The sequence below is a fragment of the Babylonia areolata genome, chromosome 1 (genome assembly GCF_041734735.1).
Source record: "Babylonia areolata isolate BAREFJ2019XMU chromosome 1, ASM4173473v1, whole genome shotgun sequence".
Taxonomy (NCBI): domain Eukaryota; kingdom Metazoa; phylum Mollusca; class Gastropoda; order Neogastropoda; family Buccinidae; genus Babylonia; species Babylonia areolata.
Window position 1 is genome coordinate 47,323,315 of NC_134876.1, and position 122,500 is coordinate 47,445,814.

At 40.8% G+C, this 122,500-nt stretch overlaps 3 protein-coding genes across 4 annotated transcripts; 1 reads left to right on the forward strand and 2 right to left on the reverse strand.

The window, feature by feature from the left end:
* Nucleotides 1-9,348: 9,348 nt before the first annotated feature.
* Nucleotides 9,349-40,577, reverse strand: LOC143283508 (histone acetyltransferase KAT2A-like). 2 transcript variants are annotated; one of them, XM_076589753.1, is made up of 17 exons: nt 40,383-40,577; nt 38,018-38,141; nt 33,828-33,973; nt 32,501-32,590; nt 31,177-31,358; nt 25,991-26,182; nt 25,349-25,458; nt 24,140-24,289; nt 19,987-20,144; nt 19,401-19,609; nt 17,686-17,812; nt 17,104-17,214; nt 16,127-16,270; nt 14,603-14,745; nt 14,007-14,073; nt 13,178-13,262; nt 9,349-11,731 (listed from the first exon to the last, which is right to left on the reverse strand). In XM_076589753.1, the coding sequence occupies exons 1-17, from the start codon at nt 40,575-40,577 to the stop codon at nt 11,538-11,540; spliced, it is 2,427 nt and encodes an 808-aa protein (XP_076445868.1). In that variant the 3' UTR covers nt 9,349-11,537. The 2 variants fall into 2 exon arrangements, with proteins under 2 accessions (XP_076445868.1, XP_076445875.1); XM_076589760.1 differs by having other exon boundaries at nt 19,987-20,141; nt 40,383-40,576.
* Nucleotides 40,578-54,448: 13,871 nt separating this feature from the next.
* On the forward strand, nt 54,449-80,136 carry LOC143283523 (uncharacterized). Its single transcript, XM_076589771.1, has 13 exons — nt 54,449-54,984; nt 57,033-57,069; nt 58,775-58,933; nt 60,118-60,230; nt 61,402-61,546; nt 63,505-63,707; nt 64,559-64,624; nt 66,248-66,365; nt 67,430-67,753; nt 69,166-69,273; nt 71,436-71,668; nt 72,437-72,724; nt 74,538-80,136. Exons 1-13 carry the CDS (start codon nt 54,886-54,888, stop codon nt 75,285-75,287), a joined length of 2,643 nt encoding a protein of 880 aa, XP_076445886.1. The 5' UTR covers nt 54,449-54,885; the 3' UTR covers nt 75,288-80,136.
* Nucleotides 80,137-88,704: 8,568 nt separating this feature from the next.
* LOC143283534 (uncharacterized) lies at nt 88,705-116,710 on the reverse strand. The gene is made up of 13 exons (XM_076589781.1): nt 116,471-116,710; nt 114,864-114,900; nt 114,220-114,378; nt 113,435-113,547; nt 112,268-112,418; nt 110,479-110,681; nt 109,191-109,256; nt 108,037-108,154; nt 104,394-104,717; nt 103,228-103,344; nt 100,441-100,673; nt 99,586-99,873; nt 88,705-99,313 (listed from the first exon to the last, which is right to left on the reverse strand). Exons 1-13 carry the CDS (start codon nt 116,567-116,569, stop codon nt 98,630-98,632), a joined length of 2,592 nt encoding a protein of 863 aa, XP_076445896.1. The 5' UTR covers nt 116,570-116,710; the 3' UTR covers nt 88,705-98,629.
* Nucleotides 116,711-122,500: the final 5,790 nt, after the last annotated feature.

A 122,500-nucleotide genomic window follows, 5' to 3' on the forward strand; every position in this document is an offset into this window, starting at 1 on the left:
TTCACTTGTACAAGCGAAAGGGGAACCGGCAAGCCTGTGATAACCATCGGGGCATTTCCCTGCTCTCCATCACAGGCAAGATACTTGCCAGGATCCTACTAAACCGCCTCACAGCACACCTTGACCAAGGTCATTTGCCTGAGAGCCAATGTGGATTCCGGAAAGAGCGCGGAACCACCGACATGGTGTTTGCTGCAAGGCAGCTGCAAGAGAAATGTCAGGAGCAAAATGCTGATCTGTTCTCCACCTATGTCGACCTCACTAAGGCCTTTGACACCGTGAGTAGAGAGGGACTGTGGAAGATCATGGCCAAGTACGGATGCCCTCGGAAATTTATTTCCTTGGTCAGCCAATTCCATGAAGGCATGCAGGCTCGAGTCCAGGACAATGGTGAAACATCTGCTCCTTTTCCTGTCACAAATGGTGTCAAGCAAGGCTGCGTCCTGGCTCCAACGCTGTTCAGCCTCATGTTCTCTGCAATGCTTACTGATGCCTTCAGAGATGGCGATGTTGGAATTGGCCTAAAGTACCGAACAGATGGCAAGCTGTTTAACCTCAGAAGGCTTCAAGCAAAAACGAAGGTCATGACAGACATCATCAGAGACTTTTTGTTTGCTGATGACTGTGCCCTCAACGCTGGATCTGAAGCTGACATGCAACTCAGCGTCAACAAGTTTGCCACTGCCAGCAGGAACTTCGGCCTTACCATCAGCACGAGGAAAACTGAAGTTCTCCATCAGCCAGCCCCAGGGAAACCCTACGTTGAGCCCAACATCACAGTCAACGGTCAGAGACTCAGTGCGGTGGAGCGGTTCACATACCTTGGCAGCACACTGTCACGAAATGCGACCATCGACGATGAAGTGAATGTCAGGATTGCAAGAGCAAGTGCAACTTTTGGTAGACTCAATGCAAATGTCTGGAACAGAAGAGGCATTAGTCTTGAGACCAAGCTAAAGGTCTACAGAGCAGTAGTTCTCCCCACACTACTGTACGGCTGCGAAACTTGGACAGTGTACCAACGACATGCCAAGAAGCTGAACCACTTCCACACAACATGCCTCAGGAAGCTACTGAACATCAAGTGGCAAGACAGACCCCAGACACAGAGGTGCTCGCAAAAGCCACCCTTCCCAGCATCTTCACCATCCTGATGCAGTCCCAGCTTCGCTGGGCTGGACACGTGGCGCGCATGCCAGACCATCGGCTGCCCAAAAGGCTCTTCTATGGCGAGCTGCAACAAGGGAAGAGATCACACGGAGGTCAGAAGAAGCGCTTCAGAGATACTCTGAAGGTCTCTCTGAAAGCGTTTGATATCAACCCTGACTCCTGGGAGGAAATCTGCGTGGACCGTAACAAATGGCGCGCTGCTGTGCACAAAGGCGCCAAGTTGTGCGAGGCCAGCAGGACTGCTGCAGCTGTTCAGAAGAGGCAGGCCAGAAGTCACGGGCAAACAAGCTCCCTGACAATGATATGCCTGTCTTTGTCTGCCCCAACTGTCAGCGAACATTTCGTGCGCAGATTGGACTATACAGCCATCTGCGCACTCACAGATAGACTCATGGCATCCTTCCCCCCACCCCACCACCACCCTCCCCCCATCCCCCATCTGGATGACAACGATGGTCATCATCGATCTCGATGGACACAGTCTGTATCTCTCAGTGCCGGTCTATCAGATGCCTGTCTGTCGCTTGCTCTGTCTGTATGTCAGAGTCTGTTTCTGCCCGTTTTCCTATCTTGTTTCTTGCTTTGATTATGTCTGTCTGTTTCTCCTTGTTTTGTCCATCTCTGTTTTGTGGAATACGAATGTCCCGGTCTGTCTCCGGATTTCATTCTCTGTGTCTCTCTCTCTTGTGTGTGTGTGTGTGTGTGTGTGTGTTATTTTTACAACGCTTATGCCTTTATGTAGTATAGTATTCGCACTGTATGACTTTTAAGTAGCATTGTGTAGTGCATGCAATGACATATTATATAATGTAGTATTGTGTAGTGTAGAGCCTGTTTCAGGGCGGGGACTGGATGAAAAAAAGCGCGCCAGGGCTTATGTATTATCCTCGGTAATTAAGAATTTGTCTTGTCTTGTCTTGTCTTGTAAATAATTATAGAGGCATTTCTTTATGTGATGTAAGTAGCAAATTATACAGTGCCATTATTAATAACAGGTTGCAAGAATGGATAACTCAGAATGATATAATTGGAGACTATCAAGCAGGATTTAAAAAAGGCTATTCAACAATTGACCATATATTTACTTTCATGGCAGCAGTACAGAAACAATTTGCAAATAACAGAAAATTATATGTTGCTTTTGTGGATTTTGAAAAAGCTTTTGATTCTGTCTCTAGAAAACTTTTATGGCCTGTTTTGTTGAAAAATGGTATTAGTGGAAAGTTGTGTCGTTGTGTGAAAAGTATGTATGAAGAAGTGAAAGCAAGAGTGAGATCAGGGGCAAAACTATCGGAGTGTGTGAACTGTATTCGTGGGGTTAAACAAGGGGATGTTTGTAGCCCTGTTTTGTTTTCACTTTTTATCAATGAACTTGCTTTAGAAATTATGCAGAATGGTCAGCACGGCGTTACTTTTGATTTGATTGAATTGTTTGTTTTACTGTTTGCTGACGATATGATTTTGTTATCTATAACAACAGTTGGTTTGCAGCGACAATTGAACAATTTATATACTGCTGCCAGTAATTTGCACTTAAAAGTAAACATCGACAAAACTACTATTGTTGTTTTTCGCAAGGGAGGGTATTTGGCAAGAAATGAAAAATGGTCGTATGGTAATGAATATAAGTATCTTGGAATTTATTTTTCAACTAGATTCAGTTTCAATTTGCATGTCAGGATATAGCTAACAAAGCAAAGAAAGCAGTTATTGTAATACTTCATATTTTGTATAAAATAGATTGTAGCTCATTTAGTGTATTTGGTAGGTTGTTTGATTCTCAAGTTCAGCCAATATTGCAGTATGGAGCAGAAATTTGGGGACTGGAAAATAATGTAGCAACAGAAAAAACGCATTTATTTGCAATGAAACGGTTTCTCAATGTAGACAGTCGAACTCCAAATGATCTTATTTATGGTGAGCTGGGGAGATATCCGATTTATTTGAATTCATATATTAAATGATCAAATATTGGCTGAAATTGACTAGAATGGATGAAAACAGATTTCCATTTAAAGCTTATAATATGTTATATTCTTTAGATAATAATGGCAAAAAGACGTGGGCAACGAGTGTTAGACAGTGTTTGAATTCTTATGGTTTTGCATTTGTGTGGGACAATCAGGGGGTTGAAGATATTGCCGGTTTTTTTTAAGTGCTTTAGGCAACGAATTATTGATTGCAGGTGGCAAGACTGGCATGATCATATACAAAACAGTGATAGATTTGCTCAGTTTAAACTTTTCAAGACATCGCATGGCATAGAACCATACATTGAGTTGGTATTGAACAGATTTATAAAATGTGCATTGACAAAATTTAGATTTGGTGTTTCTGATATTGCTACTCATTGTTTTAGATACGGAAATTTAAGGGAATCGGTGTTTACTTGTCGTTTATGCAATCTGGGTAAAGAAGACGAGCTACATTTTGTGTTATGTTGCCCTGCCTCGAGTGACCTCAGACAAAAACTAATCCAACGAAAATATTATAAAGATCCATCTAACTTTAGATTTAATTTGCTCATGTCGTCAAGACATGAGTCTACTCTGTGTAACTTGGCCATTTATATATATGAGGCATTGAAGAGATTGAGAATAGTTACCACGTGAATGTTGTTGAACATCTGTGTTAGATATTTTTTGGTTGGTTTGTGTTTAAGATGCATAGTGTGTCATGTATAATCTTATTTATCTTTCTTTAATGTTACCCCCTTCAGTAAGGGGCTTTGGCCTTTATCTGAATAAAAAATCGTTATCGTTATCGTTATCGTTATCTTGTCTTGTCTTGTGCATGCACGTACGACCGCACATCTGTCTCAGTGCGTCAGTGCCGTTGCCTGTCCATCTGTCTGTCCGGTCGCCCGCCACTCTCTTTCTGTCTATATGTATGACTGTATATAATTTATATATATATATATATATGTGTGTGTGTGTGTGTGTGTGTGTGTCTGTCTGTCTGTCTGCTTGCCGCTGCATTTCTGTCTCCTGCTCTCTTTCTCTCGGCCGGGTCTGTCTCCTATTCTACCTCTGTCTGTCTGTCTGTCTGTATATGTGTCTGTCTGCCAGCCTGTCTGTCTGTCTCTTTCTCTCCGTAATGTGTAATGTAAATCGTTCATTCTATTGATACTGTTTGTCAAATGTGTATGGTTGACAGAACCTTCCTCACCCTCTATCCCCAATTCTGCTGTGTAATGCGGTGTGTGTTGTGTGTGTTTGTTTCTTTGATTTTGTTCTTTTTTTTCTTTCTTTTTTTCTTTTTTTCTTTTTTACCTATGCATTTTACTAACACCATACTAGTGCCTGTATGTCATGTGTGTGTGTGTGTGTGTGTGTGTGTGTGTGTGTGTGCTCGTGTGTGCGTGCGCGCGCGCGCGCGCGCGTGTGTGTGTGTGTGTGTGGTTGTTTTGTTCAAGTTTGATTTATGCATATTTTTTTCCTCTGTTGTTTATCTCTACTAACACCATGCTTTTATTTTATTAAATATTGTGTAGTGTAGACCTTATTCAGGGTGGGGACTGGATGTAAAAAAGCACACCAGTGCTTATCTATTATCCTCGAAATAAAGAACTTGTCTTGTCTTGTCTTGTCTTGTCTTGTTTTGTCTTGTCTTGTCTTTTCTCCGTCCGCCTCTTGATTTGCCTCAGTCTGCTTGTATAGCGAGTGTATGTATCTGTATCTGTATTCCTGTCTGTCTCAGTGTTTCAGTGTTATCTCAGGTTGCCGCTCTCGATCTCTATCATGGCTCTCGTTCTATCTCTCTCTATTGTCAGTCTGTCTGTCCCTCTCTTTCACACACACACACACACACACACACACACACACACACACACACACACACAAACTCTTTTGTCTGTCTGTCTGTCTGTCTGTCTGTCTCTCTCTCTCTCTCTCTCTCACTCACTCTCTCTCTCTCACTCTTTCTTTTTCTCTCTTTCCATCTACCCCCCGCCTCTCTCTCTCTCTCTCTCTCTCTCTCTCTCTCTCCCTCTCAGTCTATTTCCAGATTTCGCCATCATTTGGGAAAATCAAGGGGTGGACTTTTTACTGAGGGAATTAGAGATTAAATAAAAATAAAATAAATTATGAAGAGATTATTTTCTCTCTCTCTCTCTCTCTCTCTCTCTCTCTCTCTCTCTCTCTCTCTCTCTTTCTATTGTCAATCAGTCAGTCTCTCTCTATATATATGTATATCCGCTCTCTCTCCCTAACTCCACCTCCTCTCTCTTTCTCTCTTAAACACATGCACACACTCTCTCCCTGTTTACGTCTCTCTCTGACCCTCTGTGTGTGTGTTTGTGTGTGTGTGTGTGTGTGTGTGTGTGTGTGTGTGTGTGTGTGTGTGTGTGTGTGTGTGTGTGTGTGTGTGTCACTCTCTCTTTCTCTCTTCCAATCATGCACACACTCTCCCTGCGGTTTCTGTCTCTCTCTGACCCTCTGTCTGTCTGTCTGTCTGTCTGTCTCTCTCTCTCTCTCTCTCTCTCTCTCTCTATATATATATATATATATATATATATATATATATAGATATATAGATATATAGATATATAGATAGATAGATATGTCAATAATCATACCAGATGATCGACCGACACAGTAGCCAAACACACTGGCGTCGGCGTACAGTTCAAAAGCCGGGTAGAGAAATATGTCATAAGCTGCTGACAAGTCGGCTGCTTGATTGAGAAGTGAAGCCGGCAGGGTTATGTGTGGGTGGCTTTTCTCTTCGCTTCATCTTTCTGGACTGAGTCATTGCCAAAGCCATCAAGCGTAAGGGTCTGTTAAGATAACAGTTGTGCTTTTCTTGAATATGTAACGTGTTTGTATGCATTATCGTTTATGCTCTTGTCTCTCTGTCTCTGTCTCTGTCTGTGTCTGTGTCTCTCTCCGTTTTTCTTTCTGACTGTCTCTTTCACCCATGCACGCTTTACCTCTCTATGAGTCTCTTTTCTTTTCTTTAATATGCAGCATGCTCATATGCATAATAGTGGACTCTCTCTCTCTCTCTCTCTCTCTCTCTCTCTCTCTCTCTCTCTCTCTCTCTCTCAGAGTATATCTTTCCGTCTTTCTGTCACTGATGTCTCTGTCTCACTTTCACGCACACACACACACACACACACTCTCTCTCTCTGAGTCTCTCAGGCTTTTCCTTTCTTTAACATGTAAAACTATCATTTGCATAGTATGCCCCCCACCCCCCCCTCTCTCTCTCTCTCTCTCTCTCTCTCTCTCTCAATGGGACAGAGAGATGGACTGAAGAAAAGAGAAAGAAAGAAAGAAAGTCGACTGAAAGGAAAGATATCGAGTAAAACAGCAAGCTAGAAAAAAAGGAAGAAAAGAGATGGTACTGAGGATGTGCACAAATTCACAAGAAATTGGGTGTTGTAGGGGACGGTGGTTATAACCAAGTGGGTGGCTGCAGTTTAGTTCCAGACCGTATGAATCATGGCACTGCCTCACGAGGGCGGCATATCTATCTCTGTCGGTTGCTGAATTTTTAGTGATTCTGTCCCCTCCCTGTGTTAGGTTTTCTTATCCACTTCGCTCACTTCTTGTCTACACCACTGATAATCATGGTTCTGGACTGAGTTGGATTGACTAAATCTGGAACGTTTTCCAGCATTGGTGAGGGAAGGAATCTCTATCTCTCTAACACAACTGGCTGTGTATGTCTGTCTGTCTCTGTCTTACACTATAGCTTTTCATCTCCTGGACTGTGCAACTCTCCTTCACACACACACACACTCGCTCGCTCTCTCTGGGGGGCTATGGCCGATATGGATAAACTTTCTCAATCTCGGTCTCGGTCTCGCTCTCTGTGAAGGACAGTATATCACTGTAGATAGCTAGAATATCACCATACGTGCCTTCTACAACTGTACAAGCCATGGTTTTCTACACACACACACACACACACACACACACATGCCACTGGCGTTGCCCATTATTTCAGTGACGATCTCTCCACCAGTTCAGTTGCGGAAAAAGTGAACCCGGGAACGATTACTCCCTTTCGCTCTCTTTACCTGTGACCTTGGGGCATGCAGTGGCCAGCCAGTGCTCAGTGAAAGTAGGTCACTCCGGAGTGACTGCACGTGAAGCGCGTGTAGACGCACAGGCACGCGATTTTGTGCATTGAACTACAAGTTTTATTGTGTGTTTTTTGTTTCGTTTTTGTTTTTTGTAGAGGAAACAATTTTAAGATCTTTTCGGTCCTTGGTTTAATATTCACAAGTTAGTGACGTCTCGACTGTTATTTCTGGAACCCACTCATGCGATTCTGAGTTCTGTTGTTATAAGGAGTGTTTGTCAGTCGGTATCATTCCCTACCTTGTGTTGGTACGTGTGTGTGTGTGTGCGCGCGCGCCCGCGCGCGTTTCTCTGTGAGTGCATTTGTATTTTGTATTTGTATTCCTTTTTATCACAACAGATTTCTCTGTGTGAAATTCGGGTTGCCCTCCCCAGGGAGAGCGCGTCGCTATACTACAGCGCCACCCATTTTTTTGTATTTTTTCCTGCGTGCAGTTTTTGTTTTTCCTGTCGAAGTGGATTTTTCTACAGAATTTTGCCAGGAACAACCCTTTTGTTGCCGTGGGTTCTTTTACGTGCGCTAAATGCATGCTGCACACGGGACCTCGGTTTATCGTCTCATCCGAATGACTAGCGTCCAGACCACAACTCAAGGTCTAGTGGAGGGGGAGAAAATATCGGCGGCTGAGCCGTGATTCGAACCAGCGCCCTCAGATTCTCTCGCTTCCTAGGCGGACGCGTTACCTCTAGGCCATCACTCCACGTGTGTGTTTTGTGTATACATGTGTGTGGGTGTGTGCGTGTGTGTGTGACAGTGACAGAGAAAGCAGGCGCAGTGTCACATCAGTTCTGAGCATTAAATTATTCAATGCTTGTTCAGTGCTTCATGTTTTGAGCTATATCTTGTAAGCAAAATTGTTAAATTTCCACTGGCTTCCTATCACTCTGACAACTGATAACAAAATTCATGCATGTGTTTCTGTGCTGGTACGTTCTTTCTGGCACTGGCACATCCGTCCAGTATATGTCTGATCTTGTTCAGCTTTATGTTCCGTCCTCTTCATTGTGATCATCTGATGACTCATGATGCAGGTGGAACACAGCAGAATGGTTCAGACGCTCATCAGCCAATACAGTATCTATGAGGTTTCTGTGTTCCATTCCCACTATTGCCCTTTCTCCCCAAGTTGGAGTGGAAAAATAAACTGAGGATTAAGTCATTCAGATGAGACAATATACTGATGTCCCATTTGCAGAATGCACTTGGCACACACACAACAACAAAAAAAACTACAGCAACATAAGGGTTGTCCTTTGGTAAAATTCTGGAGAAATCCAGTCTGATTCATACACAAATACATATATATATATATATATATATATATATATATATATATATATATGCATGCACCTATCTCTTAACTAAAGGCTTGACATAGTGTGTTGGGTTATGCCACTTGTCAGGCATCTGCCTGGCAAATGTGGTGTAGTGTATTGGGATTTTTCCGTATGCCGTGACGCTTCCTACTAGAGACCGAAACTGAAACCGACTCATGATCTTTGTAATCCCACAGTGTAAAAGAAATCACGAGAGCATGCCATAAATTACATAACTGTCCATTCACCTGTAATAAACTTGGCAAACAAATTCATCACGCTAAAACAAATTTTCAGTTCTAATCTGGACTGAAAACGTCCATATAATACTGCTTCATGGATGTCAAGGTGTTGGCATGTAGAGATGTATGTGTGTGTGTGTATGTGTTTGTGTGTATATGTGTTTGTGTGTGTCTGTGTCTTGTGTCCATCATCGAGTTGATAAAACATATTCCATTTGTCTTGCTGAAAGTCTCTGATTATAGTGCTCTGTTTTTAAATTTTGCAACCTTTATTTTTTGCACTGATTGATAGCTAGTGCTCTGGGCACCTATTAGTGGCCAGTACACCTGAGTGGAGTGCGGAAAATCTGAGTAAAACTGTGCCTTTCCCAAGGACAAAACACACTGCCCTAATGGGGCATCAAACTGATTACTGGTGAACAGATCAGTAGTCTAAATGCCTTATTGATTTTGCCATGGTGCCATAACACTGACCGTCTTATAATCATCTAATAAATAATGAAAAGAAGACAAAACACTTTTTTTTTTCAAACTGTATTTGAACAGGTATCACAAACTACACATACACTGATTCACACTGTGAACCCCAAAAGCCAAACTCTCTTTGCAAAACCCAAAAACAAACACCAGCACATATTCTTTTCAGAATGAATGATAAAACATGCAAGAATGGACAATGGACACAAATGTTTTGATAAGGCTGATAATGAACCAATCTCTCTCACTCTCTCTCTCTCACACACACACACACTCGCACTCACATATCTACCTACTAACCCACACATACGCAAATCCATGAAAAAGTATGAAAGATGAAACATATGAAGTTGATGAAATGCTGCCAAACTAAGCTCTCAACATACATGCACATGGTGCATGTATCAAGATGAATGAAAGCCAATACTTACTGACCATGCTATGGTCTGAACTGACCATTTCTGCTCCACTTTACAATGCCATCCTGTATCGGTGTTTCAGTTGTACAAAGCGTAAGACAAAAACAGCCAACAATCAGTCCTCCACTGCAGACTGAGCGGCTAACCACCCAGAGGATTCCTTCTGTATTATACAGAATGGTACTGTATAATAATTCATACTGTTTGCGTCATTTTGTATGTGTAGTACTGGATCTTGGTGGGTCGATCCCGACGGACGAGCCACAACATTGGATCTTGGTGTACTGTTTTGTTCCTTATCATAGTGTTTGTATTGTATGTGCATTCTCATTTGTATCGTATCATAATGAAATGCACTTAACTTTTCTGGTATTTGGTGCTGTATTTATTAATTATATCTGTACTCAATGGATCCACATCTATTTCTACTATGCGTGTTTGTGTGTGCGTGCTTGCATGTGTTTATGTTTGTGTGTGCTTTATGTCTGATGTGTTATTGTAAAGCACTTTGAGAGGTTTCAAAGCACAGTATATAAGAATTTATGCACTATCATTATTATTATTACTATATATCATATCAAATTATATTGCACGGTTTTACATTCATGTTCTGATGAATATATCTCAGTTTATCAGAAAGCATCAACTCAGTGAATGTCTGAAACACCCTATTGTTCAGTGTACTTTTCTGTTTTTCAAAACACTACTCTTTCATAAATGTTTCAGAACATCTCTTGAAAGGAAGTTCTGAAGGCAAGAATCCAATAGAGTAAACCTGTTGGCCGTTTTCACAGCAAAGCCCAAATGCAAGAATATTCGTAGGTGTTTTCTGTTACCTCCCCAAAACCATCCCTCAGCCTTTCAGAGTGAAAGTGTTTGTTTGGTTCCTCAATATTTAACATGCTGTGAATACCATGCTTAGAAGTCACCATTAACAACTGTTAGTTACTTCAGGGGTTCATTTTTAGAAAACTTACTGTAAAAAATTTCAGAGTGTACTTTTTTGTACAAGAACCTAAGTGGAAAAGAATGCAGTGAAAACTAAGACATGTTGGCATCTGGTAAACCACGACCACCCAATAAATACTCTCAAACAGTTCCATGGCTGGTTAAAATCTGCAGGTTAAAATCACACAGGTAGGCACAGGAACAGACACAAGGAGACCGAAACCCAACAGTCCCTCCTCATGCACAAAGTAGGTCTCCAAGAAGCAGTCAGTCACAAAGAAACGTCACTTTCCACACCACAACTCCATGGGTTTTTTATCACCCTTTGCGTTTCCTCTGAGCACGGCCATCTGTCTCTTTCACATCCTGCTGAACTAAAGCTTTGTTCTATTCCATCTACTTTCACAAGCCACAGGCAGCAAGGATACTACTGATGTGACCAAACCAAATTCCATACTTTTTCCAGACTAGACAGAAAATTTTCCATGCCAAAAACAAAAAATCCACACAAACTGAATCAAAATTTTGTTACACAACTGATGAAAGAAACTGGTAGATGCCCTAGTATCAATGTTCAATTTTCACTACTTTTTGTTTGCACAGATGTTTGTTTTTTTGAATGCATTAACTTAATCAAGCACTTTGTTAAATGACACTGGTCAATGACTTTATTATAACTCCATTATTTTTTCCAGACCCTGAAGCATGAAACCTCTTTTTCCAAGATATATGAAGTCGAGGAAACAGTTCTCTCATTTTTTCCAAGACTTTTCCAGACTTCAACAAGTCTGTACAAACCCTACAAAAGTTCAACAGATCTGATTTCTTCCACCCTAAAGATCCAGGCCAGAACGTCACAACTCTCAGCACGCTTGTTATTTATCCATTAGCCCAGCGTCTCGCATTTTGGTGAGGAAAAAGCGTTCCAGAACATTGGCACATTTGAAGTAGTGTGTGTCTGACTCGTTGTAGGACCGGCAGTTGGTGAAGATGCGGTTCATGTCCGCGATGAAGATGCGCTTGTTGCTGTAGTAGCGGGCTTTCAGTCGCTCCGTCATCGTCTTCAAATCTGTAAACAACAGAATGATTGAAACTGCAATCATTCATTGCAGTTACTTTCCATCGATATTTCTGCACAGACTGAGTGGTATTTTGGATTGGACAGGAATCAAATCAGTAAACAAGAGATGACAGAAACTCTAATTACTGCAGTTGCTTTTGATTTCTCCACTTGGGCGATGTAATATTTTGCACAGGACAGGAATCAAATCATTAAACAACAGATGACAGAAACTGTAATTACTGCAGTTACTTTCAATTCATCTGCTTGGGTGGAGTAGTATTTTGCACAGGACAGGAATCAGACCATTGCTGGAGTCTGCTCCACTGAGGTTATGGAATAGTATGTGTAATATTAAAGTGTAATTATTGTTGGTGTTGCCTTGACAGTTTGAAAATAAATGATCAAGTTCTCTCCCAAGATATGACATATTGTTTCACTGGGTCATGTTTTGATGCACATGTTTGCATTTCGCAAATGCTCTCACACAGATCAAAAACAAATGCTTTCTGATATAGGTTCACACAGATCAAAAACAAATGGTAACTTGACGTGCAACATACCACTATCACCAATAAAAAATATAAATATAATTTTATGTAAATAAAAAACAAAAAACAAAAAAAACAAAGACCAGAAAGTCTATCTTGGAAAAGCCAATAATGAACAACACTATCAAAATGAAACGCTCATTGACAGAAGCAGGTACAGAAATATTCATCCACAAATTTGAGCGTACAAATGCACATATATACACAAAGCAGGGGCACTTTATTATATATATATGTATACTGCTTTGAGTAACAGAACAACCAACAAGCATAATTTTGCTTGCAACACAAACACAAGTGCATGCACACACTGGTAGCTGCTAGTCTTGATCCTGCCAGGCAAGTCAGGTAGCCAAGCAAACCATGTAAAGCAGCTGACAAAAATAACATCTGGTGTTCATCATTTCAAACCTGTGTATCTCAGCAGCCTCTACAGAATGGTACCCATTTCCAGTTTCTTCATCTGCACTCAAGGCATATTATGCACGGTCAACAAAATCACACACACACACATTTGTACATGCACATTCACTCATGCGTGTTCCTTCACAGCCAACTGTGTGCGACACTCAACAGCACAGTCTTCATCTCTTCCTCAATAGAAAAATCAATTAAATTTTTCCCACCCCTTGGCTGTTGAACCTTGTTGAAGTCACATCAGTGTGGCAGGAGTCTGAAAGGCAGTGTCTGTTTTCTTGTGGTTTTATCAATGGCCTAGGTGATTTTTCTGAACAAAAGTTATGCAAATCCACGATGAACAAGTCCAGACAGAGAGTGGTGACTGACATCCTGACCTGTAAGCTTTGTCTTATCTCAGTGAGGTGACAGCCCTTTACTGACTAGCATACTCAACACCAGCAGCAGTCAAGAGGCTAAAACAGATGTAACAAAAAGCAATCATTACCCATGGGATACTTGATGTGGTCGTAATAGTCAGGGGCGTCTGCCTTGTCCACCGGCTTCAAGAACGGCCATCCACTGGCATGGTTCTGCACAATACCATCACACCACACGTAAAAGCAAATATCAAGTGAACAGGAACAACACTTGTGCCATACTGTTCTGTACATGGATTGTACCATCCTGTTGTACTGTACTCAACGGTGCTGCACTGCATTGCATTATACACTGCTTTCATGTCAAACTGAACCAGCTGCTTCACAGGGATTTGGGGCCACTCTATCTACCAGAGAGGGAGAGAATGTAAGCAGGGCAGCACTGCCTGTTTTCAGTGTGACAAAGTGTAAATTTATTTACCTGCTCATTCAAGATTTTTTACAACCACAAACTGCAGACATCATCTTTATTGCCGCTGGTTCTTATAAACATGCTAAGTGAATGCTGCATAAAAAAATGAAGGACCCCCATTAGGACTGAACCAGGTATCTCTGCCATCTCATGCAAGCCTTGTATTGCTTGGCCAATGCTTCATCTACTGTCCCTTTTGATACAGAACAGATAATACTACTAACATTAATACAAATATGCATAATAATAATAATAATAATAATAATAATCAATAATTCTAATACTGCACAAAATCTCACATAATGCAATTCAATGCGCTGCACATGCTCCACCCATATAAATCATGCACTAACAGTGTACACTCGGTAACAGCCATCGCCCCCCCCCCCTCACACACACACACACACACACACACACAGAGCCTGTAACATAGCTAAGGAATTCTTGGCAAAATATACTTAATATGTCTCAGATCGCCTCCCTACCTTGACTTGCTGCAAAACTGTGCGTAGTGATGTGTACAGAACATCTGGATCCATGGGCTCTTCCGTGCTGGAACACAAACCATGAACAGTCATTTTGGGGGCAACCCTCTCAGCTGGTGGAATGAAGACCATTAATAATGTATAACAACAGACAGAAAAATGGACTACACAGCTGAGAGTTGTCCACTTCCACTGAAGGCATTAGCTCCTCTTGTGTCTGGCTGATGCCAAGATATAATTATGAGATTTCAGCTTTGTCAAGTAGTCCCACACCTAAATGGAACCTCCATAGCAGCATCTACATCACCCCCACCCCCACACCCCCCACTTCCCCCCACCCCCAACATCATTCATCATCATCACCCCCATCATTAAAATTTCTTCAAATTCTTCTTTACTCTTAACGTTGTGAAGTCAATGGGGCACCACAGAGATGAACTCTTCACCTGATTTCTCCATGTGTGTCAGTTGTGAGTCAAAGCCTGGGTCTCTGCAGATACTCATCAAAATATAGAAAATGAAAACATCTCAAATTCTGGTGCACAAAAAAAAGTAAAAAAACAACTGTAGGAGTGTGTGCATGTGCAGCAACCTACCTGACTTCCACCTTGTAGCCAGCCTCCGTCACGCCGGGGATGCTCTCTATGGGGATCTGGTTGACGCCGTCCTTGAAGCAGGTCAGCCCAGCGTACACCTTGTCCTCTTTCTCCTGCTTCTTCTCTATCACCCGCTTCACGATCTGCAATGTCAAACCATGCTGAATGTAGCCCCCAGCCATTTCAGGGCTGAATACCCCGCCCACCCGTCACTTCTTCACCAGTCGAAGAGGGCACAAAATCATGTTAACCCCCTCAGCGCCTCTTCCATTACATTTTCGGAGATCTCACAAACTTCTGTGAAGCCTAATTAGATCAGCAAAGGTACGATTTCATACACAGGTTTTTCATGTGTGTATTTCATAAAGAAGTGTTTCATGTGACAATTTTAGAAGGGGGAGAACTACAGCTAAATTAGCTCAGGAAAGGCTCATCAAAGTGATTTGTTTCCCTTTTCCAACTTGCTGAGTCTTGCAATTCTTGCGAAATGTTTTTGTTTCATTTTTAATTTCTTCAAAATGGCATCACCAGTCCACAACAGTCCCAAACTCACAATCCTTTTCAATGATTGTCAGAGCTGGATGTACTTGAGGAAATAATGAACGGTACTGGCAGTGATGAAGAAAACTTGTACAATGATTCAAAAGATGATTCTGATGAAAGGACTGAGGCTCATTGCTTTTTTTGGCTTTTGTTGTTGTTGTTGTTTGTTTCCATGTTAATTGCTATTGAGTTGTTTGCAGAAATATTCATAAAATATTATAAACATATGATATTTCAATATTCTATCACAGCATGTTCTTTTGTAAGTTTTTGTTTTACCGTTTTTTAAATAAAATATTTATCTTTCAAATCATGACCACAAAGATGAGATTCATTATTACTTTCTTCTTCTTCTTTTTTCTTTTTTTTTTAATAGATAATAATAGATTGATTACTCCTACTTGTCAGTTTAAAGGCTGTTCCTGTTACAAGAACTACTTATCAGAGTAACACAGAATCATGCACTGCTGTCTACTTGCTTTGCAAACAGATTACCTCCCTTATAAAGGACAGAGAGAAATTAACACCCTTTGCAGTTGGTTGTTTTTTTTAGGTTTTTGCTTTTCTTTTTTGTTCTCATTCTCTTTTGCTTTGGGTTGCACTTAGAATTTTGGGGGTTTGTTGTTTTTTTTCCTTGTTTTTTTGTTTGTTTTGTTTTGGGGTTTTTTTTTATTTGGGTTGGGTTTAGTTTTGTTTTGTTTTTACCCATTGGAATTGTTACAAGTCTGTCTCATCATCCTTTCTATCAGGCTTCAGTTTCCAGAGATGACTTGCACCCCTACTGATGACAGAAAAAGAAAAGGAAAAAAACAAGAAACAGACAGTAACAGAAAAAAGAAAAATTTCTAACAAAGTTTTTTTTTTCAAACAAAGGGTGGGTGAGAAAAGTAACGCTGTCATCCACGCTTCATTCACACACACAGAGAGAGCCAAAGGCACGCTGGCACACTCTGCTGCAGCGGCTCAGCTCCTCTCCCTCACCTCCTTCTGTTTGCGGATGATGTGGGAGAACTCTGTGTACTTGATGCGGGGGTTCAGCTCACAGCCCATCAGCGTGGCCCCCTCATAGTCCTTGATGTAGCCCAGGTAGGCCGCTTTGGCCAGCTTGATCTCTTTGGAGAACCCCTGGTGAGGCAGGGAAACAGGTTAACACCATAATGATCAAAAAAATAAAGCTCTTCCATTTTCTGTGTGCACTGCGCTGACACAAGTTAATCACTGGGATGATCGAAAATCAACTCTTTCATTATTTATGCACACTCACAAAAACACACATGTAATTATGCAAACATATGTCACACACAACAAACAAAGAAGACAAAAAGATGCAGTGATATCATATTCCCTCTGTCAAGGGCACAGCGTAGGAAGACATGGCACAATCCTCTCTTTCTGATGCTTTTAGCCTTCCTACTGAAGTCAGGTTCCCATTCACACCTGGGTGATGTGAGGAAAATCAGTGTAAAGTGCCTTCCCCAAAGACGCTCCACCATTCCACCTCAGACCCTCATCCCTGGTGAACACTGAAGTCCAACGGCGGATTTGACCACAGCCGCTCTACAGGCAATGATTCATATTATCAGAGGGAAGCCAAAAAGAGGAAATACTCAAAAAGTATCTCAACAGATCGGTTTGTTTTTTTCTTCAATGTAAATTTGCAGGAGCACACACACACGCGCACGATTTCCTGCATAAGGTGAAAGAGGAAGTTCTCCCAAACAATCATTATGAAATCATTACTATGAAAACCTTTTTCAACACAGCGAATGCAGTGTTAGTAAATTTCTTCTGAATTAATTATGGTAAAGCAAGGATTATAAGCAATGCAACCTGTAGCATTATACCACAGCTGAAACTGCTAGGTCCACGGGCAGTAACTCAGCAGATTTGCTTGGTAAGAAATGTGTCAACACAGTCAATGGTAAGGAGAAACAAAGTGGTCGAAAGAGAGCTCTCACCTGTTTCTTGAAATATCCAATGGCAAACTCATCAGCAAAGGTGAGGAAATGGCAGATGTTGTGTTGTATATGGTAGTCTTTGAGGTGGTTCATCATGTGTGTGCCATAGCCCTGCAAAATACAAGAATAGATATGATAAAATAGAATCATCTCAACTCAAGCTCTTGTAAACAAACATGACAAAAAAACAACAACAGAAACAATTCCCAGTAATAATTATATTAGTGCCTTGACCGAGCGCTAAACAAAATAGTGACCAAAGAAATAATAAGAACTAAACAGTTCTATCAATGAATATGAAACCCTCGCATAATATACATACGTAATAAGTCCAACAATAAAAAGAAACACAAAGAGTCCAAACAACAATTATCCTATTAGTACCTTGATTAAGTGCAAAACAAAATATAGAAAAAAAATTGAAGGATTCTACACTTATGAATGAAGAAATAAATTATATAAAAAAGAAAAAGACATTAACAACAACAGTACTACTACTAAGTTAATCAGTGAAAGGAAACACAAACAAGTCTTTTCAGGGTCAAAACACCTGTCAGACAAAACCCAACGCCTCCTACCCACCTTCACTTGCTCATTGGAGGTGACGGCACAGAAGACAATTTCCGTGAAACCCTGGGTGGGAAACATGCGGAAGCAGATTCCACCAATCACCTTGTCCTGCTTCACCAGTGCCAGACACTTGTGCTTCCTGGAGAATTTACAACAAGATTTACAATGTCATTAAAAAAAAAAAAAAAGAAAAAAAAAAGATTGCATGAACAAATCTGCCCACACCTATCTGTGATGCCTTCACCCCAACACCCAATCTCACTCTCTATGATCAACTTCAGATCCACTCTGATTCCCAGATCCTAGCACTCCACAACTGGCAACCACTCTTATCTCTCTGGACCTTGTATTGTGGAATGACCTCCCTCTTGTGCTTCATCAAATCCCTGCACTTGAGTTCTTTCAAGTCTGGCCTTAAAATCTAAACACCTCTTTCCAAAATAGCGCCTTCATTTTTTTTTTCTGTCCATGGTTTCTTTCTAGCTTTCTACATGTATTTATATGTTTGGTCTTTCATCCCATACATGTGAAAATTGGGAGTGAAAACACTTTGATCTGTTTCCTCACAACATTTAGTGCTTGTCATGTGCACAGGGTGCAGGTCCACATTAATGTATATGAGGTCATGACATCTGGACATGAGCTGTTTGGCCAAGGATGGACAGATTTTTTATCTATGGAATGTAGCCACTCTGGTAGTAGTGGTTTAGTGAGAGTGATTTTTTTTTTTTAATCAGTAAGAATCCTGGTGGCCAATGGTGCCTTGTTAGGTGTCACAAACTTGTCTGACAAATAGTTTATTAGTTCTGCTTTTATATCAACACAGAAAGGTGTTTGTATTTTGAGTGTGTGCAAAGATATGTAAAAATGGTTTTAATTTTGTACTTTGTATCTTTTGTTTTCGTTCACTGTGTATGGCGTAGATATGATTATAATGCAATGCAATGACATCATCTAAAAATGGTTTATTACCTGGGATTAGTTGTGATTGTTGATGAAGGGCCAGCAACCTTCTTATGATCCTGTGTGGGGATCATGTTGTTCACTTTACTGTGGAGCTAGTGTTGTGAAAGGATCATGGAGTTCACTGTAATGTTCAACTGGGGTGTGCTGGGATATTTGTTGCTTTTGTGATTGTTGCTAAATGGCCGGCAATTTTCTTATGATCCTGTGAGTGGATCACGTCGTTCACTGAACTGGAATTAGCATTGTGTGTGCGGCTGACGTTGTTCACTGACTGTGAAACCAGTGTTGCGTGAGGGTTTATTAGTTAACTTAGTTTATTACATTTTTTTTGATAATTAAAAGTCCCTGTTAGACAGGAGAAGGGGGGGAGTTAAAATCATGATTTTCTTGCGAATTCTGTCCGCACCGGATTGAAGGAGAGATTATGTGCTTGTCAGGAGTTTGCTGAATGTGTGGGCAAGTTGTGCACATGTGACAGTGCTGTACAAATACATTCATTATTGTTATTACTGTTATTATAATCATTATCAATATCATCATCATCACTGACACAAGCTTTCAGTTGAGCCAACAGCAAGGTGAGAGCTAAGACTCCACATACGCATTATGCACACACATATACATACACACACAGACAACCGAAACATAGGGTTATTACACGGACTCGCGTTGAGTGTAAAAACACACAGGTGAGACAACCACCACCACCAAAAAAACAAAAAACAAAAAAAAATTCTTAAAAACCACAAGCACATACTTACGGGTCAAACACCAGGCGAGAAATATACTCCTTGGGCATGCGGGGCAGTTGATGGGAGAAGACAGTCTGCAGGCCAATCAGCCACATGAACACCTGCCGCTGGGGGCGGTTGCTCAGTGAATTGCTGATGACCACGAACTTGATCTGGCCCTCTTTCTCCTCCACCCGGGCCGCTTCGTCCCTCGCCACATGGGCCGAGAACAGGGATGACTGCAAGCACAGGGAGACACGCAGTGTTTCAGTTTCAATTTTTCAAGAAGACATCACTGCGTTTGGACATCAACCTGTCACTCTGCAATACATAGGTAAACAGTTAACAGAACTTTAAAAAAAATTTTAAAAAGAAAAGAAAAATACCTGAGAAACAGAGCAAGTGGGAGGAGGGAGGAAAGATTCAATGCGCATCTTAATATTAACATCAGACATCCCTGGTAATGAGAAAAGGTAAAAGTACATAACCTGCACATAAAGAAGACTGACAAATAGAGGAACAAAGAGACAACAGCAATAAACTCTAAAGAGAACTAAGGAGACAAAAGGACAAAAAAACAACAACAACAAAGAACCACAAAAAAAAAGATACTCACATCTGGTCCCACCATCTCTTTGGGGTCGGTGATGGTGGCCAGAATGTCGGCAATGACCTCGTTGGGCACGTCCCCTTCCACCTCCAGCCGCTGTATCTTGGCCGTGCTCTCCTCCGCTAACCCCTCCTGGGCCTTGCGCTTTTCCGCCATGGCAGCTGCTGCAACAGGAGAATGGGTCTTTGGTCACCTCCTACGTTCACTCCAATACATGAATGGGTTTTTACATGTATGACCGTTCTTTCCCCTGCCATACAGTCAGTCATACTCTGTTTTCGGGGGAGGTGCATGCCAGATATGTTCTTGTTTCAATAACCCACCGAACGCCTACATGGATTATCAGATCAATAAAGTGCATGTTTTTTCTTGGTCATGCATATACACAAGAAGGGTGTTCAGGCACTGGCAGGTCTGCACATCTGTTGACCTGGGAGATGGGAAAAAATCTCCTCCCCTTTACCCACCAGGTGCAGTGACTAGATTCAAACCCAGGACCCCCGGATATTTTGAATACTCAGCTGTTGCACCCGTCATCTTTGTTCAGCAGGCTTCATCACTAGTATAAGCTACCCTAAAAATCTCACCATCAAGAACAGGTGATGCTGGAAAAGAAAAAAAAAATATCAGAAACAAACTGAAATTTTCAGGACATGTATTCACACAAATGTGATGCTGTGTAGATACATAGCTTCAAAGTCCACATGTTGCTTTTTGTTGCTGGTGTGATCTGTTTTCATATTTAATGTGACAATGACAATCATTATGATCACCATGACTGATGGAGAATTTGCACTTGCAGAGAGTGCACAAATTAGTTTTCCCCTTTTCTGTTCTTTCTGTAAACATGACCACCGTTCATTGCATTCTCAGGTGATTTAAAAAAAAAAAAAAGGTATAAGTATTTTCCATAATTGGTAATGTTGGATCTACAGGGGATGAGTTCAGTGGGCTTCAGGTCACAAACCCTTTACCAACTGACAACTGCATGTATGGGAGTGGGTGCAGAAGGAAGGGGTGAGAGGGACTCACTCAGAAAAAAAGTGGCTGAGAGGAACTCACTTAACTGGTTGAGAGGAAATCACTCAGAAAAAAAGTGGCTGAGGTGAACTCACTCAGAAAAAAGTGGCTGAGAGAAACTCACTCAGAAAAAAGTGGCTGAGAGGAACTCACTCAGAAAAAAGTGGCTGAGGAACTCACTCAGAAAAAAAGCGGCTGAGAGGAAATTACTAAAGTGGCTGAGAGGAACTCACTCAGAAAAAAAGTGGCTGAGAGGAACTCACTCAGAAAAAAAGCGGCTGAGAGGAACTCACTCAGAAAAAAGTGGTTCAGAGGAACTCACTAAAGTGGTTGAGAGGAACTCACTCAGAAAAAAGTGGTTGAGAGGAACTCACTCAGAAAAAAGCGGCTGAGAGGAACTCACTCAGAAAAAAGTGGTTGAGAGGAACTCACTAAAGTGGCTGAGAGGAACTCACTCAGAAAAAAGTGGTTGAGAGGAACTCACTCAGAAAAAAGCGGCTGAGAGGAACTCACTCAGAAAAAAGTGGTTGAGAGGAACTCACTAAAGTGGCCGAGAGGAACTCACTCAGAAAAAAAGCGGCTGAGAGGAACCCACTCAGAAAAAAGTGGTTGAGAGGAACTCACTAAAGTGGTTGAGAGGAACTCACTAAAGTGGCTGAGAGGAACTCACTCAGAAAAAAGTGGTTGAGAGGAACTCACTAAAGTGGCTGAGAGGAACTCACTCAGAAAAAAGTGGTTGAGAGGAACTCACTAAAGTGGTTGAGAGGAACTCACTAAAGTGGCTGAGAGGAACTCACTCAGAAAAAAAGCGGCTGAGAGGAACTCACTCAGAAAAAAGAGGTTGAGAGGAACACACTAAAGTGGTTGAGAGGAACTCCCTAAAGTGGCTGTGGCTGAGAGGAACTCACTAAAGTGGTTGAGAGGAACTCACTAAATTGGCTTAAAGTAGTAGAGAGGAACTCACTAAAGTGGTTGAGAGGAACTCACTAAAGTGGCTGACAGGAACTCACTAAAATGGTTGAGAGGAACTCACTAAAGTGGCTGAGAGGAACTCACTCAGAAAAAAAGCGGCTGAGAGCTCAAGAAAAAAGTGGCTGAGAGGAACTCACTCAGAAAAAAAGTGGTTGAGAGGAACTCACTAAAGTGGCTGAGAGGAACTCACTCAGAAAAAAAGTGGTTGAGAGGAACTCACTAAAGTGGCTGAGAGGAACTCACTCAGAAAAAAAGCGGCTGAGAGGGACTCACTCAGAAAAAAAGTGGCTGAGAGGAACTCACTCAGAAAAAAGTGGTTGAGAGGAACTCACTAAAGTGGCTGAGAGGAACTCAATCAGAAAAAAAAAAAAAAGGCTGAGAGAGACTCACTAAAGTGGCTGAGAGGAACTCAATAAAGTGGCTGAGAGGAACTCACTCAGAAAAAAGTGGCTGAGAGGGACTCACTCAGAAAAAAAGTGGCTGAGAGGGACTCACTAAAGTGGCTGAGAGGAACTCACGAAAGTGGTTGAGAGGAACTCACTCAGAAAAAAGTGGCTGAGAGAAACTCACTCAGAAAAAAAGTGGCTGAGAGGGACTCACTCAGAAAAAAGTGGTTGAGAGGAACTCACTAAAGTGGCTGAGAGGAATTCACTCAGAAAAAAAAAAGTGGCTGAGAGGAACTCACTCAGAAAAAAGTGGCTGAGGGGAACTCACTCAGAAAAAAAGTGGCTGAGGGGAACTCAAAAAAGTGGTTGAGAGGAACTCACTCAGAAAAAAAAGTGGCTGAGAGAAACTCACTCAGAAAAAAAGTGGTTGAGAGGAACTCACTAAAGTGGCTGAGAGGAACTCACTCAGAAAAAAAGTGGTTGAGAGGAACTCACTAAAGTGGCTGAGAGGAACTCACTCAGAAAAAAAGCGGCTGAGAGGGACTCACTCAGAAAAAAAGTGGTTGAGAGGAACTCACTCAGAAAAAAGTGGTTGAGAGGAACTCACTAAAGTGGCTGAGAGGAACTCACTCAGAAAAAAAGCGGCTGAGAGGGACTCACTCCAAAAAAAAAGGCTGAGAGAGACTCACTAAAGTGGCTGAGAGGAACTCAATAAAGTGGCTGTGAGGAACTCACTCAGAAAAAAGTGGCTGAGAGGGACTCACTCAGAAAAAAAGTGGCTGAGAGGGACTCACTAAAGTGGCTGAGAGGAACTCACGAAAGTGGTTGAGAGGAACTCACTCAGAAAAAAAGTGGCTCTGAGAAACTCACTCAGAAAAAAAGTGGCTGAGAGGGACTCACTCAGAAAAAAGTGGTTGAGAGGAACTCACTAAAGTGGCTGAGAGGAATTCACTCAGAAAAAAAAAAGTGGCTGAGAGGAACTCACTCAGAAAAAAGTGGCTGAGGGGAACTCACTCAGAAAAAAAGTGGCTGAGGGGAACTCAAAAAAGTGGTTGAGAGGAACTCACTCAGAAAAAAAGTGGCTGAGAGAAACTCACTCAGAAAAAAAGTGGCTGAGAGGAACTCACTCAGAAAAAAAGTGGCTGAAAGGAACTCACTCAGAAAAAAGTGGTTGAGAGGAACTCACTCAGAAAAAAAAGGAGAAAAAAAAAATTCCCCTGAGACAGGAATAACATGTGAATATATTTTTCAGAGGTAGTGGTAGTTTTCTTCCTCATGCCTGACACTGCAGTTATACACAAATTACAAACATAAAATTTATCTCACTTCTTAAATACAATGAAAAATTGAAAAAATATTTCTAAAAGATTCAGTTTTCAGTTTCACTTTCTCAAGGGGACGTAACTGCATTCAGACAAATCCAAATATGCACTATCTACTAGGCAGATGCCCTAACAGGAGCATGACCCGACGAACTTAATCGGGCCTTGAATGAAATATGTATACCTAACAGATTAGATTTCTTCTACAGAATTCTGGAAGGGTTAGAGCAGGAATCAAACCCAGACCCTCATAGACACTGTACTGGCAGGTAAGTGTCTTAACCTTTCTGCCACATTTCTCAAAACAACACACATTTGTCACAATAGCTATGTGATATTTATCTCATTGCTTATAAACATTAAACTAAAAAATATCAAGCAACATACAGAAGACAGTTGTAATATTTAAACAAGCACCATCATTTCTCACGCAACCACCACAATGCAACAACAAAGCACCTGCTTCTTGTGAGCGAGAGCTGCGCCGCGGGGAGATGATTCCCCCACTGATGTTCACCGCTGTGAAACCTTCCCCGTTGCTGGCGGCGGTGACGGTAGAGGAAGTGAAGCGGTTCAAACCACTGACACCGGCCGCTTGGCCTGGCGTTCCTGCAGCAGGGAGCTTCACTTCAAGTTTCTCAAGAAGACGTCAATGTGTTTGGACAAATCCATACATGCACTATACCTCATCTGCTAGGCAGATGCCTGACCAGCAGCATAACCCAATGTGCTCAGTCAGGCCTGGAGTGTATTCATATATATATATATATATATTTATATATTTATTTATTTATTTATGTACCTATCAGAGTGGATTCTTCTTCAGAATTTTGCAACAAGTACAACACTTATTTTGCCATGGGTTCTTTTTCCTGTAAGCCAAGTGCATGCTGTACATGGGGCCTTGGTTTATTGTCTCATCCAAATGACTGGACGTGAGGTTTGATTTTCCAGTCAAACTCGGAAGAATGGGTGAGACCTGGATTTGAACCCAGATCCTCACAGACACTGTATGGCTGATAAGTCCACATTCCTCCTTTGCAACAGGGAGCAATGGTGAACATTAAAGTCACAACCAAAACTGAGAAATTGAAAGCTTAAGCTTTAGTGCAAACCAATGCCTCACAGAACATTTTACTCAAACTAAGGCTTCAGGTTGAGTGCAAACCAACAGCTCACAAAGTATTTCAAACAAACTGAATGCTTTAGGTAAGTGCAAACAAATACTTCACATTAACAAAGCATTTCATACAAACCAGCAGTTTCTGGAAGTCTGTGACTACTGAGCTGTCAATGGTCAGAGTTCCAGCAAGCCTTGACACTTTTCTTTTTTTTCCTTTTTTTTGTTTGTTTTTCATGTGGAGATGATGAATAAAGTGAAAGGGCTGATGTCCACAGCATGTCATGAATAGTGCTGTTTTGTGGGCTTCTCTTTTATTTTTGTTTTCCAGTTGTTTTTTTGTTACTGTTTTTCTTTCTTTTTTTGGGGGGGAGGGGGGGAAGAGGGATTTTTTTGTTTTGTTTTTTGTTTTGCTTGTTTGTTTTGACAAAGTTGTGTTTAACACGGCTGGAATTCTCATTCAGTATGGCAGTCCTGATATGCAGTCCTATAGTTACGGTCAGCTGGACAATAACAGCAATAAACAACAACATAAAAACGTCCAATACCTATGGTGGGAGACATGGGCACATTGTTGGTGGTGTGGGTCTGGGAGAAATCAGGATCCCAGATGGGGGATGATGTGCTGTACACCTGCTCCTCCAGCATGGCCAGGAACCTGCCAACACACACACGCACAGAGAACGTGACATTGTGGGAAAACATTCATCGCTTACCTTTCTCCTCAAAAGCAATTTCCTTTTGTTTCTATTTTTATCTACAAATACTGAAGGAAGGCAGCTAAAAACAAAGTATACAAAAAGCAGCAAATACATTTCTATGACAAGACAGTTCTGTACAAAAATTGCAATAACACTGCATAACAGTACAGCACACATGTACATAATTATGAGGAGGAAAAAAATCTCTGCCAATTGTGTAGCACACATATGTTAAAAACAAGATAATAAAATATGAAAACCAGCATCTCTCTCAACCTTGGAAAATGGGTCAGCTCCAACGCATTTCTAGGACATAACCGTTCTGTACAAAAAATGTGCAACAACACTGCATAACAGTACAGCACACATGTACATATGATGAAAAAAAATCTTCCAATAGTGTAGCACATATATGTGTACGCAAAATAAATAAATAAAAATTTTTTTTAAAATATATATATATCTACAAGACCAGCATCTCTACCTCACCTAGGGAAATGGGTCAGCACCAGGATCCTCTTGTCAGGCGGCATCCTGTCCTTCTCTGCCTGGAACTTTTCCAGCAGCTGGGTGCGCATGGTCTTGAACACCATCCTCAGCAGGGTGCGTCCAAAAATCAGCGACGTCTCGCTGCGGTCCAGGCTGTCACAGAAGGCCGGAGCATGGCAGAAGCACAACCACCTGCCAGAGAAAATTAAATTTGTATGAAAAACAAAGCCAGCTGAAACAAATGTTTGAATGGTTTCTCTTGAGTGCAGTTCAGTATGCAGAAGCACAACCACCTGCAAGATGAAAGCTGTAAAAATCAATAAATAAATAAATTTTTAAAATGGACAGCTGTAGTGGCCAAATGGTTTAGTGCTCAATTCTTGCACAATTTTCCTGAGTTCAATCTCCATTTTCAACGCAACTGATTAAGGGTGGAGATTTTTCCAACCTCCCAAGTCAATGTATCTGCAGACCTGCTAATGCCTGTACCCCTTTTGTGTGTATAGTGTGTATACATATGCAGAAGGAAAATACACACCTTGAAGACCCTGTGATCCATCTCTGCATTCAGTGGACTATGGAAATGAACATAGTAAGCACACCCCCAAAAAAGGTATATGGCTGCCCACACGGCAGAGTAAAAATGATCATTCACATAAAAGCCCACCTGTTCATACGAGTAAACTTGGGAGTTGTAGCTTACTAATGCAGAGAAGAATAAATTGTTTTACTTTTACATAAGGTGCGTAAAATTTCCACACTGGGGTTGTGTTTACAGAGTCACACACACACACATGTGCACACTGATTAAAAACAAGAAGAAATAATCAGAAGCCTGAACAGCACACACACACACGTGTGTGTGTGGTTCATCCGTCGGGATCGACGAGGACCATCTAGTCATCCTGGGGGTGGGTGGGTTGGGCTCTGTGGGTGCGCAGATGACTGGTCAGGCCAATTCGCGCCCGGAAGGTTCTGACGCAGTGTGGACAAGGGATGGTGGTGGCTGTCGGGGACTTGCTGGCACTGCTTTTCCTGGCCTGTCTGCGTTGCTCTGCTGCAGCAATTCTGTTGGCCTCACAGGATTTGGCGCCTTTGTGGACAGCTGAACGCCACTTTGGTCTGTCCATTGCATTCAGCTCCCATGTGTCGTGGCTGATGTTGAAGGCCTTCAGAGAAGCTTTCAGAGTGTCTTTGAAGCGCTTCTTTTGGCCTCCATGGGAGCGCTTGCCATGTTGGAGTTCGCCATACAGCAGTTTCTTGGGGAGCCGGTGGTCTGGCATGCGAACTACATGGCCTGCCCAGCACAGCTGGGCCTGCATCAAGATGGTGTAGACGCTGGGCATTTTATGCCAAGAAGTTTTCTGAGGCGGGTGGTGTGGAAGTGGTTCAGCTTTTTGGTGTGGCGTTTGTAGACCATCCATGATTCACATCCATAGAGCAGTGTGGTGAGAACTATGGCCTTGTATACTTTGAGCTTCGTCTCCAGGGTGATGCCTCTCCTGTTCCAAACGTTCTTATGGAGTCAGCCGAAGGCAGCGCTGGCTTTGGCGAGTCTGGCATTCACCTCGTCGTCGATGACAACTGTGCGAGAGAGTGTACTGCCCAGGTATGTGAACTTGTCCACCGCGTTCAGTCGTTGCCCATTGATGAAGATGTTTGGTTCAACGTAAGGCTTTCCTGGAGCTGGCTGGTGCATCACCTCAGTCTTCTTTGTGCTGATTGTGAGGCCAAAGTTGTCACAGGCAGCAAAGAACTTGTCAACGCTGTGTTGTATGTGTGGTACCTGATGCCAATGCCTACATCAGCGTCTCTGAAGGCATCTGTCAGCATGGCTGAAAACATGAGACTGAACAGGGTGGGGGCAAGAACACACCCTTGCTTGACTCCGCTGGAGACAGGGAATGGTTCTGAAGTCTCTACGTTGTCTTGGACTCGGGCCAGCATCCCATCATGTACTTGCCATATGATGGTGATGAACTTTTTGGGACATCCGTACTTCGCCATGATTCTCCAAAGGCCATCTCTGCTAACAGTATCGAAGGCCTTGGTCATATCGACATAGGTGGAGTGAAGGTCGGTTCCTGACACTTCTCCTGGAGCTGCCTGGCAGCAAACACCATGTCGACAGTCCCGCGTTCTTTCCGGAAGCCGCACTGGCTCTCTGGTAGCAGACCTTGCTCAAGGTGCGCTATGAGACAGTTGAGTAGCACTCTGGCCAGAGTCTTGCCTGCGACGGACAGCAGGGATATTCCACGATGGTTGTCACAGGCCTGACAATTTCCTTTGCGCTTGTACAGGTGTATGATGGAAGTGTCTTTGAAGTCCTGTGGAACTGCCTCATGCTGCCAGATGAGCTGGAACAGCTGATGAAGCTTCTCAGTCAGCGCCATACCACCTTCTTTGTAGACCTCAGTTGGAATGGAGTCTGAGCCAGGGGCTTTGCCATTGGATAGCAGATGGATAGCTTTCTGGGTCTCCTCCAAAGTTGGAATGGCATCCAACGACTCACTGACTGGCACCTGGGGGAGTCGGTCGATGGCTTCATCATTGATGGTGGAAGGGCGGTTCAGTACGCTGTCAAAGTGTTCAGCCCATCTCTCAAGGATCCCGTCTTTGTCAGTGATTAGGGTAGAACCATCAGCACTGAGGAGTGGAGCAGATCCGGAGGTAGTGGGACCGTAGACTTCTTTCAGGCCGTTATAGAAGTTCTTCATGTCGTTCCTGTCTGCAAAGCCCTGGATCTCATCAGCTTTGTTGCTCAACCAGGAATCCTGCATCTGCCGCAGCTTCAGCTGGATGGTGCTGCGTGCGCTCTTCAGTATGTCTTGCTTTGACTGTGACTTGGGATCTTCAATGTGGGCTCTGTAGGCTTGGCGTCTGTCTTCCAGCAGCTGCTTGATCTCAGTGCAGTTCTCATCAAACCAGTCTTTGTGCTTCCTGGCAGAAGGCCCCAGGCACTCCATGGCAGTGCTGTACACCGTCTCATGCAGTGCGCCCCATGCTGCCTCCACATTCTGGTTGTCCAGCATGATGGACTCAAGGCGTTTCTCCAGGGTGTCAGCAAAGCTCTGCTTATTTTTGCCTAGCTCCAGCTTGTTGACTTTCAGGCGTTTGGGTGCTTTCATGCCCTGAGGCCGTCTCTTGGGCTGGATGCAGAGGTTGAGTTTGGAGACGAAAAGGCGGTGGTCTGTCCAGCACTCGGCGCCGCACATGGCCCTCATGACTCGTACGTCCTGCCTGTCCTGCATCCATGACGTCCTGTTATGGGCAGGGAGGCAGAAGACGGTGTTTGTGATAAGAAGGTTGTGCTCGGCACATGTCTGGAGAAGCAGTTGACCATTGCTGTTACAGTTACCAACCCCATGCTTCCCAATCACGCCTTCCCAGGAGGTGCTGTCACAGCCAACTCTCGCGTTAAAGTCACCAAGAATGATGAGCTTGTCTGCGATGGGAACAGTGGTGATGACAGCGTTCAGGTCCTCGTAGAACTTGTCCTTGATCTCATCCGGGTTGGTCATGGTGGGCGCGTAGGCGCTGACAATGGTGGTAAACTTCTTCCCGTTGCATAAAGGGAGTTTCATCGTCATCAGGCAATCGTTCACTCCTTTCGGGGGGCCAGCCAGCTTGCCAACAAGGGTTGTCTTCACTGCAAAGCCAACTCCAGCCTCGCATCTCTCTTCAGGTCCGCAACCACTCCAAAAGATGTAGCCTGCGCCTCGCTCACAGAGTTCGCCTTCTTCTGCCAGTCTGGTCTCACTGAAGGCAGCGATGTCAATGTTGTACCTGGCTAGTTCACTCGTAATGAGTGCTGTGCGTCTCTGAGGTCTGTTTGAGTCGCCTCTGTCCAGAAGCGTACGCACGTTCCATGTGGCAATGGTCAATGGGGTGCTCCTTGCTTTCTTCTTTCCTCTGTGTGTCGACCGCCTGAGTAGGGTCCCTGTCAGCCGTGGTATGCTGACTAGGGTGGTGTGGAGCAGGCAATGTTTAGGGCACCTTTTCTAGCCCCTTCCTCATGCCATGGAGGTGAGCAGTGCTGTCCTGAACAGGACTGCTCAGTCGCTCAGGGGGCTGCCGATCTCCACCGCTGCTTCAGTCGGTGAAAAACGACCCTATGGCCTGAGCCACCTGTGTGCAGGTCCGCGGCTACGACTGCCAGTGTACCCACGCCTGTCACTTCGTCGCTCGCCTGTCGCCACAGGGCTTGGGGAAAATGATGGTATGGGATGAAGGATGACTGATGACTTGCGCGATGACTTTGTTTATAGTGAGGAGGAGTTGCGCACCGTCAACCTCACTCTCTTGTCCGAGACCATCTGTATCCAGTGGCAAGACGCGGTCAAGACGACTGGAGATAGAAACGGATGCAGTGGATGACCAGGATGTCCTATGTGCCTCATCCTGCCCTCAGCACTCCACAGTGCTCTGCTGCAACCACCTTCCTCTCCGTTGAGTCCGCCGGATCCAGTCTTCACATGCTTGGGTAGACAAGCCCTAACTCACCGAGGGTTTGAGACCTGTCGGCTACCCTCACCTAGTTTAGCCAGCCTGTCAAAGCTGTTGCCCTGTTGCATGCTAGCAGCTTCTAGGACCCATAAGTGAGAGCTGGATGCCGGTGGGGACCAATAGAGGACAAACCACTCCCGGAAGAGCATGACAAACCCCCCCCTCTAGAGGTACTACCCCTCCCGTGCACTCCCTAACCCCCTAACACACACACACACACACAGATTTAGAATGCATGAGGGGGAAATAGTGCATGACCTTGACTAACACAAAAATAAAAAATTAGAAAATCAAATCCAACTGACGCAAATGACTGAATGGTTTCTTTGAAGTTCAGTTCAATTGTTGTTTTTTCTTGATTAAGACTGTTTATTTGGTAAAAGTAGGCACAGCATGACAGAGCAAAAAATGTCTTACATGGCTAATACAAAGTTCCTGTATACATTACAAGTTACAATCACTGGCAGAGTTTAAGCCTTTATAATGTTGTGTACTGAAAACAGCAAAGATAAAATACAAACAGTAAAGAGCAGTAACTCTCTCCATTCACAAGGTACACAACTTGAAGATAAAATATAGCTCCGACCAACTTACTTATCTAAATTTATTTATTTTTTCCTTTGATATGTCTTCCTAAAGTTCATGTCTTTTTTTTTTGTCTTTTTTTTTTAAATATGAACCTTGTGTAGTGGACTTTGTACTCTTTGATGTCCTCGTTCCCATATCGCTTGGCCCTGCTGACAGGCGTTTCCAACTTCCAGTGGTTCAGACAGTGCAGAAACATCTTGGCCAGGTCGTACATGGTCTGCCACTCTGTCGGGTTCAGGTGGCCAAACTTGTACACCACGAAGTTCATCACTCCCTGCCACACAGAAGGGGACCAAACATGTACACACATGTCTACCAACAAGGGAGTTTGGGTCTATTCAGTACCTCCACTGTGTCAATACCGCAAAGATAGGAAATGAGCTATCATCTGCTACTGCTTTCCCACAAATTAATGCCGCCGCATTTGTGCATCTGCCTTTAATTTGGGCAGCGTTCTCATCTCCGAAGTCACTGACATCTTCATTAGTCACAATGGAATTCCATGATGATGATGATGATGTACATGTATGTATGCCTTGTTACAGCAAAGGAACTAAAGCACATCAGTATTTTATTGTAAAAAGTACTCAAGCACTTGGAACAAAAAACAAGCAAAGACATTCCAGGAACCATAGTTTATTAAAAAAAAAATATATATATATAAGCACTGTCAACTTGACTGGGAAGCTATACTGCATCTGTTTAGTTTAATTTTAATGGCAACCTGATTCTGAAACAGCATGCCTGTTTCTGAAACATTTTGTACAGAGCAAGCTTTCCATAACCAATCTGAGAATGTCTAATCAAGCAGTAAGAATGAAATAGTCTTTTGAGACAAGTCCCCGTTTAAAGCCTCTTCTGAACTGTCAAAACAATTAGCCGAAGGGAAAAACCCACAAAATCAGAATGTTTTGAACAAGGAGTACTTGCGAACAAACATAGATTTCATTTTAAATGTTATCATTAGCTTTTAAAAACTCTCCTCTTATTAAGAAAATAATAAAAGTTAGATGAACCTCATGTTTACAACAATTCCTGAGTTACTTACTAAGAATGTGATGTACAGAGATTATGTACTGTGATACTGGCAAAAAGCAACCATCCAAAAAAAAAAACAACAAAAAACCAGCAGTAAGTAACACATGGAGTACAGACTAAACGGATAAATGAAACTCACCTGCGTACTCACTCTTTCTCTCTCTCCCTCCTTCTATCACACATACACACACACACACACATTCTTTTACCCTCAATAAAGATCATTTTGACACACTGCATGATTCAGTTACATGCTTTCTCTTTCAGGCACTCCTCATTTCAAAGTTAAATATCAAGTCAAAAATTTATGAAGTTCCTTAAATTGCTGAAGACATTCAAGTTCTAATACTGAATGAGAACAGAGAAAACATCACTTACCTTAGCAATACTGGGTCTCTCAAAAGGAGGCTTGCCAATATTTCCTTCTACGACAGGCACTGACTGGTTGTGTATACATTTCCTCAACAACTGCACAAGAATACAAAACAAAAACTTTCAAGTTCAATAACATCAAAAATTGAATTTCTATACAAAGCACCATGCAAAATATAAATAACTGACAAAACATGTCCAAAATTGTTCTTAAAAAATCAGAAAATAAAAAATAAACAGCATGACTTGAGATGCTAAAGAGACATCTTCAAAGAACTAGTTAATAATTTTCTCATGTATTCTGTTGATACCTAATGAAATCATGAACTTATAATATCATAATCAATGATAACATCATCATCATTAACACTACATTGACAACAATATTCCCAGAAATCGGTATCTTTCCTGGACCTAAGGGAGGCAACCAAGTCAAACATGAGGACTGATCAATATGAACAGAATAAAAAAAATGACAAAGAATGCACGAACCACTTTGTGTACTTCACTACTTGTTGACAATATGATTATGCACCTTCAGGTCTTGGCAATTAGATATCCCTGACTAATCCATATATACAATTCACATCTGTTTTAAAGAGACTTTGAAAAAGGAAAGGGGGCCAGATACCTGACCTGTATTATGTACTCAGTACATAGACCCAATAAAGCGTGAACCACTTTGTGTACTTCACTAATAATTGACAATATGATAATCAGGCTGTGGCAATTAGATGTCCCCGACTAATCCACAGTATACATCTGTTTTATAAAGATTTTGAAAAAGAAAAGGGACCAGACACCTGACATGTATAATACATATAGACTTAGTACATATATAGACCCAGTCAATGCCACCTCACAGCACGTTACCTTAAAGAGATGGAAGTAGATCTTACATACAGACCCAAATCATCATCTTCTTCTTTGTTTGTAGGCTGCAACTCCCGCATTCACTCATATGTACACTAGTGGGCTTTTACATATATGACCGTTTTTACCCCGTCATGTAGGCAGCCATACTCCATTTTTTTGGGGTGTGCACGCTGAGTATGTTCTTGTTTCCATAACCCATCGAACACTGACATGGATTACAGGATCTTTAACGTGCGTATCTGATCTTCTGCTTGCACATACACACGAAGTGGGTTCAGGCACAAGCAGGTCTGCACATGTGTTGACCTGGGAGATTGGAAAAATCTCCATCCTTTACCCACCAGGCGCCGTTACCAAGATTCAAACCCGGGACCCTCACATTGAAAGTCCAATGCTTTAACCACTCGGCTACTGCGCCTGACACAGACCCGATCACTGCCACCTCACTGTACTTTACCTTGAAGAGGTGGAAGTAGATCTGCTTGGTGTCCACATCCTCCTCACGGTGCACGCACAGAAACAGGTTCTCCACATCCACCACCAGCCTCAGCAACCGGTCCAACTCGTCCATTTCCACGTTCTCTAGGTGAGACACGTGAACGCCTGACCAAACACACAACACACCCAACATTCACTTGTCCAGAAATATCTTTTAAAAAACAATGTTCCATCTAACTTCTAATTCACTGTTTACTGAAAGTGCAACTGTCCTGAACAAAACAACAGAGTAGACCTCTAAATGATAATCCTAACATTTTCTTGTTTGTGCTTCAGAAAGAAAACTCTGTGTATCTTCAAATCTTAAAGGAAATTTTCTATCTAAAATTACATTTAAATAACATACTTACCTGTGACCCAACTAGTGCAGACTCCGGCAGGGGCCTGACATTCCTGTCCTGTGCAAACTACTATCCGCCTATGCGGAGAAAACGAAAGCAACTACAGGCCGATAACCTCACAGAAGTAGGTAACCTCCACTTTGTCCCGCTAGCTAGCACCCTCTTTTGACTGCAATATGCCATCACCAGCGCAGGGAGCAGGGAGAACAGGAAGCGGGGAGGACGGGAGGGTCTTAAATTTGGGTCACGGTAAGTATGTTATTTAGACGTAATTTTAGATAGAAAATTTCCTTTTAATTACACATACTTAACCGTGACCCAACTAGTGCAGAATAACGCGACAAGGTGGAGGGCTCGCCTGTTCTACTGTCTGTCTGCTGCGATGGCCTGTTGTGCAACTACCACAGAAGCGATGCCTCTTGAGCCATCATCCCGCAAGCGTGCGACGTCTCTCAGGTAGAAGTTGATGAAGGTAGCAGGGTGTTTCCAGTATGCAGCATCCATGATGTCTTGCAGCCGTGCTGAGTGCGCTAAGGCAAGAGAAGAGGACCATGGTCTGACTTCATGTGCTCTGGCTGAGGAGGCATCAAGTCTCAATCCTTCTGTTCTATCACCAGTGCGCTGCAATGGCCTGTTGTGTGACCACTGCAGAGGCAACGCCTCTTGAGCCATCATCCCTAAAGCGATAGATGTCCCTAAGTAGAATTCGATGAAGGTAGAGTGTATTGTGTCACCTAAGGGTATGGTGCGGGCAAAGAAGACTGAGGCCCGAAGCTGTTATTGTGGGAGAGGTCTGTGGACCACAGCTGTGCTGATAAATGTAGCGCAAAGAAAATCGGGTCGGTGTGTTGAATCCACACTTTACTGAGAGCCCTTCGAATCAAAGGAAGGGAAGGAAACACATACCCTATAGGGTTGTCTCACTTGAGCGCGGTTGAGCGTCAATGCAAGGAGGTGCACATGTGGTTTGATCTGATGATTCAACATCGGTTGTGGGCTGATAGTGGAAGTGGTATATGTGTTTAGAGGAAACTGTGGCACAAGACAGAGGTAGGCCACCATGTTGGGCTTGCCTTAGGCATGATAGCCAGATCTGTAGAGCTCCTCCATGAAAGCTGACAGGCGATAGGTGCTCCCCCCCCCCACCCCCCACCCACCCCCACCTGTCTGTCGTTGCCAAAAAAGACAGCACTGGCATGTTGCCTATGCATAGAAGGGCAGGCATTTGGCAACAAGAGACTTGAGGTCCCTGGTGTCTCAGGGACAGGGCTGTGTAATTGCCCAGGTAGGTACCATCACGAAGGGGCATGCGGAAGGCTTGGTGTGCTTCTCTACCTGAGAGTGGCATGTTGGAGCAACCTGCAGAAAGTTATCAGCAGTCAATGGCTGGGATGGATCAGGCTGTGGGAGTGCACTTCATGTGCCCGCAGGTCACGGAGTCTCATTCTGTGGTGGAATTCCTAATGGAAGAGGGTTTCCATGGGGAAATTTTTGCTGAGGGTTCTTTAGTGAGAAAGGGGACCGGATTCATGACAGGCCTCTGGCTGTGTGTGGTGCACACTAAGTCTGGGATGGAGGAAAGTGGCTGTAGATGTGTTGTACTGGCCATTTACATCAAATCACTGATCTGACATGCGTTTTCAGTATGGCCAACAGTAAAGTGAGAGCTGTATTATCAGCGGTTTCTGAATTGCAAAGTGAAATCATTAGCAGCTTAGTCTTTCATGAAGGACTATGTCTCTCAGACTAGAAGTCAAAGTGCATTAGCAGCTTAGTCTTTCATGAAGGACTATGTCTCAGACTAGAAGTCAAAGTGCACTGGGACTTAGTGCTGTAGCCTTGAGGGCTAACTAGCCTTTGGGATGCGTCCCAATGGTGAGTCCAAAGGCCCTCTTGATCGAGGGACTGGGGATGCAACTTGGGCAAAACACTCTCTACTATAAATTGTATAATCAGATTCCAGCCCAAATAGTCAGGACAGCAGTTGCCTGCTCTGCTGATCTGATAGTCATTGTCGTACACGACTGATTATCATATACTGGTCCTAGGAGGACACCAGTCAGCATGGATAAATCAGGAAACAGCTGCTGTGTGCTTGAGGGATGAAGGTGTCCACCATGCAGGTTATGTTGAAATGTAAGGAAGCCGGAAGGAGTTGACAGGGTCTTGTGGTGCAACCATGTGTCTGAAAGACATGGTGCTTGCTTCCAAAGTGACAACAAAGTCATCCTCTGACAGGCCCTTGACTGAAGGCTGGGGCTCCATGATGGGATAGCCTGCCTAGGCTAGAAACCCCTGGAAGTGTCTCATTGGAAAGACAGTGCTTGAGAAGGAATGCCCATCTGTAACCACAACAGTGGTTGTGTGTTGAGGCTGAAAGAATCGGGCAGGGAAGACCAAGTGCATAAAGTGCTTTCGAACGTCAATCGTTTGAGACATTGATGCTGGATCTCTGTTCAAGCAAGGTGATGGGGTGAACTAATGTGCTTGAATGCAGCATCTGCCGTGTCAGTAGGAGTGGGCAGAAAGGTACGCCTCTGTGGGTAATGAACGGTTCGTTTTGCTTTGTGAGACGCATCCGTCCTTGTCAATATGCCATTCTCCCGAGTGTAGAGGAAAACAATTATTACCCAGGCCTTCAGCTACTGGTGAGGAGTGGAAGAAATGGACTTAGGGTGATTGTCTCCTGCCCAGTGGGCAGTTTTTGGGCCCGCTAAAACTTGGAAAGAATGAAGGGCATGTGTGTCCGGAGTGGCACCTCTAAGTTGGACTGCCTCATCCCTCCTTGTACCAGGTTAGGGCATCTCTAGCCCTGTGGGTGATTGTTGTAGGCAAATGAGTTGGGTTGCCTTGTGCCTCCATGCACCATGAGAGGGCATCCTTAGCCCTGTGGGTGGGAAGGGAGTGTGTGTGGGTCCCTAAGGACCAACCACTACTGATATGTCAAGAAGTATACATTCAGGTGTGAATGAGGCAGTTTTGTCTGTGAGTGCAGTCGTCCGCCGAAAGCAAGGTATGGATGAATTTATGAAAATGAATACATATAAGTACAATGGGATTATAAACTTCCATCAACTCAAGTGATGGTGTCAGGAATATGCCAATGACATGACAAGAGATCTAGTCACAAGAAATAAGCGGCTGTGTAAACAAATGTGTAGCGTACACAGATATACCAAAGTAAATGGGTAAGTGTGCATAATCCGTAATGGGAAGGAATCTGTGTATGCACCTATATATAAGAGATGTACATACGCATATAAATAAAGTGCCAGTATGTAGACACAGAGAGATCTGGGCATGTGAACAGAATGATGCATTTGCAAGTGTGTCTATATTGCTATGTAGGGAATCTCAATGAATAGATGGCAATGAATAGAGATAGAAATAAAATTGTACATGTTAATATGAAAGTCATATGAACCTATCCCGTAAGCGCACACACGTGTATACCGAGGGATAAGTATTCATCTATAAGTGTAAATATAGAAATGTGTATAAATGTAGCAAGATATGGTGTGTGTGCATATATATATATACACACACACACTTTTTTTCTTTTCTTTTTTTCTTTTTTTTTTTTGATAAGAAATCAAAAACAGAAGGGGAAATATTGTGATTTATTTCCTGTAATTGTGTATAACCAGAAGAGAATGGTAATACTAATAGAGATGGTTGCCTGCAGAGGACTGTGTGCAAGTGTGGGGGGACGAAGAACCCTAAAGTTCAGTGGCCAATAGCCTAAGAAACAGCAAGAAAGGTGCAGTTGTTATGCAAAGTTGTGTAAAGTCCATGAATATATACCAACCCAAACTGTGTCCACAACTCCGGCAGGGATCAGTCAAGTTGGCCAGGGGTTGGGACATATCTGCCCTGGAAGACGTCGGTGGAGGATTTGGATTCTTCCATCCATTACAATTACAGCCTTCAGACTAAAAAACAAAAACAAACAAACAAACAAAAAAACATTAAATAGTTAAATAAGAATAAAAGAATTCTGATTACACATACTGAAAAGAGAAACTATAGAGTAGGAATTACCATTTAAAGGTAGAGTCCTATATTCTGATTACACATACTGAAAAGAGCAACTATAGAGTAGTAATTACCATTTAAAGGTTGAGTCCTATTTTAGCATCCACAATTCAGGAACCTATTTTGCCGGCAGTTATTGTGCATGTATGAAACAATATATAATTGCCATTAGTAGATGTTGTAACCATTTTCAGAGTATTTCGATTCTAATTTGTTATCATCAGTTATCTGTTTATTTATTATCAGTTATTTGGTAATGTCCAACTCTAGTAGCAACCTAAATTTCTGGAGCTATATGCACAGTATATTTTGTAAAAATTGCAATGCAGGCATGATGAAGTACATGTATAACATAACAATAATTTGGCCTTTGTCATCCACTCTGAGTAGGTAAACTGTGGAGAAATTGCCTAAAAAAAAAAAACAGTGTCATAAACCCATACTAACCTGATAACGACATACAAAAACATGCTTTCCTGTACACTGTACAGCCACCAAAACTGCAATTGCAGGAAAGAGTGTGATGTTTTTATAAGGTTAGTATGGGCTTATAACGGTTTTTCTGGCAATTTACACTACAGTTTACCTACTCAGAGTGCATGACAAAGGTCAAATGATTGTTAATTATGTTATACTTCATGCCTACATTCAGTCATTGCAAAAGACATGAATTGTGACAAAATATGCCAGTTCAGTTCAGTTCAATTCTTGGGATATTTATAAGCCTTACGGCTTTTTTTTTTTTTTTTTTTTTTTTGGTCCCAGTCAACAGAAATATTGTTTTGCCAGTACACTTGCTCAGGAGTAATAGTAGAAATTTATTTTATTTTTTTATCATTTGTCATAAATGAATTTCAACATGCTGATGCTATTTACCTGTTCTAGAAGATTTTTAAAAGTGTTAACATTGTTAGCCATCTTAACATGCAGACGTAGTGTAATCCAATAACTTGAATACGGTGCAATTCTGTTACTAAAAGAATATTTTCGAATGTTAGTTCTTGAATACTTAATAGATTGTCAGTGGCATTCCTTGTTATATCTGTGAAAGATTTCTGAAAAAGGTCTCTTTGTCTGATTTATCAATAATAGATCCCATCTTATTCTATGAAATTTCAAAGATGGTAAATTAAGTAATTTCACTCTTCCTTCATATGTTTTATCCTGCAATCCACTAACAAACCTTGTTGCCCTTCTTTGAACTTTTTCAACTTCAACAGATTACTTTTTGTATAGCGGGTACCAAATAACATTTCCGTATTCGAGGTGTGGTCTTGAATAATCAAACAAACGTGTCACTGTCCATATATGAGAAAGTTATTTTAATAATCCCGAGTACTCTGTTTGCCTTTTAATATTACATAATTAATGTGTCTATCAAATTTTAAATTATCATCAAAGATAACTCCCAGTCTTTATCTTCAGAACATTTACTCAAACTCTTCTGTCCATCAGTGTGTCTCATATGTAATCACTCTGAGGGTTGATTTTCCCAACATGTAATACTTTATACTTACCTGCATTAAAATATAGATTCCATGTGTTTGTCCATTCTATTGTATTAGCTTATCTATATCTGTCTATAATGTATATTTATACCGTGCATTTATCTCAAGGAATTTGGGTTGCTGAAGTTGGGACATTACCTGTTATTTTACTCCATTTTGATGTGGATTCAGTCACTAATGTGCCACCAAAGGTGTTCTTTTTTTGTTTTGTTTTGTTTTTGTTTTTGTTTTGTTGTTGTTTTTGTTGTTTTTGTTTTGGGGGGTGGGGGGTGGGGGGGGGGTTGTTTGTCTGGTTGTTTGCTTGGGTGCTTTGTTTTGTTTGTTTTTTTTTTTTTGTTTGTTTGTTTTTTGTTGGTTTTTTGTTTGTTTGTTTGTTTTTAATCCCACAAACCATGAAAGTATACCCAATGTTTGCAGTAATTTAGGGCGCTAAAAGTATACTAGGTCAGGTATTTTATTGCTTGCAAAGTCGGTTTCCACTGTTCAACTTTTCATTGCAATGACAACATTCACTGATAACGTTCAACAGGCTTAAATCAGTGAGAAATACAACTAAAACTCGCGAAAGAAACACGCGTGTAGTGTCCTCACGCTCTTCAAATCAGTTAAACTTGTTCTTTGTCAACAAACCTTGCATGCAGAATATACAGCCAATTTTTCCAACTTTTTGTTTCTCGGAAAACTTTTCACCATCATTTTCTTTTGTGCAATCCTCTGAAAGTTGTTGGGTCGCGCAATTTCAGCTGTGGATCCAGCAGTTGGAGTCGGACGAGCCATATTTTGTCCCTCCTCAGCCCCATTCATCTTGCCTTCCTCGGACGCCATTATCACGCTGTACTGTTGTTTCCTATGTGCACAGCAGCTGCTACTATTCCTTTGTATTATATTCACGACAACAAGGCAGCCATCAATTTCAGTTTTTCAAGGAAGTGTCACTGCGTTCGGACAAAATCCATATATACTGCACCACATCTGCTGGGTAACCTGATCAGCAGCATAACCCAACGTGCTGTGGCAGGCCTTGAGCACCACATGCATATTTATATTTGTGCACCTCAATATCAGAGCCTGGTAGATTTCTTGTTGTCAGTTGCCGTTCAGTGGCTCTTTTTTTACAGTGCGCCGCCAAGTGCGTGCAGCGGCACACGGGACCTCAGTTTATCATCTCATCAGTAGTAGTAGTAGTAGTAGTAGTATAGGGACTGGCAGTCATCTGCCTAGACCTCTCGGTCTTTTTATGTCCCCATCGAATCTCCATCTTCACTTCTTCCATTTTCTTTTATTTATTTATTTTCATCCTTTGTTTGTTGTCGGGCGGTGTACGCAAGTACACTTCTGCAAGAACTTTGTTTTATTCATCATAGTCAAAAAATTATTCTTTTAAGATGGTGTTGTTGTCAAGGAGATTTTTGAACGTGTTAATATTTTGTGCAAGTTTAACTTCGATTGGTAATGCATTCCTTGTTTGTGCAATTCGGTTAGCCAATGAATTTTTTCTAATGTTGGTGTTGCAGTGTTCTAAACATATTTTCTTTACTGAGTTCCTTGTACTGTCATAGTCAGACATTCTAAAGATATGTTTTGCATTTACATCATTTATGTTATTTAATATCTTATAAGTTTCAATCAAATCTCCTCTTACTCTTCTACCTTTCAGTGAATGTAGATTTAAGTATGTAAGTCTTTGTTGGTAACTCATATTCTTGCATTCTTTTAATAGTTTTGTTGCTCTTCTTTGGACCCTTTCTATTGCTATAGATTGTCTCTTAAGGTATGGGTGCCACACAATATTACCATATTCCACATGCGATCTAACTAATGCTTTATATAAATTTAGAAATGTATCTTTGTCTAAGTAATTGAAGGCTCTCTTAATTACACCAATCATTTGGCTTTATTTATAATATTATCAATATGTGTATCAAAGGAAAGTTTATCGTCAAACATTATTCCTAGGTCTTTTTCACTATGGCATTTCTCAATATTCTGCCGTGTCGTGTATTTTCATGTGGTAATTGTTATTTGAATTTTTTTTCCTATTTGCATTACTTTACACTTTGAAACATTAAAATAAAGGTTCCATTTGTCAGACCATTCTTGTATAGTGTATATAAATCAGTTTGTAATGTGTGATTGTTGCGTGCATCACCATAAATTTTAGTGTCATCTGCAAAAATTTTACACATACTTTGTATACAATCAGGAAAGTCGTTTATATATATTGTGAAAAGTACTGGTCCAAGAATACTGCCCTGTGGAATACCACTGATTACGTTTGCACAAGTTGACTTTTCTTCTCCTATCTTAACTAATTATGTTCTACCTGTTAAGAAGTTTCTTGTCCAGTTCAGTAAGTTACCAGTAATAACCATATGAGGCTAATTTTAATAACAGTCTTTCGTGTGGGACAGAATCGAATGCTTTTCTGAAGTCTAAATAAATTATGTCAATAGATTTACCGCTATCTATCATTTTACTCAGATCTTCTATTACTTTCAATAGTTGCGTTATACATGATCTATTCTGTCTAAAGCCATGCTGACATTCTACATAAAAGTTATTTATTTTCATATGCGAAATCATTGCATCTCTAATAAAAGATTCTAAAATCTTACACACTATACATGTCAGGCTCACTAGTCTATAATTACCTGGTTCTTGTTTTGACCCTTTCTTGTAAATAGCTGTTACCTCAGCCATCTTCCAGTCGTTTGGTATGGAAGCACTTTCAAGTGACTTATTATAGATGATGCTCAGTGGAATAGCCAACTCTTTGCTCAACGCTTTTAGGAGCCTTGAAGCTATTTGGTCTGGTCCTTGTGCTTTATATGGGTCTAAAACTTTTAGTTTATTTTCCACTGCCATAGGGGTGACCCTTAGATCACATACATTTATATTTCCCGATCTGGAACTTTCTCCAAGGTTAGGTAAATTCGTAACAGTCTCTTTCGTAAAACACTTGCAAAGAAATTATTTAAAGTTTCTGCTTTTTCCCTATCTGTTTCTGCTAAACCACCATCTTTTTTCAGTACTCCTATTCCCGTTCTTAGCTTAGTTCTTTCCTGTCCATACTTCCAAAATATTCTTGGGCTATATTTGCAGTTTTTTGCTATGTTTCTTTCGTACTCTTTTTTTTAAATAGCTTTTTTAATGAGCTTACAGCTCTTATTCCTTTCTGTTACATAACATAAATATGAGTAACCTGTTTCTGTTCTTAAGAATCCCTTATATAGTTTATATTTCTTTTTGATGCTTCTAATTATTTTTCTGTTCATCTATAAGTGTTTTAATTTCTTTTCTTGTCTACCTGTAATTTTAGATATAAATTTATCCATAGATTTAAGTATTAGTATATTTAAGTCATTCCAGCACTTGTTAACATCTTGTTCCTCCATGTATGTCCAATCCATTTTATTTATTGTTTCTCTTATTTTATTATAATTTCCCGTTTTTAGGTCAAATTTATACTTAATTTCTTCTTTCAACTTCACCATTGAAATATGGAACCGGAAAACCAGAATGTCATGGTCACTCTTTCCAAGAGGATCTAGGTGTTTGATTTCACTTACCAACCTGGTATCGTTCACCATTATTAAATCTACAACTGATGCTAGGTCTTTGACCTATTCTATTTCTTGTTGGTCTTGCCACTTTATGAGTCAGGAAAGCAACTCTCAGACATTCTATAAAATTATTATCGGAAGGGCCTGTCCATGAACCATCCCACTGTGTAGCTGGATAATTAAAATCACCCATAATACAAACTTTGTCAAAATTTGTCAATTCTTTAGATCAGTTTATCAGTTCAAATAACTTTTCAATATTCTGAATGGCTAGACGGTAATTTTTTTCCGTTCAAACTTGGGAGAAAGGGCGTGCCGAGCCGCGGGAGTCAGTCGAAACCCGGCAGCGAAGTCTTCAATGTGAATCACTGACAAAAACAGGTGTGGGTAAGAATGACTTGTATGAACGAGACGAAACGAAGAAAGTATGAACTGACATGCGGATACTTGCAGTCCTTTTTCCGAAACTGCGCAAGCGTGTACAGTGCTCACTTCCGTTTCCGTTTTGAGCAATAACAAAGAAACCGAAAGTGTGCCGTAATTATTTCGTCAATTTGTTATTTTCATGTATTTTGTATATTTTTCAGCAATTCAGTTTAGTTTGTAATGAAAACGACATTCATCAGTAAATATAATCACGTATGCGCACGCGGTGTGTCTGTCTGTCACTGGAACTCACTCTCAGAAACAATTAACACCATTGCCCAACCACCTTCAAAAAACATTGCCTTTCCCACCTTATGCCATAATGTGTAATGTAAATCGTTCATTTTATTGATACTGTTTGTCAAATGTGTATGGTTGACTGAGAACCTTCCTCACCCTCTATCCCCCATTCTGGTGTGTAGTGCGGTGTGTGTTGTGTGTCACGGTGTTTGTTTCTTTCATTTTGTTCATTTTTTTCCCTGTGCATTTTACTAACACCATGCTAGTACCTGTGTGTGTGTGTGTTCGTGTGTGTGTGTGTGTGTGTGTGTGGTTGTTTTGATTTATGTATATTTTTTCCTCTGTTATGTATCTCTACTAACACCATGCTTTCATTTTATTAAATATTGTGAGTGTAGACACTATAAAGGGCGGGGACTGATGTAAAAAAAAAAAAAAAAAAAAGCACACCAGTGCTTATCTATTATCCTCGAAATAAAGAATTTGTCTTGTCTGTCTGTCTCACGGACACTGGTGTCAGTGTGTGTCTCCGCCGGCACCGCAGTACGGCGTGTTCCTTCCGCTCAGAATTCAAGCAAAGACCACATGCTGCGTCCGCCTTGGAAGAGAGAGAATCTGAGTGCACAGGTTCGAATCACAACGACAGTCGCCAGTATTTTCTCCCCCTCCATTAGACCTTGATTGGTGGTCTCAGTGGACGCTATAGTCATTTGGATGAGACGATAAACCGAGGTCCCATGTGCAGCATGCAGTTAGCACACGTAAAAGAACCCACGACAACAAAAGGGTTGTCCTGGCAAAATTCTGTAGAAAAAAATCCACTTCAATAGGAAAACAAATAAAACTGCAGGCAGAAAAAAAAGGTGTCGCTGTCAGCGTAGCGACGTGCTCTTCCTGGGAAGAGCAGCCCGAGTTTCACACAGAGAAATCTGTTTTGACAAAAGAGTGATACATACCGGTGATGCACGTGCGCACCTCTCCTATATCTTTCGACCCTGAAGGGAAACTTTTTTTTTCTTTTTTTTTTTTCCATATGTTTTACTGAGCTTGTGGTGTTATTTATTTGCATGGCATATATTTTGTTTGGAATTTTCTGTCAACACGCATCATCTCACATTTATCTTCACTGAAGTAGGCTACAAATTATGTTGTTGTTTTTTCTGTCCAAGCTTGCAGTTAAAACTGGACTGTTACATGTTGTATTATACATTGTAGTATAATCGTAAAACATGATGATCCCACACAATCTACTGGAAGGTCGTTTATAAAATGTCATAGGAAAAAATAGTATCACTTTTGATCCCAGAATACTTGGGAGATTCCACTGTGACTGCCGAACTGGAACATTGCATCGTGGATCATTTCAAGTAAACTGATTATTTAGTTTCTCTTAGTCGAGTCCCTCCCTTTATATCGTTCAGACCCGGTTGTTGAAAGGGTTCTTTGTAAATTCTCATTTGAGACAGGACCTGGATCGGATTCAACTTGACCAGACAACACCAAGAATTGGAGGTCTGTCTTTACTGATGTTTGAACAGACTCTTTGAGAGGCGAAAAGAAATTACTCAGCTCTTTTTCAAAGCTGGGGAAAGACATGAGCATTCAGAAGAAAGAGATGGAGGACTTGGCACAGGATTTGAACTGAATTGCACTGAAAGAAACGGGTGTGTGATAATAAGTGGAGAACCAGGAACTTGAATGGTTCACTTTAAAACCAGGCGTGTCAGGAAATATGCGTGTGAGTGCCGAGCGCTTTTATTGACTCACTTGTGTAAACAAAGTGAGTCTATGTTTTAACCCGGTGTTCGGTTGTCTCTGTGTGTGAGTGTGTGTGTGTGTGTGTGTGTGTGTGTGTGTGTGTGTGTGTGTGTGTGTGTGTGTGTATGTGTGTGTGTGTCTGTGTGTCTGTGTGTCCGTGGTAAACTTTAACATTGACATTTTCTCTGCAAATACTTTGTCAGTTGACACCAAATTTGGCATAAAAATAGGAAAAATTCAGTTCTTTCCAGTCATCTTGTTTAAAACAATATTGCACCTCTGGGAAGGGCACAAAAAAAAAAAGAAGACTAATTATATGCAAACTGCATTTACTGTTATATTTATATTTTTTTGTATTCTCTAAACTTGGCACTTTGACCTCTTATTCTGACACAACAACAAGAGGAGTCATTATTATCATTTTTTGTTCAAACAGGAACTTTTTGCTAAGCATGGAATTTTTTATTTATTTTGCAAACGTTTTGGTGCAGATAGTAAAAAGGGAAATTACTCTGTAATTAATGCTAGGGGACTTAATTTACTACAAGTGAGTCTTGAAGGCCTTGCCTCTCTTGTTTTATTTATTTTTATCTTTACTTTTCTTTTCTTAAAAAAAAAAAAAAAAACAAGAAAACTTTCAAGGAACTCAGAGAGAGAGAGAGAGAGAGAGAGGGGGGGGGGGGGGGGGGGGGGGGGGGCCGGGACGACCGCGGGAATGTCAAATGATATCAAATGACGAGACACCACGACACAAAGCCGTTTCACATTGAGAGTATGTCAAAGGTTACCGCCCTTTCCGCCTCATTCCCCACCACCATGATTCCCCACCCCTCAACACACACGCACACACACGCTCAGACTTCAAACTCGATGGTATAGTGCGCTTCGGCCATTGGCATATACCCATACCGGAAAAGGGGAATGAGGTAGAAGAAGCACAAACAGACAGAGACACAGACAGATATACACAGGCAGAGACAGACAAAATATTGACACACAGAGAGACTCTCTAGATAGAATATTGAGAACTGAAACCAAAGCACTAAAGAATACAGTACGTGTCACTGAGAACTCTAACCCTTAACAAAGAAACTTCCACACAAAACCAAGGCCACTGAAGCACTGAACAGCATTACATTGAAAGGGCACAAGCCAACCAATATGTCGTTAAACTGAACTCAGCCGCTTCAGTTGGCCACGTATGTACATCGTCAAGAAAAAAAAAACACACAAAAAAATGGTACACAACAACAAAACACACACACACACACACACACACAACACCACACACACACATACACACCACACCACACCACATACACAATGACAAAAATCATATCAGTCCTATTGATTCGGACTCTCTCTCTCTCTCTCTCTCTCTCTCTCTCAAGAAAGGACTTCGCCAGAGTTCCAACGTTCCAACCGAGCCCCACCACACTTCGCATAATTATATACACTGTGTATGCTGGCTGTTTCCTTTGGAGCGGGTCGGTGTTTTGGGGGTGTGGGGGGAGGGGAATTCAAAGAACTTGCGGCAGCATAATGTGCATGCGGGTTTCTTTTTGTTGTTGTCAGTCCTCACGACCGCATGAGGCCATATCAGGGCTGGTGTGTGTGTGTGTGTGTGTGTGTGTGTGTGTGTGTGTGTGTGTGTGTTCAAAACGGTTTTTATAAAAGCCTATTCAGACACACACACACACACACACACACACACACACACTTGCACTGATTGTTCATTAACCCAACAGGACACACACACACACACACACACACACACACACACACATGTGACTAGACAGAGAGACAGGAAGAGACAGAAACAGGGACAGCCACATTGAGAGAGAATGACAGATGTGGCAACGTGCCAACTGTTGCGCAAACACGAACATGTCGGCATTAATTGACATGTAGGCCTATTCAAGCGTATTCTTTGGAGGGGGTGGAGGGGTGGGGGGGGCGGAGGGGGCCGGGGGGGCGGGGGGGGGGGAGGGCAGGAGGAGAGGGAAAGTCGGGTATGTCAAAGCGAACTGTACACCATGCCGGGTACAAATCCCCAGGTACAGAGAAAGCAAAAACCGTATTACTTCACAAAAGCCGCGTGAAGTTACATGTGGGATATAGCGTTTTGAGCGTGCACAGCATGTCAGTAGTGCAGGTTATAGAACCCACATTGGTCAACAAAGGGGTTGTCCGTGGGACTGAAAATCCGCCGTGATGGTAAAACACACACACACGTAATTGCAGACAGAAAAAAATGGAGAAAAATGTGGATGGCGTCGCACTATGGTGGTGCGCTCTCTCCAGTGAGAGCAGCGTGTACAATACAATACAATACAATACAACACAATTTGTAATGTAGCCCGCATTCACGGCTGACTAAAATGTAAACATACGTGGTTATTTATAATGTAATCATACATGTGCAAGGTTATTTATAAACAAACACGGCTATTTATAGTGTGAACATACACGGCAGTTTGTAATGTAAACGGACTGCTCATACTATAAACATACACGACTATTCTTTCATCATCAGAGATGTCTCCTGCTTTTAAGTCTGTAAAATTGACGTCAGAGGCAGAAACAAAACAAAAACAAAATCAAAAAAAAACCTTAGATCGAGTTGCGTGTGAGTAAAACGACCAGTTTTGCTTGCGCCTTTCAGGTCAATCAGTTTAGTGCTTCGGACTTCAAAGGTTTCGTTGGAGGAAGGAAGGGGGGGGGGAGGGAGGGGGGGGGGGGGAGAGTGTAGTCCTGGGTGTCTACTCGTGTGGGACGAGGGTCCACCTGGCGTTCCAAGACCATAATCTAAACATACACGCCCGGCTATCTGTAGTGTAAACATACACGGCTAATTTTATGCAATCATACACGGCTGTTTATAATGTAAATAGACATGACTATTTTTAAGTGAACATCCATGGCCATCTAATCATAGTGAGATGTGTCTCCTGTTCTCAAATGTGTTGACGGGAAAAAGAGAGACAGAGAGAAAGAGAGAGGTCGAGAGGAAGAGAAATATGTCCTCAGTATCCACTCTACGAAGCAAACAATTGAATGACTACTACCATTACCAGTATCACTTGTACAACTGCTATTGTCACCATCATGAGAGAATTGATTAAATTAATGTATTCATGCATGCACACCGATTAGAAGAGAATGAAAGAAATGCAAACAAGCAAACAAAAACAAAATAAAATGTATGTAAAGAAAAAAACAAAAACAAAGAAATAACAAGAACAAGACAACAACGAGGAGAAACAGTAACAATGGATCCCATCGGGTAAGAGAGACATATTTATAAATGCCCTCATTATTACTGCCAACGGTCGTTCCTATAATTATCTGAGAAAGACAGACATACAGAGAGAGAAGGGGTGGGGGGGTGGAGGGGTTGCGGAGGGGGGGGGGGCTAAACGGATACGCGAGAAGCACGAACACGACTGAAGCCAACTGATGTACGCTAACGCAACTGCACGACTTGCTGTTTGACAGCGTTTGTTCACTCCTTGAGTCATGGGAATCTCACTGAGAGTAAAACACACAAGCTTTTTATGTATTGAGTATAATTTCAAAATGTAATGTTTAAGATGAGAAAGATCAGTTTAAAGCAAATTAAGTCCCCTAGCATTAATTACAGATTAATTTCCCTTTTTTACTATCTGCACCAAAACGTTTACAAAGTAAATAAAACTTCCATGCTTAGCAAAAGAAGTTCCTGTTTGAACAAAAAATGATAATGATGACTGCTGTAGCTGTTGGGTCAGAATATCAGATCAAAGTGCCAAGTTTAGAGAATAAAAAGATATAAATATAACAGTAAATGCAGTTTGCATATAATTTGGCTTCTTTTTTTATTTTATTTTTTTTGTGTGTGTGCCCACCCCAGAGGTGCAATGTTGTTTTTAAACAAGATGACTGGAAAGAACTGAATTTTTCCTATTTTTATGCCTAATTTGGTGTCAACTGACAAAGTATTTGCAGAGAAAATGGCAATGTTAAAGTTTACCACAGACACACGGACACACAGACACACACACACACACACACACACACACAGACAACTGAACACCGGGTTAAAACATAGACTCACTTTGTTTACACAAGTGAGTCAAAAATGAACTGAAAGAAAACCAACGAAACATGACACGTGTTCCAAACAACATCACCGTTCTGTACGATTGGTGCAAACCACTGCAAAATCAAAAGGACAGAGTGAAGGCAGAAACAGACAGGCTCAACCTTCATAGCCCCAACTCAGTACCGAGTGCCAGTCAGGGAGGTTCAATATCAGCAACATTCTTCAAATGCCTTTTCTGGCATGTTGGATTGATGCCAAGCCATTCAAACCGAAAATGACAGTTTGAAAGAAAATGTCAGATATCTCCCCCCCCCCCCTCCCCTCCCTTCCCCGTTGTGAATCGTCGTAAAATCAGTACAAACACTTTTAATAATATATAGCTCTGTTCCCTCACATTGTCTTACAGCGCTTCACACTGAATTACATGTATACAACAAGAAAGAAACAACAATAATCAAGTAAATTCAAACAACAATCAATCACTCATGGCGCTCCACAAGTTATTTGTTATAAAAGAGAAGCAACAATTATCAAGGAAAAGAATCAACCACGAAGAAACAATCATAAACAACACACACACACACACACACACACACACACACACACACACACACACACACACACACAAGTGCGCGCGAACAAAACACCGGCACACAATCTCTCACTGATTTTCTTGTTGGGTTTGGTTTAACCCCCCCTCCCCCGACCCCCCCTCCACATGCGGCAGGTATTACTGGGTTACATGGCTACCTGCACCAGAAGAGAACCTCCGACCTAACTCCACTTCTCTTTCTCCTCAGTTCTCTCCTATTGTGAGTATCAAGTTTCAGGAAGTCCCAAAACAGGATTCTCCATGAAATCTGTGTTCGGCTGACGTCTTTTGAAAGCCAGCAGCGACACTGCACACACCGCGAGAGGCTTCATGACTGTAAAGGCGTCAGAGTTTCTTTTTAGACACAGGCGACAACCGGTCTTCACGCTGGTGCATTTCTGAGAAACTGGCTTTGATTGAAACCAAGTGTAGGAACGTGTTGTTCAGAAAACTAAATGTATGGAACGTTTCAGATGTGCTGTCATGAGACATTCAAAATCTGTCCATGGGGGCTTTGTTGTTTCGCTTAATGTCTCATTGGTCGGTTTACATCCACCCCCACCCCTCAACCCCATCACGCCCCCCACCCCCAAAAAGAAAACCCACACACACCCTCCCCAAAAAAGTCTGTGTCTGTGACATTCTTGTAATGTTTATGTTGCTGTGTGATGACGTGGAGACCAACTCTGAGCCAGGTTTCCCACACATACCAGCACATTTAACCCCGCGAGTGGCTCAGATATGTACAAGTAAATCAGCTTGGCGAACAGTCTTACTATCTGGACACACTGAGTCATTCATTAAAAGAAAAAAAAAATCCCAAAACAGGTCATCTCAAGAAGGAGGACTCTCTCTCTCTACAGAATATTCTGTATTGGAGCAGCATCTTGGCTAACTCTGCTAGGGGAAAGAATATATTTGGAAATGGCAGAGCATAATCATACACAAACAAACTCAATTTTCTTTTCTTGCTTTTTTCCCCCCCTTTTTTTCTTTTTCTTTTTTTTCAATGTCCAAGAAGACTCATGCGAATAATTTTTATTCTTAAAGTCGGACAGTTTCTAACTCGATAGCTTCTACCAAGCAAAAACATGGACCTTGGATGATAATGAACACGTCTAATAGCCGAAGCTCGAAGGGTTAAAGCGTTGGACTTTCAATCTGAGGGTCCATGGTTCGAATCTCGGTGGCGCCAGGTGGGTAAAGGGTGGAGATTTTTCCGATCTCCCAGGTCAACATATGTGAAGACCCGCCAGTGCCTGAGCCCCCTTCGTGTGTATACGCACGCAGAAGATCAAATACGCACGTTAAAAATCCTGTAATCAATGTCAGCGTTCGGTGGGTGATGGAAAGAGCATACCCAGCATGCACACCCCCGAAAACGGGGTATGGCTGCCTACATGGCGGGGTAAATAAACAAAACGGTCATACACGTAAAATGTTAAATGTTACATGTTTGTCTGAGTGTGTAGGTGTGCGTGCCTGAAATCTGATTGAATGACACAGGAAACGAATGATGAGCGCCCAATTGCAGCCGTCAGTCGGCTCTACCCAGGTAGGCAGCCTGTTATGCAAATGACTCCGTGTTTGTATAGCGCTCAGAGCTTGTTCTCCGACCGAGGATACTAGGCGCTATATAAGTATCCATATCAATCAATCAATCAATCTTAATTGCATAGACCTCGTGAACCTGAGACAATCAGTCGCAGGCCAGCGTAGCTAGTTCTAACGAATGATCCGTGCTGCAGGAAAATGAATACAGAAGCGGGCTGACACCATGTCCATTTGTGTGGCGATCGACATGATCATCCTTCAGCTAATTCAAGCGAACAACACCGCCAGAGGTACAACTTCAGGAACGGTCGTCTTTGATGCAGGGGGGAAAACATCTCCGTGCAACAAAACACGGAAGCCATGAGTGGAACCACGCTGCGATACGTAGACTAGAAATGAGTGTGTGGAGGAGGGGGGGTAGAGGAGGTGCAGGGTAATATGTGTGTGTGTGTGTGTGTGTGTGTGTGTGTGTGTGTGTGTGTTGGAGCTCATGTTCGTTTATATGTTTTTAACTGTGCTTTCATATCTGTGAAACTGCATGTTTGGTGCATATCTGTTATGCATGTGCGGGTGTATGTGTGAATGTGTGTCTTCATGTTTTACATTTATTTGCTTATTTATCATCATTGTTATCTTATTTATTTATTTATTTATTTATTATTATTATTTTATTATTATTACTACTACTACTTTTTTATATTTATTTATTTATTTTTTTATAATCATTATTTATTTATTTATTTATTTATGTAAGCGTATCTATTATTTCTTTACCTTTTTTTCTTCTCTCAAGGCCTGACTAAGCGCGTTGGGTTACGCTGCTGGTCAGGCATCTGCTTGGCAGATGTGGTGTAGCGTATATGGATTTGTCCGAACGCAGTGACGCCTCCTTGAGCTACTGAAACTGAAACTGAAAACGGAACCACGCACAGACTTACATAAAAGTCCGTGAGACTGACGTCACGGCAAGCACCACTCAGTTAGGCAGAGATGGGGAGCCTCCCACGGACGTATGATAATCGGTTCGTGGGAGCCACCTTGAGGACAGTTCCGTTCAGTTCAGTAGCAAGCACGGTCACTGCGTTGGGACAAATCCATATACACTACGCCACATCTGTGGTCGGAAGCCGAAGCCTGACCAGCAGCGTAACCAGCTCGTTTAGTCATACCTTGAGGAAATTATGAATGATTAAATTAATAAACTGATTTGCAGTCACACAAACATGAAAGTCACAACACCATGAGGACAGTATATATTGTGCATGTTGCCAGCACAACACCCCGCACTGCTTGACATCTCTTGTCCTGACCCACCTAGTTTAGTCAGGCCTCGAACAACTAAGTAAGTAAGTACGTACGTACGTAATTAAAAAAAGATTAAAAACAACAACAACAACAAAACAAAAACAGCAACCAAAACCAGAAATAAAATATGAGTAACTAAAAAAACAAAAAAAACAACAACAACAACATAATAATTTGAATGATAATAACGATGATAAAAATAAATAAGTAAATAGATAAATAAACACACACACACACACACACACACACACACACACACACTGTGACACACACTGTCAACCCTTTCGACCATTCAAGTGCTTAGCAACACGAACACCTGAAACTCCAATTACGGTAGCACAAGTAGCAAAGTCACACATACAACGGAGCCATAAGTTGTCACTTTCACCCTCCCCTACCCTCCCCTGTCTGTCTGTCTGTATGTCTCTGTCTCTCTCTGTCTCTTTCTCCACACACACACACACACACACACACACACACACACACAGGCCTGTCAACCCTTTCGACCATTCAGCTACTTAGCAACGCGAACATCTGAAACTCAACTGTACGTTACAAAAGTAGCAAAGTGACACAAGGCGAAGCCATAAGTTGTCACCTTCCCCCGCACATCCCCCCCCCCCCACCCCTGTCTGTCTGTCTGTCTGTCTGTCTCTCTCTCTCCGAGTCTCTCTCTCTCTCTCTCTCTGTCTCCACACACACACACACACACACACACACACGCGCGCGCGCGCGCGCGCGACACGCGCACGTACATTCCTAGATATCCTCCCCCCAATCCCACCCAGACACTGTGACACTAACACCACTTGATTTGTGTGTGTGTGTTGTTGTTTCATTGTTGTTATTTTTCCGTCCACCACCAAACCTCCCCCGCTCTCCTCACCCCAATCGAACAATCACTCTCAATACCCACCCAATCCCTTTTACATTCTATTCATCGCCAGTTGAGCTGGAGGGCAGGGGGTGACTATAGGGAGGGTGGATGGGGTGGATGTGCAGATCTTCAGGCTTTATTGTTAAACTTTTCAGGGGCTCACTGGGGGGGTACTGTTTGGGGCGTTTCACAGGGTTGATTTCGACCAATCAGAAAAAGCGTTGGGCGGGGCGACGCAAACATTGCGCAAAGAACACGCGCGCGCTTCCTCTGAGTGTGTGTGTGTGTATGTGTGTGTGTGTGTGTTTATAACAAATTGATCAGTTCAGTGGGGCGAGGTATTTCGTGTGCGTGCGTCCAGATAAGTCCTTGATTTAGATACTTTTCGTTGAGTTTAGAAGTATCATACGAAAAGACGAACAGTCTGAAACACACTCCAATGACCTGGCTATCTTCGCGCTGTATCGAAAAGCAGACGACAAAAAAGGACGTCGGGATACGTCACAATATTGCAGACCAATCAGAGAAGTGTTTAAGGTGCTCTCAGTGCAGCATGGAGAAGCCACTGTTCTAAAATTATTTTTAGCTCAGTGGCGTGAGGCAGACGACAAACATGCATGTGTGGGACTAGTTCAGAAATATCGTTGCGTGTTACGACGTTAATGATGACAACACAGCAAAAACGTACTTCTGATTATGATTGGAAATAGGACTTCACTGGACTGTCTTTCACAATGGAAATCTTCTTAGTTATATTGATTGGCTTTCTTACGTTTCCCTTCGCAGCTGGCCAAAATTGTAGTGGTTTCAAGGTGTACAACGAAAATGACGAGGTAAGCTGAGCTGTTCTGTCGATATATCTCATGGATGACTGGATTTCCATCGGTTAACAGACTTGATCACAGATTTTATTTGGCTTGAATTATCTTTAGTGTGGCAGTGATCATCGCCATATTATGTATTATGTCCTTGTGCTGAAGGCCAGTGTCAGTGTGCGTGTACGTCTGTGTGACCAAATAAGTCATAGCCTAGGTATCCTTCATCAGTCACGGATCGATGTTTATCCGCCCCCACTCTCTCTCTCTCACACACACTCTCTCTCTCACACACACTCTCTCTCTGTCTTTGTCTCTCTCTGTGTCTCTCTCTGTCTCTCTGTCTCTCTCTCTGTCTCTGTCTCTCTCTCTCTCTCTCTCTCTCTCTCTCTCTCTCTCTGTGCATGTGTGTGTGTGTGTGTGTGAGCAGGCGTGTGTGTATCAGTGCCGGAGTGCATGCGCAGAAGTGCGCACATGTGTGTGTGTGTGTGTGTGTGTGTAAGAGAGAGAGAGAGAGAGAGAGAGATTTCTTATCAATTTGAATGTAAGTTTTATTATTATTATTATTACTGGTAATATAAAGTCATTAAATTTCTAGAATATTTAATCCATCAGCCCTTATATAGATAAGAAATATTGAAAACAAAAAGAAAACAGTAATAACCAAAATATAGGTGTTTAAAAAAAAGTTACAATATGTACAGTGGTTGCAAACTGAACAAATAACAAAAGATTGAGAAGGAAAGAAAAAATGATTTTAATTGGCTTTTTAATTATTATTTTGATTTGATTATTATATATATTGTTGTTTGTTACTATGTTGTAATCAGTTTATGATTTATGCTCATGCAAATACTTAATTGTTATGAGTATGCTTTGTTGGATTTGTTCTTCACACGTGAGGAAGTTAATGAACAAAAGACTTTTTTGTAGTCATAATTAAGAGGCATGGGATTATGACATCAGCCCTCAAAGAAATCGGAATGACTGGTGCACAATGTTTTTGTTACTTTGTTGTAATGTTAGTGAGAGCTCATTTAGGCTGAAAAGCATGGAATCTTCGTTTACGAGTAAGAAAGACTGGTTTTACATTTTTCACCTCTATCAGTAAAGTTGTGTGCTGTGAAACAGAATTGTATTTTTTTCCCATGTGATATACTTGCTCACAACTACTCAAGTAAAACAAATTGCCATGTCTGGCAGTTGATATATATTTGAAAACAATATAATTCTTATTTAGTTATTACTTCACAAACACTACAAATTTGTATTCAGTGACTGGTGAATGAGTGTCATTGGCAGTTTTGAATGTTTTCTTTTCAAAATTCCAGTACTCTGATCATTTTAAATGGATAGAAGTGTACTACAAGTGCAAATTAATTTGGTACTGTGCTTTGATATTGCAGTTTTATGAATGGAGCTTACTCAGTACACTAAAACAATATTTTAGACATGGCTCAGAACAATCAACACCCCAGTTTGTCTACAACAAGGAAGTTTGAGAAAACCATAATCAAGACGGAAAGAAGAAATCGGCCTCAAAGCAGCCAGGATGCTGCAGTGTTTATGTTGTCCAAACTCTTGGGAAGACAAATCTTTCTGATGGGATATAAAGATGATTCTGTGTAAGTGTGATGATCAAAATTGGCTAACAACTTAACAAGTGTATTAGTCTTGAGAAGCTTAGTGCCAGGATATTAATATTACACCCCAGGCCCCACAGAAAAAAAAGGAAGAAGAAGGAAATAAGACTTCTAATTGAGAGGAATTCAGCTGGCAAAAACAACATTCTTAAGGATGCAGTGCATAACAAGATGGCTTTGACAAAGAACATACATCAAAGACAAAATGAATATTTGATAGGTTTTATTGTTGAGTGTTGTACTTGTGAATTGATTTTCACAAATACGTTGTAGGAGGCTGAAGTTTGGCTTTGTTCCTTTGCACTTTGTTTTGTTTTTAAAATGTCATTATGTATTCCATTTTATTTTGCTTTTGTTTTGATGACTTGAACTTGAAGATTTTTTTGCCAGTTATGGTCAAGTGAATCTGTTCTTTCATTTCAGGTGACAAACGTTACGTGTACTTTGTTTAAAACTGAAGGTAAATACTATTTAGTATTACTATTAGACTGTAAAAAGTATTGTTTACTTAATAAGTACTACCAGTGTCGCAGGGATATCATGACAGGAAGTGTAGAGTACAGCCTTGTCACATGGTCCCAAACCTAAACGGACCTCCATAGCAGCATAGTCATCATCATCATTTAGTCGTCGTCCTCCTTCATGATCAATAATTAAAAGGACAGTCCCAAATTATGTGGCCTTTAATGCCCTGATCTCATGGTGACCTCAGTTTCGATACCCTTCACTTTGGCGTTAGTCTTGCCAAGGTCTTCAGTGTCTGCAGTTTTATGAGGGACTGTTGTTTGAGGGATGTGGTGGTGGTCTCCACTCTGGGGAAGACGCTCACTCAGTCTGACTCCATGACAAAGTCATAATTGTTATCAGTAGGGGGCATAGGTGGTGTCCTAAGTACGTTAAATCAAAGGCACTACTTAACATCACCAAAGTGACTCAGCAGAAGTGCGGGGTCTCTTCTGCTGTGTGGCCTTCTGGCGACCTTACATCAATGGTTCCCTGTGGACTGACGGCGTCGGGACTAAGGCAGATGAACCAGGCATGGCTGTGTATGAAGGGGACTCAGAATGAGCAGTGTGGGAGTTATGCCACTGAAACGATGCAGATGATGCCCCCCCTCCCCCTACGCCCCCCAACCCCCCCCCCCAAAAAAAAAGAAAAAAAAGAAAAAAAAATTATTACCAATGTACTTGCGTAAGAGCCAAAGATTAAGTTTGGAATGGATTGCCAGTTTGAATTACAGTTTGTTTATGTTGTCACATTTACAGCTTAGTCTTTTGTGAAGGACTATGATTCTCAAACTAGGAGGCAAAATTGCACTGGCTCTTAGTGCTGCAGCCTTGTGGGCTAGTTGGCCTTTGGGAACCATCCCAGCGCTGACTGTCCTAAAACCCTCTTGGCCAAGAGAGTGGGAATGTAACTTAGGCAAGACACTTTCCACTATAATCAAATTCTAGCCCAAATATTCAGAACAGCAGTTGCCTCCTCTGCTGTTCTGATGGTCATAATCGGACACGACTGACTGTCGTATATGTTGTCACACAGAATATAATAATAATGATTAAAACTTTTTCACTGCCATAGGTGACCTTAGTCGACTAGACGTTGCACTTTTGGTGACAAGACAGTGCACCGCCATAGGCGACTAAACATGTTAAAAAGACCATGCCAGTTTCCCGCCAACAGAACAATGACTAACCTTTGCTCCCTGACAGTTTGAAGTGAACAAGTCCAGCATGTTATTTTGACATGATCCAAAGTCTGTGACTGACAGCATCATATCTTAAAAAAATTGGCGCTAGGGAGTATTTTTCACAAAGAAACTTGGCAGTAAAAGAGTTGATTGATAATGATAATTGACACACCCTTTTCATACTGTTGTTGAATGTTGACATTTAAATTTGTAGTCAAGCGCACTCCTTTGCACTTTCACTCCTGCAGTGTTGACTGTTTGGACACTATGCATGAATACTGCATAAAAGAATTCTTGTTAAAGAAGAAAGATTATTGTTAGTTTGATCATAGTAGGGAAGGACTCTGTATACATGGTTACTCAAAAGAAAATGTCTTTACATGAATAGTCAAATAACTTATTTTGAAAAATAAAACTTAAACCTTGTTTGGGTGTTCATAGAAACATGGCTCATTTTTTGTTGTTGTTTTTTCAGCCTGTGTCAAAGATTATTCTCAGTTTCCAAATAATCTGACCGATGGTGATTCTGTTGCGGGTCCTCGGAACTTTGAGGTCAGAGAATTTCGACGCAACTTTACACAGCAAAATGTTCTTACTTCTGGTGCAACCTTTACATGGAGACCACCACTTGACAGTGAGTAGCACTATTGAAAACCTTTTTTTTTTTTTTTAAATTTTCAATTCAAACATTTCTGTATCTCTTTGAATGAATCTTAATTTCACAATACAATATCATGAATATGTTTGTTACCATATTTTGCACATATATCTAAACTGTAATGTTAAATAATCATTGATTATTTGCATGCTTATCTTTTCACCATAAACAAAATTGGTGGATTGCTTACGCATCGAAAGCCTGCTGATCCAGTGCCAGCTACGCTGGACAGGACACGTTGTCCGCATGACAGACAGCAGGATCTTGAAGATGCTTTTGTATGGCCAGCTGAAGGAAGGCCACCGTGAACTTGGAAGACCCTGCAAGCGCTTCAAGGACACCTTGAAGACAAACCTCAAAGCCTGTGACATAGACATCGCTTCCTGGGAAACTGATGCCTTGACTGCTCTCACTGGAGGATGCTGTGCTTTAGTGGCATAAAGACATTAGAAAACAAGAGAACACTGGCCATTAAGGAGAAGCGTGAGCAAAGGAAGCAGGGCTCAACTTCTGGAGATGTTTTCTCTTGCAACACCTGTGGAAAGTGCTGCACATCCAGAATTGGCCTCTTCTCCCATATTAGGACACACACCGACAGATAAGCCTGCCTGCCTACTCATCCGTCAGACTGACAGGAGACTCCATCTATACTGTGTATGACTTAAGTCATGATAAGAGTTGAGCAAAGCTGAGTTGAACAAAAAAGAGAGAACTTGGAGAGAGAGAGAACTTAGATGACAGTTTAGATATAACATAACAGTTGAGGTTGAACAAAAATGAAAACACTTGGAGACAGAGAGAAAGACAAATGACAGCTTAGTTAACAGACTGTTTTCCAATTGTTTAAAGAACATTTCTTTTTTCTTTTCTTTCTTTCTTTTTTTCTTAAAATTTAAAAAAAAAAAAGTTTTTAATCACTTCACAGTCATTGATTGGACAAACAAAAGAAAATCATAAAACAAAATCAATGATCTGCATAAACTGAAAAACAATTAGAATTAATAAACAGAAACAGTAACTGCTTTACAGTTTCTTATACTTAGCAAACCATGTCTCTCTGTGTTATGATAACTACTGTTTTTCTTTTTAAATTCTAATGAATGCTCTAATCTGTTTTGTGTCAGTTAGATGAAGTTATGAGTGATGTTTCATTTTTTCAGCGACCAGTCGCAGACACACAAAAGGATTCTACCTGAAGCTGGAGCGTGTGGGCAGTGGAGTAGTTATCTGCAGACTTATTGACCTGCAGCAGTTTGATCTGACGCAAAGCTCAGTAAGTAGCTCACTGAGCGAACACCAACGAATTATATGGTGTTATGGCATACATACTTAAGGAAAAAAAACAATCAGTTATTCATAGTTCAACTCTTCCCTTTTTGATTTAGAATACGTCTGTGAACATGAGTGACAGATGTGTAAAAGATTAACTGTTATAAAGAATCTGTAAAGAGACAGGATTGGTGTCCTCATGTTGTCCATCTTGCGGCTGAAGCTAACAGACAAGAGACTGCTACTTAAGTACATCAAGCAGTTGTTTTGGATATCAGACAGAAAAGAAAAAGGTACAAACATGAACTTGAAAGTTGAAATTTTCTATCTGCTAGGATTCTGTGAGAGTGAAAATGTCCTTGATGACATTATATAGCTGTTGGAAACTGAGCTGATGGAGATCAGTCAGGATGAGGATGCCAGACTTTCAAATATCATGAACTTTGAACTGATTTAAGAAGAACACTAAGTTTGTTTTTGTTGTTGCTATTGTTTTTTTGTTTGTTTATTTTTTTATAGAAATAATGGATTTAGATGTTTCAGAGCAGACAAGGACGACAGTGCTGAATGGTGTTTTCTGAATCCACATTGTTCTTTGAACAGGTGGCTAGTTTTCAACATGGAAGTGACATTACCCAGAAATTATTAGTTGTAGCTGAGATGAGGTTGATCACAAGTGAGATTCTTACTTTGAGCTGACTCAGTGACTGCAAATGAAAATTGTGACAACAGACTTTTTGTGTTTGGCAAAGTCAGTAAACATTGCTGCTTTTTTTGTGTGGCTAGACCTGACATCAGTGTTTCCACAGCACCAGCAAGACCAGTTGTCTCTGCATGAAAATGAAGACTGTCATTTCCTGTTGTGAACATCTTGGAAATTATGTCATTTTATACAAATATATACTATTATTATAGAAGAACCGAGAGCTTCTCAAACTAACGCTTTACTACATGTAGACTTGAGCAATATCTAAATCTTGGTGCTTTGCTTTGTTGCTATAGGTGTTTTGTTTTGGTTACTGTTATATTGCGAATGAATAATTCAAGTAAAATATTCATTTCAGTTGTTGGGTTAATATTAGGATTAAGGAATTACATGATAACTGTGGCAGGCTTTTCCCTTTTTTTTTTTTTTTTTTTAAAAGGATTAAAAAATGATTTGTTTCGGTGTGCAGGACTTCCACTTTTCCTTTGAGATATACCCTTTTCGTGGAGAATCTTTTGAAACTTATCTGACTTCACTCACAAGTTTGCCACCACCAACAGATCAGGAAGATGGACTCGAGGAACAGACTGTGTTCACCATCCAGCCTGCTCAGAGTAAGTGTGACTGTACAATGTCTGCTTCCAATTCCTGGAGGATTTTGAGTTCACCAGAAAGAAGCACTTTTGTTTCAGATCCTTCTCAGATAATAATAGATAATACTTATATGGCACAGATTCCCCATGTAATGGGCTGTAAGCGCTGTACATGAAAGAACACATACACAATAGTGCATAACATACCTCTGCACATGAAAAAACAACACATGTATGTGTATTTATACACATGACAATACTATACATTGCAGGTATGAACATCACACACACACACACACACACACACACACACACATGCTCGCGCGCACACACACCTGCACGCACACAAACATCTTCCGACAGACACACACACACACTACATGATGACTTCAGTAGAGGGCAAAGTGGGATGGATAGGAGATCAGGGAATGCACTCCCTTGCCATCTCAGATAGTGCCACACATTGCTGTTGTTTGAGCAACAGCTTAGAACACACTGGTATCAGGCATGTGACTGTACTGTTACATTTGAAAAAAAAGTTTTTGGTACTGCATACTTTGAATATTACAGTATAAAACTTCTTCTTCTGCGTTCACTCGTATGCACATGAGTGGGCTTTTACGTGTATGACCGTTTTTACCCCGCCATGTAGGCAGCCATACTCCGTTTTCGGGGGTGTGCATGCTGGGTATGTTCTTGTTTCCATAACTTACCGAACGTTGACATGGATTACAGGATCTTTAACGTGCGTATTTGATCTTCTGCTTGCATATACACACGAAGGGGGTTCAGGCACTAGCAGGTCTGCACATATGTTGACCTGGGAGATCGTAAAAATCTCCACCCTTTACCCACCAGGCGCCGTCACCGTGATTCGAACCCGGGACCCTCAGATTGAAAGTCCAACGCTTTAACCATTCGGCTATTGCGCCCGTCAGTATAAAACAGTTTCTTCTTTAATTTTTTTTTGTCTGCACAGTATTTGTTTTGTTTACTGTTCCATAGTTTTGTGTGCTTCTAGCTTGCAGTCCATGGCCTAAGTGCCTATCATTGGGCACCTCATTGTAAGTGCACTGCAAACAAACACACATGAGCGCACATGCAAACACACATTATTACACCCATTTCAATAATTGAATAAACTGCACTGAAAATGTTTGTGGAAAGGCCTACGTTTGTGTTTGGTAAACACAACAGTTTTGAAAAGCTAATAAGTATTGTAGAACTATCTAGCTTCCTCTTGAGAATAATTACAAATGAAATGGTCTAGAATTTAGCCAAATTCATGGACTGGAAGGCACTTCATATTGTAAAGCGTACACCCTACATTAAAAAACAACAACATACACCTGATTTTAACAATAGAAAAGGTGCAACACACTACAAGGCATGAACATATGTTAAACAAAAGCAAAAAGATCAAATTCAAAACAATCAAAAGAAACTTTGTTCATGGTGAGATCAAGAGAGACTGACATCATCCATGGGCTGTCAGTATACACAGAAGCTTTACATACACTCACATACAAACAACACTGTCATCTGCTGAAAATCAAGAAAAAAATATCTTATTCTTCAGAATCACTGACAAACGACTCCTTAATACAGAGTATGGTTGCCTACATGGTGGGGGTAAAAACGGTCATACAAGTAAAAGCCCATTCATGTACAATTAGGCGAACATGGGACTTGCAGCCTACGAACGAAGAAGGAAGGAAGAAGAAGAAAGAAGTGACAAATGCTGAGCACATCTTACTAGCAATGAGTCGATTGTTTCTATCATGTTTTGTTCGGCACTGGCTGATAACAAGGCTCTGACATCAGTCAGAACTTAACTACTTTGTATTGTCAGCTGGCAACACACCCTCACTCACAGACACACACAGACACACATACACACACACATTTTGTTCATCATGCATGTATTCTAGTAATTTCAATCCGCCTTTTTGATTTTTAATTTTTTTTTATATATACAGACTACAGCAGGATGCCAGTGATATATCCCAGTCACTGGACAACATGGATCAACGTAAAGCTCCATGAATCCAAAGGAATAGTGGAAGCCAGTTTTGGCTTTCCTTCTGATGACTCTCTAGCTAAAAATCTCACCTCCTTCTACGTCCAGCTTGCCATAGACGGTCAGGGCCAGTCCTTCAGAAAGGTGCAGATTAACAGGATTGTGAGTATCCCCATCCTTTTATTTTGGTCAGTAGGAAATGATGTCAGTCGGGTTGTTATCATCAAGAACATGGTAAATGCTGGTACTTTTTTTCTTTCTTTTCTTTGCTTGTTCATTTTCACAGTGGTTCTTGTTTTACTGTCACCAGAAGACTTTTTTTTTGTTTTTTTTGTGTTTGTTCTTGTTTTTATACCTGTGTGGGAGTGGGGGTTGCGGTTTGGTTTGCTTTTAATATTTGTAACACTGTCACACCCTTTATGTTAAAGTGAAGAGTCCTTCCATAATATTGTAAACACACACACACTCCACCAGCACACCCCCACCCACTCCTCACACCTCATCTTCGATTTATGGTTCTCCATAGATGCTAAATAATCACCTGGGCAAGTTTTTTCAAGGGAAAGTTTGTGGCATGTCAAAATTCATTGGCCATATATTCTTGAAAATGAGTGTGTAAGCCAGGATGAAATGACATAATGTAGTAATTTCCTTCATCGTGTCAAAAGTGATGTCACATTTTGGAACTTATAGGAAAGCCCTTGAATTATCAATATTTTAGATTTATTTTACAGTGCTCTTTGTGTATTTATTTGCTCAGTTGTTGTGGATAGGCAAAGGAATTAGTTTGTAAATTTATAAAGTTAAGTACCTTTCATATGTTTCTAATTTTGTGAATGGGTGTGTGTGTGCGCGCGCGCGTGTGTGTGTGTGTGTGTGTCTGTGTGTGTGTGTGTGTCTGTGTGTGTGTGTGTGTATGTGTGTATGTGTGTGTACACAGTGTACCTGTTTTCTGTAATGCCTGTTTTGGGGGTATTTATCATGTTTTTGTCCTTGGTTTTCTTTCTTTTTAGCTGCCAACTGAAACTCAAGGAGTATATAACTTCACCAACGTGCCATCAGGAGCATACAGAGTTCAGGTCAGTGTTTCAGTTGGTTTCTTGTCAGATACTCTTCTTCAATAGTACACTTTCATTGCTTAACCTGTTCAGTGCTTATAAGATGTCATTTGACACCTTGCTTAAAGTGTTGCCCAAAGGCCTGTCAGACGTTCAGTGACGTCCTGCATCTGTTTTGATTTTTCTTTCATCAGAGCCTGGTTCAATGAACACAAACAACTGATTAGTTTGATGTGTCTGGATTATAAACATACATCTTTAAATCAGCATACGTCGGGTGGAGAACGTCTTTCTTCTTGGTATTTTTTTGCAAACTGGACTTCGTCAAGCGCGCATGAAAGGTGGGTTTGCTTAATATGCAAAATGGGTGTCAGAAACTTTATCCAGCAAAGACAGTGGTCCCAGTCAACAGATTTACACAATGTTGCAGGGTGTGCAGATGATTATGTATGGTAATAACAATGAGAGATATATCTATCTTGTCTGAAAATTGGTTTGGACTCAAGTGTTGATGACAACGACAGTGATGAAAGTGACAGCAACATGGACACTTTGTCCAGTCCATCTATCCAATCAGACATCAGTTTTGAGCAGATGTCAACGACTGACAGTAAGGGAGCAGTACTTTCACTTAATTTTAGAGGAGGGGGCGGAGAGAGAGAAGAGTGGTGAAAGACGGTAAGTCAAAAGACCAGACGCAGGGCATGGAAAGGGGGCGTGACTGTGACCATCAGTGAACTGTTTTTTTACAGTGTTCAGCAAGCAGAAAATGGATAACAGCCAATGATCCATGATTTTCATGAAACCCTGAGTTGACGTACTATGGATGGGAATAATGGTTTTTTTTTGTTTTTTTTTAAATTTTCATGCTTTTTGTTATTGATCAGTTGGTCCTCTTCTTTGTAGTGGAGCAAACCATTGCCCAGCAGACACTTTATCGGCTCAGTTACAACTCTTAAGTGTTAAAAAAACAACTTGACTGCTCAGTTTCTAAGAATATGATCGACGTTTTTTTTCTTGACTGAACCCGCATTTGTCATTTTGGAAAAAGCTTTACTGATCAGTTTCTGAGAACATTGAATTTATCTTGACTGAACCCACATTTGTCAGTTTGAGACCATTATTCACTTACACATTTACAGGCATTGTGATTGTTATCATAAACATAAAACCTGTTTTATGTTCTTCTACAGGTATATTCTGACAATAAGCATGCTATTTTCAGCTGTATTTTCTATCTTTTCCTTTTGGTTGTAAAGTGGAGGTGGAAATATACTTTTTTGATGACCCCAAAATACTGTCATCACTTTGAAACGCCTGAATAATTATTTGCTTTAACAATAAGTTGGGAAAAAAAGGATTCAGAATCCTTATTCATTTTCCTCCACAAAATGGTTTACATTGGTTCTGCATCTCCTGCATTTTTTTGTGCTAGATTAAGAAATAGAATATATACCAGCCGCCGTGGCGAAGTGGTTAGCGTCGCGGACTGACGGCTGGGAGTACGCGGGTTCAAATCCCAGCGGAGGTGGGTTTTTCGGCCCGTGGCTGGCTCCTACCCATAGTTGAGTGTGCTGTTGAATATAATGGAGTACAACACAACACACTGTAAATTGTGTAATGTTTTACTTTTTACTGTTTCAGGTGGTGCCGATAGACCTCCATTTTAATATCGCTAAAAAATGCCAGTGTTGGGTTTTCATTCGTTATTATACCTGCCATACCTGCAGATACTCCATGACAGAGGTCTTCAATTTCACACGTAAGTGGTCGATACCTCAGCTTGTTGCATTATCTGTTATTTGTGTCCAGGGGGATAACACAGTTTATGTTAAAAGCTTGCTTTGTAGAAATTTGTAATTACACACACAAAGATGGGGATTAATCAGAACCATTCTGTGTTCTGTTTTCTCACTCATGTGTGTGTGTGTGTGTGTGTGTGTGTGTGTGTGTGTGTGTGTGTGTGTGAATGACCATGTTAGAATGATATCACCACTGACTGGGTTACTTACAAGTAGTGTAGTTTCATCATCAGAGAAGGTAAATCATGTCAACTCCTTGTCTCAGTACTGAACATCATCCCTGTTTCTGGCCTCCTGTTTTTTGCACAGCTTTTTCAGCTGACTCTTACTGAGTAGTTCTTGTAAGAGGGATGAACTTGACCTTTGGATGTGGAGTGTTTCTCTTAAATAGTGGCTAATTCCCCATGTCCACATATTTGACTAAACCTTTGCCAAATACAGGCAGATAGAATGACTGTATGTGCTGGAAGATGGGGAAAAAAAAACAACCAGGAGATTTTATGCATAAGCAAGTTTTGGAGTTTCAGAAAGTTTTTTGAGTTTCAGAAAGTTTCAGTATTACTATTAGTCTAAGAAAAGCATCACTGGACCATTTTTGTATAAGCATGTTTGGGAGTTTCAGAAAGCAAAGCAAAGCTTCACTGGACTACGTTGAACATTTACTCCTTCAAATGTAACAGCAGCATGTAATAAGATTCTATCCTTGAGGGCATTATTGCAGTCTTAACTCTCTCCATACAAACGGTGAAAGAGACGACGTTAACAGCGTTTCAGCCCAATTACCATCATCAAAATATTGCAAGCGGAAGGCTCTTATACTGAAAAGGTGAATGTTGACAAAGAATACCACAATTCTGACGACGGAAGCTAAAGGTTGGGTCATTCAGACACCCACTGGACATCCGAGGGGTCTGTGTAGAGGAGAAGAGAGGACTGGCCGTACTGAGTGAGTTAACAAGGGGTTGATGATGACAGTTGTACTTAACCCATTCTTTCCCTCCCCACATTCCCATTTGATCACCAGGTGTCATCACTGATGTCTCTTCTCCTACCCCCACAACTGACCTCCAAGAAGTCACCTCAGCAGCAACAGCACCTGTCGGGCATTCCACTGGGCAAACAGACAGTACTGGCGTGGCAACACCACCTGTTGGGCACTCCACAGGGAAAACAGACAATGCTGGCACGGCAACACCATCTGTTGGGGCTCCCACTCATGGAACAGGGGAAACAGACAATGCTGGCATTGTGGCAGCAGCTGTCAGTGTCTCAGTGCTGGCGGTGATTGTAGCTGTTGGGGTGCTGGTCTATCTCCACAGGAAAAAGAGGCTCACTAAGCTCTGTAAAGGTAATGGTGAATATATGTCTGAATCTGTGGCGTTTTTTGGTTTTGCTTATTTTTGTTCTCAGTGGTGGTGATGATAGGTGTTCTTGTCATTTTGCTGGGTTGATGTTGCTGTTTTTCTTTTGTCGTTTCTGCTTTCTGTTTCTGTCTTCCCATGTGCAATGTGTATGTGTGTATTTGTGTTTATGTGTTTTACTTGTGTCAGTGCATGTAACTGATGGCCATGTTGATACTGAAGAGTGCAGAGAAAGAGCTGCCATCCCAGTGTCTCTTTCCAGTAATGGAGTATTTTTCTCTCTTAGAAGTTTTATAAATGTTTAAAAGTTTTGTTGTTATAATTTATTGTTTTGCAGTTTTTCAAGATTTTGTTAATTCAGTTTTTGTTTCAGCAAGCACACAATGGAAAATAAACCAAAAAAGAATATGGAGGAGAACATATGTGTGTATATGAACAGAATTTTTGTGCATGGATATAAACATGCATCTGTATAAAGTTACTATAGTGTCTTATGCAAGTGGAATGAAAAAAACTTGCTGCAATCAGCATCAGAGGCAATTTCAAGGCTTGTATGTTTACTTCCTTGAATGATCTCACAAACCCATGTGCACGATGTCATTCTTGGTCAAAAGGAGATAGTAACTCTGTGAACACTGTACATCATTTCTAGGAGCTACCTCAATGCATAATGCAGTCACACATGCTCACTCTCTGTTTCTGTCTGTCTCTCTTTATGTCTTGTGATTGACCATGTAGACGGGTGCAGTAGCCGAGTGGTTAATGCGTTGGACTTTCAGTCTGAGGGTCTTGAATCTCGGTGACGGCGCCTGGTGGGTAAAGGGTGGAGATTTTTCCAATCTCCCAGGTCAACATATGTGCAGACCTGCTAGTGCCTGAACCCCCTTTGTGTGTGTACACAAGCAGAAGATCAAATACGCACGTTAAAGATCCTGTTATACTGTTATGTCAGGGTTATGGAAACAAGAACATACCCAGCATGCACACACCCAAAAGCAGAGTATGGCTGCCTACATAGCAGGGTAAAAACGTTTATACATGTAAAAGCTCACTCATATACATACGAGTGAACGTGGGAGTTGCAGCCTACGAATGCAGAAACAGAAGAAGAAGAAGAAGAATTGACTATGTCATTGTTTGTCAGACTGGTACAGCTTCCAGAAACAGTCACAATGCTTTTGGTTTGTTCTTTTACATCTTTTCACTGGCATTGGGGAAACATCTTCAGTCACATGTTAAGTCATCGTGCTTGTTCACTTACGCATACATGAGCAATTACACATACACACACCAACTCGCACTCTCTCGCACACTTACACTCCTTTTCCTCCTTCCCACCTGATTATGGATGATAAAAATTATGGCTGCTTTTATTCATTTGCAAACCGTTTCTCAACAGATGGTGGTAGTTATGATGTGAATCCAGACAACAACAATCTGAAAGGGAAGCCAGACAAGATGGTGAACTCTTTTCTCCCCATAGTTGACCCCACTGACAGCGAGGAAGGTAAGATGTTTTTGTTGGCTCACTGCGTCAACAAACTTTAACAACTGTAGTCCTGGTGTTTATGTATCTCTGTGTGTGTCTGTGGTAAATGTGAACAACTTCATTTTCTCTTGAAATACTTTGTCTGTTTACTGCATATCTGGCTTAGAATAGAAGCGGTTAGTGTCTCGGAATGATGGCTTGGAGAACATGGGTTCAATTCCCAGCAGAGGTTGGTTTTTCAGCCTGTAGCCAGCTCTTACCAAGAGTTAAGTGTGCTGTGGGCTTAAATGGGAAGACTGGCACCACACAGTTGAGTATCGTCCACTTCATGACTGCATCTTTGGCTGTGTTGCTCAAATCTCCTGACCAGTACTGCAAGTGTCTGCATCTCTTGGGCCAGGTTGACGCTGGGATATCATTATGAAAGGAAGTGTAGATTACAGCCTTGTCACGTTGTCTCAAACCTAAATGGACCTCCACAGCAACATCATCATCATCACCATCCTCCTCCTTCATCATCAATAATAAAAAATGTCACAAAGTCTGTGGCCTTTCAAGCCATGCTTTTATGGAGACTTATGCTTAGGATGAGTCCTGTCAAGGTCTTCGGTGTTGGCAGGTTCATGGGGGCACTGTCTTTGGGGGGAAGTGGTGGCAATCTCACACTGCGAGGGTGGGGATGGTCACCCAGTCTGGCTCTGTGACGAAGCTATTATTGTCATCAGTAGGGGGCTTAATAGGTGGTGTCTTAAGTACTTTAAATCAGAACAGGCACTACTAAACACCACCAAAGTGACTCAGCAGCAGTGCAGTGTCTCCATTGGCGTGTGGCCTCCTGGCAGCTTGACATAGATAGTTCCCTGTGAACTGCCGACTTCGGTAATGAAGCCCAGGTATGGTTGTGTATGGGGTATTCTGAATGAGCAGCGTAGGAGGAATGCCACTTAAACGCATTAGGGACAGCAAAAAAAAAAAAAGAAAAAAAAGTTCCCCATGCAATCCAACTATGATGACAATGCACTACCATGAACACAGGGCACAGGAAGCAGTAAATGTTCTCACAATCATTTTACTGTCACAGTATATTTTTATTTCTGTCCCTTAGAACTTCAGCACTTCTGTCTTAAAAATGGACACACTGATCAATAGTTGTCATTTAATAGTTTTTTTGTGTTTTTTTTAGTAAAAATGGTAATCCATTCTGCTTTGATTTTACACTCTGGAAAAGTTTTACACTATTTACGTAAGCCCTGTTATATGATTTGGTTAAAGCAGCATTCTCTGTGATGGTCAAGGGCCAAAATGACAGCTTGGGTTTTGTCATCCAGTTTTCATCAATTTTGGCACAGCGATTGATTATGACCAGAACTCAAATGTTTTCAAAAGTCAAGATTAGAGGTCAAGGTCACAGCTGTGCAAATGAAAACAACCTGTCACAGAATTAACGGCTTTATGTTGTGCTTAAAAAAATATGAATAGAAATAAAGATCCACAATTTCTGTGTTGGGTTAAGTCGGTGTTAGTTTTGTCTTTCATCCATTTGTTTCAGGGTTATGCATCCATGTGAAGGGTGGCTATGAAAGCACTTTGATTTCTATCTGCACAAGATTTAGCGCTATATAAGTACTCTTCTTCTTCTTCTTAGTAATAATATTATTATCATAACACACAAGTCTTGGAAGGCCTTACCCATACTAATAATAATGATGATAATAATAATAATGGAGATTTATATAGCATGTATCTCCAGAATTATTGCTCAAAGCGCTTTACTTTTTGTTCTCCACTCTCCACCTCCCCCATCAATAACTCCCCCCCCACCCCACCCTCCCACCACCATACACATGGAAGCACATGCCAGAGACCCATCCCTTGTTTTTCATGCTATATAAGTACAGTTCTTTTTTTTCTTCTTCTGTGTTTTTTTTCTCCTTCTTTTTCTTCTTTTTCTTCTTCTTTTTCTTTTTCTAACATGTGAGTCTTTGAAGTCCTTACCCATCACTTGTTTAGTGCAGATGGTAAAAAAGTGGAAGTTGCATGTGTGAGTTATTCCTCTTGTCTGTATGGAGCAGTGGCCATGATAAAATGTGGAAGTATCACATGTGAGTTTTCCCCTTGTCTGCATGAAACACTGTACCAGTTGAGAAGTGAAGACATGTCACATGTGTGTCCCCACACAGAGCTGGTGGTGCCACAGCTCAGCAGGAAGAAGGTTCTGCTGCTTGCCGCGGAGGACCACCAGTTCTTCACCCAGGCTGTGGAGAAGCTGGCAGACTTCCTGCAGATGCACTGCATGTGCGACGTGACCTTTGCCCCCCAGCAGATGCCGCAGCTCCGCAAGGTCGGCAACAGCTACTGCTGGCTGTCCAAGGAGATTGACAGCGCTGATTATGTCATCATCGTGAGCTCTGAGGTGAGTGGTAAACCATTGTGGAAAGTACTATTTGATGCTTTTATAAAATAGTTGACAGGTGCTATAGGTGAGCAGATAGTGTGCTAGATTTTTATTTATTTATTAAGATTTTCAGTCTGAGTTGTTACTGGTGAGCGGATGGTGTGCTAGATTTTCAGTCTGAGTTGTTACAGGTAACTCAGTGGTGTGCTAGATTTTCAGTCTGAGTTGTTACAGATGGGCGGATTCAGTCTTGAGTTGTTACAGGTGAGTGGATGGTGTGTTATATTTTCAGTCTGAGTTGTTACAGGTGAGTGGATGGTGTGCTCGATGTTTGGTTTGAAGGTCAGTAGTTCAAATCTTCAGACGAAGGACAGTACAGAATGCAAGACAAAAAAGAAAGACTGAGTTAGACGTCAAGAGTTATCAATCAGCTTAAGGGTTTTCACTCAGAAAACATAGACTTGGTGACACTAATTTTGTTACAAGTGCACATATTCAGTTGGATTTACATGACACATGTCAGTATGATTTACCTTTCTTTGGTGACAGTAGAAGGGATAGTACCATGACATATGTAGGTGGACACACATTTCAGGGTGCAGAACAAAGCATGATAACTTTTGAACACTGGCCAGATATGAAGGTTCCACAATCATGTGGCGTTTTGTGTACTTGTGGAACCAGGTTTTCTTTTAAAAAGTACAGAATTTTTTGTAATACTGGGAAGAGGTTCTCTGTAACACATACACAAATGCTAGAGGGATAAAAGTGCACTATGTTGAACAGGCGGGCCTGAAGCTCTTTCTGGCTTTCCGGAAAGGGAACGGGTACACCAAAGCTGCCCTGGGACCTGAAGGGGACCTGTTCACACCCGCAATGCAGCACATCTGTGGGAAGATTGCCAACAATGAGGATGTGCGCAACGTCATGATGGTGTACTTTGAGCACACCTCCCTGAGCTGCCGCCTGCCCATCGCCCCCCTGCCCTCCTTCCACTACCACCTGCCCAACCACCTGCCCAGCTTCCTGCACCACATCCACGGCCTGGACAAGAACAGGATGGATCTGTCGCAGGTGGGATCTTCGTCTGGTGTCTTTGTTTGATGATCATCCATAGGTTTTAGCATGCCTTGTCCAGCGATCCATTCCAATTGTGATTCTGATTGTGAGAGGTACTATGTTTCTTTGGCCCAACCCACCTTGGTGAGAAAATCAAAAGAAATGTGAATTTTCATTCTTCTGACAGCAGTTACATATTACCACGAGCATCAGATTGGACTCAGAGAAGTGTGTGTCTCTTTGTTTCAAACCATGAGGAAAGAGAGAAAACAAATCATCCACGAGCCTTACTGAGCATCTGCTGGTAACAATCCACATCCAGAGGAGCCCAGTGTGGCTTCCTGTCCTCAAATCTCACAGGTGACAGTGGGTCTTGAAGCTTGACCACAAGATCCTGTCAGCCTGGCAATAGGCAACAGAATATAAGACCCACAAGATCCCACCTGTCCCTTTGCAATAGACAACAGAAGGTAAGATCAGCAATCATCCATAGAGGACTGCCCCTGTGAAAGTCAGCAGTCATACACTGAGCACTGCCCCCTGTATAAGTCAGCAGTCATACACTGAGCACTGCCCCCTGTATAAGTCAGCAGTCATACACTGAGCACTGCCCCCTGTATAAGTCAGCAGTCATACACTGAGCACTGCCCCCTGTATAAGTCAGCAGTCATACACTGAGCACTGCCCCCTGTGTAAGTCAGCAGACTGGTCCACTGAGGGCCACCACTTTCTGCTCAGTTTTTCTTTTCTCACATAGACCTTGGTCTCATGCATGATTCTTATTGAATGGGATCTGTTTGCATGACAGCAATTCCTGGAAGTTCAGATCACTGATGCATCACCAGGAAGTCTGTGAAGGTGAGCAAATCCAAGGACAACAAGGGTCCTCCAACACCCCACAGACCCATCTTTTGGGCTGCAGAATAGCTGGACCCCTGTGTAGTGCAGTAAATGCTGCGGCAAAACTGTGTAACATCATCATCTTGGTGTGAAGGGACACTGTACTGCAACACACCAAGCTGGCACTGGATCATTGTGCTGCAGTTAGGTTGGTGCCAGTCTCCCCACCCATCCAGCCACACACATACACACCACTCCCAAGACACCTCACTCCTCTGGGAATATGAACAGCTTTCCTTAGCTGGAAAACCTGTTCATAAATCTTTACTTATCGGACTTTGACTGACCAAAGATGATGGTTCCAGGAGTAATTCCTTCATGACAGTTAACATCGCTGTCTCTTCCCCAAAGCCATTCCATGCAAATCATTAGGGCAGTGCTTTTCTCTGTATCAGTTTGATATGGTCATTATTTTGTGTCATTATTTTGTCTCTTCCCCCAGGCCATCCCATGCGAATCATCAGAGCAGTGATACCAGTTTGGTATAGTCATTATTTTGTGTCAAGTTTGACAGCTCTGAATAGGTCAGTCAGATGTATTTTGGGACTAGGGCTGTTTGAACATGTCCAAACATTCTAGTGTTTTGTCACTGTACCGGTACCGTATTTGTTCAGAATGCAACTAAACTTCATTTTCCTGTTTCCCTTTACTGTTTACATGTGCAGGTGTATCTGTATTTGTCATCCTTTCCGAGGCCCAAGTTGTGAGATAGCATTTTGGCCATCTGTGAATTTAGAAAACATGAGCGAGAAAAATCCCAGTGGAAGTTGGGGATTGGGCCAAGGTCTTTGGCTTCAGTATTGGGAGTCATTTACTTTCCACAGGAGGTCTATATGGCCAAATGTCTTAAGTTCATTATTCTAGTGCACTTTGTTACTGAGACTAACACTGAATGAAAAATAAAACAGCATGGCTGTCTCCTTTGCAGGTGAACCTCCCACTGCAGGGCAACATAGAGGAGCTGGAAGGTGGACAGGAGTGGCTGAGTGCTGTGAAAGAGGGTGAGCGGTACGAGCAGCTCAATCCCAGATGGTTCGAGCAGAAGTTTGGCCAGCCCACTGAGCTCTTCCCACTTTCCAGGCTGAAACCAGACTTCATCACACAGGAGTCGGAAGACTCGGGCTTCACCGAGTCCAGAAACTCCAGGGAGCTGAAGCGCCAGCTGTCCTCTGCCTCCCTCAACGCTGCAGGTCTGAACGGCGAGGCCTACCTGGGCACGGACCTTGACGCCTTCACAAGGGACGACTTCTTTGCTCCTTCCATTTGTACTGACCTCACTGCCTACACAGTGCCCTACCCTTACGATGACAAACCTTTGGAAGTGGATGACCAGTCCATCAGTGAAGGGTTCCTCAGGCTGAACCAGCAGTACGAAGAACAGCTGAACACCATGGAGGCTCCACAGGATCCCCATGACAACCTTGGTGATCGGGTGGGTGGAGGCTATGACAACCTTGGTGGTCAGGTGGATGGAGGCTATGACAACCTGGCTGGTCGGGTGGATGGAGGTTATGACAACCTTGGTGGTCGGGTGGATGGAGGTTATGACAACCATGGTGGTCGGGTGGCTGGAGGCTATGACAACCTGGCTGGTCGAGTGGATGGAGGTCATATCAATCTGGCCCAGGATGATGAGGGTCATGACTGCATCAGTGTATCATCTGCCATGAGTGTTTAATGATGATAATCTCATTCCTCTTGCCCTCAGATGTCTCCACACCCCTTACCCTGTTTTTGCTCCCTCCCTCAATCCTGTTTTCTCTGAAACCAAAACTTGAATAAATAAAAAGTTATTTGCCTTTAAAACAGTGGAAGAAAAAGAAAGACTGGTTCATATAAAATATGCACAGGGCAATACATGCACAAAGGTTGTAACAAAATGCAAACTGACTTTTTCATAGCATGCTGTTTTACATTTTTACATTCCAAGTACCCAGTTGCAGAACCTGCCTGAAGTGTGTGATAATAAAAGACAATAAGATTCCCTGTGGATTTGCCCTTGCCTCTCTCTCGCACCTCCCCAATGGGGCTTTAAGTTTCCCCTCTGACTGCATCATAATCACCCAGTTTTCAGCACAGATATGACATCATGTTTTTGCTAATACTTTTATTTTTTGTTGGTCGGTGTGTTGAATCCACACATTACTGAGAGCCCTTCGAATCAAAGGAAGGGAAGGAAACACGTACCCTTATAGGGTTGTCTCATTTGAGTGCGGTTGAGCATCAATGCAAGGAGTGCACATGTGGTTTGATCTGATGATTTCACATCGGTTGTGGGCCGATAGTGGAAGTGATATATGTGTTTGAAGGAAACTGTGGCACGAGACAGAGGTAGGCCACCTTTTGGGCTTGCCTTAGGCGTGACAGCCAGATCTGTAGAGCTCCTCCATGTGAGCTGACAGGCGATGGGCGCTACCCCCACCACTTTTTTGTCGTTGCCAAAAAATGACAGCACTGGTATGTTGCCAAAGCATAGAATGGCAGACATTTGGCAACAAAAGACTTGAGGTCCCTGGTGTCTCTGGGACAGGGCTGTGTAATTGCCCAGGTAGGTACCATCACGAAGGGGCATACTGAAGGCTTGGTGGCTTCTCTACCTGAGTGTGGCATGTTGGAGCAACCTGCAGAAAGTTGTCGGCAGTCAGTGGCTGGGTTGGATCAGGCTGTGGAAGTGCACTTCATGTGCCCGCAGGTCACTGAGTCTCAGACAAAAAACAAGAACGCCAGAGAAACGACAGACAGGCAGAAAATATGAAAAAACATAGCCGTATGAAGAGCACAGGAACAGGAGTCATGATGGCTGCCGTCAAAAGAGGGCGCTAGCTAGCTGGACAAAGGGGAGGTTACCTACTTCCGGGAGGTTATCGGCCGTAGTTGCTTTCGTTTTCTCCGCATAGGCGGATAGTAGTTTGCATAGGACAGGAATGTCAGACCCCTGCCGGAGTCTGCACTAGTTGGGTCACGGTAAGTATGTTATTTAAACGTAATTTTAGATAGAAAATTTCCTTTTTTGGTCACTGTGCACTGTGATCTAAGGTGCTCCAAACCCCAACCCTACAGGCCACACTGTGGTGATGTTTGATCGCTACACCAGTGAGAGGAGTCCTGCCTTCTTGTCCAGCAGACACATGTTCTTCCTCTCTCAGCGGAGGGCAGAGACTGGGAGAGGAGTGAGGAGGGTGGGTGTCTGCCAACAGCCACGATCTGCGTGTGGGTGTCCACCCTTAGGGTGGCGGGACTTTCTTACAGCACATGACTCTGTCCATCCACCCCTTGCAACGCTGGGCAGCAGAGATCAAGTGACCTTGCACTGTGAAGTTCTGGTAGGTGTATAGATGGATGTGGAAGATATGACAGGTATATGGATGGATGTGGAACAACACTGTGAAGGTGTGATAGGTGTATGGATGGATGTGGAACAACACTGTGAAGACATGGTAGGTGTATGGATGGATGTGGAACAACACTGTGAATATATGATAGGTGTATGGATGGATGGAAGTGAAACTGAACACTGTCAGGACAGGTTTGCAGATCACATGCACAAAGAACACAGCTCACTTGTTGACACATGTTGGTGTGTGAAGTGGATGGTTTTGTGGACAGGCTTACTGACAGCAAGCATAAACAATAGAACTCTCACACTGTCTGAGTGAAGTGCAGTCTGTGTGGTGCTTGTAGGAAAGCTGACATTGGAGAAGTTGAATGTTCAGGTCTGGTGAAAAGTTCAGCATTATGTTTTGTATTCACAGAGGACTACTGTTGATGAACACACTGTGTGTTGTGCATGGTCAGACAAGTCTCAAGTGTAGCATTGGTTTTGCATATGCTGGTGAAACTTGACAATTCAGAAACCTTAGCATTGGATATGTACACTTTTACATCCTTTTTTGTTGTTTTTACTATATATTTACATTATCAGCATTAAAAAAAAGATGAAATCGGATCCAGGTGCAAGCAGGACTGTACCTTGGGTTGTGGCCACCAGGGACTGATGAGTTAGTCATAACTGGCTCCCTGTCTCACACAGAATAAAGTACAAGATCAGCACTCTATGTTATAAATGTATTCACAAATCTACCACTTCCTATCTCTGTGGCTGCCTTCACCTCTACACTCCATCTCGCTCTCTATGATTGACTTCGGATTCACTCTGTTTATGCATACCCAGATTCAAACACTCGACTGTCGGCCACCGTTCTTTCTCTGTCTCTGGACCTTATAATTGGAATGAACTTCCTCTTTTGCTTCTTCAAGTCTCCACACTCAGCTCTTTCAAGTGTGGCCTTAAGACCCACCTCTTCCCAAAATAGCCTCACTTCCCTGTCTCTTCTTTGTCTTCAGTTTCTCCATTGTTACGCATACATGTGAATGACTGGTGCGAAAGCGCTTTGATTTGTCTCTGCACAAGATTCAGCGCTATATAAATACCGTTATTATTATTATTATTATAAACTAATCTTAGATACTTACTTTCTTTATCATTTAATCTTGTTGGAACATCTGTGACATGATCTGTTAAGAAGGATTTTTCACTGTAAATTGGGTGAGGCAGGGGATAGACTGGAAGAAAAAAAAAAATTTCCGTGTAAGATGAGCACCTGGCCAAGAGAATTTATACTCACATACTGTGCATTGTTCTCCAATGGCAGCTGTAGCATTGAGACAAGTCTCATTTCTGTGTTACATGAGCACTTCAAAAACAGTGATATTTTAATCCTCTACTCGTGTATTCATCTGAGTCTCAGACATTGGATGTTGGACTGATAGCTCTTGAAAATGACTGAAACATTTCCAATCAAATCAGCACCTCGTATGAATGATTTTTGTGTGTGTCGAATTGGACATGGTAGTCAATGTTTATGACCAAGATGCATAGAAATATCGGCTTTTATGGACTTGCAAGCACCACTGAAGTGATGTCAGGCATTCAAGCTTATTGCCTATACCGATAGCATTTTTTTTTTTTTTTTAACTCATTCTACCCCACAGCTACGTACCTACAACAACTCCCCTGGATCAGCACTACATGAGACCACTGCTGTAAAAAGTAGGGTTGTTTACTAAATTGTTGATTTGATCTAAAAAGTAGGGTTGTTTACTAAATTGTTGATTTGATCTAAAAAGTAGGGTTGTTTACTAAATTGTTGATTTGATCAGTCAAACAAAGCTTTGTTTTCATGCTTCCCGAATCCGCAAATGGCTCAGTTTAGAACACCAACTGTACCAAGTCAAGAATAAACAAAATCTGAATAGTGTATTGGTACGAGAATATTTGTACCAGGTCCACAGGGTAAGAAATCTTGGTATGTTAACTTGTACCTGGAGTAGAATGAGCTGAACAACTTTGGCACTGTGACAGTGACTACCTGTTGGAGGAAACTAACTGTGATGGTCTCTTCCACAAGCATGCCACCAAAGACAAAAACAAGTTTTCACCAGAGCAGTGCATGCTCAGTGTATTGGTTTTTGTTGTTGTTGTTGTATTAGTACTATTACTTTTTTGGTCACAACATATTTCTCTGTGTGAAATTCAGACTTTCCATTTCTGACGAGTTCAGTTCAGCTTCTCAAAATGACACCACTGCATTCAGACAAATCCATATACACCACTCCACATCTGCTAAGCAGATGCCTGACCAGCAGCATAACTCAAGGCGCGTAGTCAGGCCTTGAGGGGGAAAAAAGCGAAAAAAAATGCATGAACAAATAAATGGATACATCATTTGATTCATGAATAAATTAATAAGTAAGTGAATAGATTTAAACGAATTATATAATAAAGTAAGCAGGTAGTTAATGAAATTTTAAAAAATGTAGGAAAAGAAAAAAATAGAATAACTAAAATAAAAAAGACAATAATGATAATCGATGAATAAACAACAAATAAGCAAATAATTGTAAATAAGCATACAGACATGCACACACACACACACAACACACACACACAAACACAAACACACACACACACACACACAGGCACAACAGACATGCAACGAACATGCAGTTTCACAGATATGAAAGCCCAAACAAAAGTGTACAGACCCATTCTGGTCTGGTGGAAGTTAGGTAATCCAAGACTTCTCTAGGGTCATACACCAGGACAAAGAGAGTCAGTCAGTGATCTGTGCACAACAGCCTGAATGACAAATGTAAAGTCCAGTCTGTATCAACTGATCACACTAGCGAAATAAGGTTCTTTCAGTAGTGTATCATATCAATGCACAATCATTGATTGCTTTTGATGTGCATGGTATGTTTGTGTGTTTGAACTGATCTTCGCCATTTCATGTTGTTAGTGACGGGGTTTAGTGACCTCATCTAGACTATCCATGACTTGTACCATGTATATAAACATGTCCATGGGTTATATAACTGCATAGCCTGTCATTGCTGGAAAAAAAATGTTGTCTTTGTCTTTGAACGTGATCTTGCCACTCTATCTCCTGTACACATTTTTGCTTTACTATCGCGTCTCATCAGGAATATATACAACATCTGAAAAACTGAAACTGCTGACTCTTTTTTTTTAAAAACAACAACAATGTATGCCATTATGCCATTGCAATAAGCATGGATGTCCTGCTGCACCTTTGCAAAGCTGAACTTTTCTGTGCTTTAAAAAAAATTTTTATATGCATTTTGCTTTTGTTGTAAGCATTGTTGCGCACTGCATTTAGATTGTTTTAAGAACATTCACGGGAATGTTTATAATGTGTGTATGCTTTGATGCCACTGATGGCCACAATGGGGGTTGTTGTTTTTCAAAACTACACAGGAGTGACATCTAAAGACTAATAAGTTTCTGAACATATCATCATTTTAATTCGTCCACCCTGTACTTGCCTTTTATGTTTTTTACACTGTGTCTTGGTGAATTATTTTAACTTGAAAGCTTGCTATTTTATGCTTTTTTCTTTTTTTTCTTTAATGTTTTATATATATATATATATATATATATATATATATATATATATATATATATATATATATATATATATATATATATATATATATATATATATATATATATATATTGTACAAAGAACAGAAACATGTAATGTGTATAAAGGATGTGAGAAAAACAATGGCATATGCATATTATCATGAGTATATCAACTTATCATTATTGTCTTTATTTTGATTTTTTGTCTAATCGTTCAAGCACACACACACACACACACACACACACACACACACACGGAGATTACAGGTCACAGGATAATTCATTCAGCAGGAGCAGTGGAAATCTCCAGTACACAACACAAAAGCAACAGTGTTGGCAGCAGGTCCTGTTCACACATACAGGGCAGAATCGAGTACAGGTACAACTTTTCCATTGCAAAACTCAGTACAAGAGGAAAGGACCACGAGTGGTCTTTAACAAACAAGCTTCTGGTATGGATACCATTTTATGTCAAATTCAGATCATTTTTACCCCAAGAAATGTTTACATTTTTCTGTTACATACCTATCGTTCAGGTCTTCCTGGAAAATGTTCAAAGTTTGGTTGTGTTTTATTCCATTCGCATTTATGAACAAGGTACTTTGCCAATATGATGATAACATCAAAGGTTTCATCTGTTTTTGTATGTTTGTCATTCCGAAATAGAACTAATTGTATATATTCTGAGGACAGTCTAGCACAGGTTGTACACCTGTTTCTTCTGAGTATCGCAAAATCATTCCAAAACTGTTGTGATACGTTACAGTTCCATAAATAATGGTGTATTGAATCTTTTTCCTCGTCACAGAAAGTGCACTTATGAGTACTAACAATGTTCATGTTTTTGTTAGAGTTTTGTTTGTTACCAAGATGTTGTGGTATATTCTGTCTCATACATTATTTCTTGAATGAAGATGTACCCCCTGAGTCATCTGTAAAATCATGCCAATGTGGTGTCTACTTTCACACTTATTGTCTGTAAAATCATGTCCAATGTGGTGTTTGCTTTCACACTTATTGTCTGTAAAATCATGTCAAATGTGTGTCTGCTTTCACACATATTGTCTGTAAAATCATGTCCAATGTGGTGTCTGCTTTCACACTTATTGTCTGTAAAATCATGTCCAATGTGTGTCTGCTTTCACACATATTGTCTGTAAAATCATGTCCAATGTGGTGCCTGCTTTCACACTTAATGTCTGTAAAATCATGTCAAATGTTGTGTCTGCTTTCACACTTATTGTCTGTAAAATCATGTCAAATGTGGTGTCTGCTTTCACACTTAATGTCTGTAAAATCATGCCAAATGTGGTGTCTGCTTTCACACATATTGTCTGTAAAATCATGCCCAATGTTGTGTCTGCTTTCACACTTATTGTCTGTAAAATGTCAAATGTGTGTCTGCTTTCACACATATTGTCTGTAAAATCATGTCCAATGTGGTGTCTGCTTTCACACTTAATGTCTGTAAAATCATGTCAAATGTGGTGTCTGCTTTCACACATATTGTCTGTAAAATCATGTCCAATGTGGTGTCTGCTTTCACACATATTGTCTGTAAAATCATGTCCAATGTGGTGTCTGCTTTCACACTTAATGTCTGTAAAATCATGTCCAATGTGGTGTCTGCTTTCACTCTTATTGTCTGTAAAATCATGTCCAATGTGGTGTCTGCTTTCACTCTTATTGTCTGTAAAATCATGTCAAATGTGGTGTCTGCTTTCACACTTATTGTCTGTAAAATCATGTCAAATGTGGTGTTTGCTTTCACTCTTATTGTCTGTAAAATCATGTCAAATGTGGTGTCTGCTTTCACTCTTATTGTCTGTAAAATCATGTCAAATGTGGTGCCTGCTTTCACTCTTATTGTCTGTAAAATCATGTCAAATGTGGCGTCTGCTTTCACACTTAAGGTCTGTAAAATCATGTCCAATGTGGTGTCTGCTTTCACACTTATAGCAGATGGTCTGTCTTCTTTTTTTTACCTGGTGGTGCCCATCTAAGGGCAGCATTTAGGATGTTTGATTTTATTCATCCTCAAGACATGGTTGTACATAGAGTTGTTTTAAACATGTTTTCTGCCATTCCAGAATCTTTGAAGTTAGCTGGGCGATAACCCCTGTGGGATGCCGGGAGTCTTTCAGTATAAATAGCATCACCGTCTTCTGGAAATTGTGTGCTAGAAAGTTTGTCTTTTCTATTTCTCTCTTTATTCCTGTCTTTCTTTTCTTCCTTCACTGTTGTCCCCCTTTTTCTGCCTTCCCAGTCCATTCCCTTTTCTTTTTTCAAGCAAGCCTTGACACTTTTTTTTCTCTTTTCCGCGGTATATAATGTAATATCTGTGTTGTTTTGCTCTGGCAACTATATAGTGAAATTGTAAACACTGGGATGGGCACTAGCTGATGATGATGATGATGATTTGGATATTAGCTGTCCATTCTGAAGTGTTATTTGCCCATATAGCCTTTTTTGTGTATTTTCAGTTGGCTTTGAATTATTTAAAAAAAAATCTTTTTCAAATGAATTTTTGTAATCTGGAGATGATAAATAAAGTGGAAGGACTGACATCCTCAGCATGACCTAGTCTTATTTGCCCTAAGGAGCTAAATGTGGAGAGATGGCCCAGAGGTAACACGTTTGCCTAGGAAGCGAGAGAATCTGAGCGTGCTGGTTCGAATCACGGCTCAGCCGCCGATATTTTCTCCCCCTCCACTAGACCTTGAGTGGTGGTCTGGACGCTAGTCATTCGGATGAGAGACGATAAACCGAGGTCCCGTGTGCAGCATGCACTTAGCGCACGCAGAAGAATCCATGGCAACAAAAGGGTTGTTCCTGGCAAAATTCTGTAGAAAAAATCCACTTTGATAGGAAAAACAAATAAAACTGCATGCAGGAAAAAATACAAAAAGAAAAAAAGGGGAGAGCAGCCCGAATATCACACAGAAAAATCTGTTGTGATAAAAAGAAATACAAATACAAATAAATGGTTAAGATAATGTGTCATGAACTGTGTTTTATGAGTTTGTCTTGGTGGTGTTGTTGTTGTTGTTGTTTTTTTGGGGGGGGGGGGGGGGGGGTTGGGGGGGGGGGGGGGGGGGGGGGGGGGGGGTTGGTATGTATTTCTAATTTTTAATTTCTTTATAGATGTGATAGTTTTGTGTTGACACAGTTGAGCATTTGACGGTCCCGATATGGTCCTTTGCGGTCGGCTGGACTATAAGCAACAATAAACAATACACAAGCTGGGCAACAGACAACTTGGATCTCTTTGTTGCTTCCCATGTTCACTAAATGCTACAGATGATGAAATACATATTATTATGTTTTTCAGCCCTGCTCTTAATGATCTGTTGCATGAGCATATTCCTGTAAAATTTCGCTCAAACCCCAAGTTTGTTTTGTTTGACATTGATTGCAACTCACAACAAAACCACACGGAAGTGTGTATATACTTGTATAAAAACTCTTAAGAGGTGAGATCATATTCTTAGTTAAGAAGTGTGGGACTACTATTTATCAGATTATTTTTTGATATGGATGAGATGTGTCAGTATATTGTACCTTGAAATTATGTATGGTGTTCTTATGTGTGCATATATGAGGTATATGTAAGTGTGTGGATGTATATATATATATATATATATATATATATATATACATGAGTGTGTGTATTCATATATATATCAACATGTGCATGATGTCATTATTAATATTGTATCTTTGTATCCCCCTTCAGGAGGGGCCTTAGCCTGAACTGAATACATTTCGTTTCTTTTTGTTCTGTTCTCTTGTTCACTCTCATCTTTTTGTATTCTTCTTCTTCCTTTTTTCTTTCTTATTTCACTTGCCTCATTTTTCATTCTCTTCTCATTCGTTCTCAACACCACCTGAACCAGTCTGTTCTGTTGTTTCTTCACTGATTCTAGAATTGATTCTCTTGATTCTAGAATTTTGCCCTTGGAAAATCGAAACATCTTCGCTGCTGTTCACAGTCTGTCCTGATCACAAGGTGGCGTTGTCATTCAGTCTGCCTTTAGTCGGTACCTATAAAAGAGTCAGGTATATATTTGGAAATATCCACCAAAGTGGAAGAATGGAAGAAAAGAATGGTTCAGCTTGCGCACTGTCTTCATTGTGTTTTGTTTTATTCTGTTTCCAACCCTTTATTTGTGTGCAAGGTGTGCAACAATTTATTGCATCCATTATACCTCTTTTGTGATAAAACACTTGATTCCCATATTTTGTAATTTTACATAAACATGATGATTTTTGTTGTAGACCTCTCTTTTTCCTTTTTTTCTCTTTTGGTGGTTGTTGCTTTTCAGATTTAAAATGATTTTGAATGGGATAAGAGAAACCAAGGGTTGTGACATCTTTAGTAATTTTATTTTTATGTTTCTGGCATGTAAAATGCTGGTGTTTCTTATTTTTTACCAGTTGTAGAAGTAGAAAATTCAGTTTTGGTCCTGGACAAAACTTTGATGCTTTGCACTGAGGCTTTTTTCTGCAATATTTTTGATAATATTTGATAAAATGAACATTTTCTTTAAAGTGTGGAGTTAGTAGACTACTGCTGACCATAATTATAGTGCACATGTGAATCAGTATTCTGACTAACCAGAGGTCTGCTTTTTTTTGGACCAATACTACTTAATTAAACATATTTTTCTTTTGCAAAAATCAGTGTTTCGGAATGGTAACATGTATCAGTTGTTGAGAGAGTGTGTGTAATTACACATGTTTGTTAGTGTGTGTGTGTCTAAGAAAGAGAGAGAGTCAACATGTGCACATGTATGGAGGAATCCTTGATGTGATTGTGTGCATTTGTGTGTGTGTGTGTGTGTGTGTGTGTGTGCGCATACTTGACTAGTGATTGCTTCTGTAATTTCCAAATCAAAGAAACAACTTGACACATACTGAAAAGTAAAACAAACACAAACAAACAAAGAAAAGGCCTGCATGACACTCCATGATCTCAGCATGTGTGACAGGATGAAATGCTTTGTGTTCAGAATTACAGGCTTTCAAGTTAAAATCATTCACCAAGTCAGCTGTGAAAAGTGGCTAGTACGGGTGGATGGTGCTTTTGTGTGTGTGTGTGTGTGTGTGTAAGCGTGTGTAAGTGTGTGTGTGTGTGTGTGTGTGTGTGTGTGAACCAGAATAATCATGATTGTAATGAAAACTTGAGATTTTTATTCCACTTTTTTTCTTTTTTTTTTGCAAAAGTACACAAAAAGCAATGCAAGAAACATAAGAATGTATATAAACAAAAACACTGAAACTAAAGTTTTACATATACAAAGCCCATCCATCTACATACATCAACAGTGCAGTGGATTCACAAGAATGCACCACTACGTCAACATGAACACACTCACAAGCACACATGCACCATCCCCCCATGACCCAATTTTCAGTAAACAATAATTCACCCACTTCATTTATTCTCTGCATTCATTATGGGTCCAATAAACCCCTTTTTCTTCTTTTGGCTGATTACTCTTCCACTCACATATATATATATACATGTACATGAATGCACATATACAATATGTACATGCATGTACACATATGTACACATGTATGTGCATGTATAATAATGAGCATACACATGAATAAACACACACTCATGTTTTTCAGGGATTTTGATAGGAATCCAATTTATGTAGAAACTAGTCTATGTCATCTGTTGTTCATGGATATGTTCTTCAGTGTTATCTGTATATTGTTATAATCCATATATTTATTATGAAGAGGAAGGTGGCACAATGGCTAAGATGCTCATCTGCCAATACAGTGTCCGTTACGGTCTGTGTTCAATTCCCGCTCCCACCCTTTCTCCCAAAGTTGGAAAAATCAATCAGAGCATCCAGTCATTCAGATGAGATGATAAACTGTGCAGCACACATTTGGGACTCTGAAGAAGAAACCATGGCAACAAAAGAGTTGTCTTCTGGCAAAAATCTGTAGAAGTCCACTCTGATAGGTACACACACACACACACACACACATGCACTGAATCCCAAAGCACGTTGTGTTATGCTGTTGGTCAGGCATACGCCCAGCAGATGTGGTGTAGCATATATGGATTTGTCTGAATGCAATGATGCCTCCTTGAGAAACTGAAACTGAAACTGTAGATGGTAGTCCTTTCAAAAAGGATGGCAGTGTTGGTTTTACTTTATCTTTGATTTGCATACATAAAATCTGGCAACCAGTAAACTGAAGTCAAATATGTCAGTTTCATTTTTTTGTTTTCACCAAATAAAATATTAGTGTCAGTCACATACAGTTGACACATTTTTGTTTTTATCAAGTTATGAAGTGTTGTCCAAAATCTCTGCATGTATCTACATTGCCATACAGAGTGAACAACTGTGTGGTTTGAGACATTACAAAAACCACACCAATCATCTTTTAATACTTCCATGACTTTTACCAGTATTCTGAAGCAAGTCCTACAGTGGAACCAGTTAAGTTTCATTTCTTTTATGCAACTGTTTCGCTTGCAGACTGTTCCCCAAAGATCCACCACATTTCAGATTTTTCTCCCAAGACAAATGAAACAGTTAAATATTTCTAGGTGTTACAGAAAAATATCAATATATACCGTATCTCTCTCTCTCTCTCTCTCTATATATATATATATAAGTGCCTTGCCTTTGATCATGTCAAGACTGGTCTCCAGCTTCCACACACAATCATCATGCTGTTGCTTTATTATGTAATTTCATGTCTTTTCGGTGTTATCGGTGGCATTCCAGTGCTGTTCAGATGGGCACTCCATAATTATCCCCTGTCGCATTCCAGTTGTATTTCAATGGATACCCAAATAGTATTCTGATGGGCATTCAATGTCCCCAGAAGTGTTCCAGTAAAATTCCATGTCCCCAATCATATTACAGTAGTATTTTGATGATAATTCCACGTCTCCAGTGGCACTCCAATGGTATTCAAATGGACATTTTATTTCCCTTTTGAGTTCCTGTGGTATTCTGTTGGGTATCTGCTGATTGTGGTTTCCCTCTGATTTCAATTTGAGAGCGAAAGTGCTCAAGTTTTACAATCATCATTTAAGTTTACACACACACACACAGCATCATCCACCTGTACATGCCAGTTTGTGTACTGTTGTCTTGGTGAATGATTTAAACTTCAAAGCTTGCAGTTCTGGACACAGCATGTCAGCCTGTTGCACATAATTATTGAGATCATCGGATGTCATGCAAACAGTTGTCTTTTTCAATGTAAGTGTCAAGCAGTCTCTTTTGAAATCTAGGAAGCCGTAACTCTGCAAGAATACACACACACACACACACATAAATATATGTATCTGTATACATGTATATAGATATGTGCAGATGTTGGCACACGCGCACACACACATACGCACTCGCATACATGTATATGTGCATTTACACACACTCTCTTGACAACTGATGTGCATTACCACTCAAAAAACTTTGACCAAAATATGTTTATTGTGCAGTACAGGTCCCACCAAAAAAACAAAACAAAGCAAAAAAACAAACAATGTTTGGTTACTCAGTCAAAAGAATTCTGTTGATTTGCATATGTACCATAATTATAGTTAACAGTAGTTTAGTAACTCAGAGCTGTAAAGAGACCATTCACATCATCATTAATATTGTAGAAAAAAAGTCTTAAGTACTAAAACACCAATGTTTTCTCCAAGACCAAAATCATTTTTAAAAGTAAAAGAAACTTCCTGTTGTGCCAAAAACATGTATAAAAAATTAACATGAGAAAAGAAAAAAAGTCTAAACCCTTCCTTTCTCTCATCTCATCCAAAATCACTATCTGAAAATAAATACATAACACAGAATAAAAAAAAAAAGATGATGCACCAGTTGGACTATTCATTTTCCCCAATCTTTAACTTTATTGATATTTCCATATATATATATATATGTATATATATATATATATATATATATATATATATATACACCTTATTTTATAGGTATCTACTACAGGCACTTTGTGATAAGGATAGGCTGGAAACCAGCAGTGAATGTTTCAATTTTCAAAGGGCAAAATTCTAGAATCAAGAGACACAACTTTCAATGATGAAACAACAGAACAAACTGGTTCAGATGTGCTTCCTTTGTGCTTTTTTGTGTGTGTGTTTTTGGTTCGCTTGCTTATTTATTTACTTATCTATTTACCTGACTGATTGTTAAAAAAATAAAATTTAAAAAAAAAAAGGAAAAAGAAAAAAGATGTGAATCACAAAATAGGATGGGTGTCTGGAGAGAGGAGGGAGGATTTGTGTGTGGAGGGGTAGGGGTGGGGGTGAGAGGGGTAGAAGGGGGGGGGGAGGGGAAATAAGCAGTGGAAGGAAGAAAATCAATACTGAAAGGGAGGGAAGGCAGAAGAGAAGAATGAAGAAAGAAACACGGGAAATAAGAAAGAATAAGAAATGTGGGGAAGTAGAATTTAGAAGTGAGAGTGAAAATGGGAAGAGAAGAAAGAGACAGACAGAGACAAAAAGATCCAATTTGTCTATGGCCCAGCCGACTTCAAAGAGTTTGGATGGGCTGAAAACATGTTTAAAGCAAACCTGCTTTCAAAAAAATCAGCCATAGCACCGAGTTCAAACTAAGCCAAAAAACAACAACAAAACCAACAAAAAAAACAACAACAAAAATACAATAGCATTCAAATGATCTCAGATTAGTTTATGATTAAATCACATGAAATATATGAATTAGGGGTACCTTAAGATGCCCTATTGCATGGAATGTCTTCATTCTTTAGATGGTGACTGTTGGAAAGAAAGATGTGGATGACACGAGACCTTAACAGTCTCCCATTTTAACTTAAGACTGGTTTATAGAATGTATGCCACCCCCCACCCCACTTCCCTTGCCATACAAGCAGTTTTGGTGGTATAACTGACCATCACCAGTTGATTATCATCTTCCTTGCCCTGCATGTCAACAGAGCCAGAGATCAGGGCCAAGACAATGTCAACATGACCAGAGATCACGACCAAGATAATGTCAACATGACCAGAGATCACAGCCAAGACAATGTCAACATGGCCAGAGATCACGGCCAAGACAATGTCAACATGACCAGAGATCACAGCCAAGACAATGTCAACATGGCCAGAGATCACGGCCAAGACAATGTCAACATGGTCAGAGATCAAGACCAAGACAATGTCATCACGGCCTGAGGTCAAGGCCAAGACAATGTCAACAGGGCCAGAGATCAAGGCCAAGACAATACCATAACCATTGGTTTTCACAGTACTGCATATTGTAGCACCTGCTAGTTTGAATGTCAGGACTTTCTGGTTCAAATTCAGGTTGTGTGTTTGAACCAAAGGTGTACTAAAAAAAAAAAAAAAAAAAAAAAAAAAAAAAAAAAAGGGCATTCTCACTGCCCATCTTAAGATGAGTTCTGATGGTGTCATTTTTGTGTCAGAAAGGCCCCTTCCCCAAATCAGTTTCAACGAGGTGTATAAGTATGTGGACTGATCAATATACACCACTGCTGCTGAAAAAACAGAACAAAACCATGTCCTGAAAAAAACACCCCCGTCTGCCATATCACCTGAGGAGGATGTCAATATTAAACTTGAATGTGACCAAAAGTAGTGTGCGGTCAACTGAATTATAGCAGCATCAGCTGTCCACAGAGAGAGAGAGAGAGAGAGAGAGATAAGGAGAGAGGGGAGTGTGGGGGGAGGGGATGGAAATGAAAATACAGTAGCTCAGAAAGCCTGCTTATGATATTTTGCAGATTTTAAACATTTTTTTTAATTTTGTAGGAGCGTTCAATTATCTAACTTCAAAAAAGAGAAATAAAACACAGCTTGTATGAAAAAAATAAAAATAAATGAATCAATTTTGATATTGATCAAACAATAATTATTATTATTTTGCATTACATACAAGAATCTATAGGGAATAGCTATCACAGGAGAGAAATTCCCATTCTAATCAATGAATGCAAAATAAACTTACTTCTGTGGACATCTCTGGACGAGCAATGGTTGTGAAATATATAATTCCAAGTTTCATCATCTCTACATATGTACAAACAATTATTTTGATTTCTTTCTTTTTCTGATTTCAGAACTTTATATTCACCACTCTCATGAATCACAAACTCATGTGACAGAACCATTGTAAATCTGGACCATAACAGCATAAGAACTGTTGGGTAGTTTTGGGAAAAAAAACAAACCCAAAACCAACATGTCACAGGCATCAGTGGCATCAAAGTATACACACTACACTCCAATCAGATGGATGTTCTTCAACAGTCTACATGCATCACACTACAGTTGGATGGGTTTTCTTAAGCAGTCTAACGGATTTCTTAAATTTATTTTCCAAACTTCACATAGAAGAGAGGTACAAAATGTAAAACCATACTGTCAATTCTTCAATGATCATTAAAATACATATATAATTCACGTATAGAAAAGACGCTCAGTTTGGTAAAGGTGAGTTGACCACCTCTGCATATTGCAACAGCACACATAGTTTTAAAAGAGTCAACAGTTTTAGTTATGCAGATGTAGCATATTCCCAATAAAACATGATATTGAAGCAAACATGCGCACAGCAGAAAGAATGGCAAGATTATGTTCAGTGACAAAAACACGTACTTCCAACAAAGGCAGGCTATGTGATCTGTTTTGTAACCTTAGGATATATATATATCTTCTTCATTTTCATACATGGCACAAGTCATGGAAAGACAAGTGAGAACACTGAACCCTGTTATTAGTAACATGAGATGGTAAAGACTGGTTTTAAATACACCCACCCACTTGCTATACATATCAATAACAATCAATTGTGCTTTAACTGTTAATGGTATCAGCTAATCATTAACCATTGCTCGTTGCCCGTGAAAACTGGGCTCGCTGTATCTTGCTTGCAGTACAGTACAAAATGTCACAGAGAGAACTTGTGTTCAGCCGATATGTCCAGCTATTGTGCATTGTGACCTTTGCTCTGCTTTTAACAATCACACATAAACTGAGTGATGGTCATTTATTTTAAATACTACTACTACTACTAGTAATAATAGTAATGAGAATGGAATTTTATACAGTGCCTTCAAATGCTCAAGGCAGTTTAGAATATGAATAGCTGCAAAAACTAACACCAAAGAAACAATAACATGGTATGGTGTATAATGCAAAGAGATAATAAGTAATAACATATCACACACAAACACACACACATATGCAAGCATATCACACACAAACACACACACATATGCAAAGTGCATGCATGCATGCACACACACACACACACATATGCACACAAACACCCACACACATACACACAAATGACCGCTCTCACACTCCCTCTCTCTGTATTCATGCTCACACATCATAATCAAATAATCAATCTGGAAGGAAAGAGCATGTTCACAGATGGTAGGGAGGGGATAGGCCTTAATCACAGTAATGGGTAAAAGTCTCACACACTCAACACACACACAGGCGACTGCACTCATGCTCCCTCTCTCATGCACGCATATCAAAATCAAGTAATCAATCTGGATTGAAACAGCACATCCTTAATTGGTAGGGAGGGAATAGGCATAAATCATGGTAAATGCAATGCACTATAAGTGTACTTAACTAAACACACAAACTAAACATTTTGAAAAACCTAACTTATCACTGGATAAACATAGCAAAAATAATATTCTACAAAAGAGTATGTCAGTCTGAATCAAAAGTAATGATATCAGGTAAATAACCCTGTAAGCATCTTGGCCTTAAAAGGTAAAAGTGACACTGCCAGTAACTACCCATACTATTAGTGCTATACAAAAACAAATAACCAAAACTGTATTGATAACAACTGACAGAGGATAAGAAAAGTAATGAAAGATGGGAGAAATGATTTGACACCAGACTGTCATTTATTTCCTGAACTTCTGCTGATACTTCTCCATCAACCATCACCGATATTGCATGGTGATGTGCCTTGGCCTGGGTAGAAATCCAAACCAAAACTCTTCATATGCTCTAAAAATCCAGTATGAAGATTAATGATAAAGACAAAAAACTTCTTATCACCCCAATCTAAGTCTGACAGCCTAAGCAGCAATACATTGCTCAATTGTGTCCAGTTGCATATTTTCAGTGTTGAGTAGAAGCGCTATCATTGATGTATCATTTCTGAGCAAGAATTCCAAACCATCACATGTATTGGTCAAATGCTGTTGGACACGGATGCATAAATATGAAAGTATATGAGTTAAAAAGAAACAAAAACTGCATGCCACTGGTTAAAAATATAACACGCTATATAGTAACAAAGAGTGTGAATGGACAGAGAAGGAAACAGGTACAAAGTTTTACACATGTGTATACACCCATACATGTGTACACCAGCACACAGCACTCATTACAGTGATAAAAGAAAGCGGGAAAGAACAAGACACACAGGCAACACAGGTTTTATTCAACCATTTTTATCTTTAATTAAACGAGAAAATACGGGAGTTGAAAACAAAAATGATCAAGTATAAAAGGTGCCAAGCACTTCAAAATCCGCATTAAAAAACCCCAACTAATCCATCGTATGTAGACAATTATTTTATTGCCAAATATGTATCCATAAAAATCTTGCCTGCTGTAAAAAAAAAGAAGAAAAAAATAGTACAATATAATGGTATAAAAAATATATTGCTGATTTGAAAAAATCATAAAATCATCCAGATAGTAAGGAAATAAAAGCTATGACAACAATAATTTCTATCACACACACACACATACACACACACTGATAAATATCAATATAAAGAGATACAACAGTGTTGATCTACTTTTGCAGGTATTGTGCGAAATGGTCTGGGTTATGCAACAATTCACAGCAAATCCCTACAATTAAAAATGTAACAAGATAAGTGAGTCAAAGAAACAGCAGTATAAGAATAACAAAATGGTTGTTTCATCATAAATAACTGCCCTGACAGCAACTTAATGGGGATTTTTCTTTAAGAAAAAAAACACCCAAACAATTAAAGCCCAGACAACAATGATGACAACAGACTTGTCATGATATGCAGTTTTGTGGTGAAAGTTATGCATACTATCCCAGATAAAATGAAACAGTTTAGTCACACAGTCATCCTCTACTACAGAACTGAAAGTTCTCTCCCTTGTCCCTCTCCACTTCTTGGTATCTTTCCTCTTCTGCCTCTCTCATTCCCACTCTTCTTATCCTTTGACACCCATTTTCTGCCTCCTTACTGCATAGCTGTACCATAAAACTAAATTATCAAACCTTTGATGAATTTGTTTCATTTTGTATTTCTAATTTGTTGCATACACTGATACAGGTTTGTTTAAAACATTAAAATGAATAAATAAACGTATTACAAATAATCAAATTTTAAACAAAATAAATAAGAATGAATTATGCATCTTGGTTCCTCATTTTTATTCATTGTATTCAAAATTCGATTATTCATAATATATTCATTTATTCATTCATTTTAATGTTATTCACAAACCCAGTGTAGGCACTCAAGGTCTTATCAGTAAGTTAGGTTCACACAAAAGATCAGGTATCTGCTTGCTTCTTTTTATTCTTTTTCATTTTTTAAAAATTCATTTTAATACTTTTTTAAAATTCTAAAACTGAAGTGGTGTTGCATATACCAATTGCTCCACACACTCTGATACCACTTCAAAACTGAAACTGTTTCTAAAAGTCTCCTGTCTTGAGATGACACCCCCACCCCTCCTTCCCTCTCTCCACCTGCATAATTCAGAGTGAAATAGATGACAGCCTAGTTTACTTTAATTTCATAATAATAGTGATGGCTGACATAATCATGATACACCACCTTGCCAGGTAGCAAAGAAATGATAATTTGCTTTTACTGCCTTCCCCCCTCAAACAAAACAAAACAAACAAAAAAACAAACAAAAAAAAAAAAAAAAACCCCAAAAAACAACAACAACAAAAAATCTGTGGAGAGTAAATCCCAATATCCCCTGTTTTATTAAGAATTTTTTTTAATTATTAGTATTTTTTTTAAATTTCCGACACACAGGCATGCAGACAAAAATCTACAACATGGAAAGTTTCTGGTACATTTTCTTTTGGAAGAGCTCAGCCAGCTTTTGTGGTCTACCACCAAACCATCAAGTAGACTGACAAAAAAACAACAACCCCAAAAACAAAAAAACCACACAAACCAAAAAACAACAACAAACAACAACCATAAATTATAAAATACATAGTAAACATTTTGATTTAGTATTGTCATTATCAACATCATTATAAATACAAATTTATCACAAGACTAATCCTCTGCGAAAGAAAGGGGACCACAGAGAGAGAGAGAGAAGAGAGAGAGAGAGAGAGAGAGAGAGGGAGGGAGGAAGAGGTGGTGAGAACAGACAGAAAGAGAGGTGGAAAACAGTCATTTCATTTAATCAGATGTGCCTTTTATCACAGAGAGAGGGAGGGGGGGGGGGAGAGGTGGTGAGAACAGACAGAAATAGAGGGGGAAAACAGTCATTTCATTCAATCTGATGTGCCCTTTATCACAGAGAGAGAGAGAGAGAGAGAGAGAGAGAGAGGGAGGAAGAGGTGGTGAGAACACAGAAAGAGAGGGGGAAAACAGTCATTTCATTCAATCTGATGTGCCCTTTATCACAGAGAGAGAGAGAGAGAGAGAGACAGAGAGAGAGAGAGAGGGAGAGAAAAGTAGTGAGAACAGACAGAAAGAGAGGGGGAAAGTCATTTCATTCAATCAGATGTGCCCTTTCACATTATATGCCCTTCCTTCTAATTCTATCCCCTGCACACTAATGGACCCTCTCAAAATAATATTCACAACTGGCTTGGGAAAAAACCCATATATGCAATAGAAATCAAACCAACCTTACATAAGGAAAAAACAACAAACTGGGTAAACAGACATCAGCGTCAATTTGCCAAGAACTTATTCAATGATAGGCAAGCAACAGAGAGCAAAAACGTAACAAATCAGCAGATCTGGACCTTTTAAACACAATTCATCGTCAATAACTGCCACGTGAGCAAATTGCAGTTAACACCCCTCCATTCCTCCCCCAAATCCAACACACATACATATGTATCAAATCTTTGGTATGGAGAACATCAAGGAAGGACATGTACAGTCTTCATAAGACAAACACACAACACATAAAGGTCTCACAGTCCATAAAATAAGCTACGCACAATAAACAAAAACAACAGAGCAGAGGTAGCTGGAGTTGTGCAAACAACTCCAACAGGTAAAACAACAACAAAATAACAACATACCTTTTTTGAGCTGTCCTTTCTTTATGCATGTGACAAAACTGTGATAACCTCTTTTTTTTTTTAACAAGTGTGCAATGTCTGTAAGAGATCTTCTAAAGTGACATATATTTAAAAGAGCTCTATTTATTATTTTCCAATATTATGTATGTGTACTGTTTACCCAACAATATTTTATGACAAATACATTTTACCCCATAACTCCCCACCCACTTTTATCTTCTTTTAAAAAAAATCTTATTAAATACATCTCTTTACATTCTCTTTCTTCCTGTACAAGAACTTGAGAGAAGATGATTTCTCTCTGGAAGCTGTTTCAATTCAATGAGTGCAAGAACTTGAGAGAACAAATCAATGCCCTCTGGAAGCTGTTCTAATTCAATCTTTCCTCTCCTTCATTTGACATCCGTTTCTTCCAAACCAAACCATCTTTTTTCTCAATCACAGAACCTTTGCCCATGAATCTGATCATCAGCACTGCAGCCTCTTGTCTGTAACACCACGTCACATTTACTTGCTCTCATTACAGTTCTGAGTATCCCACGTAACTAAAGACAACACTTGCGTTCATTTTGTCTTAGGACAGTGTTCTGTACACACCATCATTATCAGTGCTCTTTTTCAGCTTAGTTCACACACACTTTTCTCTTCACTGCCGATTTCAGTAGCTGTATCATTTCCTGGCCTTAAGAAATTTATGGTTCAGACTGAATACTGGCATATCTTAGCAGCTATATCAACAATTACTGAAGAAATAAAAGGCATGCAATGTTTTTCCTCCCCTGAGTGTCCATGTATTTTTCATAATGATTTGACATTTTTGTTGGTTTTCTGACACAAATAATGACAAACTGGGACAGCTGGCAAGTCTGCTTTTCACATTCCCTCCTTGACTTAAGATGGAGTTGATGGCTGGCGTGAATGACCACAACACAGCCTGTAGGAGATGAACTTGTATGTTTGCTTTGTGCACAAGATTCTGGGATAAAGCTGGGATGCTGACTGTAGTACAGATCACCTTTTTTTGAAGGGTTCGTAAAAGACAAAATGAGACACGTCAAAATGGTACAGCTGCCATTGAAGAACAATGTACAGTACACAGTATAAGAATAAATCCAGTAACATTCTGCTCTTGCTTAGTTGCTAATCATTTTACATGGAAAGATTTATAATTCTTTTTCTTCCAATTCATACACAAATTTCCAATTTCTAGTGAAAAAAAAAAAATCATATTGGATCCTATCATAGACTCCCCAAGAATAAATGATTAAGTTAGTTAAATAAGAATAGATTAATTAATGCCAACTCAACAGTACCAGGTGGCTACAAAAACCAACTGCAGTCCTGCTTGCACCTGGACCAACCTGATCTGTTTAAATGCCGACAATATGACTGTATAGTTAAAGCAAAACCAAAAAATGATGGGAAAGTGTGCATTTACCAAATACTAAGATCTCTGAGATGTCAAGTTTCACCTGCACATGCAAAACCCATGCTACACTTGAGACTTGTCTGACCATGCACAACACAAAGTGTGTTCATCAACGGTAGTCCTCTGTGAATACAAAACATAATGCTGAACTTTTCACCAGAACTGAACATTCAACTTCTCCAATGTCAGCTTTCCCACAAGCACCACACAGGCTGCATTTCACTCACACAGAGTGAGAGTTCTATTGTTTATGCTTGCTGTCAGTAAGCCTGTCCACAAAGCGATCCACTTCACACACACAATCATGTGTCAACAAGTGAGCTGTGTTGTTTGTGCACGCCATCTCTAAACCTGTCCTGCAGGTGTTGTGTTCCACATCCTTCCATACACCTACCAGAACTTCACAGTGCAAGGTCACTTGATCTCTGCTGCCCAGTGTTGCAAGGGGTGGATGGACAGAGTCATGTGCTGTAAGAAAGTCCCACCACCCTAAGGGTGGACACCCACACTCAGATCGTGGCTGTTGGCAGACACCCACCCTCCTCACTCCTCTCCCAGTCTCTGCCCTCCGCTGAGAGAGGAAGAACATGTGTCTGCTGGTGTAACGATCAAACATCACCACAGTGTGGCCTGTAGGTGATGAGAGAGTAGGGTTGGGGTTTGGAGCACCTTAGATCACAGTGTACAGTGACCAAAAAAAGAAAAGCATTAGCAAAAACATGATGTCATATCTGTGCTGAAAACTGGGTGATTATGACACAGCCAGAGGGGACACCTACAGCCCCACAGGGCAGGTGCAATGGAGATAAAAGGGCAAAAACCACAGGCATCTAAACACTGTGTATCAGTGGGCAAAACCCCATTTACTCACACCTTTTTTGTTATAGTTTTTGCTTTTTGTTTTCCAGATTTTGTTTTGTTTTGCAATATTTTTTTTCTTTTTTTTCTTCTTCATTATAATCAATACTGAATTATTTCCACCCTGTAGAGCTGTAGTGCAATCCTGGATAGAAATTTTCAAGTCTGAGAACCTTATTTCATCTTTTATTAACATATGCTCCAGGGTCTGCAACTCGGTACTTGGAATGTAAAAGAATACAACAACATGCCATACACGAAAAAAAAAAACTGCAGCTGTAACAAACTTTGTGCATGCACAAGCCTGTACACTTTCTGTATGATCAGTCACCCTTTTATTCCCCCCTTTTAAAGGCCTTTATCTTTTACTCATTTATGTTTTGGTTTAAGAAAAACCAAAATGAATTGGGGATAAGAACAAAGATAGGGAAAGGGGGTAGGGGTGTGGAGACTGAAGAGGGCAGGAGGGGTGATCATTAAACACTCTGGGCAGATGACACACTGATGCAGTCATGGCCCTCATCATCCTGGGCCAGATTAACATGGCCTCTGTCCACCCGGCAAGCAAGGTTGTCATAGCCTCCATCCACCTGACCACCAAGGTTGTCATAGCCTCCATCCACCTGACCACCAAGGTTGTCATAGCCTCCACCCACCCGACCACCAAGGTTGTCATGGGCATCCTGTGGAGCCTCCATGGTGTTCAGCCGTTCTTCGTACTGCTGGTTCAGCCTGAGGAACCCTTCACTGATGGACTGGTCATCCACTTCCCAAGGTTTGTCATCATGAGGGTAGGGCACTGTGTAGGCAGTGAGGTCAGTACAAATGGAAGGAGCAAAGAAGTCGTCCTTTGTGAAGGCGTCAAGGTCCGCGCCCAGGTAGGCCTCACCGGTCAGACCTGCAGCGTTGAGGGAGGCAGAGGACAGCCGGCGCTTCAGCTCCCTGGAGTTTCTGGACTCTGTGAAGCCCGAGTCTTTCGACTCCTGCGTGATGAAGTCTGGTTTCAGCCTGGACAGCGGGAAGAGCTCAGTGGGCTGGCCAAACTTCTGCTCAAACCATCTGGGATTGAGCTGCTCGTACTGCTCAGCCTCTTTCACAGCACTCAGCCACTCCTGTCCACCTTCCAGCTCCTCTATGTTGCCCTGCAGTGGGAGGTTCACCTGCAAAGGAGACAGCCATGCTGTTTTATTTTTCATTCACAGTATTAGTCTCAATCACAGTGCACTAGAGTAATGAGCTTAAGACATTTCTACCATGTAAAAGAATGAAAATTCACGTTTCTTTTTATTTTCTCACCCATGTGGGTTGGGCCAAAGAAATAGTACCTCTCACAATCAGAAAGCATCATCTCTTTGAAATGGACCGCTGCACATGGCACGCTAAGACCTAAGGACGATGATCATCAGACAAAGACACCAGATGAAGATCCCACCTGCGACAGATCCATCCTGTTCTTGTCCAGGCCGTGGATGTGGTGCAGGAAGCTGGGCAGGTGGTTGGGCAGGTGGTAGTGGAAGGAGGGCAGGGGGGCGATGGGCAGGCGGCAGTTCGGGGAGGTGTGCTCAAAGTACACCATCATGACGTTGCGCACGTCCTCATTGTTGGCGATCTTCCCACAGATGTGCTGCATTCCGGGTGTGAACAGGTCCCCTTCAGGTCCCAGGGCAGCTTTGGTGTACCCGTTCCCTTTCCGGAAAGCCAGAAAGAGCTTCAGGCCCGCCTGTTCAACATAGTGCACTTTTAACCCTCTAGCATTCACATACGTGTTACTGAGAACATCTTCCAAGTATTAAAAAAAATTCCATACTTTTAAAAAGAAAACATGGTTCCACAAAAAAACAAAACAAACATGGTTCCACAAGTACACAAAACGCCACTGATTGCATAACGTTCATATTTGGCCAAAGCGTTCACAAGCTATGATTTGTTCTGCATCCTGAAATGTGTCAGGCTGCTATCCCTTCTATTGTCACCAAAGAAAGATATCACAGAGACGTGTTATGTAAATCCAACAGGAAATCAGTGTCACAAAGTCTATTTTTTCTGAGCTGCTTGGTAACTCTAGACCTCTGACTGAGTCTTTTTCGTTTTTTTGTCTTGCATTCTGTAGTGTCCTCTATTTGAGGATTTGAAACCCTGACCCTCAGACTCAAACTCTAGCGCACTATCCAACCACCTGTAACAACTCAAGACTGAAAATTTAAGCACACAATCTGCTCACCTATTACACCTGTCAACTATTCTATAAAAGCATCAACGGTGCTGTCAACAATGGTTTACCACTCACCTCAGAGCTCACGATGATGACATAATCGGCGCTGTCAATCTCCTTGGACAGCCAGCAGTAGCTGTTGCCGACCTTGCGGAGCTGCGGCATCTGCTGGGGGGCAAAGGTCACGTCGCACATGCAGTGCATCTGCAGGAAGCCTGCCAGTCTCTCCACAGCCTGGGTGAAAAACTGGTGGTCCTCTGCGGCAAGCAGCAGAACCTTCTTCCTGCTGAGCTGTGGCACCACCAGCTCTGTGTGGGGACACACATGTGACATGTCTTCACTTCTCAACTGGTACAGTGTTTCATGCAGACAAGGGGAAAACTCACATACGCTACTTCCACTTTTTACCTTCTGCTGCCTTCTGCACTAATCAAGAGATGGGTAAGGCCTTCCAAGACTCACGCGTTATGATAAAAAACTCCACCAAACAAAAATATATATACAAGAAGAAGAACTAAACTTAAATAGAACAAAAATCAAAGTGCTTTCAAATCCACCCTTCACATGCATGCATAACTTTGAAACAATGCAGGAAAGACAACATACCCACCCACTTAACCCAACACAGGAATTGTGGATTATCTTTTTTAAGCGCACCATAGAGCAGTTCATTCTGTGACAAGTCGTTTTCATCTGCACAGCTGTGACCCTGATATCTAATCTTGATATTTGCAAATATTTATGTTCTGGCTATAATCACAGTGCCAAATTTGATGAGAACTGGACGATAAAACCCAAGTTTTTTTTACACTTTCACTTTTTTTTTTCATTTTGATACAATCTGACCTTTTAACTTAGGCCCTTGACGATCACAGATGTTGCTGCTTTAACCAAATTATATAACCAGGCTTTTGTAAATAGTGTAACACCTTCACAGAATGTAAAACCAAAGCAGATTAATCACCATTTTAACTTTAAAATATCGTAAAATGACAACCATTGATCAGCGTGTTACATTTTAAGATAAGAAGTGCTGTAGTTTTGTGGGAAAAACAAAATCAGTACGGGTGTACCCCAACAATAAACCTTGGGTTACGAAAGAGTTGAAAGTACACTTGAATAAAAAACAAAAAAAAACAAAAACTGGCTTTTCTGCAGGGTAAACATGATGTATACAGGAAAATGGAAAAGGCCTTCAGGTGACAATCAGTTTTAGCAAAGACACAGTACAAAAGCCGAACTGAAGAGAAGTTTAGATCTGGAAACAGTAAAGAAGCTTAGGATGGTCTCAGAACAATGATGAGTCAGAATGCAAGTAGGCAGAATATTATGAAGTCAGACAATCCACTTGCTGCCGCTAACAAGCTCAACTAGTTTTATGGACGTTTTGACGTGAGGGATTTTAGTGATCAGTGTGAAATTTTATGCCAGTCTATGGAACCAGAATAGTTTGTAGTTACAAGGATGATGTTGTGGGGATCTTTTCTTGGCTGAACTTGCACAAATGTCCAGGCCCAGATGACTTAAACAGCCGAGTGTTAAAATCTTGTGTGGGTCAGTTTGGGGGGATCTTCAAATTCATCTTCCAATGCCTTTTGGATGGTCACTTTTTACCCAAATCATGGAAAACATCAACAATCATTCCCATACCTAAAAAAATCAAACCCCATTAATTTGAATGATTTTTGCCCCATTGCCTAAACACCAATAGCTGCAAAGTGTATGGGAAAATTAGTTCGCCAGCGTTTACTGAATGATGTGACAGGTCTTCTAGATCCTTTCCAGTTCGCTTACAAATCTAATAGGGGTGTTGAAGATGCATCCCTTACACTTCTGAATATGATTTCCAAGCACCTGCAAAATACAAAGGCTTACGTTAGGATTTTATTTATTGATTTTTTCAAGTGCTTTTAATACTATTGAACCTTTTGTACTTCTCCAGCGTTTGATAAACATGATTGTAAATGCAAATGTCACTTTATGGATTCATGATTTTTTAAAGGATAGACCACAGCGTGTCAGTGTTGATGGCTACCTGTCGGATGAGATTGTTCTCAACACAGGGGCTCCACAGGGGTGTGTCCTGTCTCCCACACTAACTGTCAAACTGTTTTTCATCACTTTTTAAGTTTGCAGATGATATGGCCCTGGTGTGACTTCTGCAAGACTTGGGCTCCTTAGTTACATATTTTACTCAAATTTCTGTTCTTAGTGCAATGCTGTTCCATCGCTCACTCCCAAATATTTCCCACCATGTTCATGTGAGTGTTTTGATTTAATGATGGAATGAATGTCTCCATTTAAAAAAATTAATTTCTCTTAAAACATTTCTCTACGACGAGCCTGAAGGCGAATTTCTGTACTCTGGTTCAGACAATAAAGTGATTGATTTATTGACTGATTGATTAAAAGAAATAAAAATGTAAAGTGACAGTAAAACGACTGTGAGAACATTTACTGCTTCCTGTGCCCTTCCTGGTAGTACACTGTCATCATAACTGGATTGCATGGGTAAAAACAACAACCTTAAAAGGAAATTTCCTACCTAAAATTACGTTTATCTAACATACTTACCATGACCTACTAGTCAGTGGACTAATACCCGCCCATGCGGGGAAAATGAAAGTAGCTACAGCCGACAATCTCCCGGAAGTAGGTAACCTCCCCTTTGCCACCCTGACTTAACAACTTTTTTTTCCTATCTGAAAGCCAAATATGCTGTCAACAGACAAAGTATTTCAAGAGAAAATGAAGTTGTCAAAGTTTACCACAGACACATACACAGATACATAAACACAGAAAGACCCACAGACAACAGTTATAACAGTTTGATGACAAACTGAGCCAACAAAAACACCTTACCTTTCTCATTGCCAGTGATGTCAATGATGTGGACAAAAGAGTTCACCATCTTGTCTGGCTTCCCTTTCAGATTGTTGTTGTCTGGATTCATATCTTGACCACCACCACCACAACCACCTGTTGAGAAACTTGCACGTGAATAAAAGCAGCCATAATTTTTCATCATCAATAATGAGGTGGGAAGGAGGAAGAAGAGAAGTGAGTGGGTGGGGGTGGGGTGTGTGTGCACATGTAATTGTGCATGTGTGTGTGCAAGTGAACATGCATGACTGACTAAACATCTGAATAGAGATATTTCCCTGACGTCAGTGAAAAGATGTAAAAGAACAAACCAACAGCATTGTGATTGTGTCTGGAAGCTGCTGACCAGTCTGACAAACCATGATGTGATCAATTACAAAACATAAAGAGAGACAGACAGAAACAGAGAGTGAACATGTGTGACTGCATTATGCATTGAGGTAGTTCCTAGAAATGATGTACAGTGTTCACAGAGTTATTATCCTCTTATGACCAAGAATGTCATGGTGCACATGGGTTTGCGAGATCATTCAAGGAAGTAAACAAACAAGCTTAGAAACCGCCTCTGATGCCGACTGTTAATTGCAACCTATGCCTTTCTTATTCTACTTAAGTAAGACATTAGTAACTTCATACTGATACATCTTTCTATCCATGCACAAAATTTCTACTCATAACACATACACACTTATTTCTGTTCTCCTCTATCATTTCTTCTGCTTTATTTCCATTTTGTTTAAGTGCATGTTGAAACAAAAACTGAACGAATAAAATCTTGAAAAATTGCAATACAATAAATTCTAACAACAAATCTTTAAACTGTTCTTAAAGCTTCTGAGAGAGAAAAATATTCTAATACTGGAAAGAGATATCAGGATGGCAGCTTTCTTTGCACTCTTCAGTATCAACATGGTCATCATGGCACTGACACAAGTTAAACACATAATCACAAACACATACACACACACAAAACACACACATGCACACTGCACATAGGAAGACAGAAACAGAAAGCAGAAACAACAGAAGAAAAGCAGCAACATCAACCCAGCAAAATGACAAGAACACCTATCATTTCCACCACTGAGAACAAAAATGAGCATAACCAAAAAATGCCACAGATTCAGACATATATTCACCATTACCTTTACAGAGCTTAGTGAGCCTCTTTTTCCTGTGGAGATAGACCAGCACCACAACAGCTACAATCACCGCCAGCACTGAGACACTGACAGCTGCTGCCACAATGCCAGCATTGTCTGTTTCCCCTGTTCCATGAGTGGAAGCCCCAACAGATGGTGTTGCCGTGCCAGCATTGTCTGTTTTCCCTGTGGAGTGCCCAACAGGTGGGGTTGCCACGCCAGTACTGTCTGTTTGCCCAGTGGAATGCTGGACAGGTGCTGTTGTTGCTGAGGTGATTTCTTGGACGTCAGTTGTGGGGGTAGGAGAAGAGACATCAGTGATGACACCTGGTGATCAAAGGGGAATGTGGGGAGGGAAAGAATGGGTTAAGTACAACTGTCATCATCAACCCCTTGTTCACGGCGGCACAAGGCAGCCCTTTTAGTTTTGGCGCGAAGCGGAGGGGAGAGGGATGAACAGCGAGCGAGCGCGAAACGTTGGAAAGGTGATAGCCTGGACAGACAGGCAGGCAGTATATGGGGCAGCGCTCTGGTGCACCACTAACTTCGCGCTATTCTCAGCGGAGCGCATGTTACACGGGCAGTGTGTACAGCTGTGAACAGCTTCGCTGCTGCTGATAAACTGTCAGAAACAGGGTTATGTGCTTTTAAAAAATAATACTCTATGTCAGAATGCAACAAGAAGGGCGCTATGGGTGTGAATGGATGTGTGATTTTCTGACAAATTTAACGATACCAAACATGAGTAGGTTTAATTTCCTACAGGCAGTGTACAAGCGGTCCAAAACTTAGCGAGCACACGAACATTCTGTTCGAACTGTGTTCAATTTCAACTCCGTGTTGTGTGTGTACATCGTTTTACTTGGAGATAAAACTTATATCATGATATACATGCATGTCTCCACGATACAACTGGAAGGAAAATATAGCCGATACATTACCTAGAGGTGGCAGACCGCCCCGGAATTAGTGTCAGTATTTAACGATCAGCTCCACTGAGAACTGCTGCCAGCCACTTAAGTTTCACACTTCTCTCAACATCACGGGAAGAGAGACGGACAGACAGACATATATGCAGGAACAGACATACTGAGAAACAGAGGAACGTGTACGGAGAGAGAAAGGGGAGAGGCACAGAGAGAGAGGGAGAGAGACAGACGCACAGAGAGAGAGAGAGAGAGAGAGAGACGCACACAGAGAGGGGGAGAGAGATTTTCGCCGACTAGATGTTTTGCGTGTCAGTATGTGTGCCTTTGCTTGCGACATGCATTTGGTCAGTCTAAAAGATACACATTGACGATACCATGCTTTTAGTAAACGATCACAATGTAACGTACTGACATGCATTTGTAAGTTCTAAATAATAAAATCCATTCCTACCTGAACTTATAAATCCGTATGAACTCCTTGTTTGTAGTTGGTAATCCACTCAGTTGAAGTGTGACACTGACTAAACTCAAACATTTTTTTTTCTTGAACATAAATTATGCACATCAGTCGTGTGCATAATTTTTCTTCTTCTTCAGTAAGAGATTTATTGAGATCTTCATCCTCTGAGTCAACATACACCGTCTTACGTTTCAATTGTGCGATGGGTGATATAGCTGCGTCAGTGACAGGTGTTTTGGGTGTTATTGGAGATGTGTTTGTGCACAGCGTTCTTGTTTTTTTGACTGGTGTTGATGTGGACTGACAAAATGACGTTGACACACTGTCGTCGGTATCTAAGCAGAGGTCAGACGGATCAAAACTGTCATCCGTGCATTTTTTTACGGGTGCTGATCGTCTTTTTTTCGGACGACCACGCTGACTTTTTGAGTGATGAAAAGAGCATGTTTTGCACTGATCCAAAGATAGATCTGGATCGAAAGTTGTCCAGATTTCTGACATTCTGTCAATGTCAAGTGCAACATTTTCATTTGCAGTTTTGAACTGAGAATTTCCATGAGTATGTTTCATTTTTATCATTTTTTTGTAGCACTTGATACAAATGCATGTGGGATGTTTGCCCTCTTCATCATTCGAAACATCTAGACCGAAAAAACGAAACAGTTCAGAAGAATACTTGACACAAAGTCTTGCATTCAACCCCTTGTCTTTATCTCTTCTGAGAACCCGCTCACCACACACACGACACATATTATCCAAACATCTCAAGTGTTCACTGAAGGTGTGTTGCCCAGTCAGCAATGCTGCCACTACCGCACCAGATTCCATTTTTGTCGGCACTCACACACACACACTTAGGTCAAATAACTGGATGTAACACAAACACTCGGACAGTGTCTGGTAAATCACACAACACACTTAAAGTTCACATTCACTGGAATCATGTACACAAAAATGACAGCAAACAAAAACCAGTGTGCACGAATATGATTAAATGAAAATCACTTAAACAATACACCTTTCTCTGCTGGAAACATAGGCACAAAGAGCGCGGCGCGTGCTCCCCTTCCCCCCCCCCTCCCATCCCAGTGGAATCTAGGTCAGCAGCCGTGCTCCTGACCGCTCACTGAACTCTGAAACTAAATAGCTCTGCTGGAAGTTAAGCGGCACAGCCGTGTGTTAAGACTGCGATAATGCCCTCAAGGATAGAATCTTATTACATGCTGCTGTTACATTTGAAGGAGTAAATGTTCAACGTAGTCCAGTGAAGCTTTACTTTGCTTTCTGAAACTCCCAAACATGCTTATTCAAAAATGGTTTTCTTTCCCATTCCAGCATATACAGTCTTGACAGGCGCAATAGCCGAATGGTTAAAAGCGTTGGAATTTCAATCTGACGGTCCCGGATTCGAACCTTGATGACGGCGCCTGGTGGGTAAAGGGTGGAGATTTTTCTGATCTCCCAGGTCAACATATGTGCAGACCTGCTAGCGCCTGAACCCCCTTCATGTGTATATGCACACAGAAGATCAAATATGCACGTTAAAGATCCTGTAATCCAAGTCAATGTTTGGTGGGTTATGGAAGCAAGAGCATACCCAGCATGCACACCCCCGAAAACGGAGTATGGCTGCCTACATGGTGGGGTAAATAAACAAAACGGTCATACATGTAAAATGTTACATGTCTGTTTGAGTGTGTATGTGTGCATGCCTGAAATCAGACTGAATGACAAAGGAAATGAATGATGAGCACCCAGTGGCAGTCGTCAGTCAGCTCTACCCAGGCAGGCAGACTGTTATGCAAATGACCCCGTGCTTATGAAGCGCTTAGAGCCTGGTCTCCTACCAAGGATAGGCGCTATACAAGTATCCATATCAATCAATCAGTCTTCTAAGTATCTGCCTGTCCTTAGCAAAGGTTTAGTCAAATACACAGGCACAGAACTTTAACCATTCTTTAAGATGAACACTCGACAACCAAACAGGTCAAGTCCATCCCCTCTTACAAGAACAACTCATTTAGTGGAGAAGCTGTGCAGAAAAGGGAAGCCAGAAACAGGGATAAAGTTCAGTACTGAGACTAAACGTCTTGCCTTGAGACATGGGATTGAGGTGCCTTACCATCTCTGGTTACAGAATTAAGTGGAAATCACACACACACACACAAATCTTGTTCAGCTAGCTTTACACTGTCAGTGTTATTCCCCTGAATACAAATCACAGAAACTGCAACATGCTGAGGTCTTGACTACTTACTTGTGAAATTGAAGGCACCTGTCTGGGAATATTTGCAGGTGCTGCAGGTTCTATAACCAATGTCATTCCAACACTGGCATTGTCCAATGATATTAAAATGGAGGTCTCTCGGTACCACCTGAAAAAGTAAAATATAAGCATTTATTTGTGGTGTACTGTACTGTATTATATCTAATTGTATGTACTGTACTCTATTGTATTTCATTCAACGAGTTTAAAATACAATGCAATACAAAGTGTGAGCATATCATGCAGTGCCGTTCTGTCAGACAGCAAAATAAGTAATGCTGAACCAATTCTTTAACTGCTAAGAAAAATACTCTTTATCTTACACCAGCCACGGCTCTTTTGTGTGTCTAAAACCCTTAAGGTGAGGATAATCCATTTGAAGGATGTGTCTTTGGGAGTGTTGCTTGGTTGACGCCAGAACACAGTATGAAGGGAAGCTTACTGTCAAACAGTCCCCCAACTTTTTTGACATTAGGCAGCTTCTTTACTGCGAACAATGATTTTTTGGGGTAAAATTTCCAGTGCATCGAGTCCATCTTCACCCAAGGAGACTGACCAGAAAGTAAAAAGCTGAACTGGTGCTGTAATCTGCCGCAGTTAACAGCAGGCAAGCGAGGATGGCTTTGCCCGATCACAGCTCATTTCATTTCCCATCTCAGTGCAAGATTTGATTTTCTATTTTTACAATGTGTATCTACTCAACGTCAGACTGTATATGAACAACAATAACAAATACTGCAGTTTGATTATTTTGCAGAGATTAAGAGAAGCCCACAAAAGGCATCTGGCATGACTGACTTTCCCCCAAAATTCAATCAGTCAAATGTCCGGCTTGCTGCCGCATGGATGGGTCATTTCAAAACTGTAATTACTAATTATGTCAATGATCAATGACTGAATCCAAACATAAACCATGCATGTAGGCGAGTCCTTTCAGTAACCATGTTCAGTCACATCTAAATGTTACAAAGTACTGTGATGTGGTGCTCACAACAGTGCTTCTGTACTATTTCATTACAAGTCCTGATACTTTATACTTGGAAACTAATTCAGGCTGTCTTGTTCTCTATACATCCGAAGTTAAGCAATAAAGGTGCACTATGGAAGATAAAACCATCTGATCAGATACTATTTCAAACACTAACCTGAACTTTGTAAAATCCAGATGGCACATTGGTGAAGTTGTAAACTCCCTCAGTTTCAGAGATGTGCTAAAAACAAAAAAAGACAAAATAAATACCCCCAATATAGGAAATACAGAGATCAGGTACACTGTACACATAATAATAATAATGATAATAATCAAATAACATATATATACTTCATAGTACCACCCCCTACCCCACTCCCCGTAAGATGCTCTAAGCACCTCACATGAAACAACACACACAATGGTGCATAATAACATACCTCTGCACATGAAAAAACAACACATATTATTAAGTATTATCTTTATCAAGACATACTACAAATTGCAGATATAAACAGTCTCTCTCTGTCACTCACATACACACTCACACTCACACACACACACAAAGACACCAAATATGCCCCACACACGAACACAGAGCACACACATGCACACACAGAGTAAATACCCACCAACAGGCACATGATGATTTCAGTACACACACACAAATAGACAGAAACACATACACATTCACACTCCTCCACACACACACACACACACATTCAACAAATTGCAAACATACAATAGTTCACAACTTTGTAAATAGAGAAAAGAATCCACACCACTTAATGCACAGGTAGCACTGTAAACTAAAACTACAACTCTGATATAGTGATAATATGAGGGCTTTTTCAATAAGTTCCAAGACATGACTTTCATCATGTGATACACACAAATTTTCATGAACAACCAGCCAATGAATTTTCACATTGTGCCACAAAATTTCCCTTGGCAACATTTTGACTGGATAATTTGGAAAATGACTTGCCCAGGAGATTATTTAGTATAATCTATACAGACCCATCAATCGAAGATGGGGAGTGAGGATGGGGTGAAGCTATGCTGGTGGACAGTGTGTGTGTTGACAGTATTGCTGAAGGACTCTTCTCAACTGAACATGAATGGTGTTGACACTGCTATAACTAGTATAAACATACCCTTGCCACACCCATCACATAACAAACTAACAAACACCCAACAACATACACAGTCTTTTGGTGACAGTAAAACAAGATCCCCTGTGATTATGAACAGGGGAAAAAAGTACCATGTTCTTGACAACAACAATAATAATAATAAGAAGAAGAAGAAGAAGAAGAAAAGAAGAAGAGTACATAACTTTTTTATGGTGCGATGTCCTGTGCTAATGCTACTCAAAGCACCTTACATCATCCAGTTAAATATAAACTTCTCGACTGACATCAATTCTGGCGGACCAAAATCAGAAGGATGGGGCTACTCACAGTCTTGTTAATCGGCACCTTTCTGAAGAGCCCGCCCTGGCCATCTTCAGAGAGCTGGATAAAGAAGGCAGTGAGCTCTTTAGCCAGGGAGTCATCTGAAGGAAAGCCAAAACTTGCTTCCACTATTCCTTTGGAGCCATGGAGTTTTATGTTGATCCATGTTGTCCACAGACTGGGATACACTACTGGTGTCTTGCTGTAGTCTGTCAAAAACAAATAAAGCCAGAAAAGGCAAATTACAAGAATGCATGCTTGAAGCACAAAGCATATGAATTATGATGTGTGTGTGTGTGTGTGTGTGTGTGTGTGTGTGTGTGTGTGTGTGTGTGTGTGTGTACCCACTCATGTGATGGATGTCAATTACTGTCATGCATGTTTTGTTCACTTTCCTTTGCAAGTGTCACACTGTTTCATCAATTCATGGCATTTATTTAGCCAAAAGAAAAAAAATGACAAGGTTTTCTCTGTCAACATAGTATATATCACAGAACATGTTTGTGTCACAAGTCATTCAGTACTATAGTATGTGTGATTCAAGAAAGCCAATCCTGGAACACATGTCTATGTTTAATCATAGTATTCTTTTTTTTGTGCTTATTCTCTTACTGTGGTAATTGGATGTGTATGATTGTGATGACTGAATGTGAGGTCTATATCTACTCAGCATTTAAACAGTTTATGTCTTCTGTATGATCACACTGAATGACTATTTATGTAACCTACACTAAGAAATTCTAATTCTAAAGACAATAAAGTACTCTCTATGTTGTATATACAATCACTGCAGAAAATTAGGTGTGGCTGTTACTGGAACAAACTCTGCAAACCTTAATAACAGACCGATCATAAACTTGTAAACTTTCATGATATACACGGAGCATAGTATTTGGGACATTCAATGATAAACTGGAATTCATCTCCCAACTGATTTGACAAAGACTATACAGAAACATTCTTAACAATCCTAATCATCACCAAACTTTACTTATAAGTTTGTTACTGCTACAGTGGGAGTATACCTGGGAGCTGATATATCTGTTCTCTTCTTTTTGAAATCAATTATATAACTGCATAGACCTTAATGCCATGAAAGTTTGCAATTATTTAGAAGAGGAAGCCAGATAACTCTGCAATAGCTGTTGGCATTTGAAAACTGTTGTGTTTATCCAACACAATCATAGCCCGTTTCCACAAAAATGTTTTCAATGCATATTTTAATGCACTTAATTACTGAATAGGATGTAGTGACATCATTTATATGCAAATCATAACTCAAATTGTATGTATATGTCCATGTATGTTTTTTTGTTGTTTTTTTTTTTGGGTTTTTTGGTGTGTGTGTGTGTGTGTGTGTGTGTGTGTGTGTGTGTGTGTGTGTGTGTGTGTGCATGCAGTGCACCTATGATGATGGTGATAATGGTACCTATTGTTGGGTGCTTAATCCATTAATGGCATGTTCGAAGCACACAAAAGCTATGAAACAGTAAACAAAACAAAAAACTACAGAAAAAATTGCTTATAGAACAGACAATGCTTCACACTGTGATAAACAATTTACAATATGCAGCCCCCAAAACATTTTTAAAATGTAACAATATATTAAGATGCCTGAAACCAGTGAGTTTTAAGCTGTCGTTGTAACAACAGCAATGTGTGGCACTATCTAGAGATGTTAAGCAAGTGCATTCCCTGATCTGAGAAGGATCTGAAACAAAAGCGCTTCCTTCTGGTGAACTCAGCAGAATCTAAAATCAGGAATTGGAAGTGGAGATTTTTAGGTCACACTTACCCTGAGCAGGCTGGATGGTGAACACAGTTTGTTCCTTGAGTCCATCTTCAAATTCCTGATCTGTTGGTGGAGGTAAACTGGTGAGGTAAGTCAGATAGGTTTCAAAAGAAGCTCCCTGGAAAGGGAATATCTCGAAGGAAAAGTGGAAGTCCTGCACACACCAAAAATGTTTTTAAAACTGAAATGAGTGTTTTACTCAAATCATTCACACAAAACAATAACAACAATTTAAAAAAAGAAAAGAAAAAGAAAAAAGCACCAAGATTTAGTTACAATTCAAGTCAACAAGTAGTAAAGTGTTATTCTGAGATCCAGTTACTTTTACAATTAGTATATATAGATAAATCTAATTTCTAAATGACATAATTTCCAAGATGTTTCAACATGAAGTGACAGCAGTCTTCATTTTCATGCAGAGACTTGCTAGTGCAGAAGGAACAATGATGGTAGGATGTCAGGTCTTGTCAGACAAAACAAAATGGGGTAATATTTACTGACTTTGTCAAACATGAAAAAACACACACATACACACACACACAACGAAACAGACCTTTCTCCTGTCAAAGTCTGCTCTCACAATGCAGTCAGCTCTATGTAAAAGTATCACTTGCAATCAAGCTCATCACAGCTACAACTAACAATTTCCCAGTAATATCACTTCCATGTTGAAAACTGGCCCCCTGTTCAAAGAACAATGTAGATTCTGAAAACACCACTCATCACTGTCGTCCTTGTCTGCTCTGAAATCTCTAAATCCACTATTTCCAAATGCACAAGTTCATTTGAAAGTCTGGCATCCTGCCTGATCTCCATGAACTCACTTCCCAGCAGCTTCTTGACATCATCAAGGACACCTTTATAGAATCCTGGCAGATCAAAAAATTTCTGTCTACGATCCACAACAGTAACTGGATGTACCTAAGCAGCAGTCTCTTGCCTGCTAGCTTCATCATCAAGAAGAACAATATGAGGACACAAGTCTGGCTTCTTTACAACTTCTTTATAACAATCAGTCTTATACATAGACCTGTCACACACATTCCTAGATGAAAATTTAAATCCAGACAGAAAGAGATGCACCATGAATCACTGATTTTTTTTCCTTCCTTAAGTATGTATGCCATAACACCATATAATTCATTGGTGTTGGCTCAGTGTACTACTTACTGAGCTTTGCGTCAGATCAAACTGCTGCAGGTCAATAAGTCTGCAGATAACTGCTCCACTGCCTACACGCTCCAGCTTCAGGTAGAATCCTTTGGTGTATCTGCGACTATTCGCTGAAAAAATGAAATATCACATATAGATATAACTTCATCTAACTAGACACAAAGTAGATCAGAACTATTATTAAAATTAAAAAAGATAAAAGCAAGAAAAAAATCAAACATAGGGGGGGCACTGTTTGCCAATTATACTATAGTGCATTTTTGTCTGTTTTCATACTTCTGTTTATATGTCAATTATTTTCTTTATCATGTTCATGTTTCTGTGTTACTGTTTTCATTTGTCTGTGCAATTAATGACTGTGTGATCATTAAAGTTAAGGTTACAGGTCCCATAGCCTTTTTTGCCACTAGGGCTGTGGTTCATATCCATTGTGTCTAGGGCTCGGCATAGGAAGGCAGGGTCTAATCCTCTCCTTCCGCTGTTTTAACCTTCCCAAACCAAGTCAGGTACCCCCATCCACACCTGGTTAGACTTGGAGTGAGGAAAATCAGAGTAAAGAGCCTTTCCTAAAGACACAACACCAGGCTGAAATATGGGATCAAACCCTGACTTGACCCGAATGCCATTCATTTTCCTTCAAGAAAACATCTACTTTTACATACTTTTGAGCACAATTTTTGTCATTTTTTTTTTTAAGAGGTTGGTGTTTATATGTTCCAAAAATCACATATAGTTCCAGAAGTGAAAGGGTTAAAAAACAACAACAAACCATTACTACTTACTGTCAAGTGGTGGTCTCCATGTAAAGTTTGCACCCGAAGTAAGAATGTTATGTCCTGTGACGTTGCGGCGAAATTCACTGACTTCAAAGTTCCGAGGGCCCGCAACAGAATCGCCATCAGTCAGATTATTCGGAAACTGAGAATAACCTCTGTTACAGGCTGAAAAAAAGAGAGAAAAAGATCAAATTATGTCAGTTTTACCTTGATAAGTCATTATACTGATCTGGTGATGGGAAAGTATGGCACTGAAAAATATTCTATTTGAAATAGTAAACAGTGAGTCAGTGACATTATTATTATAGATCTACGTTTTGTTTAACACATTTTAACAGACCATAACGACAGCACTTGAATAGCTTGCCAAATTCCACCAAGTTTGCACCGAATAATGTTCAAAGCCATTATATAAAATAGCATCAATTTCTTTATAATTAAATCATGTTTTTAATGAGTTGATGACTTTACCGATGAACAATGATTTTTTTTTTTTTTTTTTTTTTAACACTGTGCAACAACATAAACAAACTTGAATTCAGACTGGCAATTCCTTTCTAACTTGATCTTTGGCATTATACATTGGTAGTACTTAATTAATATTAACACTGCAAGTGTAACAGTGTAGTAGTAATACTAGCAGTACTTACAGCTAGTTGGATGCAAAGTACAAGTTACATCGGTAACCTGAAATGAAAGAACATAATCATTAACTGGCATAAAGAGCTTTGTCATCAAAACCATAATAAAAATAGAATACATATTAAAAAAACAATAATACATAAAACAATTAAAGTATAAACAAACAAAACCAAACTTCAACATTCTACCAGTACTACCATACAGTTACTTATTCATGATGATCAATTCACAAAAGTATGCAAGTTGTAACCCACAACAGTAAAACTACATTAACTTTTACATATTTTGTCTCTGAAATTCATATAAGTTCTTTATTAAAGACTTTTTGGTATGTACTGCATCCCTAACAAATTAGTTTTGCTAGCCGAACTCCCTCCTTTAGTCCTTATTGTGTCTTAAAAAAAATCTTAAAAAAGGACTTCTTGGCACTCAACTTAAGTCGAATTTACTTGTCAACCTGTCTAGATAAAACACAACAAAATCATATCCCATCAGAAAAATTCTATAAGTATAACAATTAAATCCTATATCCACCAGAAAGAGCTGTGAATTTGTCTTCAGAAATAAAATTGACAACATGAAGACTGTGGCATCCTGCCTGCTCTGAGGCTGGTATCTTCTTGCCATCTGTATTCACCATCTAATGGGTTTTTCAGACTTCCTTGTGAACTTGTAAATTCAGAATTTTTAATACATGGTTCAAAACATGCAGTGGCACTCATCCTCTGGTCATTGTGTAAAAATTTGTAGTCTTTGTGAAATATAAATAAGAATATAAATAAGAATTGACTGTATCAATATATATATATATATATATATATATATATATATATATATATATATATATAATTTTTATGTAGGCTATCAATTATTTAAAAAAAAAAACTAAAGTGCAATACAGTTTTACTTATGAGCAAGTAAATCATATATATTCTTTATTCCCCAACTGCTGGCCAAGTTTAAAACCAAATATTGCATACATGTGTGTTTTTGTATTTTATATTTAATGACAACTGCCTTTTGGTTACCATAATATTGATTTTCACTTTTTGTTATCTATTTTTCTTATCAAAATTCCAAGGGTTGATGGGCTGGTGATTTTTTCATACAGAAATTTTTACTTCCAATTACCACCAATGCTTGTATCATTTTCTGAACTTATGTTACTATAAATTGGATTAGAAGAAAATTATGCATCTGTCTCTGTCTCTATCTCATCACACACACACACACAGAGTGAGAGATGATACACACTAATTGTTCCGTGTCTTTTGTACGACCGTAACTAGTGCATTGAATAAATGAAATGTAAATAAAGCGTCGAACCGTGACCAAAATCTATAACAAAATATGATCAAAGACATGACTGCTTATAAGTTTCAAAGCTTGTTTTTGTCCCAAACCTACTACTGGACACATCGAAACACGGACACTGATTCAGTGAGTGACATTGGTCTCCTGAGTGACAATATATAATATGATGACAATATTACTGACAAATTTGTTGATTTAGACAAATTAGATGTGATTTCTTTCGGATTGATATCCAGTCACCCAAATGAATTTCCCACAGACAGAACAGTTCACTTCAATAGAGTTCCTTGCGAGTCCTTACCTCGGTGTCCCCGTTGTATACTTTCAAACCACGACAACTTTGGCTTGATACGATGGGAAACCGAAGAAGTCCAATTAAAACAGCTAAGACGATTTCCATAGTAGAGACAGTCCTGTCACAATCAGAAGTACATGTAGTTTTGCTGTGTTGTCATTATTAACGCCGTAAAACACGACGACAGTCACGATTGCACAATGTTACGATCCGATCCTTGACAGGCAATTTTATCGTCTGCCTCGCGCACCAAGCTCTGGGGCCAGCCTAATTCTTGTGAACTCTGATTGGACAAGACCAACCCGGAACAATCTCGTGCACTGCCCCAGTCCAAAAGTACCAAAGCATCTAAAACATTATCAAGCATGGTTACTTCAGAAATGACCCCCATTAAGTCCGCATCCCAGTCTTAAGGATTGGTCTGTTTTAATCCAGTTTGGCTTATTCAGTCGCCTCCTTGTGGAACTTACTTCCATAGATGATCAACCAACACCATTGCCCAACCACATTAAAAACAACAGCATTGCCTCAGTGTCTCACCATTCGCCAAGATGTGTGATGTCTTGCTCATCTCAGTGTTGATATTGTTATATTGCTTGTGTACATTTTACGATTGCATGTCGTAGTGTTTGAATGCTTTTGTGCATCAAATCATTTTTTTTCCTCTTTCCTTCTTCCTTTTGTAAGTTATTGTGTGTGTGTGTGTGTGTGTGTGTGTGTGTGTGTGTGTGTGTGTGTGTGTGTGTTATGTTTATTGGAAAGCGCTTTGAGCTTTCTTTCAGGTAGGAAAGCGCTCAACAAGTATCCATTATTATTATTATTACTATTATTATTATTGTTGTTGTTGTTGTTGTCGTTATTATTATTTATTATTATTATTATTATTATTATTATCATTATCATAATCATTATGTGAAACTTCTCGTCCTTTCTTTATATTCATGGTTTACCTGTTATTTACTTTCTTAGGCTCAATTGCTATGCAATTTTTTTTATGACTGCATATGCATATGTGTGTACGTATGTATGCAAGTGTATTACGTTATGTAGGTAGCCTCTATACATTGTCTCTCCCCTGAGGCTCCCACCCCCATAAGAAAAGTCTTTCATTCATTCCATTTTTCCATCTAAGTTTCTGTCTCCCCTCACTTACTATCTGTCTGTCTCCCATAGTGCACCCATCATAGTCTCAGTTCCGTTACTCTCTCCGGCTCTCTCTCAAGTCTCTCTCTCTCTGTGAGAGAGAGAGAGAGCCGGAGAGAGAGTCTGCCTGTCTGTGTGTTTCAGTGTGTTTTGGGGGAAATTTATTTTAAAAAAATGCTAATATCTCTGTCTTTCTCAGTGTGTCTGTGCGTTTGTATCGAGTTAGTCCGAGGCTGTGAGTGGGTACTCACGTGTGCGTGCGTGCCAGTGTACATACAAAGGTAAAGAAAGCCCGATGCAGTCCTCCATTGTTGTGTGTGATTATTTCATAGGACAGACCGTCAAGTTCTGACGAGCGTGTTGCGTTTATACGATGGTCAGACATCTGCTCCATATATATATATATATATATATATTTTTTTTTTTTTTTTTTCTCCCAATAGGAGATATGATGTAAACTGAACTGAACTGGAACTGTTTATATTTAACGTTTAACTGCACGCACAGCAAACCAAGACACACTACTAATACCACTGTATTACTGCTCATTCATTTTTCTCTTGTTTTAGAACTTCCGTGTATGATCGTACTATCTGAATTGCCTTTAAATTGAAGAAGACTGAAGAAGACAGGCAGACAGACAGACTGACAGAGACACAGACACAGACATATACACAGACAGACAGACAGCCAGAGAAGGAGAGAATGCGAAAGTAAATGCGAACTGAATGCGAACGCAACAAGTTTTGCCAGGTTCAGGCCAGACAGAAACCTATACAAGAGAGAGAGAGAGAGAGAGAGAGACAGAGACAGAGACAGACAGACAGACAGACAGACGCACTGGACAAACGAAGGTCCCACCGCGTTCATTGGTTGTTCTGGGTTCTATCCTGAGTGAGTGGGTTGTGGTCCTCAAAGTTCTGACTCATCAGTCTGCGATGGGCGCGGACTGAAAGCTGCCGCGATTCAACGGATGCCATTGTCACTGACAGCGACTGACGTGCAGTTTTTCATGGCGGTTTGTCAGTCACATACATGATGGTCTGTGGGTCTCTGCGGCTTTGATAACCCCAACTGAAAAGCGTGCTCGTCTGAAAAGGCTGATACCTCACTGTGATCATAGAGAACTGACCTTTTACAGGTCAGGGCGTCAGCCATAATTTTTCATAGTTCGGATTTCTTTCTACAGTATTGGGACTGTGTTACTTTTGTTCAGCAAAAATCAACCACATCACTTAAAAATGCAAATAAAGAACTGAGTAAATTCTGATCTCATTCCACCAACTGAAGCTTCAACAGACAGGGGATAAAATAATGACCCTGTAGGCTTCATTATTTGGTCAAGTTTGTCGAGCCGAAGATATGCTTTGTGACGTAGTTCCCTAGATAAGTCTGAGGTAATTAATCAATTGATTGGCTGGCCTTGATAGTCAACGCGTTGGGAATATCTCCGGCTCTCACTGAGAGAGAGAGGGTGGGGGGAGGGACCGGGGGGAGGGGGGGGGGGGTAAGGACTGAGAGAGAGAGAGAGAGAGAGAGAGAGAGAGAGGATACGAATACGGATGATTAATATTCAGCACAGGCCATGGCCCCTAATGAACGGGTGTGCGAACAATTCACTAGTGATATGCACAACATAAAGTGTAAAACATATGATAATCAAACCAAGAACAAAACTAAATATTAAGTACAAGTAACAGAACAGTTTATAGGATGTTGCTATTCCCGGTCTAAACTTCAAAAGCCTTGTTTTGGTACACTGAGAGATAAATTACCGACAATAGTGGCATCAGTACTTAACAACAATAAACTTAACTTAAACAGAGAGAGACAGAGACAAAGACAGAGACAGACAGACAGACAGAGACGAACATTGGGTTATATAGTTGAGAGTATTTTATAACAACAATGGTGTTAGGTAACCGATAGGATATTTGTTCTTTTTGGCCGCGGGGTTTGTGGGGACAGGGAGAGAGAGAGAGGGGTGGGTGGGTAAGTGATGAGGCACACCACAAATTGTATCACTCCGCCATCACAAATAACACAGACGGACTTGTGCCAAAAAGTGTACCGAATTTCAAAAGGTCCAGAATGAATTATAATCTTTACTCTGAAATGTTGCTGATTAAGGAAAGTGAAATGATAGGCCAATAATAGTATTATTATTATTTTCGTCGATGATGGAGCACCGGTAGCAAAGGACACACAATTGATAATGATTTTTTTTTTTTTTTGATGCACCGAATATAACTCGTCAGCACTGATGTTTTGATCTGTTATGTGTCAATGAAATGAGCAACATCACAACTTAAAATTTTTTTTTTCTTTTAATTTTTTTAATTTTTTACTTGTGGCTGTGTATCATGGTTGCAAATGAAAGGCATCAGTGCCTACGCATGTCTTCTTCCAGAATACAGTCACGTATGATACCTCCCTTTACAAACCACACACCCAGTCACCGACGATGCCGTCCAGAGAGCACATCCCTGCAACACGCACTCACGCACGCACACATGAATGTACGGCTGAACCGGCGGACACTCGCAAACACCTCGCCACTACTACTGCTGTTATTTTTGTTATCTCCTTGCCACTACTATTACTACTTCTACTACTGTTGCTGGTGTTGGTGGTGTTGGTGATACTACTACTACTTCTTCTTCTACTACTGTTGCTGGTGGTGGTGGTGGTACTACTACTGGTGGTGGTGGTGGTACTACTACTGTCACTGGTGGTGGTGGTACTACTACTGCTACTACTGTTGCTGCTACTACTACTGCCGGTGGTGGTATTACTACTACAACTACTACTGCTGCTGGTACTACTACTACTGCTGCTGCTGCTGGTACTACTACTACTGCTGCTGCTGCTGGTACTACTGCTACTACTACTACTACTACTACTCAGAACAACTGCTCAGCAGTGTTGCTTCTACTACGGCGACGAGATCTAAACTAGCTGCTGCTGCTGCTATTGTTGTTATTGTTGCTGTTGAAGCAGTTACTACTACTACTACTACTACTGCTACGGATAGGTATACTGCTAGTGCTACGACAACTGCTTGAAAGTTTTCCGAACAATTCCAGTACCATTCTCAGAAATCCCAGGTGCTTGGTCAGTGCTTGGTAATCCTCGGCCCCCGTGACCGGAGGACACTCGCAAACATCTCGCCACTACTGCTGTTATTTTTCTTTTCTCCTGTCACTACTACTACTACTTCTACTGTTACTACTGTTGCTGGTGGTGGTGGTGGTGGTACTACAACTACTACTACTACTACTGTTGCTGGTGGTAGAGGTGGTGGTGGTACTACTACTACAGTTGCTGGTGGTGGAGGTGGTGGTGGTACTACTACTACTACTACTGTTGCTGGTGGTGGAGTTGGTGGTGGTGGTGGTACTACTACTACTGTTGCTGGTGGTGGAGGTGGTGGTGGTACTACTACTACTACTATTGCTGGTGGTGGAGGTGGTGGTGGTACTACTACTACTACTACTACTGTTGCTGGTGGTGATAGTTGTGGTTGTACTACTACTACTACTACTACTACTACTACTGCTGCTGCTGCTGCTGTTGCTGGTGGTGGTGGAGGTGGTGGTGGTAGTGGTGGTGGTACTACTACTACTGTTGCTGGTGGTGATTGTACTACTACTACTACTACTACTACTACTACTACTACTACTACTACTACTACTGTTGCTGGTGGTGGTGGTGGTGGTGGTGGTACTACTACTACTACTACTACTACTACTGTTGCTGGTGGTGTTGGTGTTGCTGGTGGTGGTGGTGGTGGTGGTGGTGGTACTACTACTACTACTGTTGCTGGTGGTGGTACTACTACTACTACTACTACTGGTAGTGGTGGTAGTGGTGGTGGTGGTACTACTACTACTACTACTACTGTTGCTGGTGGTGATAGTGGTGGTTGTACTACTACTACTACTACTACTACTACTACAGAGAATCCCGGGGGCTGTGAAATGATTTGTTGTCCTGCAACCAGATTCACGGGTTCGTGGGTAGAACCCATCAGGGTCATGATAGTCATAAGAGTTACTAGTAGGGACTTCATGGCACTTCAGATCTGACCTCTGCCGAGGGCCGTGAACCAGGAAGGCAGAAGATATGGCGCGCGCGCGCGCGCGCGTGTGTGTGTGTATGCGTGTGTGTGTGTGTAGTGTAGTGCGTGTGTGTGTGTGGGGGGAGTGTCTGTGTGTGTGTGTGTGTGTGTGTGTGTGTGTGTGAGAGAGAGAGAGAGAGAGAGAGAGAGAGAGAGAACACTGAACACTGAAATGTTTAATGTCATTAGCTGAAAAGCTCTAGTGACATAGTAGGTACTAATCAGAACAAAACTGTGCAAAACAGATACAACTTGATGAAATAGAAAATTGAAACAACATAAACTAATAAGACATTTGCGACACTTTGGCACTTTGTCATAGCATAGGCTTAAAGTACATGTGACATTGGGTCAATGAGCCTTTTCTTTTCAGTCGTTCGTCTCCAAGGTTTGGACAGCACACAGAAAACAAATTACATATAAATCATATAATAAATATTTACGCATGTAACGTCGACACATCATATCAATACAAACATACACTAGAGTACATATAAATCCTGAAATAACTGTTTATGCCAGAGAGAGAGAGAGAGAGAGAGAGAGAGAGAGAGAGAGATCAGGACCAGCTAATAAAAATCAAAGTGCAAAGGAAGCGGAGATAAGAAATTGGCAGTTACTGTGTGTGTGTGTGTGTGTGTGTGTGTGTGTGTGTGTGAGAGAGAGAGAGATCGAGAGATCAGGACCAGCTAATAAAAATCAAAGTGCAAAGGAAGCGGAGATAAGAAATTGGCAGTTACTGTGTGTGTGTGTGTGTGTGTGTGTGTGTGTGT

Excerpts from the sequence above, each read along its gene's own strand:
- LOC143283508 (XM_076589753.1), bottom strand. The coding sequence starts at position 40,577 with ATGGCGTCCGAGGAAGGCAAGATGAATGGGGCTGAGGAGGGACAAAAT. Across the intron at positions 25,459-25,990 it reads GTGCTGACCCATTTCCCTAG|GTTCCTGGCCATGCTGGAGG; the intron begins GTGAGGTAGAGA and ends GTGTGTTGGCAG. Across the intron at positions 14,746-16,126 it reads TCATCCGCAAACAGAAGGAG|ATCGTGAAGCGGGTGATAGA; the intron begins GTGAGGGAGAGG and ends TTGACATTGCAG.
- LOC143283523 (XM_076589771.1), top strand. The coding sequence starts at position 54,886 with ATGGAAATCTTCTTAGTTATATTGATTGGCTTTCTTACGTTTCCCTTC. Across the intron at positions 57,070-58,774 it reads TACTTTGTTTAAAACTGAAG|CCTGTGTCAAAGATTATTCT; the intron begins GTAAATACTATT and ends TTGTTTTTTCAG. Across the intron at positions 60,231-61,401 it reads TTGATCTGACGCAAAGCTCA|GACTTCCACTTTTCCTTTGA; the intron begins GTAAGTAGCTCA and ends TTCGGTGTGCAG.
- LOC143283534 (XM_076589781.1), bottom strand. The coding sequence starts at position 116,569 with ATGGAAATCGTCTTAGCTGTTTTAATTGGACTTCTTCGGTTTCCCATC. Across the intron at positions 108,155-109,190 it reads CTGGATTTTACAAAGTTCAG|GTGGTACCGAGAGACCTCCA; the intron begins GTTAGTGTTTGA and ends TTACTTTTTCAG. Across the intron at positions 100,674-103,227 it reads CATCACTGGCAATGAGAAAG|AGCTGGTGGTGCCACAGCTC; the intron begins GTAAGGTGTTTT and ends GTCCCCACACAG.